The following is a 144,179-nucleotide window of genomic DNA, read 5'->3' on the forward strand; positions in this document are numbered from 1 at the left end:
TGTGGAGGGGGAAAAACTGTTTTTTACATATCATCAGAAATCTATTTTGGTCTTCTGTAATGGGACAATTAGAAACAGGTAGGCATTAAAAAGAGAGAAAAACATAGCCAGAAAAGATTTCTGTAAAGAAATGCAAAGGATGGGCCAAGTGCTTGAATAGTTGGGATTTAAGATGTGAACACACAGAGGCCAATGTCCTGTTGCTTAGTTACACTTGTGGAAAGCAAATGACATAATTCACAGTGGCTTCCTACTGCTAGATATTGCATCCCTGCTTGAATTTGCAGATGAATGCCAGTCCAGCAGGTTGCTGTAGACCCAGGAATCTAAGCAGGGACTTCTTAATTGCCACAAGTTACACTATTGCTTTCCACAGATGCAACAGAATTTTGGTCATTGGGGAAAATAGACACTGTTTTATAACCTCACAAAAATCTAGCCTCAAACATAGACTACAGTGGTGCCCCATAAGACGAATGTAATTCGTTCCATGAGAAGCACTGTCTTGCGAAAAAATCATCTTGCAAGGTTCCCATAGGGAACCTCGCAAGACGAATAAAATTTATTCAACTTGTGAGGCATCGGTCTTGGGGGGGGGACACCATTTTGCAAAGCATGGCCGTAGAAGAAACTGTCTTGTGAGGCACCATAGCGATCGCAAAAACCAATCGTCTTGCGGGTTTTTCGTCCCACAAGGCATTCGTCTTGCGAGGCACCACTGTACTGCAGTTGTCACTATTTTGGGCTCCTCTTGAAAAGAGTACAGAAACTTCAGCAGGTCCAAAATGTCGTGGCCAGATTGTTTTCTCGGATTAGTAAATTTGACTATGTATCCCCAGTTTTGGTGCACCTTCATAGGTTCCTTGTCAGTTTCTGTGCTCAATTCAAAAACCTGGCTATGACCTATAAAGCCCATAACAGTTTAGGACCTTGATACTTGTCGGAATGTCTCTCCCAAAAATCAAGCTACCTGTTTCACCTGGTGTTCCATGGTGCTAAAATGGCCACACTGAGGGAGGCCAGAATGGTGAAGACAAGAAATTGGGCTTTCTCAGTGCTGGCCTCGAATCTCTGGAAAAGGTTACCAGCAGAGATATGACAGGCCCTCCCCTCCATATGTTAAGGAAATTGTTGGAAACAGAACTATTCAAAGCAGTTTTCAAATATTGAGTCTCCCATAAGCAGTTAATCTTTATTTTTAAAGATTTTTATTTTTAAATAATCTTTTATTTTTATTTCATGTTCTCTTTTTTCTTTTTGTATGTTTTTTTTTAAATTTGTACATTTTTTAAAAAAAATTAAAATATTCTGGTATTATTGTCATGTGGGGTCTATGGGAGTTTTATTTTAACTTGTAGACCACCTAGAGTCATCCACTTATTAATGGGGCAGTATATAAATCAAATTAACTTATTAGATAAATAGACTGAGTTTGATGTGGTGATCACTTTCTTTTTAACTTGCTAAGGACCAGGATGAGAATTTTTTGTGCCTGAGACAGAACAAAAGAATCAAGATTTTCAAGCATGTAGACAAGTCAGTCTGTTGCCAAACCAAAAAGTATCCTGGGGCATCTTTAAGACTAACATGTTTGACATTTATTGGAAGTTTTCATGGACTGTTATCCACTTCTTTAGGTGCACAGTGTTTCTGCATAAGGCAGACAGTAAAGAAGAGGATTGTTGTTGTTTAGTCGTTTGGTCGTGTCCGACTCTTTGTGATCCCATGGACCAGAGCACACCAGGCCCTCCTGTCTTCCACTGCTTCCCGGAGTTGGGTCAAATTCATGTTGGTAGCTTCAATGCTTGGGCCCATATGCTTTTTTGTGCAGTTGTGTTTGAGCCAGCCCTGAGTGCTTTAGTTAAACAGTGTCTCAGGATTTCTAAGACCATGTTCCTAACAAAAATTTTCAATGGGGAAACAGCACAAGGTATGGGGCAACATCAGCTTTTGAATCTATCAATCAGAACTCAATTCAGATTTTTAACTCCATTTCAGCTAAACAGAGATTCATGCTGGCAAAGGAATTCCATGTTAAGTTGCCAAAAATATTTATATCTTATTTATAAGATATTAAAAATCGATAACAAATATTCAAAAATGCAGAGGTTCAAGCTGTGAAAATACCGTTGTTTTGGTTTGTGGTTGTGGGTTGTATTACATGATGTTAGTAGAGCTTTGGTGCTTATATCCTCTCATAGACTGAAAGATTCCACCGTTCTTGACATTATAAAATTGTTTGGCAATTTAAAACCATTTTTCCCTAAAGTTGTTATGTATGTTCTTTCAAGTCAGTTCTGATGTTTGGTGACTATATGAGTTAATAATCTCCAAAATGTCATATCATTAACAACCTGATGAGTGGGTAAGAAGTGATTAACTGAAGAAAAAAGCAGACAGCTTCTGGGATATCTCCTTGCTTGGTATCCCTTAATGAATGATAATGAGCATGAGAGGGCATCCTGTAGATCAATGGTGCCCAACCTTTTCTGAACCGCAGACCAGTTTAGTGTGTACGCAGGGGGGTGGTGTCCATGCAGGTGTGGGTGGGGCGTGTGTGCATCCATGTGTGGATGGGCAAGGCATCTGTGCATGCATGTAGGGGTGTACGTGCATGCATGCATCCGTGGGCGGGACGTGTGTGCATCTGTGCATGTATGTGGGGGATGTACATGTGTACATGCATGTGGGGGGCATGTGTGCAGGGAGTGGGAGATCTGTCTCCGTGGCCTGCTCCTGCCAAGGCCATGGCCCTGTACTGGGCTGCAGACCGGGAGTTGGGGTCCCCTGCTGTAGATCATCTTGAATCCTGGCATCGCCATTGTCAACATGTAGGCTGCCTTCTGCTATATAAAGGATGACATCATTTTCCCCACTGGAAATGGGGCCCCAATATTGTCCTAGGGATATGCAGGTAAATCTCCCATCAGATTCCTTCCTTCCTTCCTTCCTTCCTTCCTTCCTTCCTTCCTTCCTTCCTTCCTTCCTTCCTTCCTTCCTTCCTTCCTTCCTTCCTTCCTTCCTTCCTTCCTTCCTTCCTTCCTTCCTTCCTTCCTATCACCTCCCTCAGTCCAATGTATACAACATGGTTTAACTATGTCTCTTATGTTTTTCACTTTCAATATCACATTGATCATCCTTTGAATATTCACCGATAGTAGCCTTTCCCAGCAAATCCTTCCTGGCCTAAATTGATATATTTAACCATGATTTTATTCAAATTCAAAGCTATAATAGATAACCAAATTTTGAAATATTGATGCTAAGAAACAAGAGGAGTGTGCATTGTTTGTTTGGAAGTCAATTACATGGGATGGGCAATTGGAAATCTCAGTGAGTTGAGATATGTACCTTGAAACATAACACAAACTCTAACCTTCAACTCAATGGGGGTCAGAAAGAATTTGCTGGGATTCTCTGCAAATCAAAAACTGTTTGAAATTATTAAAAAAAATTGTTTTTCAAAAAATTACTACATGAGGGTTTAAATGTATTCCATTGTTTAAGCTTTTATGCATCTGCTGTTGTTGTTTGGTAAGCTGCTTTGAGTCTTGTATGTGGATAAAGGTGGAATATAAAATAAATAAATGGATAAATAAATAGCCAGTTTCACCAGTTTCAGTGCAGAGAGATGAGTTGAGAATACCAACATTCCACTAGACCTGCTGAAAAACTACTTTTTTGTTTCTCTTTCTTCCCCATTTCATTTGCCTTGCAGTCCAATTGAGATGCAGCTTGGTGGATCTCTCGAAAGTATTTGGAAGTTTCAATGGGACCATCACTGTGTCTCCAGTTGTCTGAGTGCTATGAGCAGAGGCAGTGCCCGGGTATCACGTTCTTAGGGGACTCAGCAGGCAAAAGTTCAAGAAGCCAGTCCAGTGTCAGAAGTCCAGGAGATACAAAACAGATGCCAAATTGTCAAAGCCAAAACACAAACCATAGTCAGAAGTCAGAGTCCAAAGGCCAAGGGTCAAGAGAGCAAGGTTCAAGATAAGCAGGAACATGGACACGAGCCAGAGAATTTACTTCCAAGCCTCTGGATGCAAATTATATAGCAGCAACAGTCATCTAATTCCTAGAAATATTCCATCCTGTTAAATCTCAGGGCTGGTTGACCTGATGTTCCTGTGGGAAGCGTTCATGCGAGCCTCAGACCTTCATGTTGTGAGTCCCTGCCGGAGCTTATCTGTTAATCTGGGTACTTGGGGAGGAGAATCTGGTGGTGATTCAGCTGTCTGTGATTCTAATTGACCAGCAATTTCTTCAACTGTAATTAACCCCTCTGGTTCCAGATCTTCTTTGGCTGAACTTATGACACTGAGCTCCTCTGAGCATACATCTGCCACCCAGCTGATCCAGGCAATCAACTGGGGGTCGGTAGCATGTTCGTGGTACCAGGGCTCCTTGCAGGGAAGCTAGTTGCTGGCTCTATGCATGAACCTGACTGCCAGCCTATCAGAGTGATCAGCTAGAGGTAGGACACACAGGCAGAAACAGTGGTCATCTTCCTGTTGCGGTGAGTCCAACTCCAAAGGCGGATGTGGCATTTGCCTCTCCAAAAGCATGGAGTCAGATTTGGATAATGATGCTTCCAAGAGCACTCTGTTAGGGAAAAACAAAACTTGGAGCCCAAGACAACAAGTTATACAGAATCTCTTATCTGGTGGCTTCAAATCCTCCCCTTTATAAGCAGAGCAAAGATGCGGATGTACAAGATCAGCTGTAAGATGGATGGATGCTCAGAGACGATGGCTGTTTTTCCTGCAAGGAGACTGGGTGCTGCCTTTGCACATGGCACCTGGGTACCTGGGGAAGTGAGAAGTGGGCAGAGGGATCATCCCATTTTGCTAAAGCAAAATGAAACACCAAGGAAAAAGAGGAAAAAAAGGTCTGTGTTTCATTTTGCTCTAACAAAACAAGCTTAGTGAATCAGGTCATTGGTTTTTCTGATTTGCAGTTTGGTTCATGTCCATCTTTAGCTGTAAATAATATTCACCATTTGCACCTGTTTGCCATGGACAATGTATTTAACTTTAATTAAAAAACACAGAGAGAAGATAGCAGGGATATAAAGTTCTTTCAAGGAATCTGTTACTGTACATGTAGTCCAGGGGTCTCAAACATGTGGCCCGAGGGCCATTTGTGGCATGCTGGATGATAGTTTGTGGCCCCCACCTTGCCTGTCCCCCGAAGCACCCACGCATCCTCTGCTGTCAAGAGTAAAAAAAAAGCCTCGCCTCGCTCACCGGCTGTCTCCCAAGACAGCGCCTCTTGCACCCTCCTTCCAGAACTGCAGCCTGCCAGCCAGCCCGCCTGTCTGCCGGCTGGCAGGCTGCAGTTACGGATGGAGGGTTCAAGAGGTGCTGTCTTGGGAGAAAGCCGGTGAGCAAAGTGCCCTGCTGGCCCTTTTCCCTGAGCGCCCGAGCTGCCACCGAGCGATGCCTGAGAGTGGAGCTCACTCCCAGCCTGTCCTCGAACAGCACCTCCAATCCACCAACAGCAGCTGCGGCCGTCACCACCTCTTCCGGGGAAGCGGCTCTCTTTCTCTCTCAGCACCCCCAGCACCAGCCCGGCCAGCGGCTGCCTCAGCGCCCAGTGGTGCTTCCTCCTCCCTCCTCCTCCTCTTCGTCCTGCTTCAGCGACCTCGACCCTGGAGGCTGCCTGGGCTCGCCTCGCAAAGTTTGCTCCTCTGTCGTGGTGGGGGTTGCTGCTGCTGCCGAGTGCGCCTTTTTTGACGGGGGCCCTCAGAGGAATGTTGCCGGACCTCTGTGCATGTGTGTGCGCGTGCGCATGCGCCTGTGGGAGACCCACCCCATTCTGTTTAATTTCACGGATACCAATGGGGGCTTTTCTCCTTTAGCAAGGCGATTCTGTGAGGTGTTTGTTTTTTTAAAATTATGTCGTGCCCTCCTCTCCCCCGGCTAGGTGGTTGCCGGTGCTCCCTCACTTCTCCACTTCTTCGTCCTGCTGCTGCTGGTGGTGGTAGTGAAGAAGGTACCGGAGGGGGTCATGGCTGGCAACGAGGGCTCGCATGACCCTCCTCCTCATCATCATCGGAGCCCCAGCCGGGCTAAGGAAACTCCTGGGTGGCTTCCTTGCACTGTTGCTCCGCTTGGCGGAAAATCTGATGTGGCCCAGCCTCACCCAGACTCTGTCTCCAGCGGCCCCCAGGTAAATTGAGTTTGAGACCCCTCATGTAGTCCTTTCATTCCCACCACCACTACTACATTCAATGCATTTCCATTAAAAATGTCCCTTGCTGTTTCTACATGCATTGTGGTGCTGAGAAACAGAAGAGACATAATCTGATTTATTGGGTGAGCCAACATAGTGGGCAACTTCAGTTCTCAGCTGGTTCAAGATCTACGTGTACTTTTGACCATAACTTGCAACCTAACCCTACATTAAAATCCTAACAGGATCAGAAAGTGTCACAAAATCCACTCAGAGGAAAGTGTGAACATTTATTTCATTTTCTTTAAGCTACTATGTGAGACTTGACCAGTTTTAAATTGTTTATGATTTTAAGCCTTTGGGAGGGGGAAGCCACCTTATGCTCCATATGTTGGGGAAAGAGGAGTATGAAATAAAGGAATAAAGAAATAAATGGTCCATGTCAATGGAACTAAGTTCAGGATGAGTAGAAAAGCATGGCTTTCCAATAGCCCTACTACTTGTTGTTTATCCTCTGTCTCCTCATCTGTTTTGTATGCCTTAGTGATTTGCCATCTGACAAAGAGAGACTATATTATTATTCTTAACTGTTAATTTTACATGATTTACTTATACAGTATTCAATTCCTGCTTTTCTGTTTTTATTTCTTATAAATATGTCAAATTACACTTGCCATTCATAGAGCTTTTTCTTAGAAACTAATCCTAGTTGGAGTGAGTAATATTTTACAGTTTTATTAACTCTCTAGATAGCTTAGTGAGCTGACCCATGGGAGTTCAATTCCCCAATATGCCTTCTTAGGAGAAGAGCCAGCCTTTGTGCTCTTGGGCAAGCTACACAGGCCCAGAGTTTCCACTGAAGAAGGGAATGGTAAGCCACTTCTGAATACTCTGTACCTAAAAAAATAAAATCCCCAAGAGCATGACCATAATTCACAATTGATTTGATAGGACCTCATCGTTAATGATGTAATCCACTGATCAATTGGTGGTGCAGGTTAGGAATCAGACCATGAAACAACAGGCTAACATTTCATTTAGTTTTTAGTTTTTAATAGTAATTTAAAATCTCCATATTCTGCCATTTTATTATAAATGTTGCATTCCCCATGGGCAGGGTAATTTCCATTTTAAAAAATTAAAAAATGAAGGACCAATACAATAGAACAATGTATTTACAGAATATTCAGAGTACCAATACAGTGGTGCCTTGCTAGACGATGATAATCCGTTCCACTGAAATCGCTGTCTAGCAAAATCATTGTCTAGCGAAAAGCAAATCGTTGTCTAGGGACCAAACATTGTCCAGTGAAATTCCCCCATAGGAATCATTGTTTTGCAATTCGCTATAGCGATCGCAAATGGCTCCTCGCCTCTGGAACAACTTACCTCCTGAGATTCGCGCGGCTCCCTCGCTGGGCATTTTTAAGAAACAATTAAAAACACTGATGTATAGGCAGGCCTTCCCAACAGATAACCCCTGACGAATTTTCCTTTTCATATTTTCTTTGATTTTAATTTTTGTCTAGCCATAATGTTTTTAAAATTTACTGTTGTCTTTGATTGTAAGCCGCCTAGAGTGGTCTAATATGACCAGATAGGCGGGATAGAAATAAAATAAATAAATAAATAAATAAATGTCTAGCAAAAAAACCCTGTCATGCGGGGTAACTGTCTAGCGAGGCACCACTAATAAAATTTGCCAGATGAACACTCAGTCTCTTGAGAGGAGAAGCCTCTAGTTTGAGGTTGAGACAGTTTTGATGTTTCCCAACTCTACTTTTATGAGGCCTCACAACTAGCCCCAATGGTTACAGAGAATGGGATAATAAATTTGACATAATAGATGGATGCCTTGGGCATGTGTCCCATCCCTCTTCTAATAGGTGGAGGTCTTTTTTATTTATGCCTCTAACTAAAAGGAGCAATCAGAATTCTGAAAGAAGCTTCCAATATACAAGATACATACTGTAGAACAATGTGTACTGTTCAAATATACTTCTGCTGCTCTTTTCCTGTACAACTTCCATATGAATGTAAGAATTGTCAGGAAGAATTTTTCCCCTTTCCTTTATTGATGGGAAAAATCATCTACAATATGTTACTTCCAGCTTCTAAGTTCTTTTCTCAGGTGTGTACAGTATTCGTAAGATAACCTCACCTGGAAAAGAAGAGTTTACCAAATGTTATCTTTCAGCAGAACTCCCATTAGGAGGGAAAAAAGGTCTAAATCTCTTCATAGAATTCTTAAGCACATGTGGGTTTTGTTACAATGGTAAAGTAGTGTGATCAAATTTTAAGCACGTAATGTCTCATGGACAGATATATCCATCTCACCTGTACCATTCACTTTGAAAATGAACTGTGATGATTTCCCTCATTATTTGAAATGATTTTTTTTGATCCTATAGATCTCCAGTGGGAAACTTTGTCATCCCCTCCTAGAATTACAGAAGTAAGACTAAATATAAAGTTGATATAATGGTGATTTTTTCCCCTTTCTCTCTCTCTCCTGAGATTAACACTGCAATCTGTAACCAATGGACATCACTCGTAAGTATGTGGATTCAGTAGTACTTACTTATGATACCAGGACAGTGTGGAAAGATGTGTCTTGAAAACATCTAAGAGCGGGAGAGAAGAACATATTTTTCAACTGAAATATTTTACAAACCTGATAAATCAGCAACCCATTTTAAGCTCAAACTTCATAGTTTCTCAAATATTGTTTATTCTGCTGATTGTGCTTTCCCCCTTCGAGGAAAAAATAAATATGATGTGGAAGATTCCTGGAAAGTTGTATAAACATCAGCATATACAGAACAGGGTGGGGGTGGAGTTAAATGCCTGGTATTGCGATTCCATTTAAAACTGGACTCACTGAGCCACTCATATCTGAGTATTGGTGCATATGTACACTGTAAAACTGCAGACATAAAAAACCTAGCAGGGAGAAAAAGCCCATAATACTCACAGAGGCTGAATTGTGAGTAGATTTCTACAGGCTTGATATATAAATATATATAACCATGATAAACTGGATGTATAATTGCCATGTTCCATTTTCTGGTTCAATGCAGGTATATATATACCTGCATTGAACCAGAAAATAGAACATGGCAATTATACATCCAGTTTATCATGGTTATAATCCTCATGCAGTTCTGAAGATTTTTTTTAACACATAAAAGAATGGCATGCAATTAATTTTCTTAACGATGACCTATACAGCAGTGATCCCCAACCTTTTTGGGACAATGGACTGGTTGAGCCTCTGAGGAAGGCGGAGCACCCCCCCCCCCCCCGTGCTTTCTTGGGTGTGTGCACTCTCTTGGGCGCATGTGCTCTCTCTCTCTCAGGTGCATGCATGAAGTGATGGGGGACCATGCATGCGTGCACTACCGACGGTGTGAGCTTTCCCCACCCCTTCGCACATGCACAGGAGCACCTGCACGGATGGACGTACACCCACCCCTTTGCATGAGTGTTCGGGCCCATGCGTGAAGGGGTGGGGGAGCACTCGCGCCGGTGCTGGCACACGTGTACATGCACAAAGCAGCTATGCAGAGGGGAGTGCGAGCGGGGTGGGTGGGAGGTCTGTCTCCGTGGCCCAGTCTGGCTCAGGCCATGGACAGGCACTGGGCCGCAGACCGGGGGTTGACGACCTCTGCTATACAGGATGGAGGTGAGAGAATGGGAAGCCTATTTAGCCTTAATTTCAGATAACATACAAACAAGGAACATGCACATGATCAAATTCATTGTCAGTGGTATAAAATGTAGTAAATACAAACTGCATGCCATTAGGGAAAGAAGATGTAAAAGAGAACTGTAGAACCATTGATGGATGCGGAAAATCGAATGGGTATAAAGCATAGTTTGCCATACAAACGTCACCTACTGAAATAACTTCTTTTACACATCTTTAAGCATAGAGGACTCCACTCACATTTTTCACCTGGTCATTCTGCCACAAAATTCTGTCTCATGTCCTGTGCTGTTGATATACAGATTTTTGTGATATACAGATTTTTTTTGATTTTTGTGAAATTAAAGTTTATCTTTACTTTTACTCTTTCCCCACGTATTTCCCAAGATTATAAATCATACCTTTCCTGTTACTATTGTCCTACGGATCTTTTTTTTTACTTTCTTTTTTCTCTATTTAAATTAAAGTATTACAAATAATCCCACACAGTTTACATCATTCTTCATATCTTTACAGAGATGAATCTATCCAGGCTTTTCCTGATAACTGACTTCATATCTTGATTCCTCAAGGTGTAGATCAAGGGATTCAAAACTGAAGTAACTGCACTGTGCATGAGGGTGGCTATCATGTCTCTCTTTGGTGAGCCTCCAGAAGATGAGGGAAGGTAGTTGAACAATGCTGGCACATACTTCAAACCCACAACTGTCAGATGGGAACTGCAGGTGGAGAAGGCCTTCCATCTTTTGTTGTTTGACTTGACCTTCAGTAGAAGAAAGGAGATAATGTAGAGGTACGAAAGGACTGTTAGCAAGAAAGGGATAATGACAATTAAGCCTGTAACAATGTTGAGGAGACTGATGTTGAGTCTTGTGCCAATGCATGCCAAATTCAGTACTGGCTTGATGTCACAGAAGAAGTGCTGAATGAAATTGGGGCCACAGAAATGAAGTTGGGAAGTCATAACTGCATGCATCAGAGCATGAAAGAAGCCTGTGGCCCAAGTAGTGGCTGCCAGTAGAATACACTTCTGTCTACGCATGATGACTGGATAGCGCAGAGGGTAGCATATGGCGATATAGCGATCATAAGCCATGACAGCTAAAAGAATAGCTTCACTGCTTCCTAGGAAATGGAAGAAATGCAGTTGGGTGATGCATCCAGCAAAGGAGATTCTTTGATGAGCTCTGAGAAAGCCAGACAACATTTTGGGAAGGATGACTGTAGAGTAGAAAATATTCAGGCAAGAGAGATTGCTAAGAAAGAAATACATAGGAGTGTGAAGGTGGGTCTCTGCCACCAGAACACCCACAATAGTTCCATTGCCCAACACAGTTGCTAAGTAGGTGATGAGGAAAAGGGAAAACATAATGTTCTGAAGCTCTTCTTCATCTGTTAGGCCCTTAAGTATGAAGTGAGTAATCTCTGTCTGATTCTTCATTGCTGCTGTAATATAATCACTTCTTTAAAAAAATGACAAATTTAGAATATATTTTTTAGAAGACAGTAAAAAATCCATAAGAGAATAAATGAAAGGAATATTTCATTTACAGAAATAATGAGGCACATGACCTTGAAGAGAAGGAAGTAATACTTACTTTTCTGTCAGAATTTATCTTTCCATATAATTTCTGCAGGAGAGAAAAAACCCTATACAAATCTGTTGGATAAAGTAAGATACTGGGATTTGTTCCACCATAGTTTTGGAATACTCAGCCCCATATGTAATGAATGGGAAATGTAGAAAAAAGGTCTTTTTCATTTCCCTGTGTCTTGCAGAGACGCACATCATGGTGGATCATCATCTTTCATCTTTGTGATCTGTCCAGCAAGGAGTCAATACTGCTAGATAGTATGTCTCCAATTATGTTCTTCTTTTTGTTACCAGATGCCTGCAGATCTATTCTTTTATTTTCTCCAGTGGTATGCCGTTGTACGTATAATATGTGAAGGTACCCAAAAGGTATAAAAGGAAATATCCATATGCCATGGTGGAACACCACAGTATGTCTGAACAACAAACAACCCCATTTAATCATCTTCGCTCTGTACACTTGAGGAAAGCACAATCTACATATTCTCTTTGAGAAGTCCATGAATCACTTGAGATTACTTGGGTGGAAGAATACCAAAACAAATAATCCCTAAAATAGAAAGCAGCATTCTGGGTAATTATGAAGACTGCTGAACACTGGAGACTCTTATAGAGAGTTGGTCATAGCCCAATTAGTTTAAGCTAGCAAAAGAGATGCTCTTTTCCAGTAGAGGAATCCCTGACGCCCCCTGGCACCCTTTTTCCCTCTCTTATCGTTCCTCCCACTTGTGTAATGTTTTACTATTTAATAATTGTTTTATATATCAATTTATTGTATTATTTATGTTGTTATCCACCTAGAGTGGTCCTGACCCGACCAGATAGGCGGGATATAAATAAAATAAATATTAGAAATATATATAATATTCCACTGCCTCCTGGAGTTGGGTCAAATTCATGTTGGTAATTGGTGACACTGTCCAACCATCTCGTCCTCTGTCATCCCCTTCTCCTCTTGCCTTCACACTTTCCCAACATCAGGGTCTACACTTGATACTTGGTTTTAATCTTCTGATTGGAGATTCTGCTTCTGTATCACCCATTTTACTGCCCCGCAAATGCCATCACTGAGGTAGTCTTGCGGTTGGGATCCTCCAGGCAGGTGTCTGAATAGATGGTGGTAGTCCAGTTCCAAAGATTCTTGGATGAAACTCATTATAGACCTTATTTTGACTTCAAGCATGGCTCATGTAATACTTAGCAGTTATCAATCAATATGGGAATGACAGCCAAGTAACCCTCTCCGTGGACCCTTGAGGCAGGCATTTGGAGTTATGGGCAGGATGAGAGCTACCAACAGGAAGCTCAGTCCAAATGGTACTGAGACATTGATGGTGGGTGGACTAGTTGACTTTGCAGTAGTTGCATACTTCCTGGACCATTGGTCCCACTGAAGTCAATAGGAAGTTAACTTTCTTCAGAGTTAGCCAGCTGATTGCATTGTGTGTGTGTGTGTGTGTGTGTGTGTGTGTGTGTGTAGATAGATAGACAGACAGACAGACAGACAGACAGACACACACACACACACACACACACACACACACATACCCATATGCCCTACCTCCATATGCCCGAGCACAACACCCCTGTGGAGGAGACCTTGCAGGCTTTCAATCAGCTACACAGAGAGGTGCGGAGGGGTTCAGGGGATGCACCGGAATGAGGATTTGTTTATTACAAAACAAAAAGAAAAGAAAAACTGTTAATTGTATATAAGCCAATTATGCTCTGGGAAACATTTTGTCTGTGGACAGGATGTAAGTGCTTTGAAGAAACTATGTGTTTCTGTATGTGTTGTAAATCCTCCTGGCAATCATGGGGTATGTAGAATGGATAATATCCAGAATGTATTTTTGGTTTTGGTTGTTGTGGGTTTTTCGGGCTTCTTGGCCGTGTTCTGAAAGATGCCAGCCACAGAGACGTTAGGAAGAACCACGTTCAGAACACGGCCAAGAAGCCCGAAAAACCCACAACAACCTTTAGATCCCGGCTGTGAAAGCCTTCACAAATATATATTTTTGGTTTTTCTTGAAAAAAATATCTTCTCACACACACACACACACAAATACATATATGTATTTATCTCTGAAGGCGACTCACTTCCTCAAGGGTCATTTGCCCTCACCATGTCCTCACTTGGTGGGTGTACCAGAGGGGTGCTGGGCATCAGGAGGACACACACAGAGAGAGTCCTCAAGTTGAAGAAAGGAGCTGAGGAAAGACCAGCCAGACCTGGGTAAGGAGGTGGGGGCTAGGCCCAGATGGTAAAAATTAGCTGTAAGGATGGAGGGGAGGCTTTGTCACCTTCTGCAAGTTGTGTGAGAAAGAAATGTGGAGAAGCTAGACCTGAGATGTTGTGTTTTGAAGTAGAAGAATATGGTGATAGTCTATAACTCCTATGCAAGCTACTGGTTCAAGTGCAAGTGGTGAAGGAACAATGATGCTGCAGAGTGTGTGCAATCACTAATCTGCAGTGAATTCTAGCTTCTTCCCCAACCTCATGGAGGCCTTTGCAACCAGCAGGCACCCACTCTCAACCCTGACCTGATGGACACACTGGAGACAGAAACACCAGAAGGAGTACCTATGGCAACAGGATTGATTGATTGATTGATTTGATTTGATTTGATTTGTCTTATTCTAAATGTCTAAAAAATGACCCAAGGTGATGGACATCATTTATGGCTGGACAGTGTCTGTGAAGCAACCAACATGAATGTGACCCAACTCCGGGAGGCAGTGGAAGACAGGACGGCCTGTCGTGCTCTGGTCCATGGGGTCACAAAGAGTCGGACACGACTAAACGACTAAACGAACGAACGAATAGTATTAGAACTAACATGACTGAATACGCTAAAAAGGGTCAAGCAAATAACATAAAAGAGACAGAAGCTACACCGAAACACATTCAAAGCAGTAAACTACAATCCATTAAAAAAGCCCTACTCAGGCAGACAGTCCCTCAGAAAAAGCTTGCCTGAAGAGAAAGATCTTTTCTAGCTTGCAGGTGCACAGCAAGAATGGGGCCAGCTTAGCCTCATATGGGAGGTGGTTCCATAGTCTGGGAGCAGTTCTGAGAGACTTGGATTTGAGGGAACTGGATACCTGTTAGCAGCTGTATGTACAAGCTGTCCCTAAAGTGAGTTGGGTGATTTCTTACTGAAAACACAGCACTATTTATGGACTGTGGACAGCTCAAACCCTATGATTAGAACTTGAGTTTGAGAAAGGCTGGAGTTTACAAGGGGGCCAGGTACTGAAGCTAACTCTCCAGAAAGCTGGCAGAACTAGGCAAACCGGTGCCCAATATTTCCTTGTACCTTGCTCCCTTATGTTAATAAAATCCAATTTATTATCATGCAGCATGCAAGAACTTTTCTTAATTTGCCTCTTATAAATCTGTCAATAATACTTGCCATTCATAGAGCATTTTCGTGGAACTATTCTTAGATAGATAGATAGATAGATAGATAGATAGATAGATAGATAGATAGATAGATAGATAGATAGATAGATAGATAGATAGATAGATAGATAGATAGATAGATAGATAGATAGATAGATAGATAGATAGATAGATAGATAGATAGATAGATAGATGGATGGATGGATGGATGGATGGATGGATGGATGGATGGATGGATGGATGGATGGATGGATGGATGGATGGATGGATGGATGGATGGATGGATGGATGGATGGATGGATGGATGGATGGATGAATGGATTACAATGTTATAGCTGGTTGGATAGCTTAGTGAGCTGAGTCAGTCTTTGTGGTCTTGGGCAAGTTGCATAGTCCAGGAGTATCCACTGAAGAATGGAATGGTAAACCACTTCTGAGCACTCTATACCTTTTTAAAAAAATCCCTCAAAGGACCACCATAACTCTGAATAGATCTGATAGCACTTAATTGTCAATTATGTAATCTACTGGTCAAAAGATGGTGCAGGTTATGAATTACACCATGAAACAGAAGGCTAACATTTTGTTTCATTTTTATTTAGCTGTTTAAACTCTCCATATGATATCATTCCATTAGAAATTTGGTATCCTTGATGGTCAGGAAAAGTTGTCTTTGGCAAACCTTATCTTTCAACAGAACTATAATTTGGACCAAAAAATAAAAACAAAAGATCGAAGACTAAATCTCTCCATAGAATTCTTGAGCATGTGAGGTTTTGTTACAAGGGTAAGGTAATGTGATCTTTGGGTTTTGAGCATGTCATGTCTCATGAACAAAAAGATTCACCTCCCCTGTACAAGTAGGTTTAAAGATGATCCGCTGTGAGTTACCCAATTATTTAAATGACTTTTCAATCTTTTAGAGATCCAATGGGAAACTTCACCATCCCTTCCTGGAAGTACTGAGGTAAGACTAAGCACGTTGTGTGTGTTCAGTGCTGCCCAGTCAGAACTGACTTATAGCGACCTTAATAGGGCTTTCAGAATAAGAGATATTCTAAGGAATGGGTTTACCAGTTCCCCCCAGTGAGTTTCCATGGCCAAGTGGGGATTCGAATCCTGTTCTGTCTCTCTCCTGAATTTAACACTGCAATGAGTAAATAGTACTGAATTCATGAGTAAATATTACTGGATTCAATGATACTCTATGGATTCAGTAGTACTTACGATATAAGGACTGTGTGGAAAGAAGTCTGACTTGAAAGCATCTAAGAGATGTCGTGATGTATGGAAGTGAGAGCTGGACCATAAAGAAAGCAGACCACCAAAGAATTGATGCCTTTGAATTGTGGTGCTGGAGGAGACTCTTGAGAGTCCCCTGGACTGCAAAGAGAACAAACCTATCCATTTTGAAGGAAATCAACCCTAAGCGCTCCCTGGAAGGATAGATCCTGAAGCTGAGGCTCCAATACTTTGGCCATCTCATGAGAAGAGAAGAATCCTTGGAAAAGACCCTGATGTTGGGAAAGTGTGACGGCAAGAGGAGAAGGGGACGACCGAGGATGAGATGGCTGGACAGTGTCTGCAAAGCAACCAAGATGAATTTGACACAACTCCGGGAGGCAGTGGAGAATAGGAGGACCTGGCGTGCTCTGTCCATGGGGTCACGAAGAGCCGGACACGACTAAACGACTAAACTACTACTACTAAGAGAAGGAGAGAGAAACAGTATTAGAATGAAATGTTTTATAGCAACCCATTAAACCTCAAACATCAATTTCTCCAATTTCTGAGTACTGGTGCATTTTACACTGTAAAATTGCTGACCTATAATAAAAAAAAATAAAGCCAGAAAGTAAACCCTGTAACACTCTGAAGGACTGAATTAGGAGTAGATTTCAATAGGCTAACAATAAATAGTTGAAAAGGAAAGGGATTCAGGTTTAATATCTTCATAGAATCAGAATATAGAATATGGCTATTATACATCCAGATTATCAGAATTATAAAACCCATGTGCTTTTGAAGACTTTTTATTTTATTAATAAAAGAATGGCATAGAACTGATTTTTTTAATTGATGGCCTGAACTAACTTAGTTTCAGATGACATATAAACAAGGAAGGCACACATGATCTGATTCAGTTTCAGTGGTATAAATATATAGTCAATACAAACTGCATGTCAGTAGGAATAAAAGAAGAAAAAGAGGACTGCTGAACCTTTAATGAATGTGAGAAATGGGAAGAGCATTAGGCAGAATATGCTATACATACTTCACCTGCTGAAAGACATTCTATACATCTATTAAGCATAGAGGACTCCACTCCTATTTTTTATCTGGCCACTCACCACAAAAGTCCTTCCACCTCCTGTGCTGCTGACACACAGAAAAGAGATGCTTTCATAGAATGAAAATAAACTTGTCAATTTATTTTCATATCTCTTCTTTCCCCACACATTTCCTAAGAGTAGACAACATACCATTCTCATTGTTCCTTTTCTCTGGATCTTTTTACTTGCTTCTTTTTCTCCATCATTAAAGAATTAGAATTCATGCCACACAGTTCGCACCATTGTTCATATCCTTGGATAGATGAGTCTATCCAGGCATTTCTGGATGGCTGATTTCATATCTTGATTCCTCAAGGTGTAGATCAATGGATTCAAAACTGAAGTAACTGCACTGTACATGAGGGTGGCTATCATGTCTCTCTTTGGTGAGCCTTCAGAAGATGAGGGAAGGTAATTGAACAATACTGGTACATACAGCAAACCTACAACTGTTAGATGAGAACTGCAGGTGGAGAAGGCTTTCCATCTTTTGCTGTTTGACTTGACCTTCAGTAGAAGGAAGGAAATAATGTAGAAGTAGGAAAGTAATGTTACCAGGAAAGGGATGATGACAATTGAGCCTGTGACAATGTTCAGGAGACTGAGGTTGAGTCTTGTGCTACTGCAGGCCAACTTCAGTACTGGCTTGATGTCACAGAAGAAGTGCTGAATGAAATTGGGGCCACAGAAATGAATTTGGGAAGTCATAACTGCATGCATCAGAGCATGAAAGAAGCCTAGGGCCCAAGTAGTGGCTGCCAGTAGAATACACTTCCATGTACACATGATGACTGGATAGCGTAGAGGGTAGCATATGGCGATGTAGCGATCATAAGCCATGACAGCTAAAAGAATAGCTTCACTGCTGCCTAGGAAATGGAAGAAATGCAGTTGGATGATGCATCCAGCAAAGGAGATTCTTTGATGAGCTCTGAGAAGGCCAGACAACATTTTGGGAAGGATGACTGTAGAGTAGCAAATGTCCAGGCAAGCGAGGTTGCTGAGAAAGAAATACATAGGGGTGTGAAGGTGGGTTTCTGCCACCACCACACTCACAATAGTCGCATTGCCCAACACAGTTACTAAATAAAGCACCAAGAAAAGAGAAAACAGAATGTTCCGAAGCTCTTGTTGATCTGTTAGGCCCTTAAGTATGAAATGACAAATCTCTGTCTGATTTTTCATTGCTGCTGCAATACCATCATTTTAAAAAATAGCAGCAACAATATACTCTAAATATCTCTTTAGAAAAGAATGAAAAATCCATATTAAGAAAAGAATAAATCCAAAAGGGATACTTCATTGACAGAGAAGTAGTGAAACACATCAGAAAGCAATATGTTTCTGGCACAATTTAATTCTGCACAAAGTCTCTGTAGGACAGAGAACACTATGAATCTCTGTTTGCCAAATTAAGAAACTGGGATGTGATCCTCTATAGGTTTTGTATCCTTAAGCCCAAATGCAATGAAAAGGCAATGTATACAAAGGTCCTTTTTTATTTTCTTGTGTTTTGAGGAGAGGGACATCATGGTGAATTGTTATCTTTCATCTTTGTGATGTGCCCAGCAGAAAGTCTATTATGCTAGATGGTATGTCTCCAAATAATCTTCTATTTTTGTCATCAAATGCCTGCAGTTCTATTCTCTCTTCTCTTCAAAGGTGTGCGACTGAACACATAAAATGGGAAGGTCTGTTTCACGACATTTCTGGGGTTCATTTAAGCATCCTGACTTGCTGTACACCTGAGGAAAGTACATGTCCTCCTCGATTTCTCTAATGAAGTTCATGAATCACTCGAGATTACTTAGGTAGAAGAACACCAAAACAATAATCTCTGGGATGGAAAACAGCAATGAATATAATTATGAAGACTGCTGAACACTGGAGATTCTTATAGTGATTTCACGACAGCCAGGTTAATGTTAGTTAGCTAAAGAGTTGTTCTATTTAGCAATAGAACCACAGAAATAGAGATGGGCATGAATTAAAGCACAAATCATCAAATGCGTTCAAAAATTGCTAATTTATCAATTTGCTTTGTATGAATCAATGCTCTCCAAGCAAATATGCATTGAAGAGTTTTTAGGAATTTTTGATGTGTCAATTTGTTGGGCTATATAATGCCCCCCAGCACCCCAGAGACACCAAAACTAACTAGTAGCTCCCCTCGACTCTCCTCTACAATATCTCACAGTTTGGTGAAGACTGGATTTCCCCAAACCCATTGATAAATGGCACTTTCCCAGGGTGAGCCACGTTGTGTGTGTGTATAACTAGGATGACTGAAACAAATCTTCCCCAAATTTGGAGGGATTATAGAGGAGGGTCAGGGGAAGTTTCACTGTGATTTTGGTGTCTCTAGGTGCCTGGAGAAAACTTAGCCGGGGTGGGCCCTCTTTTTGTGTATATAACTTGGATGTCTGAAACCCAAACTTCACCATCCTCACAGGTCTTCTGGAGGAGAGTCAGTGGAAGGTACTCTTCACTTTGAGTGTCTCTAGGTGCTTGGGGGCTATTTTATAGGGTTTTAAAGTAAAAAGAATGATGAATCAATTCATCAATTTGTCAGGAAAACAACCCATAAATTTGTAATTCATGATTCATCGACCTTGATGAATCATGAATCAAAACAAATTACCATTTTTCTGATTCATGCCCCTCTCTAAACAGAGCACATGAGGAAGCATGGAGGCACTGAATGTTTTACTCCAGATCAGCTATGAACCCGTATGGTGTCTTCCTACATTGACAAGCTGCTGCCATTTTCATTGATTTTCAGTCTTGCAATTTTTGCATTCCCAAAAGGTATCTCTACTCCTTTTTGACTTATATGTTTTTTTTCACAAACACACAATACAAATGCACACACACACACACACACATACACACACACCTGGACTTCCTGGAAAAGTATTATGAGGAAAAGCTTTGGTCTGGATGCCTCTGTATGTTCAGACAGATTGGGTAGCCAATATGATACACTTGAATTTGGGCTACCAGGCACCTAGTCAGCCATGAAAGGGTACACCCTAAGTCCAGTGAGGCTAGTGATTACAGATACAGAGGGACTCATTACTTGTACTCTTCTCATCTGAATGGGTCATATAAGAATGCATCAGAACACCTTCCTTGATGTTAAATATTTGTTTCCTCCTCCCCCCAAAAATCTCACAAGACTGCCTTTCTCATCAAGATTAGCTTTTTCTTCTTGTGATATTTTCCTATGTATGATCCAGAACTGAGTGGGTTTCAAACATGGCACACTTCATTTTGTCAAATAGGCCCAGCCTAGTGGGCATATTTTAGAAAGTGTGCTGATTGGGCATGTCATGACCAAATCTCCCTAAAGAGCATATGGTGTTCGAGTAGAGAGTTCCACAGGCTACAAATCTACCATTTTACACTGAGGCAAGTCCTCAACCATCAGCAGTGGGGGCATAAACCTGAGTTTTTCTTCCTCTGTCTCTTCTTCTCTTTTGTATGTCTTAGTGATCTGCAGTCTGACAAAGATGGACTTCATTTTTCTTACGAAGTATTGAGTTTACATGATTTTTAAATCATGCAGCATATAAACCCTGCTTTTCTTTTCCTGTCTCTTATAAATCTGTTAAATTACACATGCCACTCACATCACTTTTTCTTGATAACTATATCAAGATTTATTTATTGATTGATTACAATTTTATTAACTGGCTGAATAGCTTAGTGAACTGCATCCTGGGAATTTTATTCTCCAAGGTGGCTTTTAGAAGAAGAGCCAGACTTTGTGCTGTTAGAGAAACTACACAGTCCCAGAGTATTCACTGTAGAAGGGAATGATAAACCACTTCTGAGTACTCTATACCTTTTTAAAAAAATTCTTCAGAGCACCACCATGATTTAAATTGATTTAATAGTACTTAATTCTTACTGATGATCGTGCAGGTTTGGAATCAGACCATGAAACAGAAATCCAAAACCCAAGATTCCATTTTGTTTTTATTTACCGATTTAACACATCCATACCATAACGACGACTACGTTGGCTTGGGCACGTCGTGAGAATGGCTGATGGTCGGATTCCAAAGGATCTCCTGTATGGAGAACTAGTGCAGGGAAAGCGCCCCAGAGGGAGACCACAACTGCGTTACAAGGACATCTGCAAGCGAGATCTGAAGGCCTTAGAAATAGACCTCAACAGATGGGAAACCCTGACATCTGAGCGTTCAGCCTGGAGGCAGGCACTGCATCACAGCCTCTCCCAATTTGAAGAGACCCCTGCCCAGCAGGCTGAGGCAAAGAGGAAGTCACAAAAGCAGCAAAACCAGGGAGCTGGACAGGGGACAGATTGGATTTGTCCTCAGTGTGGAAGGGATTGTCACTCTTGAATTGGCCTTCTCAGCCACACTAGACGCTGCACCAAGTCCTCCATACAGAGCACGGTACCATAGTCTTTCTAGACTGAAGGATGCCTAACTAACTAACCATAACATTCCATCAGAAATTTTGTATTTTCAATAGGCAGGGCAACTTCCATTTAAAAAACCCTAAATAAATAATATAATAGAACAATGTGTATTTTATTTGGTCTCTGGCTGCAGAGCCAGAGGTTGTGAGTTTGATCCTCTCCTGTGAGTAGTCATCCTGAGTGGCTATTGGCAAGTTGCACAGCCCCAGGGCAGCCCCAGAAGAAGGAAATGATAAATCACTTCTGTGTATTCTCTACTTGGAAGACCCTGAAAAATGTCAGAGCTGATTTGATAACACATGATTAAGATAAGTCAGAACTGATTTGATAGCACATGATAACAGGGTACCAGTAATAAAATTTGCCAGATAAATGTATTGCCAGAAGGTGCCTCTAGTTTGGGGTGGGCCACCATGGACACTTTTCAGCTTTACTTCTGTGCAGTCTCACAATTGATCACAATGGCTATGGAGGATGGGAAAGGAAATTTGATCATATATGCTTCAGCCATGAGTCCCCATCTCTGTTCTAAGTGATGGAGGTCTAATCATCACTGTTTCTGTGATGGATATACTGTTTCTTTTTATTTACTCTATTCCTCTAACTACAAGAACCACAATGATGAAGGAAGCATTCAATTCACAAAGAGACATTGAACAATGTGTATTACTGGATATTCTGTTACTCTTTTTCCTGTGCAATTTCTATATGAACATAAGAATTCACAGGAAGGTTTTTGTTGTTGCTGTTGCTGTTGCTGTTGCTGTTGCTGTTGCTGTTGCTGTTGTTGTTGTTGTTGTTGTTGTTGTTGTTGTTGTTGTTTCTCTTTTTTAATTAATAAAATCAATCTGTGCTTATTAAACATCATGATATATGGTTCAACCTATATTCATTTGTTAATACAGATTAGGCCTAATATCTACACCACATTTCTAACTATTGATAGAACAGACTCCACATTTGAAAATATTCTGAATCTTCTTTCTCTTTGATTTCCTTTCCTTTCTTATTTATGGAAAGAAATAATCTACAATATGTTCTAAATTCTTTTCTCAAGTGTGTAAGATAACCTCACCTGGAAAAGATGAATTTGACAAACTTTTATATTTCAGTAAAACTTTCATTTCAAGACCAAATCTCTTCATAGAATTCTTGCACATGTGAGCTTCAGATTTAATCATGCCATAATAGATAGATTCACCTCATCTGTACAATTCTGTTAGAAGACGATCTGTGATGAGTTTCGTGATCTGTTAAAATGACTTTATAGACCTCCAATAGGAGATCTCATCTTCCTCTGAAATAAAACAAATCATTATGTTGAGATAATTATAAAAATATTTCTCTCTCTCCTGGCTTTAACACTGGAATCAGCATTTTGAATGAATTTAATGGAAGCCAGGTATGTGGATTCAGTAGCACTTACTTATGATACTAGGGCAGTGTGGAAATAAGGCATCTAAGAGTAGGAGACAGAGGCATATGCCTTGAGAACTGGAATATTTTACAGAACCGAAGACTCGGCAGTTCATTTAACCCCAAACACAACAATTTATCTGATGTTGCCTATCCAGCTGATTGTGCTCCCTCTCCTTTCTAGTGAAACATAAATATGATGTGGAAGATTCCTGAAAACAGCAGCATGTCCAGTACTTGGGAGAATTAAATATGCAATTATACAGTTCCATTTAAATTTAGACTCACGCAGGAACTCATTTCTAATTATTGGTGCATAAGAGTACACTTTAATACTGCAGACTAACACAAATCTACCAGGGAGTAAGCCCCATAACACTCACAGGGACTCTGGAAGTTAAGTCATGGCAACTGGACTTCTTTCTTGTTAGTCTGAAACATTTTTCTACTCATCCAAGTAGTTTCCTCAGTCTGAGGAGAGTTTGGTAGAAGATCCCTGATATATCCTCCACTTTGGTTTTACTTCCCCCAGGTATGACCAGGCTCGTTAGAAGGATTTTCACTCACACACACCCCCAGTCTTCTAGGGGAAGTGAAACCAACATGGAGGATATATCAGGGACCTCCTACCAAACTCTCCTCAGACTGAAGAAGCTACTTGGATGAGTAGCAAAATGTTTCAACCTAAGAAGAAAGAAGTCCATTTGCCATGACTCAACTTTCAGATAACCTCACCTGGATGACTGAGAAGCTTCACAGATATACTCAAAGGTATATCTGAATTGGGAGAAGATTTCTACAGGCTTGGCTTATATATTAAAACATCAAACAGCTGAAAAGGAAAAAAGATACAGGTGTAATATCTTCAAAATATAACATAGCTAATATCCAATCAGATTATCAGGATTATAATCCCCATGAGTTCTGGATAATTTTTTACTCATCAAAGTAGGGTGTACAATTGATTTTCTTAATGATGGCCTGAGGAGGTGGTGGGTGGGAGGCTTTTCCAGCTTAGTTTAAGATAACATACTAACAAGAAACACACATTTCACTATCATTGATATAAAATGTAGCAAGTACAAACCACAAACCATTGCAGAAGGTAGACGTAAAAGAAAAGAAGACTGCGGCACCATCAATGGATTTAAAAAATCGGGAACACATCAAACATAGTTTGTCATACAACTTTCACCTGAAAGTCTTTGTTCTACACATAGTGGGCTCCTCTACTACTTTTCACCTCGTCACTCTACCACAAAAGTCTTTTTTTTACCTCCTGAGTTGCTGATGCATAGAAAAGAGACTGTTTCACAGAATGAAAACAAACCTATGTATTTACGTTCCCTTCTCCTCTATTCTCATGTGTTTCCCAATATCAGAAAGCCTATCCTTCTTGTTATCATTTTCCCCTCAATCTTTGCTTTTCACTTGTCATTTTTCTCCATGAAATTAAGGCATTACAAACTATGTCACAGAGTCTGCACCATTGTTCATATCTCTGGAGAGATGAGTCTACCCAGGCATTTCCGGATGGCTGATTTCATATCTTGATTCCTCAAGGTGTAGATCAAAGGATTCAAAACAGAAGTGACTACACTGTACATGAGGGTGGCTATCATGTCTACTTGCGGTGACTCTCTTGATGAGGAGCGAATGTAGTTAAACAGTACTGGCACATACAGCAAACCTACAACTGTTAGATGGGAACTGCAGGTGGAGAAGGCCTTCCATCTTTTGCTGTTTGACTTGACCTTCAGTAGAAGGAAGGAGATAATGTAGAGGTAGGAAAAGAGTGTTAGGAAGAAAGTAGTCATGGCAATTAAGACGGTGACAATATTGAGGAGACTGAGGTTGAGTCTTGTGCTACTGCAGGCCAATCTCAGTACTGGCTTGATGTCACAGAAGAAGTGCTGAATGAAATTGGGGCCACAGAAATGAAGTTGGGAAGTCATGATTGCATGCATCAGAGCATGAAAGAAACCTGTCGTCCAAGTGGCAGCTGCCAGTAGAACACAGTTCCGTGTACACATGATGATTGAATAGCGTAGAGGGTTGCATATGGCGACGTAGCGATCATAAGCCATGACAGTTAAAAGTATAGCTTCACTGCTGCCTAGGAAATGGAAGAAATGCAGTTGGGTGATGCATCCAGCAAAGGAGATTATGTGATGGGCTCTGAGAAGGCCAGATAACATTTTGGGAAGGATGACTGTAGAGTAGCAAATGTCCAGGCAAGAGAGGTTACTGAGAAAGAAATACATAGGGGTGTGAAGGTGGGTCTCTGCCGCCACCACACTGACAATAGTCCCATTGCCCAACACAGTTACTAAGTAAAGCACTAAGAAAAGAGAAAACAGAATGTTCCGAAGCTCTTGTTGATCTGTTAGGCCCTTAAGTATGAAATGAGTAATCTCTGTCTCATTCTTCATTGCTACTGCAAAACCAACACTTTTTAAAGGGCTTCAATAATTTCAGCAGGGTGTGTGTGTATGTGTGTTTGTGTGTGTGTGTGTTTGTGTGTGTGTGTGTGTGTTAAAAGGTAGAATTTAAGATTCCTGTCAAGAAGATATCGAGATTTGTTGGCATTTTAGTGACAGACAACTAAAGAAATATCTTACTTTCAGCAAGGAGGCAATACATTTGTTTGCTCTTCATGAAAATCTGCAGGCCATATAGTAGTGTTACTGAGTACTGGCCAAAGTAAAATGTGTTGTCAAATCTATTGTGGAGTTTGCACACATACATACAAATACAATGATTGGAGGCAGCATTCAAATTTTCTAACCTTTCTACTGTGGCTTGTAGACAAGAACTTGATGGTGGCTTCTGATCTTGCAGTATGCTCTGAAGGAAGTCCTTTTTTCAGGAGATTATGCCAACATAGAATCTTTTCTTTCTTCCATCTGTGACATGTAAAACTGTTCAGTCTTCTCTCTAAAGGTGTGTTACTGGATGGGTAAAATGGGAAGGTGACTTGCTAGGCTTTCAAGTATAAAAGGAAGCATGCACATGCCAGGGTAGAGCAGTAAACGTTATATCTGAACAGCAAAAGCCCTCTTGACTCTCTATGTCACTGGGGAAGCACAATCTCCATCTCTTCTTTGGTTTGTCTTTAATGAAGTCAGTGTAACACTTGAGATTGCCTGTATGGAACAATAACAAAACCTATAATTCCCTAGAAGGGGGACCAACTTTCAGGATAATTTGAAGAACTCTGGAGACTCTTGAAGATGCTTTGCAATAACTTCTTAATTTCCAAATATACGGACAGAAAAAAGAGTAGAAACAAAGGACATGGGTATTCTACTCTAGAGAGCAGAACTCCCAAGATGCCTCTATCCTTCAACCAGCACTTGCTTTTCCATTCTTTTTCTATCTTATTTTCTGCACTGCCAAAATCTGCCTCTGTCCCTATTTGACCTAGATTTTCATTCAGATAGGCACACAGACACACATAAACACACTTTAACCTTTTTGTCTTTTCAGGAGACATGAAAGGGGCATCATTCTCTCCAGAAATTAATATAGGCATTCAGTGCTGAGACAGATTAGGTCCAAAATGAGGCCATCAAGATCTATTAACATAGGGGAAATCCCAATATTTGCTGGTTAATTTAAAAAAAAACTGTGGAGAAAAAAACATTCAGGGAGCGAGACAATCCAATGAGGAATGAAAATGGTTGGTTCCTATTCAGCATGATGACAGCTGGGCAGGAACTGAAAACTGGGGGAGAGGTGGAATGGAATATCAAGCATAGTGGATGGGATAGCTAGCTGAAACTTTGACCAAAAGTACAGTAGGATTCCCCCCCATCCATGGGACCACTGTCCACTGATTCATTTATCTTCTGCCTGACAATTTTGGGGTAAACTCTCCCCCAAAAAACCCCCAGAAATGTATATTTATACATATTTCCAGGATGTAGGTATCAGAACTGACTTTTAGAGGGAACCAGAGACCATGCAATGTACAGTGCTTGATATTTATTCTTCTTCAGCCTGTTGCTAAAGAGCACTTTCATGGAGGGACCTGCTTTGGAGGGGCGCTATAATTTGGATGCCTATATCCAATCTGTGACAAATCTGGAGGGGGTGGGGAGGAGAATTGTCTGAAAACTCACTGTGAGCTTGGCATCTCTAGCTCACTCAGAGGCCATTTTACCAACTCCCCAAAATCCAAAACTGCATGAACCACAAAACAGTTCATTTTGTCAGAAGATTCATAAAAGTTCATGGTTTGTGAATAATGACAAACCTTGGACCATCATGAACCACCATTTTCCCAGTCCATGCCCATCTCTAGTCAGTATTTTTTTGCATCTTGTAATTATTTAATTCTCAATCATTATCTAAGTTATTTGTTTCTGAGGATCAGCTGCTGTTCGTTTCAGTTTTATCTTTCTGTATTCTGTATAATATGGGCATGAAGAGGTCTCAGCATACTTGCTTAGGAAAAAAGTTAATGCCAATGAACATGTTTCATTCCTCATTGTCCTACCCTCTCAATAAGAGTTTATAAAAGAAAAAGAAGGGGGAAAACAATGTCCATTCATGCTTGTTGCTTTGGCATTGAACTTTGTCATAAGAAGTGAATGATCCTGTTTGGTATCGCCCTGGTCCTTCCATGCAATAGATGATCAGATGTTTGATGAAGAGGTAAAACTGGATAATTTCAATATGAAAATTAGGGTAGGTCTGGAGTACTATTAAGCAAGGGATCATTTCGTGTGAATCTGAACAATAGAGTATTCTACATTCATGCTGGGTGATGGTGGAATGAAGCTATGGTAATATCTTTCCCCTCTCAGATTGCATAGAAATGTCAGTGGTCTTTAGTTGTGTTAAGTACAATCTACCAACCAGATGCTCATGGATAAAATAATTGGTGATAGGTTAGAATGAACTGAAATAACTTGAGAAATTCATTTTAGAAATTTAGTATTGTTTGTCCCAAAAGGTCTTCAAAATATTGAGCAGAATCATGTAGGATGAAACACCAGGACTTACACACACACAAATAAGGGGTAATGGATACCTGCTTGTGATAATGGTATAGAAAGCCAGCTTTCAGCCATTGTGCATGTGAGTGGGTGGGAGACAGGCTTTTGGCTAATCAGAGCTAGATATGTGACAATTGGTGGGAATACTACTGCTTTTCCATCTAAGGTAGCTAACCTGGTGGTTACATCTCAAAAATCCAGAAGCAGGTTTATTTAATCCTAAGGCATCTCCAAAATGATAATAAGAGCTATAAACAAATTCAGGAACCCCACTGAGTATTTAGCCTAATTAACTGGGCTGGGTATATTTTAGAGTTCTTTCCCTAACTGGGCTCAGTAGTAATTCACTTTTAGCAGCGCCTGGTCATAGATATTTGTTGGACACTCCAGTAATGTATGTCAGATAAACTTCAGATAGAAGATATATATATTTTTCCCAGCAACAAATGGAGCAGTCCATCTGTTTTTCACTAGGGTTATGTCAAGTTTGCTTTATTTTGCAATGACTCCTATAATCAATAATTTCCAAAAAGGGTGTGCAGTTTGCCTGATGAAATGCTGTAACACAAAATAAGAATCTGTCAAACCATTTAGACTGGAAATAACGTTCTTGTAACTGTAATAACTGGATCAATACATTTGTTTCTTTGTAAGTGGAAGTGACAGACAATAGAGCTTAGCACTGGGTGCAGTACTAGTTTAAGTGAAGTATAGTTTCGGAGGATAAAAAATACAGCACTGTTAAAAAAAACTGGGGTTGAGGAGGAAGAGAAATAGAGCATTAAGACTGGGGAGGAACTAATGGGCTTCAATCCCAAATGAAGCTAGTTCTATAATACATATATTTTTTCATATATATTCAAAACACAATTTGCATATACTATTATTAGTATACATTATTTATTAAGGTTAGATAAATTTGCAGATCCTTATTGATCATATTTGGCCACACCTTTAACCAATCTGAACCTGCTCATCAGGCAAATTAGAAAACCAGATTTATTCTTTATGCAGAACCAATGGAGCAATATAGACACACAATACAGGGGGTTTGATCCAAATAAATTTATTTCAATAGGAGTTTTACAATCTGAACAACTAAAAAGGTTATTTTCTTTTTCAACAAGTCTATAAAGCAAATACAGTTTGAAACTCCAGTTACATCCACAACTCCTATCTCATTCTAGTCTAGAGTGCCTGCTAAAAATACTTCTTGGAAAACTAAAGAACTGAGATGTGTGTTTACTTAAAGCTTCCTTCACTTCTCTATTTCTTAGACAGTATACAATGGGATTGACAATGGGAGTTAAAACTGTATAAAAGACAGAGAATATTTTATTCAGATCTTTCAGAATGTTGGTTTTTGGAAGCATGTAGACAATGAGGAGGGTTCCGTAAAAAATGGTCACTATGGTGAGATGAGATGAGCAAGTAGAGAAGGCCTTTTGTCTCCCAATGTTGGATGGAATTCTCAGGATAGTAGAAATGATCAAACTATAAGACATCAAAGTCAAAAGAAATGGGACAAGAGCTATTAAGGGAGAGAGAATGAAAGCCATTAATTCCATCTTTTGAGTATCACCACAGGCAAGCTTAATCACTGGGGTGAAGTCACAAAAGAAATGGTCAAGAATGGGAGGGCCACAAAATGATAACTGGGACATGAGATAGGTTGTCACAGAGTTAAGGATAAAACAGAGCATACATGATCCCACTATAAACTGCATACAGACAATATTATTCATTAAGGTAGAGTAATGAAGAGGCTTACAAATGGCTAAATACCGGTCATAAGACATAGCAGCCAACAGGTAACATTCTGATCCTACCAGAGAGCCAAAGAAATAATATTGCAGAAAACAGCCCTGAAGAGAAATTGTCTTTTTTCCTGTCAGGAAACTGCACAGCATTCTGGGTAGAATAGTTGAGCTATAGACGATCTCCAAGCAAGAAAGGATCACCAGGAAGAAATACATGGGGGAATGAAGATTCTGATCACATGCAATAAGAACAATTATTAGAAGGTTTCCAGCTATGGTTGCAAAGTAGATAAGGAGAAACACCCAAAAGAGTAGGATCTGCAGTTCAGAAATATCAGTAAATCCGAAGAGAATGAATTCTGGGAAATCTGTTTGGTTCATCCATTCTTGGGTTCTTGTTGCATAAGTCATGTGAAAAGGAAAATGCAAGAAGAGCCATGTCATGGTGTTCGGTGAATTTATTCAACGATTTTTAGTATTTCATAATATATTGGATCTGCAAGAAACACAATACATTCGAAGATCAGATGAAAGAATTCCATTTAGGTGCTGAAATACTGGGTCAAACCAGACTAGATGGGTCTTCTCTCTAAATAGCTGTTTTCTACCCTCCAATGAGAGATATATGCCCAACCAGCCAACCTTACACATTAAGCATGTGGTTACTTTCTAATGACTAGTTGCAGTAGAAAAGATTCTAAATGCAAGATGCAGAATCAACAGATATTTTGCAGTAGAACAGACATTTTACCCCTTGAGGGAGCACTTCTCTATAAAACATACTATGAGTATAAATGACCCAAGCTTTATTTGCATGGACTATTTAGGACTACATGGGTTTTGGGAACTGTACCACCTCATCCAGATGTCACCAAAACCATTGTGTTTTCAACATGAAAATTCTCAAAGTAATATTTTGGGCATGTTCAAACTCTGCAGCCACTGAAGTGAGTCATCCAGAGACTATCCCCCCCCCCCCCCGTGAGATGATTCGTAATTCATTTTCTATTACAGTAAATATTTCTAATCTCACATCTGTACCTATATTTTAGCATACACAATTTTATACAAATAAGTGCACCCTCTTGCCCTCCTTTTTGATAATGTATAAGTGGTCCATTAAGAAACAATATCCTGTGAACTCCAATTGCAAGATAAATTGTTCACATTAATGACTCTCTGGAACTGAATTGCTCCGGGATTAATGTATTTCTGGACCTGCGTTGTCCATGTTCAAGGCACTAAAAAGAAAAAGGAAAAGAAAAAGAAAACAAATCATCAGTGGACAATGGCATTGTCATCAGCCCCTCATAAAACAGCTTCCAGCAGTCTTCTCAAACAAGGAAATGCAAGTTCTTTAGACTAACAGGTGAACTAGTTCTAAAATAACAACAATAATAATTTCAATTCCTTTATTACGATCAATAGATCAGACAAAACAATAATAATTGTGTGCTGTCAAATCAATTCTGACCTACAGCAAACCTTTTTAGGATTTTCTAGGTAGAATGTACTCAGAACTCGTTTATGTTCTTCTGGGGTCATTCCTGGGACAATGCAGCTTCTCCAAAGCCACACGGCCTGACTCTTTTCCTGGGAGAAACAGTGGGGGAAGTCCTAACCTCTGGCTCCTCAGCCAGATACCTAACTCACTGAGCTTTTTAACAGTTGTGGAAAACAAGCTCAGAGTGTGATATAAAATTCTCAGAATGCTGCTTCTAGAATAGCAGGCCTTTCTATTTTTAAAGTTGTGTTCCATGGTTGCTATGATGCTAAAGGGTAAACTGTGTGGATTGAGAAAAGATTTTCTTTTTTTTCCTTTCTTCCTTCTTTTTCTAAACAAGCAAACTTGAAAAGTCCCTTGTACACAAGCTCTCTGAACCTGACAGATTTACTGTTTTCCTGAGGATCTATCCTCTGATAGCTTTTACAGATCACTGTCCAGAGAAAGAAGCTACTGCCTCTTTGGTTTCCAATATAAACCAACTGAAGGCATACAAGTTGGCTCAAATCTGGAGTACAAACTGAATAGAACACAAATCACTCTATGCTGAATGACGTACATTCCAAAACCCCTGGACTGGCCTTGACATCAGATTGGACAAGCATGCTGCTAAAAACCTTCAACATTTCTTATTTCTTTGTTAACATACCTTGTTCGAAATAATGTCCTCAAGTATAATTCCTTTCTATTAATATTTTCTTAAGTGCTAGCCAGTCTTGATGCCAATTATTTTGAGTGTTGTACATTTAGAACTTACAGAATTAGAAGAAGCTGAAGGGAATGTAGTAGAAAATGTGGTCTCATCAATTTTCCAAACGCAGGTGTGCACACACACACAAACACAAGCACAGTGCTTAAATACATCCTGAACTGAATCAGTATCACTGGTGCAAAAAAGCTTAATTTGAGGTATCTAGGGAATTAATTACATGCTTCTGTAAATACTTTAACCTGCAACCATGACAAATGAACAATATTTCCCCCCATTGGGAGAACTGTGTTTCCAGTGATCCATGTTAGAGATGGGGACAAATATAAAAGATAGCTTTTTCCGACAAATATAGCCGATTCGTTAAATATTCATTGATCCATATTTGTGGGTTGTTACCTGTCTGTCATGGGTTTGGAGGGAAAGTTCCATCCTATGGGGAGTGGAAGGCGGGACATCAGGAGGAGGGGCTGTACTGTATATATATATGTGATGCGTGTGTGGAGAAGGGGAGACGCTGGGATGTGACGAAGCAGCAGCTGGGAAGAAGAAGCTGGTGTGGGAGTCTGTGTGTCAGACAGGGTACTACTGTGTGTCAGAGTACCAACCTGATAGGTTCAGGTGTCTGTTGGTTAGCCAGAACTGATAGGTTCAGGGTCTGTGCTTCAAGTTAAGGGTTCTGTGTGAACCAAACTTTGTGTATGTAAGAGTGAAACTAAGCCACGTTACTTTATCTTATTCACCTGATTATTTTATTTTCCCTGTGTGTTGTATTTAAATAAACCTTGTTCTTTTATTTGTTTAAAAATCCATCCCTGGTCTGTGTGACTTCTTACAGGGAATGGTTGGTGGCAGCTTAGTTAAAGTGTGGCAGATCCCAGTAGGTCTGGGTTTGTCACATTGATTGGTGGCAGCGGTGGGATACGACTGGTCCAGTTGTCCAGTGGTCCAGCAAAGCCTTGGCAAGTGTGCCCAGAGCAAGGGGGGTCTAGTCAGGGACAATCTGAGGCGCGTAGGTAATCTTCTAGGTGTACCTCACGGGGAGGTGCGCTAGTGGAAGAACGTGCCAACTGGGGAGACTAGATTAAGGTGCTCTGAGGCAGCCTGGTTTTGGCGGGAAAAAAGCTGAGGCAAAACTGCGTAGTAACAGTGATCTAGCCTGCCTGCTGAGAGGCCCAGCAGAGGGGGGTAGACTCCAACTTGCTACAGTTGCAAGTTAAGTGCTGAAGGACAGCAGCAATCTCTAGGGAAAGCTGGTTCTGAGGCAAAAGGAAAAAAAAAAAGTGGTCGTTTTATTTTGAGGCTTGACTTTTTAAAGCAGCCTGTTCTGAGGGGGGATTATGCCCTTGACTCGAAGCCAAATGGCAGAAATGGGTGAAGTGAAAGACCCCCAGGTTGACCAAGGTTCTGAGGATGAATTTGGCTCAGTGCAGGGTGACAGCACAGGAGAGCAGAACCCAGAACTCAGGAAAATGCTCATAGCCCAACAGCATGAAGTTCAAATGAGGCAGTTAGAAATAGAAATGGAGAACTCAAAGGGGGAAGACTCTATTGAGTTTAGCAAATGGGATCAACAACTAGATCCAACCTTGCAGCAGTGCTTTAAGATGGTTAGCAATTGTCCAGTAACCCCTGAGAACCGTGAGAGATATTATTGTGAAGAAGGCCTTTTATGTAGGGAGATCTTAATAAACTCCACGAAGGAAAAATTGCTTGTAGTTCCTTCTAAATATAGAAAGAAAGTAATGGAAAAATGTCACACAGACACCCTATCGGGACATTTAGGGATGGCAAAGACTAAGCAGAAAATATCCCAGAAGTACTACTGGCCAAAAATGGGAAAAGAAATAAAAGAATTTTGTCAAAGCTGCACCACTTGCCAAATGAAAATAAATAGTGAGGAAAAATCCAAGAGGGATGATGACTGGGATAGGTATATGGAAGAGATGAAAAATATTGACAATATATTTAAGCAAATGGAAAATAGACATATTGAACAACTGAAAGAGAAACAGAGGTCTGGGTTTACTCTATTAAGGCAAGTTTTTAAGGATGCATACGGCATAGATGAGTTTTCTGAGGGAAAAGATTTACAATCCAAAGTGGCAGTGGATATGGTTTATGAGTGTGAAAGAAAGATAAAGCCACAAACTATTCTGAAACCAAAAGAAGGCACACAGGTTAAGGCACAACAAAACCTGAATTATTCTGAAGGAAACATGAGGGAAACATGGGACCCTAAGTACTCTCAGGGACCAGGGAAAAGCCAGCAAGGGGGAGGGGCCCATGGTGAAGGGAAGCCCTCAGACATGAAACCAAGACCTCAGATTTTGGAGGGAAAACCAAAACAAGATGAGAAAGACTCAAAATACGCCAGAAAATGTTATTTCTGTCAGGGAAAGGGCCATCTAATCTCAGAGTGTGAGAAATTAAAGCAGCTAAAAGGAATTGTGCCTCAGGATTCTAGTGGAACCAAGCCAAAAGCTGTGTTCTGTGTCCAGAAAGAGCAAGGCTCATTGTCACTGAGGGAGCCTGTTGCCATGGCGACTCAATCTGGAACAGCTACATCTGCTGATCAGGCTGAGGAAAATGGTCCTCTTGTAGAAGTCAGGCGCTGCCTGTTGGTGAGGACAGATTCCCAGTTGTTTGAGACAGCAGGGGTGGACGTAGGAATACTTGACCGTCAGTATCGGGGGCTGCGGGACACTTGTTCTCAGGTGACCCTGTGCCATCCAGATATTATTCCTAGGGAATATGTAATCCCAAATGAGAGCATGAAGGTGGCAGGGATTGAGGGGCAGGTAATCTCACTGCCAATAGCAGAGGTACCTGTCAACTTTCAAGGCTGGAGGGGAGTTTGGCGGCTAGCGATTTCATCGACTCTGCCAGCAGCCGTGCTCGTGGGAAATGACCTGGCTGAACATGTGAAACGGGTGCTAGTGATTACACGCTCACAAGCCACCACGGGGACAGTTCAGGGGGGTAATGATGAGCCAGAGACGGAAGCAGGTGGGGGGAGTTCAGAAGCTGTGGTGGAAACCTTGACCACAGACAGCCGATTTGGACAAGAGCAAAAGGCAGACGCCACTCTCCAAAAGTGTTTTGAACAGGTGACTGACGCCCAGCTAACACCTGAAACCCCAGTGAGATTTCTGGAGAAAAAGGGGATTTTATATAGAGAGACCCTGAGGAATATCTCAAAAGGGGGAGATGGGATCAGAAGTCAGCTGGTGGTACCTGAAAAGTATCGCCCCATGATCTTACAAAGGGGGCACTCTGACATGTTTGCTGCACACTTAGGGGTGAACAAAACACAGCAGAGAATCACACAGAATTTCTACTGGCCTGACATAGGAAAACAGATCAGGGAGTTCTGTAAACAATGTGATGTGTGTCAAAGGCAGGGGAATAGCCGCGACAGGACCAAAGCAAAGTTGTGCCCTTTGCCTGTGATTGACACTCCGTTCAAATGCATAGGGGTGGATATTGTGGGACCTTTGCCCAAGGCCACAAAGAGGGGGAACAGGTTCATTCTCACAATTGTGGACCATGCCACAAGGTACCCTGAAGCCATACCCTTGACTAACATTGAAACTAACACAGTGGCAGATGCCTTGGTGGGGTATATGTCCAGGATGGGATTTGCCTCAGAAATAATCACAGATTTGGGCGCATCGTTCACATCAAAGCTCATGAAACGCTTATGGCAAATCTGTGGAATTAAGCACAAGGAAACCACTGCCTATCATCCTGAAAGTAATGGGTTAACTGAGAAGTTCAATGGGACTCTAATGCGCATGATTAGGGCTTACTTGGCAGAGAATCCAAACAATTGGGACCAGAAGCTGCAATCCCTTTTGTTTGCTTATCGATCAGTGCCACAAGCCAGTACCGGGTTCAGTCCATTTGAACTTTTATTTGGGAGAAGGGTGAAAGGGCCCCTTGATTTGATCAAACAAAATTGGGAGCAGATCACCCAGGATGACCCACAAGACGTTGTGACATACATAGACACCTTGATGAATGACCTAAAGAGAAATCTAGAGCTGGCAGCAGAAAACCTGCAAGCTCAGAAGGTCAGACAGAAAACATGGTATGACCACAAAGCTAGAGAGAGGCACTTTGACCCAGGGGAGGAAGTGCTTTGGCTTAGGCCCTGCAGAGAGAATAAACTGCAGCTCAAATGGGCAGGACCATATAGGGTCATTTCCAAGATGTCAGACCTGAACTACCTTATAGAGCAGGAGGAGAACCAAGCAAGGAGGGTGGTTCATGTGAATGCCCTAAAACCCTACTACAGAGGGGAACAGAGGGTTTTATTTGCGATAAAAGCAGCTGAGAGTGAGGAAGCTGAATTACCCTTCTGGGAGGGCAGAGGGGAAGTAAAATACAACCCAGAGGAAGTAAAGATCAGTCCTGCACTCACCCAAGACCAGCAGCAAGAACTAAAAATGCTGCTTAGTAAATATCAACAGGTGTTTTCCAACAAGCCGGGGATAGTGAAGGGAGTGATGCATCGGATCCACACAGGGGATGCACCCCCGCAAGCAGTATCCCCATACCAAGTAACGGGACCCTATAGGGACAAGGTGCGGAAGGAGCTGGACGAGATGCTTAGGGAGAACATAATCGTCCCCTCTTCTAGTCCTTGGTCCTCTCCGATAGTCCTTGTGGACAAGCCTGATGGGAGCATTAGGTTTTGTGTCGATTACAGGAAATTAAACCGTGTAACCACTCCTGATGCCTACCCAATGCCCAGGCTAGACAACCTGATTGAAACCATAGGGGGTTGTCGGTTCATCTCATCATTGGACCTGGTAAAGGGATATTGGCAATTAAGAATTGATCCCAGGGATCAAGAAAAGACTGCCTTTTGCAGCCCTTTTGGTCTCTATGAGTTTCGAGTCCTGAGCTTTGGTCTCAGAAATGCACCAGCCACATTCCAAAGGCTGATGGACCAGACCTTGGCAGGGCTCAGTGACTTTACAGTGGCCTACATTGACGACATAGGGATCTTCAGTAATACCTGGGAAGATCACCTGATACACCTGGAATTAGTGCTGCAGAGGTTAAGTGCAGCAGGGCTAACAGTAAAGGCCAGCAAGTGTCAGCTGGGTAGCCCAGAAATAAAATACTTGGGTCACATGGTAGGGGGAGGAGTGATAAAACCCCTAGAGGCCAAGATAGAAGCGGTTCGTGATTGGCCCAGACCCAACACCAAGAAAAAAGTCAAATCATTTCTTGGGTTGGTGGGCTACTACAGAAAGTTCATCCCGAGGTTTAGCGAGATTGCGGCTCCGCTGACCGATCTGACGAGGAAGAAGGCTGATGACCGCATCCCATGGACCAGCGACTGTGAGGCGGCGTTCCAGAGGTTGAAGGAGGCGCTCGTCAACTATCCAGTGCTGCGTGCTCCAGACTTCGACCGGGAGTTCATCATCTACACCGATGCGTCTAACAGCGGGGTAGGAGCAGTTCTTTGCCAGGAGGACGAGAATGGTGACCAGCATCCAGTGTCCTACCTGAGTAGGAAACTCCAAAAAGGTGAGAGACATTTGGCAACCGTGGAGAAGGAGTGTTTGGCCATAGTCTACGCGATCCAGAAGGCCAAGCCTTACATCTGGGGAAGACATTTTGTTCTGTGCACTGACCATTCACCACTGCAATGGTTAAAGACAATGAAAACCCACAATAGCAAACTTATGAGGTGGGCTTTAAACCTACAGGACTATGACTTTGAAGTGAAGGTGGTCAGAGGGTCAGTGAACTGTGTTGCTGACGCCTTGTCAAGAAGACCTGAAGAATGAAGACGGCGAAAGAAACATGGACTATGTATATATATTGATGACAAAAAGTTAAATGTACCTGTTTTTTGAACTTGGTTTGTATGAATAAAGGTAAATTGATGTAATGTATATGGTAAATGTTTAAATGCCTAATTGCTATGGTTAACTTAGAATGTAAGTATAAGTAAGTATGATATGGTATGTATAACTGTTGTTGTGTGTTTTATCCAGGTTGTTTTTTGGTGAAAAGCACGTTAGCTTTCCCCCTACAAAACAACTTATAAAGAGGGGAGGTGTTACATACAGCACTGATGTTACCTGTCTGTCATGGGTTTGGAGGGAAAGTTCCATCCTATGGGGAGTGGAAGGCGGGACATCAGGAGGAGGGGCTGTACTGTATATATATATGTGATGCGTGTGTGGAGAAGGGGAGACGCTGGGATGTGACGAAGCAGCAGCTGGGAAGAAGAAGCTGGTGTGGGAGTCTGTGTGTCAGACAGGGTACTACTGTGTGTCAGAGTACCAACCTGATAGGTTCAGGTGTCTGTTGGTTAGCCAGAACTGATAGGTTCAGGGTCTGTGCTTCAAGTTAAGGGTTCTGTGTGAACCAAACTTTGTGTATGTAAGAGTGAAACTAAGCCACGTTACTTTATCTTATTCACCTGATTATTTTATTTTCCCTGTGTGTTGTATTTAAATAAACCTTGTTCTTTTATTTGTTTAAAAATCCATCCCTGGTCTGTGTGACTTCTTACAGGGAATGGTTGGTGGCAGCTTAGTTAAAGTGTGGCAGATCCCAGTAGGTCTGGGTTTGTCACAATGGGGACAAATATAAAAGATAGCTTTTTCCGACAAATATAGCCGATTCGTTAAATATTCATTGATCCATATTTGTGGGTTCCAGAGAACCCCACGAATGTGAAGGGATGAATATTTAACCCTTTTTATTCGTCCTTTGTATTAAAAACAAAAACAAAAAAAATTCTGCCTACTGGCCGCCAATCAACTAATCAGCTGCAGAAAGGCAGCCACCCCCACATACAGCCACCCAATACCACAGCCTACCCCCACCCCTTTCCTTTCCCTACCTTAGGCCCCACACCACACCATGCCACCCCACCTCCACCGAAACCCTCTTACCTTAATCGCTGCTGTTGAGGTCTTCTGGCCTCGGAGCCACACATGTAAAAATTGAGACTAGCTGCCCTTGCAAAGATGGCAGCTGCGGCTTCATTTAGGGTAGAGAAGTTGCAACTGCTATTTTTGCAAAGGGCAGCCTGGATTCCCTTAGGCTGCCTTAAGGGAATCCAGGTTGCCCTTTGCAAAGATGGCAGCTGCAGCTTTCCTACCCTACATGAAGCCACAGCTGCCATCTTTGCAAGGGCAGCCAGTCTCTCTTTTTCAGTAAGTAAAGTAAGGGGGTGTTGGTGGGAATGGGGTGGGGGCTAAGGTAGGCAAAGGAAGGGGGTGTGGTATAGGCTGTTGGGGTGGCTGCCTATCAACTTCTGATCAGCTGATCGGTGGCCGGTAGGCAGAATGGGCTTCTGTGCCGTGGGGTAAACTCTCCTGGCGGGACCCAGTTTGTGGGTGAATAACTGATATGTCCGATATCCAATCTTCACCAGAGTTGGCAGGCGTGTTGGGGAAAGACATAGGAAGCTCCATTGTGAGTGTGGACTCTCTAAGTACCTGGGGAGAACTTTCCTGGGGGGTCCTCTTTGTTACTATATAACTGAGGCCTGTGATCACCAACCTTTCAGGAGTTGTAGAAAAGTGTCTGAAGAAGCTTTTCTGTAAATTTGGTGTCTCTTTATTATTGTTATAGCCATTTAAAGTGCAGATGAATCAAAAGATTGATCCATCATTCGCCGAAGAATATTCGTATATTCATTGATCTGTTAACCTTGAAGAATAACGGATCAAAATGAATCGCCATTTTTTAATTTGTCCCCATCTCTAACCCATATATATATTACAGACAAAGCTATACATAATTAAAATCAAGTAGCCTTGTGCTGCAGTGGTTAAACTGCTGTACTGTAGCCAAAACTGTGCTCATAACCCAGGGTTCAATCCCAGGTAGCCAGCTCAAGGTTGACTTTGCCTTCTATCCTTCCAAGGTCAGTAAAATGAGTGCCCAGATCTCAGAACAAAGCCAAATTAAGTTTGCACACGTTTTAGAAGGTGCACTAACGATCCCAAGCATTTAAAACCGTTTTTGAACCTTTTAAGACACACTTAAAATTGCAAAAACAGACATCCCAAAACCATTGGAATGCATTGAATAGGCTTCAATGCATTCCAATGGGGGATACATTGTTTCGCTTAGCAATGTTTCCTATGGCCATTTTCGCTTAAGGACGCTAATCCGTTCCCATTGGAATGGATTAACCGGTTTTCAATGCATCTCTATGGGAAAACGTGTTTCGATTAGCGATGTTTTCCCATAGCGATGTGGTTTTTTTGAACCAATTAACATCGTTAAGCGAGGCACCACTGTATTTATACATCATTATTAAAAGTGAAGGGAAAGAAAGAAGAATAAAGGAAGACTCTCAGGTGCATGCTCTTTACCTTGGGCCAGAAACAGATGTTACAGCTAGTCCATGACTGGAAGAGTTAAATTTTTGACTAATACAAGCATCTGAGTGTTGCAGCATGAGCTTCTCTATCAATATTGTCCAAGTTAGCTTACTTTGTTTGGTGATTGCTTTTCATGATTTACGCAAGGGAATCCTCTGAATTGATTTCAGTAACATAGAAAGATTGCCTCAAACACTTTTCTGCAATATTAATATGTTCTCAGATCTAAATGCAGGCTATTTCTAATGTTTGTTTCTTGCCTTAGAAATGAACCTTTGCTGCCTTTCCTGCTGCAAAGATATTGATGCCATTGCTCCAGATCTATACTGTCACTCAGTCACTACTTTTAGAAGCACAGGTAGAGAACAAGAAGCACAGGTGGAGACAGAAAAGATAGAAAGTGTACAGAAGGGAAGACTTCCTGTATTGCTTTAGAAGAAGGAATCTAGTTAATATTTGTTCCTCTTTTCTTTTTCCTTTCTAGTTATATTTTAATTTTTCCCCATCTTGAAGCTTTTACTATTTAATATAATTCTCCTCCTCCTCCTCCTCCTCCTCCTCCTCCTCCTTCTCCTTCTTCTTCTTCTTCTTCTTCTTCTTCTTCTTCTTCTTCTTATTATTATTATTATTATTATTATTATTATTATTATTATTATTATTATTATTATTATTATTATTATTATTATTATTATTCTTATTCTTATTCTTATTCTTATTCTTATTCCTATTATTATTCTTATTATTCTTATTATTCTTATTCTTATTCTTATTCTTATTCTTATTCTTATTCTTATTCTTATTATTCTTATTATTCTTATTATTCTTATTATTCTTATTATTCTTATTGTTGTTGTTGTTGTTGTTGTTGTTGTTGTTGTTGTTGTATTATGTTTTTGTAAGCTGCCTAGAGTGGTCATATCGACCAGATAGGCGGGATATAAATAAAATAAAATAAAATAAAATAAATCTAAGAAATCCTATCTTCTTAAAGTGTCTCATTCACTCCCCTTTGTGTTGCTGCATTATGAGTGGGGATTTCTCCTGGCACTGGAAAAAAGAAAAGAAAATTAAGAACAAAAATACTCAGCTCTGAAGACTAGTGCTAGTCAGAAGTCTTTCTATTTTGCTTTCACCACTAAATATATGATTTGACATGTCATTTGTAAATTCCATTCACAGGATCAAAATTCAAAGAGAACCAGAAATGTACAAGTACAATAGACCCAGAAAATGATCAGGTTTCAGTGTCTCCAGTTAGGCACCTATATGTTCTTATACAGACAAGGATTAAAGATGGATGCTGCACATCCTTAGTGATCTCAGTATTCATTTATTAGTGAGTGTTGCACACCCCCAGTGTACCCTGTATATTTTCCCACTCACACAAGTTCACTTTCGGACACGACTTGTTCTTTTCCCCTTTTTCGCTGCCACCAGAGGATATTATCCTCACTATGTCAATTATGAATCTCACACTCTTGCTGCCAAATATAGCAAGGTTTCTTTATGGAGTAGTAAGTAAATCACAGAAGGAAAATTATGGATGTTCTATTATTATTCATTCAATAAATGTGGAGTTAATTACATGTAAGCTTGCTTGTATTCATTTACTTTAATCAAGGTCTCAATATATTTTGACTGTCTATGTACTTCAAATTCCTTTTAACTCTTTAATATTCTCTAACACACCAACTGTCCAATATCTTGTCTAAACACTTCACAGTCTTGTCCCTAACTGACTCTCTGTCTCTCTCATTTCTGTTGACTCTGCCCCTCCTGTCCTGTCATAGGCTCCTGCACTAGAGCTCTACAATGACTGACAGGAGTGACATGTGGGCTGTCTGTCACAGTGAGGCTATGTGCAGACATTGTGGCTGATGATTCCAATATAACCTGAACACATGGTGAGATGGTTAAATGAGACTCTGTACTGCTGCTCTTGCTCATAATGGGTGGACAAACATATGTCAGAAGCTATCAAGGGGCTGCTTGGCTTATCCTTAAAACAAAATGACGGCATGAGACAGTGAAAGGGATACATCCTTCTTCTGAAGCACCTAAAGGAACCAACTGTACCCATACATATTACTACACAATTCTCACACAAATAATTGTTAAATGGATTATGTTGTTATTATGTGCCACCAAGTCACCTCTGACTTATAGTGATATGAATGAGTGCTCTCCAAAATGTCCTGTCCTCAGCTGCCTTGCCCAGCTCTTGCAAACACCTACTTTTATTTTCACATGCTGATCACTTGCAGATTTGTGCAAGGCAGTCCAAGGACAAAGCCATATAGAGAACATTGATGGGTGAACTCCATGCAAGAGTGAATGCTGAACAGACCCCTACAAAATGCACAGGGGAATGAAAGTCCAAGCAGAGGCATTTCATTGTTATCAACCTCTTAATATTTTCATTTCCATTTGCAATGGCAGAAATACAAGCTGTGAGGAGTGGAGAATAAAATCAGCTAGATGGCTGGATGTTGTCAGTCAACAGGAGAGTGTGGCTGAAGCAGTCAAGGATGCTTCAAAAGACCACAGATCAACGAGTAACTAAGAGCAGGCATTGAGTGCATCTGTAAAACCCATCACATTTCTTCAAACTTCTATGTTCATGCTGACAGAGATTGATGTCAAATTGCAATTGTTCCAGTTCTCATACAGATGTTTGTACATATTTGTATGCTCATTTTACAAAATAGATGGATTTTATGTACCTTTTACTTGCATATGTGTTCTCCCCTTGACTTAAGACTCGACAGTATCTATATAACTTTCTCTGCTGTACAGAATTCTCTGTGAGACTTTTTATAATGCCCGTGTTCTTCAAACTTATTTGGAATAAGGTGAGCTACAAAACTGCAATCAAATTAATTTCTGCACATCCCCTATCAGAAAGTAAAGGAAGGAATGGAAGAGACGGTGAGGAAAACAGTGGCATGAAGGGACCTCCATGTTTCTTATCCTGTGTTATGTATCTTCTACTATTTCCTAATTCAATAGAAGCAAGCAATAAAGGACAGAGGAGGAGAAAGTAGCTGTAAGAAAAATGGAAGACACCCCTTTCACCCTTCAGAAGTTCATTTACTGTTCCACAATGAGATCCAGTTTTCGAACCCCTCTCTCAATTCCCCATTTCCTTTCGTGACGTTAAATGTTTAAATCTCCTTCCTCTTTCCCTCTTCCCTTTTAAGGAAATGAAAGCTACACATTTCAAGCAAATAACACAGGAGTCCAACATAGGCATGATTTGAAACCAGTTTATAGACCTCAAGTCTAGCAACACCCATAATTTGCTACAGCAGATACTTAGGCAGCATATCTATATTGACAAAGGCCATCCATTAGTGGTAGAGCACATGCTTTGCATTCACAAGGTCCATATTCAGTCTCTAGCATCTTCAGAAAAGGAAATGAAAGAACTTTGCCTGAATCCTACCGTAGGCCTTGTCTAGAAATCAGAGAACAAAACAGTGCTTGAGGATTGTATTTGGCTAGAACATTCACATAACAACTGAAAATCTGAAAAAGCAAGACCATTTCTGTCTTCTATCCCATTTTAGCAACTGACCAACTCTTAAAGGATGAGTGTTATGGTGAATTCATACTATTTATCAGCCACTGCAAAGACGTTCAGAGTAAGAGACAGGGTTTTGCAGGAGGCAGGGTAACAACAAACCAACATTAAGTGAAACAAACTGGAATCTCTTTGCCCCTTTATGAGTTGTACCTTAGCTTGTACAATGAACCTTAGTTAAAACAAACTATGGTTTGATGTTATAGCCAAATGCAGGAAGAGAGCTCCATCTCATTTTTTCAGGAAAACAAGTGGATTTACTCAGAACTCTCTTCAGTGACTGCTTCACTTCTTTGTTTCTTAGACTGTATATGAATGGATTGACCAAGGGAGTCAAGACTGTATATGGAACAGAGAACACCTTTTTAAGATCTCTAAATGTACTAATGTTTGGTAAAAGGTAGACAATCATTAGAGTTCCATAGAAAATGGTGACAACGATGAGGTGAGAGGAACAAGTGGCAAAAGCTTTTTGTCTTCCAGTGGTGGATTGAATTCTTAAGACAGCAGCAATAATGCAAACATAGCATGAGACAGTTAATATGAAAGGAGGTAGGATATCAATCGATCCAAAGATGAGAGCTAGCAATCTGATGTGACTTGTATCACTGCAAGCAAGTTGGAGTAGCGGGCCAAAATCACAAAAGAAATTGTCAATTTCCTTGGGGCCACAAAAGGATAATTGTGACACTAGGGATATGATGATAACTAAAATAGATGCTGCACATAACCAAGATGCTACAATGCAGTATAGAATGACTCTAACATTCATAATGGTTGCATAATGAAGTGGATTACAGATTGCAACATACCTATCGTAAGACATCACTGACAAAATATAACATTCAACAATGGCTAGACAGCCAAAACAAAACAACTGTGTGAAGCAGCCCTCCAAAGAAATGGATTTGTCACCAGAGAGAAAATCTGTCAGCATCTTTGGCAGGATCGTTGAACTATAGCAAATTTCCAAGCAAGACAAATTTGCCAAGAAGTAATACATGGGAATGTGAAGATGCTGATCGACTGCAACCAAGGTAACAATGAGGATGTTTCCACCTACAGTCATAAAGTAGATCACACCAAACACCAGAAAAAGAGACATCTTGAATTGTTCAAGCTTTCCAAACCCCAACAAGATGAATTCTGTAACACTTGTTTGATTCTGCCATGTTTCATAAGCATTGACCTGCATCTGGAGAAACAAATCACATATTTCTGATTTTTGAATAAGAATAAATTATCACTTTGCAATGGTCTTATAAAGATGGGAAAGGACTGTTTCATTACCCTCTACTGGAAAAAAAAAGCATACCCTTCAGTAAATTGGACATTGGTTCATATTTTCTCTTCATTTTATTTTTTAGTAGAAGTTAAGTTATAATTTCACTTTTGTTCATTCAGATTTTTGTTACCCAAGCTGAATTTAATGGGCTAAATCCAATTCTTAGTGCTTAAATAGACTCATTAAATGAATTACACCTTACTTATATTTATGTGAATTCAACTACTTGAATGGGTCTTTGTAGCTGATCCCATCAACTGGGATTAACAATTGGATTTAGGCCAAAGCACATTAAAATTATTTTGTTTGATATTATTGTCTTCCTATTTTGTACAACTCTAAGCCTAGCTAATTGCTACGGCCACACTGTATTCACCATTAGAAGTGGTTCAAGCATGTGAGGGGACCAATGTGGATTTAATGCTGTTCCCACCTGAAATTCTCTTAGTGAAAAAAACCCATCCCTTATTTATTTTTTCTATTTATATCCCACCTATCTGGTCATTATGACCACTCTTATAGGCAATATTTGCACTTGGATGGGTCCTACTGCAATATCCCCTGTAACGCAAATAACATTGGGGAAGGAAAACATTTTAACTTCATCTTCTCATCCCCTATAATACTAAGCCTGACTAGACACCCCTCTTGCTATTTGCATTTCTAATAAAATGGTTGAAACAAATTTAATATCACCTGTAGTGTGACTTTCATTTTTTGTACACCACCTAACTGTTGTGGTGGGCATTGCGGTGGTTCTACACTTAAGTTTCCAGGTAGTTACACACCTATATAATCAATTAAAAATATTATTTGCAAAAGATTCTTATCAGCAACTCCTTCTTATTCAGCTGTACAATTTAATGTTTGACCTCTGCTCCCATGCTATTGGACACCTGATACAAACTTTGCAAAGGAAATGTGGGATATAATTCATATGAATACCTAAGAATCACACCATGCACTGAACATCCGAAATAATGAAACATATTTTAAGGAAAGTGTTTAGCATTAACTTTTGAGCACTATTACATGTGAGGAAAAGCAAAATAAGCTGTGATAAACTGAAAAGTTGATGTCTGGAAGGGGAGTGGTGTTTAGGGATAGACAATTCCCTGGTTCTAGTTGTAGAAAGGGGGTGAGCGTGTTAGTTCGTGCAAGCATTATAGGTAAAACAAAAATTTAAAAAAGTTTTTTTTAAAAAAAATGAAAAAATGTGGTGGCATTTTAAAGACTAACTGTAATATTTTTTAAATGTGAGCTTTGATGGACAATTCCCTGGGAGTATCCAGGCTAAACTGGGGAGTTGAGTTCTGATACTCAGTATATACAGATATTTAAAAGTTATTGAAGTTCTTTAGACCTCAGCTTTCACTCCATGTGCAAAACATTTTCCTTTCCTGGGACCACAACATTTCCATTTGGTTCCATGACTGTCAAATGACAGTTTAATGATCACCACAAGGTAATCTCCTAATTCTTCCAGTGGAGATGTATCTCAATTTGAGACAAATACAGAGCCAAGGAATGGTGAGGTGCCTTTGAGAGTGGAAAAGACCCTAAAATATATCGTGAATGAAGAACAAACTTCATTAAGATGTTCTACAATTTACTAAAAATAATTATACAAGGAAGGCAACTTGTGTTACTAGTTCAGCCTCCCTATATTGTTGCTTCCCTCCATGGAGGTTCATGATCTAATGACAAGAATCTCCTCCCTGTTTTGAGGAGACTCAGTAGATTCCAGAAACCCTTTCAGAGTTAAAATAGAGTTTAACTAGAGAGAGAAAAAACAGAAAAGGCTAACTATATTCACATTCTACTAAGCTGCTTAACTCTTATTTCCTGCCTCTCCTTCCAACTTCATAACTCTCAGTATTCTAAAACTTGCATTCTACCTGAGAAACAGCATGTATACATGGATAATTCAAGAACTGCACCATCTAGCTGCCTCAAAACTCTAATAACTGTCTGGAATGATGTATTCTATGTTATTAAGTGGTACTCTAGTAGGCAGAAAATGTAAGAATAGAAGGAGAATAATATTTACCTTAAGAGAGGAGTGAACAAGTTTCCAGTTCTCTTGAAGGTTCTTAAATCAAAGCATCTAGGATGAAGTGGTTTTTTTTATAGTTACCCTGCTTCTACTCCCAGAGATTGTCAAATACATTCCTATATATCCAACAGAAGTAACCCAGTGATCTCTAGGTTTTTCTGGCATGCTTTCTTGCAAACTGAAATAGCTACATCCTGCTATGAATATTTCAAATTAATGAAACCCATTTAGCTTCTGGTTTTCTATATGACTCTTCACCAACTTCATGCCATACTTTGGTTCCTTAAATGATTATAAACAGATCGTACCCTCATGGCATTTTAATGAACTCTGTGAAAATGATCCTTGCAGGATGGGGAAAAAGCACATGGGATTAATTAAAACTCTAAAAAAGAAAAGAGAAGTAGAACTAGATCAGACTTCCCTAAGTGATACTCTCCAATTGTACTGGACTCCGGTTATGGAGTAACAGTCCAGTAGCTGTTATTAGCCAATGACTGGAGTAGGCACCTGGTTGTAGAAAGATAAATTAAAGGAAATTACATTGTGACATGGCTTCATGCCTTGTGATATGACTTTTTTATATGCAACAATACTTTTATAATTAGAAGACTTTCATTTTTCATAATTTTTATTATGTTTCCATTTGTGTTGATTATGAATGAGAGCAAAACCTACAGGATTGGACCCAGATAGCAGAAGTGTGTGGGGCTGGATGCTCTCTTAAATGTGTTGATGAATATAAAGGCTGGTAAAGCCTGAAGAGGGCTATAATAGTTGTTGTGGGTTTTTCGGGCTCTGTCCGTGTTCTGAAGGTTGTTCTTCCTAACGTTTCGCCAGTCTCTGTGGCCGGCATCTTCAGAGGACAGCACTCTTAGTTCAGAAGCTGTCCTCTGAAGATGTCGGCCACAGAGACTGGTGAAACGTTAGGAAGAACAACCTTCAGAACACGGCCAAAGAGCCCGAAAAACCCACAACAACCATTAGATCCCGGCCGTGAAAGCCTTCGCGAATACAGGGCTATAATCCCTGGGTTTATCAACATGCTTAGAAATAAGATCCTGGACCTATCCACTTCGTTGTCATTTTTCTCACACAAGCAATAGTGAGTAGAAAGAAAAGAAGGGTCCAGCTAGCATACAGGCTGTGCAAAAGAGCAACACTCCGGATTTTTGGGAAGTCTCACATCTATGTACAACCTACAAAAAAGGAGCAAACCTTCATCTTCAGACACTTCCCTGTTTGTCTGAGCAAAGTAGTGGTGGAAGGGCCATGTCTAAATGTTCCTTCTCTAAGTCTGTTGGTGAATCCAGATGGTATAATGCCTAAACCGATCTTCCTAATGGAACTATTTGAATGAGTATGGCATAAAGTACTACATCTGAATCCCAAATTCCATAAAAGATCAGCCAGGTTTGAACCTGATTGTCCTCTTCTGAAGTAAATTTAGCTTTAATTTAAATATGGTTGCTATAGGTTTTTCAAGCTGTTTGGCTGTATTCTGGAGGTTTTTCTTCCTAACATTTTGCCAGTCTCTGTGGCTGGCATTTTCAGAGGACAGGAGCTAGAACTTTGTCTGTGTTCTAGTGTAGTGTATGGGATTGTTGAGTATTTGTAGCTGTGGGATCAGGCTTTGTTCTTTTCAGGAGATGGGTGATTATGATGATCGGGGTGTTTTTTGTTTTGTATGTATAGTTGTGATAAGGGGTGGAGATGATATGTCACTGTGATTGATGGGTGTCGTTAGCTAGTATTTTGTGTGCAGTAACCACCGGTCCTTGCGGTTGGGTAGAGTTCATTGACCTTTTTGCAGGCTGTATTTTTCAGTGCTGGGAGCCAGGCTTTGTTGAGTTTTATACTTTCTTCTTTTTTGTTGAAGCTGTGCTGGTGTTTGTGGATTTCAATGGCTTCCCTGTGTAGTCTAACATAAAGATTGCTGCTGTTGTCCAATAATTCTGTGTTTTGAAATAGGATTTCATGTCCAGCGTATTTCAGGGATTTTCAGCTGTCATGATCATACACAAACCTGACCTCTTATTGGGACACAAGGTCTAAAAAAAGCCCACCCACACAGACTGGTACCTACACAAAAACTCCAACCGCCACCCAAAACAAAAAAGAGGCATAATCAAAACACTGGTACACTGTGCATATCAGAATTGTGAAGCTCAATTTCTCAGCACCGAACTCAAATATCTGAATTGGGCCCTACAGGCAAAGGGCTATTCCAAGAATGAAATCACAGGAGCTAGAACTCTGTCTGTGTTCTGGTGTAGTGTGTGGGATTGTTGAATATTTGTTGCTGTGGGATCCAGTTTTCTTCAGTATGTATTGTAATTCTCTTTTAGATAGCCGTACTGAATATCTTTCATATGCTTTAACCCTCTTATCCCCTGCTCACTATGATTTCTTTCCTCCAGTGATTTTCCAATTGCAAATATTCCTACTATAATTGATTTCCCTTCTGATTGATGCTTTTTTCTAATTGTGAATTCTCAAGAGAATTAAAAGATCTGATTTAAGAGATCTGGATATTTCTAAAACCCCTTGATTGGTTTCATTGAACTAAGGAAGATGTCCATGCACATTTTAATTAAAGCTTCAGATTGTCTAGATAGATTTGTAATATGGGAGAAAACTTGTATCCTACAGAACATATATTGCAGAACGAATGAAGACTCAGAAGCAATAAGCCAATAATTTGAGTATTTGCACAGTCCGGAGAATTTCCAGAAGCTGTAATTATCTGACTTATAATCTGAAAGGTTATTCCCACCATCCTGAGTTTGATTTCAGCTGAATAAGGTATGAGTTTAATGTAATTTAACTATACCCGAGAATAGGGAAAGCTAACAACTCAAATCTATAACACAGAGCGTAACAGCCAATACTACAATGCCTAAGTACCAAATCTGGTTTGAAGCTGCAGAGAGGAATCAAAAATTTGCAATTGGAGTGATATTAAGGAGCTGGACCAGAAGAGAAGTTTGAGGCTCATTTTGTGCTTTATTTGTCCTGAAAAATTTAAGAGTACAAAGCATGCAAGGGGTTAATATTGCAGATACCTCATATTGTAAAACGTATAACAGAAGTAGATAACATTTCTTGGTCCACAAGCATGTACATTTTTGTTACTTTGATATAATTTATTATTGAATTCTTTGGAGTTATAGTGAATATAACTTTTGTTCACCATTCCTTTTATTGTTAGTGTCTGTGAAATATACATATTGCATATGTGTCCACTAATTAAAGTGGTTCTATTCATTAACCGAAATTTAAGTGTGAGGAAATGTCGGTGCCTGTATGAGTTTTACATGGATTCGATGACAGCATAAATTAAAGATGCAAGAAGATGTGCAAATTCTTCAAGGGAAAAAACTCACATAACAAGGAAAGACAACTAATATTTATCCATGCAATTACCTGAAAGGTTACTACAAGTTAAAACATGGAGGCAGCAGCATATATACCATTCCTAGAAGCTTTCTGAGGAAAAATGTGTGTGGGCTGCACTATTTGCATCAGTCTAGAGAAAACAAATGAGATATAAAGAATCAAGTTGTTTTATTGATTGCAGAACAATAAAAACATTGAACAACATCTTGAGCCCTGTCATCAGATCTGAATGTTAATTATTTGGATTACTGACTTTAATACTAGAGCTGATGTAGATTATATATTAACTGAATGAATAAAATGTTAACAGAAATGTAACTAGCAAGTGGAAGAAGGATTATATACTTTATTCCCCTGCTACTATGGCCCCATTTCCCTCAATTTTTGTTCTTGAAACTGGAAAGAAAGCTTCTATTAGATTATTTCTGCAGCTGACATGACTTCATACCTAGTTTGACCGTCCATTTTGCAGAACGTTAGCCGGAACTTTATTGGAATTTCCATGAATTTGGCATAACTTGACACAGATAATTTTGGCTAATTAGCGAGGTATGTCTCAGTTGCAGGTCTGGTCACATTTACAACTGAGTATCTGGGATGAACTCCCTGGCAATTAGGTGCACTTACTTGTGCTAAGCAAAGCTTAGGCAAGCAGCAATAAGACTTCAGCTAATATATCCATTTTATATTATATGAATGTAGATCATAAAGTCTTAAGCCTTGTATTGATCCACCTCTTTAACCTTCCACAAATCCTCAGACATTCTTGGGAGCATGCTGAATTGATGCAATGTTTTTCTCAATCATTTTATTAATACTGTTGTCTTTTCTTCAGATGGACCAGAAACAGAACCTTCAAGAAGGAAACAGAACATTTCCATTGTCATTTATTCTGCTGGACTTCAATACAGAGGGTGTACAGATTTTACTTTTCACATCTTTACTCACCATCTACCTAGCCACCATGGCTGGGAACCTCCTCATTGTCATCTTGGTGGTCTTTGATCAGCATCTTCACACACCCATGTATTTCTTCCTAGGAAATCTGTCTTGCTTGGAAACTTGCTACAGCTCGACCATCGTACCAAGGATGCTGGTCAGTTTTCTGAGTGGAGAAAGAACTATTTCTATCAGGGGGTGCTTTGCACAACTATATTTTTTCAGCTTCCTGGTAACAACAGAAAGCTATTTTCTAGCTGTGATGTCTTACGACCGCTATTTAGCCATATGCAAACCGCTGCATTATGCAATGCTCATGAATGGCAGAATTTGTATTGTGTTAATTGTTTGTTCCTGGATCAGTGGATCAGTGAGTATAAGTCTGATAATATCCTTTATGTCTCAGTTGAGCTTCTGTGGACCCAACAAAATTGATCACTTTTTCTGTGATTTAACCCCAGTCATACGACTGTCTTGCAGTGATACACGTTCCATTGAAATGACTGCCTTCATACTCGCCTACATGAACACTTCCCCGCCTCTTGTAACAACACTGGGATCTTATATCTATATCATCAGGAGCATTCTAAGAATCCCATCCACCACTGGAAAACAAAAAGCATTCTCTACTTGCTCCTCTCACCTCACCATGGTCTCTTGTTTCTATCTCTCTCTAACAATAGTCTATGTTTTACCAAATATAGATTCGTTGAGATACTTAAAGAAAGTGTTTTCTCTGTTCTACACTCTTCTCACACCACTGATTAATCCCTTTGTCTATAGTTTGAGGAACAAAGAGGTGAAGGAAGCAGCAAAGAATATGGCCAATTTACTCTGCAGGCGTCAGTGAAACCCAAAGAAAATGTGGATAAGAAAGCTGACATCCAAAAGCTAAAATTTGAAATGTCTTCTTATTATGAGTTCTTGAAGTTATGGTCCCGTTAGCCTGTGCAAGAATTTCAACAAGAAACACAAAACAAGAGAAAAGAAAAAAAAATGTATTCTGGCACTTTCAAGACTAATAGCTATATTTTATTGTAAGGTTTTGTGGAACATAGTCTTCTTCATACAGCCTTTGTATGTCTGAAGAAGTGGACAGTATTCCATGAAGGCTTATATTAAAATATAATCCCCACTGATTCAATGGATCTTCTCTTGTTGTCACTAAATGCTGGATTTCAGCCAGCGTTTCTTTCTTGCTATAGTTCAGTCATTTTGACTATTGATATTAGTCATGTTAGTCTGTGCAAGCATTTCAACAAGAAACACAATACAAAGCAAAAGATAAATGTGTAGTGGTGCTTTAAAGACTCACTACTATATTTAATATAAGGTTTTTAGAACATAGTCTACTTCTTCAGACATTCTTTGTATTTGTACAATATCTCACAAAAATACCTTAAAATATAGAAGTCTTTAACGTTTCACAAGAAAGTTTTTCCAAAATTTGTATTTTGTTTTGTATTGGTTTCCTTGTTGAAATTCTTATTCTGAATAACATATTTAATTTAATTAATTGTTGCATTGTTGGGAACCTCAAAAGTCTTCTGCTTTTCATAAATGTTGGCTGAAATCACATAGGAAATTGTAACTAAAGTAGGCCCATTGAATCATATAGAGGAGCTGATGCATCAAATTCAATGAGTTTTCTGTTGTAATTTAAGATTGGATTTTAGCTATTTCTTTCTGCTATCAATTTAGCCTCTTTAATTTAGACATTTTGAGTAATAATATTAGCAGGCAGTTTAAATGTGTCTCTTTTCTTATTTAAAACTGTGTATTCAGACAAAAGGAAAATTGATACTCTGAAGAAGAAAAGATAGTCATAGAAGAAGAGGGCTTCAAACATTCTCTATTGAAAGTAACTTTCATCTCTTCATTGAAATAAATATATCTATATGCGAGGAACTCAATTTTGATTCACAAAAGTTCATGCTGAAACAACAGTCAAGAATAACCTATTGTGCTCAACATCATTCACACCTCTTGTCAAATAGCCCTGACAATTGGGTGGGAAGTGGTTAACCGATGAAAAATGGAGTCAGGTTCGGAGACTTTTTCCTTGTTTGGTGTCCATTTCTGAATGGTAATGAACACAAGAGGGTATCCTGTAGATAGAACATCTTCACTGCTGCATTGGTGTTGTCGACCTTCGGGCTCCCCTGTGCTATGTAAAGCATGGCATCCTTTTTCCTATTGGCAATGTAGGCATGATATTGTGTAACAACATTGGGACATTGGTGTTTTGAATTGTGTGTACAAAATATCCCACATTCATAAACTGGATTTTTTTTTAAAGAATAGATTCTCCATAGAAGCATGCAAAATGTGTGAGAGGTTGTAAAGCAAAGGTCTGGCTTGAAATTATATTGAAATAATCCAAACTTATATCTGTGTCTTCTGATTGTTTACAATGTGCTTCCGGGGGTGTGTGTGATCACATTAGCCAAAAGGCCTTCAGAGAACTTAGAAAAGTTAAAAAGTTGCATTCAGAGATGATTGACTGATTGATTGATTTTTTTACCCCACTTTGTTCTGACTCAGTTACATTTATACTCAGACCATTTCTCCATTCACAGCTGGTCTAGTTAACAATCAAGCAATACATCGTCTTGCTTCACTTGTATGCTGTAAGTCATTACATTGGCTTTTCTCTCTATTTTCGTGCCTCTGCACTACATTTACAATATTAAAATTTAACTCCCTGTTCATGAATAGAAAAGTGTTAAATTATTTGTGGGTACAGTGGTTAAACAGTAGTACTGAAGTCAAGATCCTGCTCACAACCAAGGTTGATCTCAACAGGCTCAGATAGCTGGCTTGAGGTTGACTCAGCCTTCCATCCTTCCTAGGTTGGTAAACTGAGTACCCAACTCACTGGAGGGAGGGGAGCAATGTGTAGCCTTCCTAAATTGTAAACCACCCAGAGAGTGCTTTAAGTACTATGGGGCAGCATATAAGCAACACACTTTAAAACTAGGAGGAACATGGGCCCACTGCTAGTTATGTAGTAGTTTGGACTGAACTTTAGGACCTTTTTCCTGTCACTTCCTGAACAGAAATTTAGTTCTGTCCTAGAGGTATTGAGATTACCTGTAGTTTCCTTTCGTCCCCTAGCACTGATTCTAAATGCCCAGGTATTGGCACTGTAATTACTTAAAGCACTGTTATTTAAGCTGTTTTTATGTAGTGAAAAAAATCCTACTACTATATATAGATTAAAATGTTGACAATTATTTTTGGAACTTCGAGTGCTGAATGCAACACAACCCTCAGAGCTGGGGATGCAATTTGAAAGAGGGACAGGGCTAAACTGAAAGCCAAATTGATTGTAGATCTGTTTTAAGCATGCTCATGAATGTCGTTGTGCAGTTGTGACATGTGTAAGTGTGCATTAAAATGCAAGTGCTTGTTATTGTGGTTGTGGTTGCATCTACAACTTCCCACTCTTGTATGTGAAGAACTGAGTTGCAGTCTTTCCAGCAATATCCAAAATAATTTGTATAAATCTGGAGATGTGATTCTGGCTGGTGTTCTTTCTCTTAGACATCCTTTAATGCCTTTATTCAACTTTACATACATTCCAGATGGGGTCCATTATGCTGTCTTGTAAGTTACTTATTTGTTCTACTAGCAATTGATTTTCTTTTAGATGTACTTTTCTTTTAGATGTGCAGGTGCTGAGGGGGAGGAATTTCAGGGGATATAGCTTTCCATACTGGGAATCTAATGTTCAAGAGAAAGCTAAGTAATTTCCATGTCTGGACGTAAGAGAGGTGTATTGAAAAGGAGGAAATGAACAATTCTGCTAGAGATGCTGGTGACACTTTCTGGAATGTATCTAGGGAATGTGTATCTACTTGCTTCAGAAGATGCCAGCTATAATAATGCTATGAATAAATTAAAATAGAGAGCTCAAACAAGCTTGGAAATAATATTCTAGACTAGATGCAATTAACGGTATGATGCAGTAGCTTCGAAATAACTATCTTGGCAGAGAAACTATTTTAAAAATCACTCTTTGGTTACTCATAAAGTTACAAAAAATGTAAACTTGGAATACTTCCCAAATTAAAGCTGATTGGACTAAGTCTCAAACAGAAGTTATCTCTTTCATGTACTAATAAGAGGTGGTTAATTGGTTGCTAAAAATGATGTATTTTGCAGTTTAGGAGGAAATACAGAGACTACCTCTGAAAGAATGAAGTCATAAAGAAAAAGCCTTTTTTATATGGATAAATGAATTACTTCCTGAAAGCACAATAATTCCTTTGAAATTAAATGTAACATCCACTACAATATCATTTATTTTACTTCTTAATTTTAAATCTATATTTCTCCACTGCTCCTAGCTACAGACTTAATCAAAAGAGTAAATTACTTAATTTTGCAAAATCTTCATGCTATGGCATATTGTCTTCACTGACTTTTTATCACCTTTACCAAAAATATTATTTCCACCTGAAAATAACATGTTTCTCTGGTTCATATATCTTGGCTGGTAAACAACAGAAACTCAGCAACTCTTGCATTAACCTGTCATGATTAGTAAAGTAAAGGTTCCCCTTGACATTTAGACCACTCATGCCCAACTTTAGGGGGTAGTGCTTATCCCCGTTTCCAGGCCGTAGAGCCAGTGTATGTCCATAGTCAGTTTCTGGGTAAGGTTGTAGATCCAATAGGATCTGGGTGCCACTCTTTCTGCAATCCCATCTTCCTTTACTGACTCTTTTTCCTCTCCTTTATACAATATTATTTCCACCTGAAAACAACATACTTTTCTCTAGTTTGTATATCTTGCTGGTATGCAACAGAAATTCAGCAACTCTTTCTAGTACACACATCACCGGATGTGGTGCTAACAGTCTTTTCTATGTGTCCTTGTCAGCTTAATTACAGAACAAAGGTAAAACATTATCAGTGGTGCTACTCTTTCTGGAATACCACCAGAAATGCTGCCCTAGGCTTCTGAAAGGCAATCTTTCAATACATGGCACATAAGAGATTTAGTCAAAGCAGTAATTTATATGATTCTAAGGAATCTATGTGCAGTGAAATTTTCTCTGTTCCTTCCCCCCTTCTATATTGAACAAAACTACAGTGGTACTTCGCTAAACGACAAACCAGTTGAATGACAAATCTGCATTACGATGACTTTATTAGATCACAAAACAGTCATTCCAATGGGGGATTTTCGCTTGATGTCGATTAGGTCTGTGCTTTGTGAACCGTTTGTTCACAAGACAACGATTTTTCCGGCTCTGCAAAATGGCTGCCCTGTGTTTTCTGGACCCGTGCTTCACAGGGCAGCCATTTTTACAGCTGATCGGCGCTTGGAAAATGGCTTCCCTATGAGTGATCTTTACTGGATGATGTGGTAATTTCCCCATTGGAACGCATTAAATGGATTTCAATGCATTCCAATGGGGAAACTGTTTTCGCTAGATGATGTTTTCGCTTAACAGCAATTTCAGGGGAACGAATTATCATCGTGATGTGGGGCACCACTGTATTCTCATGTGAAAGAAACATACTTTTCTCTGGTTCATGTCTTTTGTAGTCTTAACTAGAGTTTTTTATGCTGGTATCCACCAGAGATTCAACAACTATTGTATACACTTATCATGCCCATACAAAGCTCATTCAGTGTAGTACTAACAGGTAACACTGTGTATCATTGTCTGTTACAGAGTAAAGCTTAAACATTATCAGCATGCCCTGTCTTTGGTTTTTGCCATTCATGAGATCAACAACAATCCAAGACTCTTGAACAATATAACTCTGGGGGTTCATGTCTATGATAACCTATTTGACACCAAAACAACTTATGAGTCCCTCCTGGATCTTCTGTCTGCACAGAAAAAGAATATCCCCAATTACAGATGTGATAAGAAAAATGTATGGTCTGTGATTGGGGGGCTCACTGTTGAAAATTCCATTCAGATAGCCAACATCTTAATTAACTACAAAATTCCACAGGTACATATGCTAGTATTTGTCTATGGGTGTTTTCCTCTTTCTGTTTAGCTGTATGCCATTAATTGCCCTTCCACTGATTATGAGAGAGGCTTCTTAGCTAAGATATGATTATTTCTCTTTGCGAAGCATATAGAGTATATTACAATATTATTATCTGTATGGTTTGTCTTATCCATATATATTTTGTTAAGCAAAATGATACAAATAAATAAGTGGTGTTAACATGGATGTGTTTTAAGTAGTTATGCTAATCTGTGCAACATGTATCACAAATGTTGTTTAGTCATTTAGTCATGTCCGAACCTTCGTGACCCCATGGACCAGAGCACGGCAGGCCCTCCTGTCTTCCACTGCCTCCCGGAGTTGGGTGAAATTCATGTTCGTAGCTTCGGTGACACTGTCCAACCATCTCATTCTCTGTTGTCCCCTTCTCCTCTCTCCTTCACACTTTCCTAACTTCAGATTCTTTTCCAGGGAGTCTTCTCTTCTCATGAGATGGCTAAAGTATTGAAGCCTCAGCTTCAGGGTCTGTCTTTCCAGTGAGCACTCACAAATCGAAAAACAAAAAGAACAGCAGATTTATTTCAAGGGGGCAGAACACAATTAGTTCACCAGCTCGTTTTTAAAATTTGATAACAGAATTTATACAGTTGCACTTACTGAACTGTGAGTTTTGTTCTGTGTTATTCCGTCACAGATCATATTCTTATTCTTACAAGATCTAATAATCTGTTTTTTCATCCACTTAGCACACCTATGGTTTCTTTGAATCTACAATAAGTGATAACCCAAATTTGCTTTTTTTGTGCTGGATGGGACCCAGGGAATCTGTTTATCATCTTGGATTAATTCAGCTACTCCTGCATTTCAAATGGACATGGATTGGCCTCTTGGTGCCTGATAATGAAAAGGGAGAAAACTTTGTACAGACATTAGTTCCTCTGCTTGCCCAGAACAGCATATGTCTTGCCTTCTTGCAAAGGAATCCAACAAGTTACTATTATTTTCAGAACCTATCTCCTGACAGTATCACAAAATTAGTATTCCTTCTTTTTTCAAGTGATGTCAATGTCATTATTTTGGGCATGAACTCAGATTTACTCACAACCGTAACATATTTGTTAGAAGAACTTCTACTGCACGCAAAGCCTCACTTTAGGAAAGTCTGGATCATGCCACCTCAGTGGTACCCTAGCACTTCACACAGTGGCAGTTTAATTGGAACCAACATTTTGCATGGTGCCTTGTCTTTCTCTGCCCACACATACGTTGTGCCAAAATTCCGGGAATATTTGCATCATTTAAAATCTGATAGTGCATTAATGCATTTTCTCTGTTTGTTCTGGCAAAGTGCCTTCAAACGATGCAAACACTGTAGAGAAGAAAATCTGGAAGATCTTCCTTCAAATGTGTTTGAGATTGATATGTCCAGTGAGAGCTACACTATCTACAATGCTGTCTATGCTGTGTCACATGCTTTACATGTCATGCACTTAAATAGACAGAGAACTATGCGGGACAAAGGCAATTTTGACCTTTCAAATATTCACCCATGGCAGGTAAAATTATTAATAAAGATCTTTGAATCTGGTATAAAATCACCTGGAAATTGTGCACAGAATTTTAATAATCAGTTATGTAGGTGACGCTGTGGGTTAAACCGCTGAAGCCTCTGTGCTGCAAGGTCAGAAGACCTGCAGTTGTCAGATCGAATCCATGTGACAGAGTGAGCCCCTGTCGCTTGTCCCAGCCCCCACCAACCTAGTGATTCAAAAGTATGCAAAATGCAAAATTGCGAGTAGATAAATAGGTACCACCTCAGCCGAAAGGTAAATGGCGTTCCATGTCTAGTCACGCTGGCCATGTGACTACGGAGACAAACACTAGCTCTATGGGTTGGGAACAGAGATGAGCACTGCCACCTAGAGTCGGACATGACTGGGCAAATTGTCAAGGGGAACCTTTACCTTTTATCTTTAAGTAGGTCAGGGGCGCATAGCATTTTTCCTCCTGGGGGGACACTCCTAGTATTGTACTGTGGTTTGGTTACTACATATCCATATACAGAAAAATGCATGCATGTGGACATAGAAAGCCAAGTGGGTGGTTTGGTAAGCTTTCACACAGAGGCACTAGCTTTACTAGTAAACTAAGAAGAACCCCAGCATTCCAGCATAGAAACACTGGAATGGAGTGAAGGCTGCTTTGAAGTATGAAGAGAAGGGATGCTAAATTGTCCTCTCTCTGCAAAACTCACATCACTGGCTGCTTTTGCAATAACCTTTTTTTCTACCAAAACTGCATGGTAGGTTCTGAAGCAAAAGCCCAACCCTTTAAGTTTAGCGATGGGCAGGGGTTTAGGAGGAAAAGTCCATCTTAAGAGGAAGAAATGGCTTTAGGTGAATGTCTGATCTTTCAATGACAGATTTCCCAACTAAGGATCTTGCAAATTTTAAGACATGGACTTTTGAGGTATTCCATCATCACCCTGCACCTCTTTGGCAGAAGCTGTTGACTGCTGCATGAAACAGAAGACAGGTCAATGACAGCAAGGGGGCTAGAAGCTGTATAAAGTTAGTTATCCATAAGTATTCAAATATTACAGATTCTTTTTATAACTTGTGTTTCTCCCAACCTAGCTCCACTCTTTCCTGAAATACATCCACTTTAACAATGGAGCTGGTCAAGAAATAGTGTTTGAGAATAAAGGATTTCCCATTGGTTATGATATCATCAACTGGGTCACTTTTCCCAACCAAACCTTCCTTAAAAACAAGGTTGGGGAAATTTCACCAAGCCAAACTTTCTCCATCAATGAGAAAGCCATTGTGTGGCACAGAACATTTCAACAGGTAAGAAATTATTAACGTATTTAAGAATCCCCACTGATGGGAATGGAACTGCTCTCTGACTCTTGTGCCATGAATATCAAGAAAATCTACTGCAAAACAATAGAAATGGATGAATGAATAAATGGCTAAATTAAGAGAGTTAAAATTCAAATATTAATAAATACTAACTGCGTGCCTTCAAGTTAATTCTAACATATGGTGACCCTTTTCAGGACTTTCCAGGTAGAGAATACTCAGAAGTGGTTTACCATTCCCTTCTTCTGGAGGCACCTGGGACTATGCAGCTTGCCCAAGGCTACATAGTCTGGCTCTTTTCCCTGGAGGCAGTGGGGAATTGAACTTGCAATATCTCACTCTACAGCCAGATATCTAAACCACAGTTATCCAGCCTGCTACAAAATATTAAAAACAATCTAAAAACATCTGGACTCCATAAGATGTCTGATACAAGCTGGGAAAGATCCTGTTTGATCTCTTCAGAGATGATACTCAGTTATCAGAGTGCCCAGCCTTAAAGCCCTTGTCTTGAACACAACATAGTTGGATTATATGGAAGGGCAGAGTGCAGGGATTCTGGGACTGTTGGCTAACCCCATCTCTAAGCGCAGGAATGGTTTTATGTAAATAAAATAGATCTAATGGATACTAAAAAAATAAATACGATTTTTCTTATCTACCATCCTTTTTTAATGATTAGGTGCCACCACATTCCAAATGTGTTGAACACTGTGGTCCTGGATATAGCAAGATAATGGAAGAAGGGAAATCAGTCTGTTGCTATGGCTGTACTCCATGCTCAGAATATGCAGTTTCTAACCAGACTGGTACGTGACCATACACAAATTGCATGGTAATATTTATGTTGGAAACATTAGTTTTGTGCTTTACAACTGTTACACACCTGGCTTCTAAAACTGTTCCCTCTGCTATCACTAAAAAAAAATTGTAAATAAATAATCCTAGGTCTGAAATTCCTTACAATGGACACTCGACTTACGGAATTAATCCGTACTGGAATGGTGGCCGCAGATCGAAAAGTCCGTAGGTCGAGGGTCCATTTCCCATAGGAATGCATTGAAAACCTATTAATCTGTAATTGGCTGAAGAAAAAAAATACCCCCACAACAAAAAAAGAAAAAATGCAAAAAGCAGCACCTTACCGGTCTGAAGGGGTCCCTCACCATGGCCATCGCCACTGTCGAAACCCTCTGAGGGCTTCCCTGCCACTGCCAGAGGCTTCACGGGGGTCCCTGACTGCTGCCGTCACTGCTGCCAAAGCCCTCCAAGGGCTTCTCCGCCACTATGGGAGCCGCGTCAGATGTCGTCTGCCGCCACAGCCAGTTTCTTTCCCTGGGCACACTGGGCCTACCAGAGGAGGGCTTCCCCAGGTAGGCCCAGTCTACTCCCCAGGAAAGCCTGGTAGACCGGGCCTACCTGAGGAAGCCCTCCCCCGGTAGGCCCAGTCTACCAGGCTTTCCCAGGAAGTAGGCTGAGCCTACCGGGGGAGCCCTCCCCTGGTAGGCCCGGTGTACCCTTGGAAAGCCACCGCCAGCGGTGGACAATCTCCGACAGGTCTCCCGTGGCGGTGGAGAAGTCCTGGAAAAGGCCTCCGGAGGTCCCCCTCACCACCGATCATGCCTCTGGAGAAGTTCCGCAGGCACGATCAACAATGAGTGGGACCTCTGGAAGCCTTCCAGGGCTTCTCCGCCACCATGAGAGGCCTCTCGGACGTCCTCGCCACCGCCAATCGTGACGTCGAAGCACGATCGGCGGTGGGGGGCACCTCTGAGAGGCCTCCCATGGTGGTGGAGAAGCCCTGGAAGGCATCTGGAGGCACGATCAGCAGCCTACAGACTGGAAGAGGGAGGCGGCCGCAAGTCAAAGTGAAATTTTGCAGCCGGAGAAGTCCGTAACTTGAAACGTTCACAAGTGGAGCAGCACGTAAGTTGAGGGTCCACTGTATCTGTATCACTCTACCCAGTCCAAAGGTTCGATAATGATTTTAGCAATTGTAAATGACTGTTTCTTAGCTAAACCACCAATGCCTTCAATTACAGTACAGTAGTAGGAGCATAATGTACAACAGGAACACACAAAAAAGTAAGATGAAAAGAACAAAAAATTATATAGTTATCACTGAAAAATATATTTTTATGTATTGGGAAAGTGGTGTGATCAAGGTTTTTCTAAGATGTTCACCTGCACACACATAACTCCACTCCCACTGTGCACAGCTCCTCCTGCTCTATGCACCCACAGCAATTATTTTCAGCCCTTTTGGTTACAGACATGACTGAATCCCAGGGGGGGCAGCATGTGAAGGGCAGAGACCAGCCTAGTGGGGCTGAAAACTAGACAGAATGTTGGGTGTGATGATAATTCTTTGTGAACACATTCCAAAGTTATGTGAACATCTGTAGGCAATATATATTGACTACCATCTCCTCCTATTTTTGAACAGAGAAATGTCTAGATAGAAATGTCTCCTGCTGCCGGATATCAAAATATTCTGGAACACAAGGAAATGTCTCCCCTCAATGAAATGTTTTACACTAATTTAGACTTTAATAACTATTTTATTTTAGAATAGTCTCAGCAGAGGTGAATGTGAGCTATTCCATCAGAACAGAATTTTGGGTCACTTGCAGGAGGTTTCAAGGAGGAAACCTTATATTCTTTGGAAATGAGGTGGTAGATTTCAGTAGATACTTCGACTAAAAGCTGTGGAATTTCATGACTGCAATAGGAAGAATTGATACATAATTTATACTGTATTTCTATGTCCTCAAAGCTGGTTTACAGGATATCATCATAACTGTCAATCTACAATCTATATATTTCAAGAAACTGATATCTTCACCTCCAGTCTTTTGCATGGAATTCACCATGAGAGTTATCTTAACATTCTTGATCTCCTATGCAGAATGGGAAAATACACTCCAGAAACTCATAACCGTCTTAAAAAGCACAGGGAATATAAATATAGAGAGATAAATGACAACCTGATGTTTATTTTTATCCCTTTCAGATGCACCTCTTTGTGTTAAGTGTCCAGAAGATCAATATCCAAATGAAAACAAAGACCAGTGTATCCTGAAAATTAAATCCTTCCTTAATTATCAAGAGCCTCTGGGGATTGTTTTGATTGTCTCCTCAATCTCTTTCTCTGTGATTACTTGTTTTGTAATGCAAACTTTTCATAAAAATTGGGATACTCCCATTGTCAAAGCAAACAACCAAAGCCTCACTTGCATCCTTCTCATCTCTATTCTTCTCTGCTACCTGGCCACTCTATTATTCCTTGGAAAACCTGAGAAGGTGACTTGCCTTCTTCAGCAACCCACATTTGCCATCCTTTTTTCTGTTGCCATTGCTTGTGTGTTGGCAAAAACCATCATTGTGATTTTGGCCTTCATGAGCACCAAGCCAGCCAGCCAAATGAGGAAAGGGCTAGGGAAAAAACTGGGAAACTCTGTTGTTGTTTCTTGTTCTCTTGTTCAGGTGTGCATTTGCATTGCATGGCTATCAACCTCTCCCCCATCCCCTGGTGCTGACATGCACTCTCAGACTGGGGAAATCTTACTGCAATGCAAGGAAGGGTCCCTCACCATGTTCTACTGTGCTCTCGGCTACCTTGGTTTTCTCTCCAGCATAAGCTTCACTGTGGCTTTTCTAGCTAGAAAACTGCCTGATGCTTTCAACGAAGGCAAGTTCATCACCTTCAGCATGCTGGTGTTTTGCAGTGTTTGGATCTCCTTTATTCCTGCTTACCTGAGCACCACAGGGAAGAACATAGTGGTTGTGGAGATTTTTGCCATTTTAGCCTCAAATACTGGTCTCCTAGCTTGCATCTTTCTTCCTAAATGTTACATCATTATTTTCAGAGCTGATCTCAACTCCAGGATGCAGCTAAAAAAGAAAAGAAAACATTCAACCTGATTTGAAGTACTCAATGCTTTAGATTTTTATGGGTTTTAGGGTTTGTATTCACTGAAGAAAATGCTAATCTAGGCTGATTGCTTTGTTTTTTTAATTTTGAAAGCTTGGAATACCATTTTCATTTAAATTATGTCATTCTTTTGTACCAATTAGGAAGAAAGAGACAAGACTTAAATGTTGAATAATTAGATATGCAACTTGTAAGTATTATGTCAATTTTTTAAAAAGTAATTTAAAAAAGTTCTAGATTAGTAAATGCCTTTACAAGATTATTAGACATTACAGATAACGCACATTTTCAAATTCTCTAATACACTTCATTTAACAAAAATGGCATAAAGCTCAAGCTTGGACCAACAAGTCAAGGAACTGGATCAGAGGTAGTTTCTATGAGCCATGCAGCCAGATGGGCAAAATGAAATTTAATTTTCTACATGACACAGAAGTCTGTTGAGCTCTGCTTTTTTTTTCTGAGTTAGAGATAATGAGATACAGTAGCTCTCCACTGGCAGCTTCGGATGGCTACTTTATATTTTCAGGCACCTATACTAGCTGTTCCTGTGTCTGAGACCCTGTTAACTTTTTGCCTCTAGACACTCAACTGATTTAGAAATATTTCTTCTGTAATCCTCAGTTATATTCATTCACTCCAGGTAGTTTTCTTGACCCTGGCTTCCACTTAAGTCCCTCAGTGCTCCCTTTCCTCAGAGCTTTGGGATCTAAAGCTAGCCTCTTGGTCCTTCCTTTCTAAGCCTGAAGTAAACTTTTAAACCCAGACTTCTCTTCAGAGTCTTTCCCCTGCCTTAGCCTTTCCTAAGGTCTGTGAACTAGAGTCCCTTTTCAAGCTGCTCACTAAGAGCTCTAGGGTTTCCTACTCCTTCTTCCACAGCCTTTAGCTATCAGGTTCTTCAGACTCAGAATACTTCTCTTTAATTAGGCTCACTGGAATTCATTCCTTTCGAATCCCTTACTGCTGCCGCCACTTTTGTCACATACCACCCCCCCAGTGATCCCTGTATGTTTTGCCTCTCACACAAGTTCACCTTTGGACACGACTTGTACTTTTCCACTTTTTCGCTGCCACCAGAGGATATACTCACTATATCAATTAAGAGTCTCACACACTTGCTGCCAAATAACACAAGATTTATTTAAGGATTAATAAGCGAATCACAGAATGAAAATCATGGATGTTCATTCATTAAATATGGATTTGATTACTTATAAGCTTGCTTGTACTCATTTACTTTAATCAAAATCTCAATATTTTCTGGCTGTCAATGTACTTCTAATTCCTTTTAACTCTTTAATATTCTCTAACCAACTCTCCAATATCTTGTCTACACACTTCCCAGTTTTCTCTCTAAGTGTCTAAAGGCTTCACCATCTTTTCCCTAACCAACTCTCTGGTTCTCTAACTGCCTCTCTGGCACTCCCAGTTCCCTTGACTCCGCCCCTCCTGTCCTGTCATAGGCTCCTGCACTAGAGCTCTAAAATGACTGACATGAGTGACATGTGGACTGTCCGCCACAGTCCCCAAATTGGCAAGGTGACTTTTGTTCAAGTAACAATGTTCAAAGAGTTATACAGTGGTGCCTTGCATAGTGATCGCTCCGTTTAGCGATGAAATCGCTTTGCGATGCATTTTTTGCGATCGCAAAAGCGATCGCTTTGCGATGTTTCCTATGGGGGAATTTCGCTTTGCGAAGATTGGTTCCCTGCTTCGGGAACCGAGCATCTCAAAGCAACGATTTATAACAACTGATGGGCGGTTTCAAAATGGCCACTGGGTAAACAAAATGGCTGCCCGCTGTTTTCTGGGACAGATTCCTCGCTCTACAGCCACCGAAAATGGACGCGCTATGGAGGATCTTCGCTGAATGGTGAGTTTTAAGCCCATAGGAATGCATTAGGTTTTAATGCATTTCTATGGGCTTTTTTATTTTGCATTGCAACATTTTCATTCTGCAGCGATTTTTGTGGAATGAATTAATGTCGCAATGCGAGGCACCACTGTATTCATATCCGAGAACAATTATAAGGTAGCAATTTTTCCGTATAAGGAGAATCAGTAATGTGATGAGTGTCTCACATTTGCAGCCATATAATGGATAGTGATATGATTATATAGGGTTGAATCATTGCTATTGATGGGCAGAACAGTGTTTGAAAATATATAAATTAAGCTGAAGTTGTCAATCTTTGAGATTACCTTTATCATCTTTCAGCATCCCACCTTGGCTGCAAAAGCTAACATGGCAAGTTTCTTGAATAAAAGGTATGGTGGCATGTGGATTAATTTACCATTTGCCTCAGTCTGAGCATTTCTGACTAGAAGCATGTACCACAGGAAGTTTCGAGAAACTCATGTGATACCTGTACATTTTCTTTCATTTCTCTACTTCCATGTGGCCTGTTAGATGGCAACTTTACTCTTCATTTTGATGCGGGGGATGATGCATTCTGAGACCACCACCTAACAAGCAGACTTAAATTATCCCACCAAAAACTGCAGCTCCTCCAGTGTAACTTTCTTGTGCTGTACTAAAGTAACTAATAAAGGTTCCAATGTCAACCCAATTTACTATTAGGCACCTGAACTTATAACAACAGTGACATCTGTTTAAAAAAAACCTAATAAACAATACCTGAGTTACTCAAAGTTCTGATGCTATCAGGAGAATGGGCTATCTTGCACCTCATGTCCTGACAAAAAATCATCCAGATAGTGTACTATCTACTACACACCAGAATTATTCATAATTGACCATAAACAAAGGTGTTAAAGCAGGAAGAGCATGGACTGAATGATAATTATATACTAGTTTTAATTGGACTGCACAACATTTTTCTGCTGCTTCATGCATACAGAATCAATGCCATCTGGGACGTGTTGAGACTGCCTGTAGTATCCTTGAGTCCACTAGCTCTGACTTGCACTGTCGAGGTATTAACAGAGTAATTATTGAAAGTACTATTATTTCATTTGTTTTTATGGAATGAACAAAATAACAAGTACTGCATAAAGGATAAAATGTTGCAGATTCAATTTGGAATTCCAGGTGCTGCTTGCAACGCAACCCTCAGAGCTGGGACTGTAACTTGTAAATGGGAAAAGGTTAAATTGAAGGATAAATTGATCATTGTCTGTTTCCATTTTAAGCATACTGAGGACTGTTATTGTGGAGTTGTGAGATGTGTAGGCATAGATTAAAATGTGAGTTCTTCTTATTGTGGTTGCACCTACAACTCCCCACTGTTGTAGGTGAAGAACTGGGGAGAAGTTGCAGTCTTTCCAGAAATATCCAAGACAACCTGTATAAACCTGGAGATGTGTTTCTGGGTGGCATTTTCCCTCTAACACATCATTTTATGCATCAGCTTAATTTTACACGTATTCCAGATGGGACTCATTCTGCTTCTCTGTAAGTTGCTTTTTAAAAAAATGTTAATTTATTCCATTCAGATATACTTATCAGCAGTTGAAAGTAGGTGATTTTTTTTCTTATGAGGCTGGTGGCCCTTAACAGTATGAAACAATAGCTTACACATAAAAAGCGTAGCGGAAAAATCTGTTAAATGCAAGATTCAGGATTTGCTTAAAATAATGTCTGTTACAGTTTAGGGGAATACACAGAGAATAGCTCTGAAGGAACCAAGTTGTAAATAAAAATGATTAAGCAGAAGCTTGGGGAGCAATTGTATTTCATTCATTAATGACTTCCAGTCAAAATCTGATAAGCTTAACCCTCAAATGAATGACAGTGGAAGACTTGACTTGAAACAAACAACTGATTGACATTGTTACTTTGCAGGTGCTAGTTTCTAGTTGTTGTTCAAACACTATTTCAACTGGCATATGGACTGTACAGAGAAGAATATGAATCACAGGAATGTATTGCTGTCCTTTGACAAATAGTATGAAAAAGTTCATGAATCTTATTGAATACAAATACAATGAAACAGCACAGTTTGATATAGATCTAAAATATTATAGCTGCATAGATGCCAGCAGAAGCTAATCTCAGATTACTTATATTTCCTGTTAGAAAAAATAGCCTATACAAAATAACAGAACCAGTTGAAGCAGAGGAGCACAGAAGCAGAAAGTGGATGGGCATTGATGTCTGAGAAATTTTATCTCAGACACCAGATGCATTTATCTGGCAAAAAGGCAGATAAATGTTATGAGAAAAAATCATTGTGTTTATTACAGGGCTGTAACAAAAGGACACTGTTTTTACAAATGTAACAGGGACCTCTACTTAGATATTACACACAAGCTGAGGATTTTCATGAACGCTTTTTAACTAAAGTAGCCTGCTTTTTGTTATTTATCTTTCACAAAAACAAATGTTGACTTGTATCATATCTTTGTATAGTACTCTTTTATTATTTCCATCAATTTACTGTATTTCTGAAGATACGTATTTTACATGTTTCTTTATATCTAAAAGCAGAGAAATTATTCTAGGAGGTTCAGATGACATTTCTTTTAAGGCACATTTAAAATTTTTGGGGTTTCGTGCAAGAAAAAATGAACTCTCTCTCCAGAAGGGAGATGTTGGTATGTGTGAAGCATTCCCCCCAAAAATATCCCTGGTTCACTTGGAGTCTTCTTCATCAGAAGTTAAAGAAGAGAATTTATTGTCAGTTACTTGGATTACAGCTAAATGGAAATGTTATTCAGAATGTTAGGTAAACATATAGTGCACAAATCCGGGTAAGGTTGTAGATCCTACAGGATCTAGGTGCCATTCTTTCTGGAATCCCATATTATCTTTACTTACTCTTTTTTCCCATCCTTTATCCAACAATATTATTTCCACCTGAAAACAACATACTTTTCTCTGGTTTGTATATCTTGGCTGCTATGCAATAGAAATTCAGCAACTCTTGCATTATCCTGTCATGTTACTACACAGAATATTGGATGTGGCGCTAACAATAGTTTCTGTGTCTCCTTGTCAAGTTAATTACAGAATAAAGATTAAACATTATCAGTGGCACCACTCTTTCTGGGACCACATCAGAAATGCTGGCATTTTTTTTCAGCCCTAGGCTTCTGAAAGGCAATATTTCAACATATGGCACATAAGATATTTAGAGACACCAAAGCAGTTGCTTATATGATTCTAAGGAATTTCTGTGCAATGAAATTTTCTCTATTCCCCTTTTCCCCCCTCTTCCTGCTATATTGAACAAAACTATTCTCATGTGAAAGCAGCATACTTTTTCTTTTGAAGTTATAACTTGGGTTTTTAATGCTTGTATCCATCAGAGATTCAGCAACTCGTATCATATCCATACAAAGCTCATTCAATGTAGTGTTAACAGGCATTTTTATGTATCATTGTCTTGTCTGCTACAGAATAAAGCTTAAACATTATCAGCATGCCCTGTCTTTGGTTTTTGCCATTCATGAGACCAACAACAATCCAAGACTCTTAAACAACATAACTCTGGGAATGTATGCATATGATAACCTATTTGATCCCAAAACAACTTATGAGACCATCCTGGATCTTCTATCTGCACAGGAAAAGAATATACCCAATTACAGATGTGATGCGAAAAATGTATGGTCTGTGATTGGAGGGCTCACAGTTGAGAACTCCCTCCAAATGGCTGACATCTTAAATAATTATAAAATACCACAGGTATGCAAATAACTACTTCTTTGGATGCTGTCCTCTTTATGTTCAATTGAATAGTTCAATTGAAGAGTTATTGGAGATGCTACATAGAAAAAAGTGACTGTTTCTACTATGACAGTAGAAATTACATTATATACAGTAATTATTGTTAGTATTGTTTATCTTATCCCTTTGTGTTTTCCTCTGCAAAAGGATAAAAATAAATAGTGTTAATATGAATGTTTTTCAATGCAATAGATATGCTCATCTCTATCCCTATTCATTTAGTGTTTTAAGAGTTATGGGGTGCTGTATAAGCAGCACACTTTGCTTTACTATAAAATGAAAAAAGAAAAGTGATTAGCAGATATAGTTCAGAGGGCCAAAACTCAATCAGGAATTTGCCACGGCATAAGTAAGATTACTTCAGTCATGATGGCTGTTGCATATTTTATTACATAAGCAAGCATGCAACCACCATCTTGTTAATTCTCTACAATTTGCTATCACAACCTACACAACATCATTTATCTAGCTGAGGGTTTTGTTCTTTGTTATCCTTTAATGGATGAGCACTGCTTTATTTGTTTTCTCTTCCGCTTTGGAAACTATTATTTCTTCAAAATCTTTTCATCCACTTAGTTCATCTATGGCTCCTTCGAAGATACGATACGTGATAAACCAAATTTGCCTTTTATGTACTGGATGGGACCCAGGGAATCTACTCACCAGATGGGGCTTGTACAGCTACTCTTGCACTTCAAATGGACATGGATTGGCCTCCTGGTGTCTGATGATGACAAGGGAGAAAACTTTGCACGGAAATTAATTCCTCTCTTTGCCCAGAACAGCATATGTCTTGCCTTCTGGCAAAGGAATTCAGCAAGTCACTACGATCTTAGTAATCCATCTGTTGAAAGAATCTTAAAGTTAATGGGAACTATTTTGTCAACTGATGTGACTGTCATTATTGTTAGTATGGACACAGATCTAATCTTTACTGTAATATTTCTCTTGGAGAAAAAGATAGAACTTTTAAAGTCCTATTTTGGAAAAGTCTGGATAATGCCCCCTCAGTGGTACCTTAGCATTTCACACAGGGGAGAATTAATTGGTACCAACATTTTTCATGGTGCCTTGTCTTTCTCTACGCACACATATTTTGTGCCAGAATTCCAGGAATTTTTGCATCATTTTAAGTATGATAGTGCATTAATGCATTTTTTCTGTTTGTTCTGGCAAGGAGCCTTCAAACATTGCAAGCACTGTAGAGAAGAAAAACTGGATGAGCTCCCTGAAATTATCTTTGAGATTGATATGTCTGGTGAAAGTTATAGTATCTACAATGCTGTTTATGCTGTGTCACATGCTTTACACGGCATGCACTTAACTAGACAGAGAGCAATGTGGGCCAAAGGGAATTTTGACCTTTTAAATATTCACCCATGGCAGGTAATATCATTTATTTAATAAAGCTTTTTCTTTCATATGTAAAATGATCTGGAGACTGTGCAGAGAATTCTCATGATCAATTAGTTAGATCAGGGATAAATTACATTTTTGTCCTGGGGGACACTCCTAGTATTGTTCTGTGGTGTGAGTGCTGCATATCCATATACAGTGGTGCCCCGCATAGCGACGATAATCCATTCTGGAAAAATCATCGCTATGTGGATTTGTCGCTATGCGAAATAAAAAAGCCCATAGGAATGCATTAAAACCCATTTAATGCATTCCTATGGGCAAAAAAACTCACCGTTATGCGAAAATCCTGCATACAGCCACCATTGTCACTGCCCGGTAAGCAAGGAATCAGCGTGAAAACACAGCAGGCAGCCATTTTGGAACCGCCGATCAGCTGTTAGAAAAACATCGCTATGCGAAAATCAGTAAGAGAAACAGCTTACCCATCATTGCTAAGTGATTTTTCCCTATCTAAATCATCGCAATGTAATCGCTTTTGCGATCGCAAAAACGTAATCGCTATGCGGATTCGTCGTTAAACAGGGCGCCCGTTAAGTGAGGCACCACTGTGCAGAAATGTGCATGCATGTGGACATGGTAAGCCAAGTGGGTGGTTTGGTAAGCTTTCACACAGAGGCTCTAGCTTTACTAGTAAAGTAATAAGAATCCCAGCATTCCAGCATAGAAACACTGGAGTGGGGTGAAGGCTGCTTTAAAGTATGAAGAGAAGGGATGCTAATTTGTCCTCTCTCTGCAATACTCACATAACTGGCTGCTTTGGCAACCCTCTTTTTTTTTTTTTACCAAAACTGCACGGCAGGCTCCAGAGCAAAAGCCCAACCCTTTAAGTGTAGCGGTGGGCAGGGTTTTAGGAGGAAAAGTCCATCTTAAGAGGAAGAAAAGGCTTTAGAATAACGTCAGAACTTTCAAGGACAGATTTCTCAGCTAAGGTTCTTGCAAATTTTAAGACATGGACTTTTAAGATGTTCCATCATCACCCTGCACTTCTTTGGCAGAAACATGAAGTAGGGGACAAGTCTGCATAAAATAGAAGACATATCTGTGACAACAAGGGGCTAGAATTTGTGTAAGCTCAGTTATCTATAAATATAACAGATTCCTTTTATAACCAGTGTTGGACTCTCTCACAACCTAGCTCCACCCTTTCCTGAAAAACATCCGCTTTAACAATGGAGCTGGTCAAGAAGTGGTGTTTGAGAATGGAGGATTTCCCACTGGTTATGATATCATCAACTGGGTCACTTTTCCCAATCACTCCTTCCTTAAAAATAAGGTTGGAGAAATTTCGCCAAGTCAAACCTTCTCCATCAATGAGGAAGCCATTGAGTGGCACAGAACATTAAAGCAGGTAGGAGTGATGCAGTTATTAATGCATCTAAGATTCTCCATTGATGGGAATGGGACTGCTCTCTGGGTTTTGTGCCGTTTCTGCTGTGTACCAATCAGTTAATGTGATGGATGTTTTATTGATTCTATTAAAAATAGCACAACTGCTAGAGATATTTTTGCATGAACCCAAGGAAGAAATTACAACATTTATCTTTAGAAAGTGAGAAAAAGGAAAGGGAAGAGAGGAGAAGAGAAGGAAACACAACAGCTTTTAATCTAGGGCCCAAGCTGCAATCTGTATTCTCTGAGACATTCTTCTGCCAGTTTTAAAAATTTTCTTCTATTTTGTTCCCTACACAAGCATCCACGTGTGATATTCAATTTGTGAATTCATAGTTTTACATTTAAAATTTAAAATGGTGGACTCTAAAATTTATGTTATTAACAGTGTGGCCATGGATAATTTTTAAGATGGAAAGCTGACAGGAATAATCATTTTAGGTTAAATATTTTTACTCCCCCTGCCGCTTTTTCAGAAGCTGGCTAAATGGATGGAGGAACAAGCAGGTTTTAGAAAGGGCCATAACACAGTACTGTAGATCAAATCTACGTGCTACATCATCTTGTACAGTGGTGCCTCACTTTACGATTGCCCTGTTTAACAATGAAACCGCGTTATGATGAACTTTTTGCAATCACTTTTGCAATCACAAAACAATGTTTCCTATGGGGGAATTTCGCTTTGCGATGATCAGTTCCCTGCTTCGGGAACCGATTCTTTGCAAAACGACGATTTTCTAACAGCTGATCGGCAGTTTCAAAATGACCACTGGGTAAACAAAATGCCCCCCCGCTGTTTTCTGGGATGGATTCCTTGCTGCACAGGCAGCGAAAATGGCCGCCCTATGGAGGATCTTTGCTGGACGGTGAGTTTACAGCCCTTTGGAACAAATTAAACGGGTTTTAATGTGTTTCAATGAGTTTTTCTTTTCGCATTACGACATTTTCGTTCTACAGTGATTTCGCTGGAATGAATTAACGTCGTAATGTGAGGCACCACTGTATGTAAATATACCACCAGGCCATTCAAATGGCTGTTCACAGCTTTTAATGACTTCTCCGCATTTGGAACAATCACCAAAAACCACCTGTGAGTTAAGCTCACAGAGACCAACATCGGTAAGAGACTCCTAACCCTAATACAAGAACTATACTCCAACACAAGGTTGAGGGTAAGGATTAGCACAGATGGAAGGCTGACAGAGGAAATTCATACTAACAAAGGGGAAAAACAAGGGTGCTTACACCCCTACTTTTTAACTTTTATATTAATAATATTGTAACAGCTTTAAACCATCCAGATCATTTTCCCTCCCTCAACTGGGAACTATAAGATTGCAAGCCTTATATATGCCGATGACATTGTATTATTATCTATGAACAAAAAGAGACTAAGAGAAGCGTAAATAAGCTCCAAGAGTTTAACCACCTAGAGCAACTAAAAATAAATAATACAAAATCTAAAGTGATGATTTTTGGAAAGCATCCCCCCAAATTTAGCTGGACTATAGGTGAAAATAAAATAGGACATGTCCAGACCTTCCAGTATCTAGGAGTACATTTTGATGAGGAAAAACTGCTGGAAATCCCAGATACAAAGCATGAAAATATCGGTTCAGAAATCTAGCCATGCTGTGGTCAAATTTTTTCATTCTAAAGGTGGCAAACTAGTAACCCCAGCTTTAAAAGTCTTCTCAGGAAGGGTCATCTCTCAAATCCTTTACGGAATTGAGATCTGGGGTATGAATCAGAACAACCTACACCATCTGGAAGTAGTACAGAATAAATTTCTGAGACACATCCTCGCGGCACCCCAGGGGACTCCAGAAGCTTTTCTTAGAACAGAGACAGGCATAGTGTCCATTAAAACCAGGGCAACTCTCACTATATTCTCTTACTATAAGAGGGTGATGGATATGCCTGACCACTGTCTACCTAAACGTTGTATGGTAGAGCAATGGAAGAGTGGTGGCTGGACAACTTCAGTTCAAACCCTACTAAAATCTAAATCCCTCTCCACAGATATTTTTTGTTTTTTTCTGGGTTTAAACGAATGTTGAGGGACTGGTTCTACAAATTGGATAACGACCAGGACTTAGCCTTCAAACTTCTGTCACTGGTACCATCTGCTGAAAATTAACTGCTCAATGGCATAATACTTATATACGCTTACTTTTGCCTCCTTGAGAACCGCATTCTCAGAACTCTGTTTCCAAACCATGCCTACTGCTGTCTTAGATGGCAGGTATATAAATGTCCCTAAACATCTAAGGCTACATATTTACGGAGCAGGTGAGAGAGGATGTTGTGCACTATTTACTGTCAGCTCTATCAAAACTCTAGAGAAAATCTCTTGGGTAACATTTTGGCTGCTCTACAGTAGGAAAGGTGGTCAGGTTACTTTTGGACTGTGACCCTTATGTTACATACAGAACAGCATTGTTTGCAAAAGCGGCCAGAAATATTCGAGCTAATTTCCTGAAAGCCATCGCAATCAATTGTGCGGGGGACTCCCAGATATGGTTTCTTATTATTTTATATGTCTCTGATTTTATCATGATTTTATTTGATCATATTTTTATTTTAAACAATCATAACGGCTTTTACCTAATACAATAAACTTGAACTTGTACTCCCCCTGCCCCAATATCTTAAATCTATATTAGAAATGAGGAATCCATGGGGAAGGAATTGATGCTTCAAGGATAAAAGTACAAACTACAGCATTTCCGAATGAATAAATGGATGGAGGGATGGAGGGATGGAGGGATGGATGGAGGGATGGATCAGAGCAGTAACAAAATGAACAATAAAACAGGACTCTGTCAATAAAGTAGCAGAGTTAAAGTTTATATAATAAAAACTATCTAGATACTTTTAAATTCTAAGTCTCAATTGAGCACATGATAGAAGGTTATCATCATCACAGAAGGTGAATTATCATTCTCCTTAGTACTGAAACCCCTGTCCTGAACTCCACATTGTTGGATTCTATGCTCTTGCACAGATGTAGAGGAATTCTAGGTATGTGAGTCAATCCCATGAGAAAAAAAAGGGGGGGTTATATGTAAAGAGATTCTTTAAAAAATAAATCTAATGTATTTCTAAGAAACCAAATGATATTTCTCCTGTCTCCCTTTTTAAATACTTAGATGCCACCACATTCCAAATGTGTTGAAAGCTGCCATCTTGGATACAGCAAGATAATACAAGAGGGGAAATCAATCTGCTGCTATAGTTGTAGTCCATGCTCAGAAAACATGGTTTCTTACCAGATCGGTATGTGACAACAGACAAGATTTTAATAAGAATATTTATGTTGGAAATGTTTGTTTTGCACCTTACAACTTCCATGATTGGCCTTCTTAAGCTGCTCCCTCTGATACCATGAAGTTGAAGATCTAAAATTATCCGCATCTCTCTACAAAGTACATTATTTCAGTAATTATTTTAAATTTCAGAGGAATTATTCCTATGTAAGTCACAAATGTCCTAAATTATGATTACATGAGTATAAAATGCAATAGGAAATATGTTAGATGAAAAAGACAAAAGACTGCCATATAGTTGAAGGCAATAACTATCACAGGAAAGAATATCCATCCATCCATCCATCCATCCATCCATCCATCCATCCATCCATCCATCCATCCATCCATCCATCCATCCATCCATCCATCCATCCATCCATCTATCCATCCATCCATCCATCCATCCATCTATCTATCTATCTATCTATCTATCTATCTATCTATCTATCTATCTATCTATCTATCTATCTATCTATCTATCTATCTATCTATCTATCTATCTATCTATCTATCTATCTATCTATCCGTCCGTCCGTCCGTCCGTCCGTCCGTCCGTCCGTCCGTCCGCCCGCCCGCCCGTCCGCCCGTCCGTCCGTCCGCCCGCCCGCCCGCCCGCCTATGTCTGTCTAGTATATATGCAAGTGCACACACACACACACACAGAGAGAGAGAGAGAGAGAGAGAGAGGAGGTAACCTAATGTCTGAATTTATTCCTTTCAGATGCTGCTGTTTGTGTCAAGTGTCCAGAAGATAAATATCCAAATGAAAACAAAGACCAATGCATCCCCAAAACCATATCTTTCCTTTCTTATCAAGAGCCTCTGGGGATTGTTTCAACTGTCTCTACAATCTCTTTTTCTCTCATCACTTGTTTTGTGATGCAAACTTTTCGTAAGAATTGGGATACTCCCATCGTCAAAGCAAACAACCAGAGCCTCACTTGCATCCTTCTCATCTCCATTCTTCTTTGCTACCTGGCCACTCTCTTATTCCTTGGAAAACCCGAGAAGGTGACCTGCCTTCTTCAGCAACCCATCTTTCTCATCTTCTTCTCTGTTGCCATTTCCTGTGTGTTGGCAAAAACCATCATTGTGATTTTGGCCTTCATGAGCACCAAGCCAGCCAGCCAAATGAGGAAAGGGCTAGGGAAAATACTGGGAAACACTGTTGTTGTTTCTTGTTCTCTTGTTCAGGTGTGCATTTGCGTTGCATGGCTATCAACCTCTCCTCCATTCCCAGGTGCTGACATGCACTCTCAGACTGGGGAAATCTTACTGCAGTGCAAGGAGGGGTCCCTCACCATGTTCTACTGTGCTCTCGGCTACCTTGGATTTCTCTCCAGCATAAGCTTCACTCTGGCTTTTCTAGCTAGAAAACTGCCTGATGCTTTCAACGAAGGCAAGTTCATCACCTTCAGCATGCTGGTGTTTTGCAGTGTTTGGATCTCCTTCATTCCTGCTTACCTGAGCACCACGGGGAAGAACGTAGTGGTTGTGGAAATTTTTGCCATCTTAGCCTCTAATACTGGTCTCTTAGCTTGCATCTTTCTTCCTAAATGTTATGTAATTATTTTCAGAGCTGATCTCAACTCCAGGATGTGTCTTAAAGAGAAAAAGAAGCATTCGACCTGAGTCTCGCCAGTTAAAGCATTTAATTTTTAGTTTGATTTCCCTGTATTCATCAAAGAATATTTTCAACTAGGCCAATGGTTCCCAAACATTTTGGACTCAAGTCTTCCTTCATTATCTGACCACTGGTTGTGGCTTCCCTTGCTCAGAGGGGCCATCTGGGTTCTCTCTCACACCAGGAGCAGGACTGTGACGTCATTACCAGCCATCCTACCTCCTCTCCTTCCCCCCATGCATATGGCTTCCATTTCCAGTTTCTTTATAGAGCTCTGCAAGTGAGAGAGGAGCTATTCATATGTCACAAAAGGGTGACTACTGGATCTTTTGTATCCCAAGAAAAACAATATTAAATAGCAAAGGACTTCACAAGACAGATCAATAAATGCAAAATTAATATACTTTATTACCTATTGATTGCAATTCTGTATAAAGGGGTTTCATGCATTCAGTACATTCACACCACATACATACTCACCAAGGACAGAAGAATTCTTTATTTGCATTGTCCAAGTTCCAAAGAAAGTAGTTAGTTCCAAAAGTCTTTTTGTCTCAGCAGACCAATTATGGTTGCCCAGACCCTCTTTTTATATTCTTTTTAGGCAGGTTGCTAGCTGGGCTTGCACATTGGATTTTTCTTTGTCTCAGGTTGCTATTTATTTATTTTTATTTGATTTATTTGATTTATATCCCAGCCATCTGGTCTGGTCGACCACTCTGGGCAGCTTCCAATAAGGTGTATACGAAAAAACATAAGAATTTTACAAACAGTCCATAACACATACAAAAATAAAACAAATAATAAATGAAAGAAAAAATAAAGAAAGAATTAAATATTGACAGGAGGGAAGGCCTGAACATACAACCATGTTTTTAGTTGACTCTTAAAAGTGCCCAGCATAGGGGCCCCACGAATAACCATAGGAAGTTTATTCTAGAGGCGAGGAGCCACCGCCGAAAAGGCCGGGTTTCGTTTCCTTTCCTTCTGGGCCTCCCTCGGCGTTAGGCTCCTCAGCCTTACCTCCGGGCTCGTGCGGGTGATCCGAGTAGATCTAGGTGGGAGCAGGCGTTCCGCCAAGTATTGGGGTCCTAAACCGTTTATCTGGGCATGCACATTAGATATTTCTTTGTCTCCCCCTAGATATATGTTCCTTATCACTCATTATGAAGTATGGAATGTTTAATGTGTCTTCCATCACTTAGTAGACAGGTGTGGAATCTGCTTTGCTCAGGAGGATCCTCGTACCAGGGTGTGACATGCAAGGTGAGAGGGTAGAAACTCTTGCCAGAGTGTTTTCCTCCCTCAAAAAGGAACAAGAGGCACAGAAAGACCCGTCTACACCACCGGTCGAGACTAACCATCGGGGAGTGGATACCCAGGAATTAGAGTGGGGACTGTCAAAGATGACAATGGCCACTCAGACTGGGAGTGAGTTGGTGGGAAGAGAAGAAAGAGGCAGGTCCATCGTAGAGGCAGGAATGGGAAATATAAAAGGGGAGTTGGACATAATACCGGGGGGTTGGGAAATAGTATGGATAGAGGACCCATGGACTGGGAAATGGGAGAAGGTGCAGGTCTCTAGGGAAGAAACTAATTATAGATGGAGAAGAGGGCTGCCCCAGCATCCTTCCTATTGGGGTGAGTCGGAAGCCAAAGAGTTGTGCAGGTGGCCCAGGGAGGAAAAGGAGGTGGTAGAAAGGGAGGAAAAAGAACATCGGTTATGGCATCTGGAGGAAGCCCAGAGGAGGGGATACCTGATGGACCGTGGGAAGACCCTTATGAGTCAGAGGGGCGGGATGAAGAGACCACCCCATTATTAAACCCTGAAACTGAGGCTGCTGAGATGGAAAGGGACCTTGGAACGACTCAAAGTGTAACCCCTTTAACAAAGACGATTGGATGCCCTCATTCGACTCGTTGGTAATGAGAGAAAATGCAGATGTTGAGTTTACGCATACTGACTTGCTGTTACATGTTCCAATAAAGCATAGTTATGATTTTCCAACACAAGTTTCCCCAGGGTCTCTTTTGAAACCAGAGGAGGTAAAATTTGAACCCTCACATGGGTCTTCTTAATCTCCTTTGCTCTACTCTCAGCAGCATAAAATGTGTTCTGTCAACTTAGTTCAAAACATTCACAGTTCAAAAGTTAAATATCTCACAATGAAGGCTTCTAGATAGAAATTTCTAGATAGAAATACAAAGTCCCATAGTTCCTCTGGTTCTGTTGGTCTCCATCTTGGTGTCCTATCTTTTGCTCTGGTTTTCGCGAAGGCTTTCACGGCCGGAATCTAATGATTGTTGTCCTCTGAAGATGCCGGCCACAGTGACTGGTGAAACGTTAGGAAGAACAACCTTCAGAACACGGCCAAAGAGCCCGAAAAACCCACAGCAACCATTTCTGTCTGGTTCTTCACCTGACCCAGGCCAAGCATGTACATGCTTTACACATAGAGCTCCCAAGGTGACCTGTCAAGCATTTCCACTAGGGACCATAGAGATGGGGAAAGCAGAGGTAGGCATATGGCTTCCACTTCTAGTTCCTTTAGACATAGAGCTCTGCAAGTAATAACTATTCATAGAGGTATGACCAACTTCTCTAGCACTTTCAGAGCCCTGTGTCTAAAAGAATAGGAAGTGGAGGCTCTGTGCCTTCAAAGCTCTATGTTCTATCCCTTTTCCCATGGCGCTTCCACCTGGGATTCATGGCTTCCCCTGGAGCCATGGCAGACAGTTTTTGAACCCCTGATCTAAGCTGATTGATTTGTTGTTAATTTTGAAGGGTGGGCATACTATTTCAATTTAAAATATGACCTACTATCATTTTCTTAGCATGCAGAAAAAAAGAGGCAAGACATAAATTGGAAATAGCTCAACCCACAATTTACTTTCAGTGTTGCAAAGAGGAGGCAGGAGATATGCAGGATTTCTATGGACTTCATGGAGGCCTTCCTTTTTTCACTTTTGACTCACTGACTGGCTTCAGCACAATCTGAAGAGATGAGAAATGCTGGAATTACAAAACAGTTGACACTGAACAGTTTTAATGAAAGTTTGCCATATGTGCCCAACAATGGCATCTTTTTGGATGGCTGTTTCAAACCACCAGCAAATGATGTGGTGAAACCATTCCTGAACTGTACCATTTCAGTTGCCTTTCTTTCCATAGAAAGTTGACCTCACTCTCTATTTCCCCTCAGTTAGCTACCTAATTATTGTGAAGAAGAGAAAAATGTTCCTTACAGTGCACACAATGGGGGTGACCAAAGCTTTTATCAACAGCTCAGCTTCAGAAACCTAAATCAGAATGAACATCTTGTTCCTACAAGCTTAAAGTCAATGAAGGTTGATTCATAAGTGAAGGTCAACACTTATATACTTTGTCCAGCCACTAAAAAGGACAATGGTCCAGCATAGGAAGAGCTAAGACTTAGAATCACACTCAGTAGTGTTCCTTCATTTGAACGACAAATGACCCTCATTTGATGACCAAGAGGTACTAATTTTGGACCAAGAAGAAAGATGGTTTGAGGAGGGGTCAGGGAGGCCATAGATTTGGATATAGAAAATCCCTTACTCAACAGGGGTGGAGGCCTCAGACACAATCTGTCCCCTATTTATCATCCTGCCCTTTCATCTGTCCCCAGAAAGATTAGAACAACACACACTGGAAAGACCATTGTTAACAGCTGCTAACAACCCATGACAATGGATGGAGAAGGACTGCAGAGGTGGGATTTTCACTCACTCACCCCCTCCATTGCCCATCTAAAGAGCCTATTCAGTCCAGAAGGAAGTGAAATCAATGTGGAGGAATTATCAGGAGTCTCCTACGAATCTCCTAAGACTGAAGAAGCTACTTGGATGAGTAACGAAATGCTTCAACCCAATAGGAAAGAAATCTAGTTGCCATGACTCGACTTCTAGAGTCCATATCAGAAAGGGAATCTGCAATGTGTCAAGAGTGTCACACATATGCAGCCATATAAAGACGTAAACGGCTTAGGACCTGGTTAGCTAAAGGACCGCCTTCTTCCATATGAGCCTGCCCGTCCTCTAAGATCAAGCCAGGAGGCCCTTCTGAAGGTGCCATCCCTGAAAGAGGTGAGGGGGATGGCATGTCGTAATAGGGCCTTCTCGGCTGTTGCCCCCCAACTTTGGAATGCCCTCCCTATAGAGATCCGACTGGCTCCAACACTCTTGGCTTTTCAGCGCCAGGCAAAGACCTTTCTCTTTAGCCAGCATTTTAATTAAACAGTATTTCCTAGCTGGCCACATGAGCAGCAGGACTTATTAATTTTAATGTTTTAAGAATTATTTTAATATATGACATTTTATATTGTCTTTAAAAATGTTTTTAATGTTTTTAAGTTTTAATGTTATACGCCACCCAAAAGCCACTGGTAGTGGTGCAGCTAAAAAATATTGTAAATAAATAAATAAATAAATAAATAAATAAATAAATAAATAAATAAATAAATAAATAAATAAATAGATAAATAGATATTATTGATAAAAAAGTAAAGATTCCCCTTGACATTTTGTCCAGTTGTGTCCGATTCTAGGTTGTGGTGCTCATCTCTGTTTCCAACTCATAGAGCTAGCATTTGTCTGAAGACAATCTTCTGTGGTCATGTGGCCAGCCCGACTAGACATGGAATGCCATTACCTTCCCATCATGCTTGTACCTATTTATCTGCCCCATTTTTGCATTTTGCATGCTTTTGAACCGCTGGGTTGGCAGGAGCTGGGACAAGCGACGGGAGCTCACTCCGCCGTGTGGATTCGATCTTATGTCTGCAGGTCTTCTGACCTTGCAGCACAGAGTCTTCTACGGTTTAACCCACAGCACCACCACATTCCTCATATGATTAATACTTCCAATGATTATATAGGGTTGAACCATGGATGCAAATGGAGATATTAGTGTCTGAAGATTAGTTAATTAAGCTGAAGATATCTTCTCATCTTTGAGATCACCTTGAGTATCATTCAATGCCCTATCTTTGGCTTCAAACGACAAGGCGGCATGTATAAAGAGAACATGGCATGATGGCATGTGAATTAATTTAACATTTTGTCTGAGCATCTCCGACCAGATAGGGATACCACAAGGATCGTGAAGAAACCCTTGCCATGCCTGAATGTTACTTTTCATTTCCCTATTTCCATGTAGCCTCTTAGATGGAAACTTTACCTGTCGGTGCTTTCCAGTGTTGTACTAAATGAACTAAATGAAGATGTGCCCTATATTTCCACATACCTAGATTCATTATGTTATTGTTCATGTGTCGATTCTCCATTGTTAGATTTTGTTTTACATATCTCATTTAAATGTATTGTTTAGTTGTGTGATTTACATTTTTGTTCTTACTTTACTAATTTTAAAAAATATATAAATAATAATAATTAATAAAGTAACTAATAAATATTCCATGGTCACATCTTTTCTCATAAGGAGCCAGCACAAATAAAATCATGGACCTCTATTTGAAAAAACAAACACAAATTAACAGCCTGATTCATTCTAAGTTCTGATGGTAGCAGAGAAAATAGTAACATAATGTTACAAGGCTAACTTTCACCTCATTTTCAGACAAACAAAAAGGGATCCAAAAATTCATTCAACACCAAAATTATGCACATGTGACCACTCCACAAACCTGTTAAGCTAGGAAAAACATGGCCTCAATAATAATTATGTCACAGTTCAAAATAGACTGCAAAACATTTTTTGTTGTTACATGCATAGAAAAGAAATGCCGTCAGGGAAATGTTGAGATTACCTGCAGTATCCTTCAGTCCCCTCGCTCTGGCTGCAAATGCCCAGGTATTGACACTGTAATTATGGAAAGTACAGTTGTTCCAATTGTTTTTATGGAGTGAAAAAATAATATCTACTGTACATAGATTAAAATGTTGAAGAATAAATTTGGAGTGTAGTTTGAAAGTGGGAGAAGGCAAAATTGAAGGCCAACTTGGTCATCGACTGTCCCTGCTTTAAGCATGCTCAGGAATGTTGTGGTATAGTTGTAACATGTGTAGGTGTACATTAAATTGTGAATGCTTGTTATTGTGGTTGTGGATGTATCTACAGCTCCCTGTTCTTGTATGCGAAGAACTGAGAGGAAAATGGACTTTTCCTAGAACAATTCAAGACAATTTTTATAGACCTGGAGAAGTAATTTTGGGTGGCAATCTTCCTCTAATAAAATCTTTTATGGATTTGTTCAATTTTACACGTATTCCAGATGCGACTCATTCTGGTTCTCTGTAAGTTATTCTTTTTTTTTCTTTTTACTGGCAGCAACAATAATAAAAAACTAAATGGGAAATCAAAATTTAGGAGAAAACTGGATAGTTTCCATGTCTGAATGTGAAAAATTTCTCACAGGCATAAGAGAGGAGACAGTTTCTAGTTATTGCTCAAATGCTTTTTCAACTGGCATATAGACTGTACAGAGAAGAATACGAATCGCAAGAATGTAGTGCTGTCCTTTGAGAAAAAATACTAAAACATTCATGAATCTTACTGAATATGAGTACAATAAATCTTCTCAGTTCACTTTGATATATATCCAAAATATTATCACTGCATAGCTGTCAGCAGAAGGTAATCTCAGATTACTTATATTTCCTCTTTAAAAAAAATAGCCTATACAAACTAACAGAAGCAGATGAAGCAGAGGAGCACAGAAGCAGGAGGAGGATGGGCATTGATGTCTGAGAAATTTTATGCTGGCAAAAAGGCAGATGAATGTTATGAGAAGAATTTTTGTTTAGTCCAGGGCTCTGACAAAATGAATCTTTTTACAAATGTATCAGAGACCTTCATTTAGATGCCTCAAGCAAAATGATGATTGTGATTGTTATGAATTCTTTTGAGTAAACTAACCTAGAATTTTCAAAATTTCTCTTTCACAAAGATAGATGCTTTTCGCATATGGGATATCTTTGTTTAACACTTCCACATTATTTTCATGCATATACTTCTACAGAAATTTTATATGAATGCTAAATAATATACTTTAAAAATTAGCAAACAGAAACGTTGTATAGTCTTTTTTTCTCTACCCTGAAAGGCAGAATAATTATGCTAGGGTTAGATGACTTATTTTTAATGCTACGAATGATTTTTGACTTTCATGAAAAATGAATAAATAAAACAAACAAAGAAACAAAGAAACAAATAAAAAAAATCTTCTCCCCAGGAGGGAAATGTTGATATGTATGAAACTTTCTCACAAAGTACCTCCTTTCTCCTTCGAGCCTATTCAATCAGAAGCCAAAGAACAGGGTTTAATGTGTGTTATGTGGTCTATAGGTGAATAGAAATGTTATTCAGAACTTGAGATAAATATACAATAAATGCATTTTGGGTGAGGACTCTGTGGGATCTGGGCCCTGTTCTTTCTGGAAACCCACCAGAAAGGCCGTAATTTTGTTTTTTGCCTCAGAATTCTGAAAGGCTATCCTTAAACAAGGAAGACTCTACCCCAACACTCCCTGCTATACAATGAACAAAACTATTCTCATGTGAAAGCAGCATACTTTTCTCTAATGTACTTGCCTTTCTCATGTTGGTATCTATCAGAGATTCGACAATTGTTGTATTCACCTGTCATGCTAGTTCAAGACTCGTTCAGTGGTGTGCTAACAGATATTTCTATGCATCATTGTTACAGAATAAAGCTCAAACATTATCAGCACTTCCTGTCTATAGATTTTGCCATTCATGAGATCAACAACAATCCAAGACTCTTGAACAATGTAACTCTAGGAATTCATGTCTATGATAACCTATTTGACACCAAAACAACTTATGAGACTCTCCTGGATCTTCTGTCTGCACAAAAAAAGAATATACCCAATTACAGATGTGATAATAAAAATGTATGGTCTGTGATCGGAGGACTCACAGTACAAAACTCCATCCAGATGGCTGATATCTTAAATAACTATAAGATGCCACAGGTATGCACGTTGTTGCTCATACAGATGTTGTCCTGTTTATGTTCAGCTATTAGCTGCCCCTAATTATAAATTAATGAGCGATTATTGTTAGTATAGTTTTTCTTATCCATTTGTGCTTTCTTCTGCAAAACGGTAGAAAAGTAAGGTAAATAAGGAGATTTTTCAAAGCAATATTGACTCTGATCTTTTTCTGCATGTATTACAAATTCAAAAAAAAAAAAAAGAGTGATTCACAGATTTCATACAGACACCAAAATTCAAGCAGGAATTTGCCACAGCATCAGTGAGATTGCCTCAGTCATGATGGCTGTTGTGTGTCTTCCTGTGCACCTGTTTACATGACTGGCACATGAACAAGCATGAAACAACCATCTTCTTAATTCTCTACAATCTCCTGCCACAACATGCACAACATCACTTACTGAACTGAGGGTTTTGTACTTTGTTATCCTTTAACGGCTGAGCATTACTTGCTTTCCCTTCTGCTTTGGAAACTATTATTTCTTCAAGATCTAAAAATGAATATTTTTCCCACAGCTCATCTATGGTTCCTTTGAAGCTACAATACATGATAACCCAAATTTGCCTTTTTCGTACTGGATGGGACCCAGGGAAACCGAATTTCATCAGTTGGGGCTTGTGCAGCTACTCTTGCACTTCCAATGGACATGGGTTGGCCTCCTGGTGTCTGAAGATGATAAGGGAGAAATGTTTGCAAAGAAATTAGTTCCTCTGTTTGCTCAGAACAACATATGTCTTGCCTTCTTGGAAAGGAATTCAGCAAGTTATTACGATCATAGTAATCTACCTTTTGAAAAAATCAAAAAAGTTATAACAACTGTTTCTTCATCTGATGTTAATGTTATTATTGTTAGTATGGACTCACATTTAATCATTACTTTAATGCTTTTCTTCAAAAATAATGTACCACAAGTAAATTCCTATCTTGGAAAAGTCTGGATAATGCCACCTCAGTGGTATCTTAGTTTTTCACCCACGGGAGATATACATGGTAACAAATTTTTACATGGTGCCTTGTCTTTCTCTGCTCAAGCACATATTGTGCCAAAGTTCCGGGATTTTTTGCATGATTCAAAATCTGATAGTGCATTAACGCATTTTCTCTGTTTGTTCTGGAAAGCTGCCCTCAAATTGTGCAAGCACTGTAGAGAAGAAAACCTGGAAGAGTTTTTCCAAAATGTATTTGACACTGATATGTCCGTTGAGAGCTACAGTGCCTACAATGCTGCCTATGCTGTATCATATGCTTTACATGCGACCCACTTATCTAGAGAAAGAATGTTGCAGGGCAAAAGCAAATTGGACCACTCAGATGTTCACCCATGGCAGGTAAACTCATCCGTCTAATAAAACTGTTTGTATCTGATATAAAATCCCATGGGGACTGTGAAAAGACTTTCCCTGATCAATTAGATAGGTCAGGGGTGCATGGCATGTTTCATCCTGCCGGGTCCCTCCTAGTACTTTTGCATGGTGTGACTGCTGCACCTCCATATACACAAAAATAAACGTATATGCACACAGGAAGCTCAATAGGTGACTTGATCAGTTTTCACACAGAGGCACTAGCGTTATTAGCAAACTAAGAAGAATCCCAGCATTCCTACCTAGAAACACTAGAGTGGATTAAAGTCTATTTTGAAGTATGAATAGAAATGATGGTAAATTACCTTCTCTCAGCAATAATCAAACCACTGGCTGCTTTGGCAAAGGCATTTTTCTACCAAAATTGCAATGGCAAGCTCTAAGGTAAAATACTGACCTTTTAGGTTTAGGGGAGAATAGGGTTTTGGAAGGAATAGTCCCTCGTAAGAAGAAAAAAAAGGCCTTAGTTGATCTTCAGACCTTGCAAGGACAGGTTTGTCTGCAAAGGTTCTTACAGATTTTAAAACACAGACTTTAAAGTACTTCCATCCTCACCCTGAAGTTTTTGGACAGAACCAATTAGCTACTGCAGGACATCGGGGGCAGTCCATGACAGCAAGGGGCTAGAAACTCTACAAGCAGCCCTGGGGTTCTGCATGTGTCCCACAGGCTGAGATAAAACAACTGGCTGAACTGAAGTCATATTGTATAATGGTAACCTCCCAAAATATTGAGGAAATTCTGAAATGATTTCTGTAAATACCACCTTTAATCTATTTTCAGATATCTTAATGGTGAGTAAACATGCTGGGAAATATTGATTATATAATGTATGTTACCATGTCTTCCAAGAGTGAACTTGATAACAAACAGGTTCTCACTAATGTTTGCTTCTTCCTTGGTTCTCATAAACTGATTCCTTATGCATCCTTATGCAAGTATTAAGACAGTTATTAGTAACCCTTCAAATAGTATGGATAATTTTTATCATCTGTGTTGTACTCTCTCCCAACCTAGCTCCACTCTTTATTGAAAAACATCCACTTTAACAATGGTGCTGGACACGAAATAGTGTTTGAGAATAGAGGATTTCCCCTTGGTTATGATATCATCAACTGGGTCACGTTTCCCAATCAAACCTTTGTTAAAAACAAGGTTGGAGTGATTTCACCAAGCCATACATTCTCCATCATGGAGGAAGCCATTGTGTGGCACAGAACATTAGAGCAGGTAAGACTGAATGAGTTATTAATGTATTTAGAATGGGAATAGATATGCTCTCTAGGTCTTGTGTCGTTACTTCTGTAGGTAAAGGTAAAGGTTCCCCTTGACATTCAGTCCCGTCATGTCCGACTCTAGGGTGCAGTGCTCATCCCTGTTTCGAAGCCACAGAGCCAGCGTTTGTCCATAGACATTTTCCATTGTCACGTGGCCAGCACGACTTAGACACGGAATGTGATTACCTTCCAACCGTGGTGGTACCCATTTATTTACTCGCATTTTTCCATGCTTTTGAACTGCTAGTTTGGCAGGAGCTGGGACAAGCAACTTTACTTTATTTTACTTCATTTAGATTTATACCCTGCCTGTCTAGACAAAGTCTACTCGGGGTGGCTTACAAAAAATGATAAAATACAATATAATAATATAGAATAGAATAATATAGTTATTAAAACTTAATAATACAAGCAACTAACTAGTGGATATATACATTGTCAAGATGGGAAATTAAAGAAACGAAACAGTTAATTGACTGGAGGGAAGGCCTGCCTAAAGAGCCAAGTTTTCAAATGGCTTTTTAAATGGCGACAGGAGCTCACTCCATCGCATGTATTCGACTTTACGACTGCTGGTCTTGTGAACCTGCACCACAGAGGCTTCTGCGGTTTAACCCACAGTGCCACCACATCCCTTCTGTAGACCATTCCATTAATAAGATTGATGTTTCAATAATTACAGCTGTTTTTACATTTATTATTAACTAATTAATTAATTAATTAATTAATGAAATAATGAAATAATGAATGAATGAATGAATTAATGAATGAATGAATTAATTAATGAATGAATGAATTAATTAATTAATTAATTAATTAAACTTATATGCCACCCACACTACCCGAAAGTCTCTGGGCGGCTTACAGCATTTAAAATACAATAAAAAGACAAAATAAAAGGGCAAAATAATTAAGATGCAATTAAAATATATATTCTAAAAATTGCCATCAGACCCACAGCTGATATTATTTCAGTTAAAAGCGTTCTGGCACAGGAAGATTTTGACCTGGCGCCGAACTGTCATCAGTGTCGGCGCCAGACAAATCTCAGTCGGGAGGGCATTCCATAGTCTGGGGGCAGCTGCTGAAAAGGCCCTTTCTCTACAAGCCCTCCTTCCTATCTCCTTAAGGGACGACTCTTTCAAAAGGGCCCCCTGGTTAGATTTTAACTGCTGGGTAGGTTCATATGGAAGGAGGCGGTCCTTCAGGTATCCAGGGCCCAAGCCGTTTAGGGCTTTATACGTCAAAACAAGCACTTTGAATTGGGCTCGGGCAGCAACTGGTAGCCAATGTAACAGAATCAGTTTGATATGTTCCCTAGCGGCCCCACCACTCACCAGCTGCGCAGCTCAATTCTGGACCAGCTGCAGTCGTCAGACCTTCTTCAAAGGCAGCTCCTTGTTGAACGCATTGCAGTAATCTATATGAGATGTTACCAGTGCATGTGTAACTGTCATGAGACTCTGTTCGTCCAGGTGGGGCAGTAGCTGGTATAATTTCCACAGCTGAAGGAAGGCGCCTCTAGCCACCGAGTCCATCTGGGCTTCCAGTGTTAGACTGGGGTCCAGGAGCACCTCCAAGCTGCGGACCCTGTCCCTTAGAGGGAGTGTAAACCCAATCAGGGCAGGGAAATGGCCCTCCAACCTGTCTGACGGAGCACCCACTAACAGCACTTCCATCTTGTCTGGATTAAGTTTCAATTTATTAACCCTCGTCCAGTCCATTATCAGGTCCAGACACAAGTTCAGCACAGAAACCGCCTCACCTGGATTGGTGGAAAACGAGAGGTAGAGCTGAGTATCGTCAACATATTGCTGACTTCTCAGCCCAAACCTCCCGATGACCTCTCCCAGCGGTTTCATGTAGATGTTAAACAGCATGGGGACAGTATTGAGCCCTGAGGAACCCCATGACATAAATGCCATGGGACAGAGCAACTGTCCCCCAGCACCACCCTCTGGACACGGTCAGCCAGGAAGGAGCGGAACCAGCATAAAGCAGTGCCCCCAACTCCCAACCCAGCCAGCCTATCCAGAAGAACACCATGGTCGATGGTGTCGAAAGCCGCTGAGAGGTCCAGGAGTATCAACAGGGTCACACTCCCCTTGTCTCTCTCCCGGCAAAGGTCATCATACAGGGTGACCAAGGCAGTCTCTGTACCAAAACCAGGCCTCAAACCCAATTGAAATGGATCCACAAAATCCGTTTCATCCAGCAGCGCCTGGAGTTGCCCAGCTACAACCTGCTCCAACACTTTGCCCAAATAAGGGAGGTTCGCTACTGGTTAGTAATTAACCACTAGCCTTGGGTCCAGGTTAGGCTTTTTAAGGAGTGGATGAATCACTGCCTCTTTCAAGGTGGTAGGGACCACTCCATCTCTCAAAGAGGCGTTCGCGGCCTCCTGGACCCTGGTGCGAGCCCCCCTGGCAGATCTTTTAATTAGCCAGGATGGGCAAGGGTCAAGCGGAGTGGTAGTAGAATGGACAGATCCAGGCACCCTGTCCACATCCTCAGATCTCAACAATTGAAACTCATCCATTAATACTTGACCTAAGCATGGTACACTGGACACATCTTATGATCCTTATGATACATGAAGTCAAAGAGGAGATTACACCATTTACCTTCAGGAGGGGAGAAAAAGACAAGGAAAGAGAAGTGAAAAGAAGACAACAACTTTAAAAACATTAATACAGGACCCAAACTGAAACTGTTGTTTGAGACATGTTATGCCATTTTTAAAAAAGATTTATTTATTCATTTATTTGTTCACTAACATATAGATAAAAGCAATCTACTGTAAAACCTTCTAAAGTCTGAAACCTTCATTTCATGATAGGAAATGAAAAAAATTCTGATTGATCTCTACAGAGGTCATATTAACTTATCATTCTATGAAGTACTGATAGCCCCTGTCTTGAACATCTCACTGTTGGATTCCAGGCACAGAAGTGGAGGGAGTCTAGGCCTGTGGGTCAACCCCATGGAAGAGCAGAGCTGTGTGTGTTTTTTTAATGTAAAGAACATTTTTAAAATAGATGTAATGCATTTTTTAAAAAATAAGATTTCTCCTATTAACCTTCCTTTTTAAAAACTTAGATACCTCCACATTCAAAATGTGTTGAAAGCTGCCATTTTGGATACAGCAAGATAATGCAAAAGGGGAACTCAATCTGCTGCTATAGTTGTACTCCATGCTCGGAAAACATGATTTCTTATCAAATTGGTATGTGACCATAGACAGGGTTTTCATAAGAATATTTGTGTTGGAAATGTTTGTTTTGCATATTACAACCATTCCACAGTTGGTCTTTTAAAGCTTCTGTTCCCTTTCTCGATATCATTAAGTCCAAGTTCAAAAATTGCTTATCTGCATTACTCTACCTTTGTCCAATACTTTAGCAATAATTTTAATAACTGCAGAGAAATGGTTCCTATATAAATCAAAATGTACTAAATTATGGTTTCATGAGTACGTTTTTTTTTTCATTTTTTTTCCTGGGGTTTCCTTTTGTCTCCTGACCACATGGCCTGGGGGTGGGGCCTAGGGGTGGGACTTCCTGCTGTAAAAGAGCATGTCCCAGGACCCTGGACTCTTTTCCCTAGGAAGCTGGGCTGAGGGCGAAGGCCAGGTCTGTTTGCATGGATGCCATGCTGAGTTTTTTTTTCCTGGGGTTTCCTTTTGTCTCCTGACCACATGGCCTGGGGGTGGGGCCTAGGGGTGGGACTTCTTGCTGTAAAAGAGCATGTCCCAGGACCGTGCGCCTAACGGCGCGCGTAATTCTCAAATTTTGTATCTGGCCTTAATATGGTAAATAGGAAAGCCAGTTAGATTTGCATAAGCCGGGGAGTTAGGAAAGTTTTAAGGATCAGATCATACTTTTGCACTATTAAAGAGCAGGCCGGGTAGGTGGGGCTCATCAGCCATGGAAGGCAGCCCATCTAGGAGAAGGAAAACTCAGATTTCAAACCTCCACTGCCTTGTGGCTATATCCACCAATGGAAAGGGCTTCAGGAGTTAACCTCGAGGTAAAATCCGGAGCTGGAGTCCCGAAGGCAGCTCGTGTCGTTCTGCCAACTCCTGCGACGTTGCTGGAACCAGTCGTATTGGCTCTTGCCTTTCCATTGGACCATTTCAGCAATGTGGAGAGGGGGGATCTGCTGCTTGGGTAACAGCCTATCCTCCATATTACCTTACCCGGGCTTCATGCTCTGGAGAGGACACTTCTCGATTCAGAGCATGTTACCATAGTCTCTCGAGACTGAAGGATGCCTATGATGGAGTATAAAATATAATCATATCGCAAATATGTTAGGTGAAAAGGACATGAAACCATTACATAGTTCAACACAATAATTATCACAAAAAAGTATTTTTATGCACTTTGGAAACTATATGTTCAATATGTTTACATGAATATCTGTTGGCAAAATACTTTGATCATACCACTTCTTATTTTTTATCCCCCACAAAAAACATACAACTTTTTGCCCGCCCAATTGGGTGACATGCATGCAGGCAAAAGTCACAAAATTTGTATGTTTATATGTTAGAAGTAGTGACATAATGGATAAGATTATTTAAACATGAGCACAGTTCAAAGTGGTGTTAGTAGGTAATACGTGTTGGGCAAGGTGCATGCAGGATGGCACACAAAGTGAGGTGATGGGGCGAGGGTTAAGGAGGGTTAAGGCGAGCCCTTAAAGGCTGCTTCCCTATGCCATCATACCTTTTCACTGGATCATTGGCCCCCTCACCTACCCTTTGTAAGGAGTGAGCTTCGCTTGTCATTTTGGGTCCAGATGGGACTTTGGGGGCTGCCCTTGATTGACAGGAGCAGGTATGTTTTCACCCATCCCATTTTCAACCTTTTGTTATTTGATAGGGTGAGGTGTAAATTATATTATGGTCACACTGGTGGATAGTGGCGGATGACATGAGTTTGAAGGTGAGTTCAAGTGGGCACCCAACAGGGGTGTGAGTCATCCCACCTTGAGTGTCAAATGCCTGCTGCTTTTGGTACTGGGATGGGGAGGAGGCGGGGGTCTCCTGGGGCATGAATCGAATTGAGTCCTGAGTCTCATTTGGGCTGCACCCTTGGGGGCTTCCAAATTTTACCAGATCACAGCCAGTTAAGGCTTGTGTCTGGGAAAGGCCAGTTCCAGGCACACAGCTGACTCCACCCTACTTTAGGCTCATTTTGAAGCAGATGTTGTATTATTGTGTTCACATTCAATAAAGTGTGGCCCATGTTTAACTCATCTCCTGTGTCATGCCTCATCACTCTGGGCTGGGTGGGCAATATCTGACTTCCCAAAAAGCTACCGTATTTTTCGCTCCATAAGACTCACCTCTCCATAAGACACACCAAATTTTTAGGAGAAGAAAACAGGAAAAAATAATCTGGGAATTTCAGTCCCAGAACCTGGTGATTTCACCCCCGCTGGCCCCATGGCAGGTGGGGGGAGCCTCTCAAGGGTCCTCAAAGGCAGACTCAGACCCTTGGGAGGCTCCCTCCACCCCACCATGGGGCCAGTGGAGGCAAGATCACCAGCTTCCAGGACCCTTTTGAGGTTTTCCAAACCTCAAATGAGTCCTGGAAGCTGGTGATTTCGCCCCCGCTGGCCCCGTGGGGGTGGGCGGAGCCTTGCAAGGTTTCTAGAAGGCCAAATCAGACACTTGGGAGGCTCCCCCCACCCCCACGGGGTGAAATCGCCAGCTTCGCTCCATAAGATGCACAGACTCCCCCCGCCACACTTTTTGGGGGGTGAAAGTGCATCTTATAGAGCGAAAAATACAGTATTTCTCAGCATTTGGTTGCAGTAACTACAAATGTCTCATCAGATATGGATGTGAGCTTTTCCACCAGCAACCTGCACTTTACAGCACTTCAAGGTGGAAGAGATCTCATATTGCTTAGAAAAAGAGTGATATATTTCAGTAGATTTTGTGAAGAATGCTTGTAGAATCATGACTGATATATCAGAGTGAAAGGTAATTTCTATCTGTCCTCACAACTGATCCACAGTACATTTCTATCCATCTGCAATATGTACCTCTCAAGAAACTGATCCTGTTACCTTCCTTTTTTGAAAAAGGATAAAATATACATAAGGAGAAATAATTGGGAATGCCATCTAACATCTCAGCTTATCCCTTTCAGATGCTGCTCTCTGTGTCAAGTGTCCAGAAGATCAATATCCAAATGAAAACAAAGACCAATGCATCCCCAAAACCATATCCTTCCTTTCTTATCAAGAGCCTCTGGGGATCGTTTCAACTGTCTCTACAATCTCTTTATCTCTCATCACTTGTTTTGTGATGCAAACTTTTCTTAAGAATTGGGATACTCCCATTGTCAAAGCAAACAACCAGAGCCTCACTTGCATTCTTCTCATCTCTATTCTTATTTGCTACCTGGCCACTCTATTATTCCTTGGAAAACCCGAGAAGGTGATCTGCCTTCTTCAGCAACCCATCTTTCTCATCTTCTTCTCTGTTGCTGTTTCTTGTGTGTTGGCAAAAACCATCATTGTGGTTTTGGCCTTCATGAGCACCAAGCCAGCCAGCCAAATGAAGAAAGGGCTAGGGAAAAAACTGGGAAGCTCTGTTGTTGTTTCTTGTTCTCTTGTTCAGGTGTGCATTTGTATTGCATGGCTATCAACCTCTCCTCCATTCCCAGGTGCTGACATGCACTCTCAGACTGGGGAAATCTTACTGCAATGCAAGCAGGGGTCCCTCACCATGTTCAACTGTGCTCTCGGCTACCTTGGATTTCTCTCCAGCTTAAGCTTCACTGTGGCTTTTCTAGCTAGAAAACTGCCTGATGCTTTCAACGAGGGCAAGTTCATCACCTTCAGCATGCTGGTGTTTTGCAGTGTTTGGATCTCCTTCATTCCTGCTTACCTGAGCACCACGGGGAAGAACGTAGTGGTTGTGGAGATTTTTGCCATCTTAGCCTCTAATACTGGTCTCTTAGCTTGTATCTTTCTTCCTAAATGTTATGTAATTATTTTCAGAGCTGATCTCAACTCCAGGATGTGTCTTAAAGAGAAACGGAAGCATTCGACCTGAATCTCGTCAGTTAATGCATTTTATTTTTAGGTTGATTTCACTGTATTCATCAAAGAATATATTCATCTAGGCCAATGGTTCCCTAACATTTTGGACTCATGTCTTCCTTCATTGTCTGTGTCAAGAATAAATTATAGGCCTGACCAGAATCTAATGCTGTAATGAGCAACCATGTCTGTCAGGTGTGCTGGGAATGAGTCAGGGTGACTCAGCAGGGATGATGTAACCCAGGCTGATGCAACCTAGAGCTGATGTAATGCTATGAGGTAATCTGTATTGTGATTGGTTGTGGAAATGTATATATGTAGACTTGTACAGTCAGTATTATCTTCACTTGGTTGGAGATCACATATGCCTGCCATGCTGCTGTTGTAAATACACTTATGCTGCACGAAATGCTGCCGGACTGCGTGTGTTTATTGCTGGACTGCCTAGACCGCCATATACTCTGCTGAAACTGCTGAAAAACGTGTTTGCACGAGGAAAACTCCAACAAGAAGGTTATGGGCCCAGCGCTACGCCCTGCGCAGACTGCGTGACGAAAAGAAAGGCGGTGAGTACCAGTGGGTACTGAAAGGAAAGGCTAGAGTCCAGGGAAGGAAAAGTTCTGCCGTTTAGAGCCCAGGAGGGGAGGAAAAACGGAGGACAAGGAAACAAGCAGCAAAATGCAGCCGGTTGGGAATCTGGGGTTTTTTCCAGTGACCAGACTAAACGAAAACAATTACCAGACGTGGTCAGTCAAGGCCGAAATGTTTTTGAGGCGTGAGGAACTGTGGGAGATAGTGGAGGATCCCCCAAATGAGCTAGACAAGGAGGAAGTGAGGAAAAATGAAAAAGCTCTTTCTACGATTATTTTGTGTTTGGAAGATAGCCAGTTGACGCACGTGAGGGGACTAACTTCAGCTAAGGAATGCTGGGACACTTTGAAAAATATATATGTGAGAGACACTGCAGGAACAGTGGTTTCCCTAACCAGAAAGCTGTATAGAGCAAGGTTAGAACCTGGAGAAACAATGTCCCATCACTTACAGAAAATGAAGAATCTGTTTCATGAGTTGCAGCAAAGACATATGGAATTTGAAGAACTTCATAAAGTTTATATGTTGTTGAGTAGTCTGCCAGAATCTTACGAAAATCTTGTGATCAGTCTAGAGACTATGTCAAAGCAAGATTTGAGTCTGCAATATATTACTTCAAGGCTATTAGAGGAAGCAAGAAAAAGACAGGAAAGAAAAGACAGCCCCCAGCGGAGGAGAAACGACAGTCCTGAGAGAAGGAGGCACAGCCCACAGCGGAGAAAAGCTGACTTTAGAAGAGAAGAGCAAGCAAGCAAAGTTTTTGCAGTGAAAAGGTGTTTTTTCTGTAACTCAGAGAAGCATTTGAAACGGGACTGTGAAAAGGCAAACAGCTGGAGAAGCAAAGGGAGGACTTATCTCGTGCAGGCAGAAAGAGGACACTACAAGCTGGATCTTGGACAGCGGAGCTATTAATAATCTATCTAACAATAAGGGTGTGTTTTCTTTTCTAGGTGCTTCAGAACAGAGCTTCGTGAAAATGGCAAATGGACAGACTTCTCCTGTAGCTGGAAAGGGGAAGGTTTATGTGTCAGGTTTGAAAAGGGAATTTAATAATGTGTTATATGCACCCAGACTGGAATGCAACATCCTAAGCATTTCAAGATTAACAAAAGAAGGATATACAGTAATGTTTGAGAATAACATGTGTATTATAAAGAGAGAAAATGATGTTTGTGCCAAAGTGAGAAAAGAAAATGATTTGTATATACTGAATGATAACGAAGTAGCTAATGTGGTAAGGAATGTGCCAGATCATGATAAGTGTGTGCACCTATTACATAGGAGGCTTGGGCATGCAAGTTTTAAAGTAATACAGAAAATGGAAAGCTTTGCCAAGGGGGCAGAAGTGAAAACATGTAAGAATTATCTAGACTGTCATGTTTGTAAATTAGCGAAGTCTAAGGTTTGTAAAATTCCAAAAGAAAGGACAACAAAAACAAAGAGAGCATTTGAGCTTGTCCACGCAGATGTTATAGGTCCTCTGCTGCCATCTATGGGTGGATCACGATATGTTTTGACAATCATAGACGTTTTTTTCCTGGTACGGTTATTGCTTTGTAATGAAAAGTAAGTCAGAGGTGTATAAACATTTCCAAAATTGGGTGGCTTATGTGGAGAAACGCTTTGATAAGCGGGTGGCACAAATACAGATGGACAGAGGAACAGAGTTCATGTCTGAAAGGTTCCAAAGTTGGTTAAGAGATGCTGGTATATTACACAGGAAGACAAGCCCATATTCACCCTTTCAGAATGGGGTAGCTGAACGTAGGAATGGGATCCTACAAACGATGAAGGATGCTTTGCTAGAGGATGCTGGAATGAACCATGTTTATTGGGCTGAAGCAATTCTTACTTTGTGTTACATAATTAACAGAATTTATTCTTCTGTTGTAGATCAGACACCATACTTCATGCTGTATGGAAGGGAGCCTTCCATAAAACACATGAGAGTGTTTGGTTGCAGTGCGTGGGTTCATGTGCCAAAGGAAACAAGACGGAAAGGAAAACCAAAGGCAAAGAAAATGAAATTTTTGGGTTACGAAAGAGGTTCAAAGGCGTATAGGTTTCTTGGTGGTAATAAAAATGTTGTGATTTCTAGGTCAGCAAGCTTCTGTGAGCATGAAAACTGGCACAGAATACATGCAAACTCACAAGTGCACATTCCATATATAGAAAGACAAAGAGGACACAAAAGACAGATAGAGCCTAATGAAGAGGCAGGAGAAAGTTCCAATAGCAGAGAAACACAAGTGTACATTCCATGTTTACAGGGAAAAAGGGAACACAGAAGTCAGGTAGAGCCTAAGCAAGCAGCTGAAGAAACTTCCAGTGATGAATCAGAAGAAGAAGAAGAAGAAGATGGGACTTGTAGTGAGTCAGAAAATGAACACATAGTTAAAGAAGAAAGGCACACACCTAGGAGGTCACAAAGGTCGTTGCAGCTGGTCTGTCACTGGGGTTCGGGAGCTGGAAGCCCTGTTGCTGCTTTGGGGAGGCCGGCACTGGGGTGAGCTCGGCCAGAGACAAACAGAGCCAGAGCGGAGCCGGTGCTCGGGACGCAGGGGCCGCCTGCAAACAGTGGAGTTTGGAGCTCGGAGGCGCGGAGGGCAGCGTAGCCGGAGCCGGAGCTCACAAGCCAGGGCCAGAGTGGGAGCAGGAGATCGAGAGGGTGCTCCTCCGGCTTCTGGCTGGGCTCGGAGGCCCGGCAGCTCTTTCTGACCACCAGAGGAGGCTGGATTCAGAGCTCAGGATGCGTGGGTCGCTGGAACATCACTCAGCGGACCCCTGCCTGCGCCCTGCCTGATCCTGGGAGGCATCCCAGCGGAGGCTCTGGTGGTGTGGCCCGGCGATGGAGAGTTTCGACTGGCGGGCACCCGGACAGTGATTAGATCCCGGCGGAGGGGTGATCTGAGTTGGAGCGCCGAGTCCAGAGGCAGCCACAAGGTACAGGGTTGTCGTCGGACCCGGAGGGAGCCTGTGGGGTTACTGGAGCGACGGAGTGTTTGAACGCCGGTCACCATGTTGGAAGATCTTCCCCCAGGCCCCCCTCTCCCCGCTCACTTCTTTCCATCTGCGAAGGATGTCTCCCTAATCCAAGGGAGGGAAATGGCTGGGTTTGAGCCCCCCTTAGCTCGGTTCCTGGTGCTTTGGATCCTGTTGACTTACAACATCGTGGACCCGGGGCCCTTTGCTAAAAACTGTAAAAACTGTGACTACTGGCTCCTTAAAGAACACTGCACACCAGCGCCGCCATTAACATCCAGGCCAGCTATACTAGAAAGAACAAGGCCACGTGGGGGGGAAGGACTGCTCTGGGCGCCGGGTGGGGGGTAATTAGTCTGGTTTTCTTATTTTACTTATTTATTTATTTTTTCTTTTTACTTCGATATTCTGATCAATTGTATTTAATTTACGCTTGTTTACTCTATGTTTATTATTTATATGCACTAGCTTATTGCATATGGTTAATTTTTATGTGTTTTATTATTATTATTTTTTCCTTTTTTGTTTATCTGATTCACTTGTATTAAGTTAATTTTGCTTATTATCTTCTCCTGTCTCTTTCTATTTCCTGCCCTTTTTCCCTCCCCTTTTTCCTCCTTCCCTCCCCCCTCCCTTCGATGGAATGGAAGGCCTGCCCTCCCAGCGAGGGGCCCCAAAATATTTCTGTGATCACGGGTAGAGGTAGATACGGCTTTGGCCCAGTCCCTACTCGTGTAAGAAGAATGATGGACAGATGTCTGAAGGCTGTCCATTGTTCTGAGACTGGGACCAACCCTCAGTATCGAAGCAGCCAGTTCAGTCATCCTTCTACTCTACGTCTGGTGTTGTTGAATGCCAGGTCTGTATCCAATAAGGCCCAGGTGATCCACGATCTTATCCTGGAGGAGGATGCAGACCTGGCATGCATAACCGAAACATGGATTGGCAGAGAGGGGGGTCCCCCCCCAGCACTCATCTGTCTGCCCGGTTATGCTGTCCAACACCAGGGTAGACTGGAAGGATGGGGGGGAGTTGCCATTGTTCACAAATCCATCTTGGAGGTTACTAGGCGCTCCTCGGTGGTAAAACCAGGTCTGGAGGCCCTCCATGTGTCGATTGGGGCTAGGGACGGTATTGGGATCTTGCTGGGCTACCGTGCTCCCCGCGACCCAGCCATTTCCCTACCGGAGCTGGTGGACTTTGTCTCTGCGGCACTATTGGTCTCCCCAAAGCTGTTGGTTTTGGGGGACTTCAATGTGCATGCGGAGGCAGAGACTTCTGGACCAGCTCTTGAGTTCTTGGAGACCATGGCCTTCTTGAACATGTCCCAACATGTCATCGGCCCCACCCACGTGGGCAGCCATACACTCGACCTGGTTTTTTCCTCCAGTTGGAGCGAGAGTGGTCCGATGGTGACTGACCTTGAGTCGGTCCCTCTGCCATGGTTGGATCATCACCTAATAAAATGTAACCTCAACATGGCCCTCCCCCCTCACAGGGAGCAGGGACCTATTGTTATGGTCCACCCTCGAAGGCTACTGGATCCGATTGGATTCCAGGATGCCATGAGAGGTGCCATGGCAGACCTAGCTGGCGCTCCTGTCGAGGCTCTGACCGACAGCTGGTTTGCCGCTGCGGTCAGGGCTGTAGACATGATCGCACCTAAACGCCCTCTCCAATGCAGAGCTCGCCCAGTGCCGTGGTTTAACCAGGACCTCCAGGCGTTGAAGCGGATTAGGAGATGGCTAGAGCGCAAATGGAGAAAGGACCCGACGGATTACAATTGGATAGCTGTTAAGGTCGCCACTAACCTTTACCTGTCTAAGGTGGCTGCCAGTCGAGCATACTTCGCTAACCGGATAAGCGAAGCGTCCAACCAGCAGGCGTGACCTATCCTGAATTGGCTCGGGTGATGGGCCTCCCCCTAGTCTTACACCGGACCAATTTGCAGCATTTTAAAAATCTAAAGTGGAGGCCACCCGCTGGGACCTGACTCCTTTTTTGAATACAGTGAGTCGAGCTGAGATGTCCAGCACTCCGTCTTGCCCGGCAATTTTTGACTCCTTTCGGCCTGTCACGCCTGATACTGTCGCCAGGGTGCTTGATTGCTGTCGTGCCACCACCTCCTCCCTTGACCCCTGTCCAGCCTGGCTAATCAAAGCAGCCAGGCCTACAACAACAGAATGGGCCACTGCAATAATTAATGGGTCTTTCCTTGAGGGCAAATTTCCATCTGCTCTCAAGGAGACACTCATTAGGCCCATCAGGAAGAAACCAAGTTTGGCGGTGGACGAAATTGGCAATTATAGGCCCGTCGCCAATGTTTCTTTCCTAAGTAAGGTGGTGGAGAGGGTGGTGGCCAACCAGCTTCAGGTGCACCTGGACGAAACAGATGCTCTGGATCCGTTTCAGTCAGGCTTCAGGCCACGCCACGGCACAGAGACGGCATTGGTCGCCCTGTATGATGACCTGCTGAGGGAGGCCGACAGGGGCAAAACGTCTCTGTTGGTCCTCCTCGATATTTCGGCGGCCTTTGATACCATTGACCACGGTATCCTCCTGGGGAGGCTCTCCGAGCTGGGAATCGGTGGCCTAGCGTTAGCCTGGCTCCCGCTCCTTCTTGGAGGACCGTCCCCAGAGAGTGCAGCTTGGGGAGAGCGTCTCGGCCCCGTGGAATCTCAATTGCGGGGTTCCACAGGGGTCGATCATCTCCCCAATGCTGTTTAACATCTATATGAGGCCGCTGGGTGGGGTCATCAGGGGGTGTGGAGCTCGGTGTCATCAGTATGCTGATGATACTCAGCTTTACATCTCACTTCCACCTTCCGCAGGAGATGCCGTTCTGTCCCTTCAGTGCTGCCTGGGGACCGTACTGCAGTAGATGCAGGAGAATGGGCTGAGGCTGAACCCGGACAAGACGGAGGTACTAAGGGTGGGTGCCCCCACAGTCGGGAGCTTGGGAAACTCCCTCTCTTTTTTGGGGGGTGACCCTTCATGCTAAGGATGGGGTCCGCAGCTTGACCCGGCGCTCACTATGGAATCCCAGGTGGCGTCGGTGGTCCGAACCGCCTTCTACCATCTTAGGCGGGTAGCCCAGCTGCGGCCCTATCTCGATGTTGGGGCACTCACCACTTTGGTGCATGCGCTCGTAATTTCAAGATTAGACTACTGTAATGCGCTCTACGTGGGGCTGCCTTTGAGGCTGCTGCGGAAACTTCAGGTGGTGCAGAATGCGGCGGCCAGACTCCTTAGTGGGGTGAAAAAATTCCAACACATTTCACCCACTCTGGCCGCATTGCATTGGCTGCCCATCCGATTCCGCATCGACTTCAAAGTGTTGATGCTTACGTACAAAGCCCTAAACGGTTTAGGGCCTCGATACTTGGCGGAATGCCTTCTACCACCAAGATCTACCCGTGTCACTCGCGCGAGCCAGGAGGTGAGGCTGAGGAGCCTAATGCTGAGGGAGGCCCGGAAGGAAAAGACAAGAAATCGGGCCTTCTCGGCAGTGGCTCCTCGCCTCTGAAACAACCTTCCCCCTGATATTCGCGCGGCCCCCTCACTGGGTATTTTCAAAAAGCAATTAAAAACATTGATGTTTCGGCAAGCCTTCCCTCCTAGTTAATTCCTGATCCCCTCCTCTTTTCTTTCCTAATGTTTAACCCAACTGTCGAAAGTTTTCTTTTATGTAATTTTGTTGTTTTTATTGTTGCATCCCTTCCTGTAAGCCGCCTAGAGTGGTCTATTGACTAGATAGGCGGGATATTAAATAAATAAATAAATAAATAAATAAATAAATAAATAAATAAATAAATAAATAAATAAATAAATAAATAAATAAGGGAATCCCACCAAAGAGGTTTGGTGTAGGTATGACATAAGTGTTGGTGAATAAAATACAAAAGGTACATGGGTAACTCAGGGTACACACACATGAAATACATGGCAAAAAAGTGATGACATGGAAAGTCATAGAGGAACATAGCACATAAAATCCCTGAGTATACAGAAACTTGTGGAATTAACAGAGAAACTGGGAGTGTGTTCTGATCAGCCCTAAAATTTGGAGGGGTGTCAAGAATAAATTATAGGCCTGACCAGAATCTAATGCTGTAATGAGCAACCATGTCTGTCAGGTGTGCTGGGAATGAGTCAGGGTGACTCAGCAAGGATGATGTAACCCAGGCTGATGCAACCTAGAGCTGATGTAATGCTATGAGGTAATCTGTATTATGATTGGTTGTGGAAATGTATATATGTAGACTTGTACAGTCAGTATTATCTTCACTTGGTTGGAGATCACATATGCCTGCCATGCTGCTGCTGTAAATACACTTTTGCTGCACGAAATGCTGCCGGACTGCGTGTGTTTATTGCTGGACTGCCTACACCGCCATATACTCTGCTGAAACTGCTGAAAAACGTGATTCCGCGAGGAAAACCCCAACAGTCTGGCCACTGGTTGTGGCTTCCCTTGCTCAGAGGGGCCATCAGGGTTGTCTCTTATACCAGGAGCAGGATCGTGACCTCATTACCAGCCATCCCATCTCCTCTCCTTCCCCGCAATATTCCTGAGGGCCCACGTCCTTCTAGGTACTGACATAGGAAGTACCCAAGGCTACCTGTCAAGCATTTCCACTAGGGAACATAGAGATGGGAAAAGCAGAGGCAGGCATATGGCTTCCACTTCCTTTACACATAGAACTCTGAAAGTGATAGAGGTTCTATTCATAGAGGTATGACCAACTTCTCTATTCATATGTCACAAAAGGGTGACTACTGGATCTGCTACTGTATTCCAAGAAGAACAATATTGAACAGCAAAGGATCCTACATGTCACATTAATAATGCAGAATGAATATACTTTATTACCTATTGATTACAATTCTAAATAAAGGGGTTTAATGCATTCAGCACATTCACACCATATACATACTCAACAAAGAGAGAATAATTCTTTATTGCCTTCCCAGGACCCGAAATGAAGATGCGAGACAGTGATATGGATTAAATATGGGCCACACTTTATTAAATGAATTCCGATTATAGATATCATTGTCCTCATCAAATGAGGGGGCCTACAGTAGTGCGGAGAAAGAACTGTGGGGCATCCACGATACCCATATCAGTCAATGGGCAAGTCCCAGGCCCCAGGTTCCAGTGGTCTTGACGACAGCAGGAACCCCGGCCGGCCTCTAATAAACACCCCAGACCTCAAGCCATCTTTATTTGATGACTGTTGGTCCAAAAGTGGCCCAGCGCATCTTCCTGCCGCTGTCCCTGTAATTGCACGATCCGCAGAGCCGGGAGGTCAGATACGCTGTTGGGTTACCATAATTATTAAAGAGACACACTGAGACAACCAGTTTTTTCCTGCACTACCTGCATGGGACTTGACTAAGTCCCATGCCCGCCATCGAGCACTCGAAGTTCAGAGAGCAGCCCCCCTTTAATATCTTCAAGAAAAATGTCCAAGCCTGCATCAGACAGGTAAATGCCATCGCTGCGAAAAAGTTTTGTGTTGGAAGTTTGGATCCTGCGGTGATTAACCACAGATCCGAGGCTACCACTGCAGACCCCTCTACACACTTCCCTATTGACCCATCAGCGGGCCCTATTAACATTGGCAATGCTCTGGGCTACTCGCCAGGCTAAACACGGGATGATCGTGGACCACACGATCCACATGGCAGGATATGTCTCCTTCAGCTTCTTTTTTTTATAAACATTTTATTAGTTTTTCAATCTATCTACATTAGTTTGTGCTTGTCAAACATCGTGTTACATATTTTGCTTACAATTATTTGTTTTTTACATCCCAGTGTCTTCCCAGTTATCCCCCAAATTCCACACATCTTTCAGACATTCAAACCATTCATATACATATTTTGATATATAATATGGCTATTATCATAACACTACTTTCATAACATACAATATTCTCAAGTCTTCTAATAGCATTCTTATTAAAGGTAGTTCCAGGTCCATACTCCAGCTTTATATCTAGTTTAGTTTACCTAAAATGAAAGACCACTGTATTACATCTTTATCCTGATTAGGGCTCCCTTATTTCAATTTAATTCTACTTTTTAATACAAAGAATACAGTATACCCTTTTACAATTCTCGATGTTAAATATATACATGTTTTCCAACATTAAGGGGCCCCTTCTTGTTTTTCCCTTTTTCATCTTAAGTAATTCCCTCTCTCATTTCCCTATTTTCACTTTGTGTTTTTGTGTCTCTAAGCATTATGCCATCTTTCATGCCCTCTGAAACTATTTTGTGCATCTGGTTTATGTCCACTAGCTCTTTAAACACTTGGTCAATCTTCGATGGATTTTCCAGGCTTTTTTGGTTAATTTTACTATTTTTGTCCCCTTGTCTTCCCTTAGTACTCTCCTCTGGTCCAAAATTTAGGTTTCTTTTAGGTTGGTTTCCTCCAGCTCCTCTTTTGATTGGCATACATCATCTGGTACATTTCCTTCTTCGTTGTTCCCAATTGCTTGTTGACTATAATTTTTCCGATGTTGATTGGATATTTTTGCCTCTTGGTAGTGAGATCTCACTATTTCTAGTATTGTTTGAAGAGTAGATTTTGTTTCCTCCCAAAACTGTCCTTGTGGCATTCGGTTCCAGATGCCCACAAGCTTAAGCCAAAGTTCAAGGCCCCCAAGTCTCACAGTCCAGTTCGATGTATAATGCAGTAGCTGTATCCGCGGCCTGATGGCCTAATTTCCATGGGTTTATGCCAGCTAGTCAGTTTGGCTAAATAGGCCTGGACCAAAATTCAGAAGCACCAAGTCTTACAGTTCAATTCTGTGTTTGTAGCCATGTCCTGGTAGCCTAATTCCCACATTTCTGGATAGGCAAAAACTGAGATTCCAAGTCTCTGGAGATAGTTCCAAAAGGTTCACTTTGAGCCAAGGTACCGTTTAAAGAAAAATCCACTTTAGGGTTAATTTTATCCAGCCGGGCATTAAAAAAATCAAAGAGAAATGAACAGCAATGTTCAAGGTCAGTGTTTCTAGGCGTTATGCCAAAAGTGTTCAGGTAGACAAAACATGAGTTGAAACTTGTCTAGTAATAACTTATGAGAAAATTCCCAAATTATAATGTTCTTAAAGTATTTTTAAATGTATTTGAATGAGTACAGTAGTTAATTCCAATTAATCTTCATAATATTTTTTCATATCAACTATCCTCTCTCCAGATTATCTGCCGCTAAAAATTTCATGAAAGTGATAGAAAGTTCTTTTTCCTATATATAGGAATTGTATTGTCCAGGAGTAATCACAAGCAATTAGTTATCTCACCCATAGTAACATTGATGTTGTATCACTTGATTGTTGTTCTCATTAGTCGGCTGCCGATGACTTGCAAGCAAAGATTTGCTTGTTTCTGCCCGTTGGCTGATTAGGGGGTTTCCTGGATCGAACAGAAGTGACCGCCATCTCCCCCGTGATCAACAGGCTTCCCCCCCCAGTTCACCACCTCTCCGGGGTGGTTCCGACACCGTATGGTGTCCCAAACAGGTCAGAATTTCAGCCCAGGGGACAGAGCTCTGTCCTCCTGCTGCTGTCTCGTTGCGGCGTCAAGTCAGAAGTCCTTTCCTCTTCCTCCTTCAGCTTCTTAAGGTCTCTTAGAATATCAAGTATCATTGACTTACCAGACGATCTGGGCAGATTGTTGCCTCCTAAATGAACTACTTAAATATCTGGTGGCATATTGTCAAAAGAGGTCATCCTGCCAAACTGGATCCAATGCATGCCACACATGCCTTTCCAAGTAATAAACGCATGGGCGCCTAGCCCCAAATCATTCCCCCACAGGGAAGATTCGGCATAAGATGCCGCCCAGTAAACATAGCTGTGGCCGATGATCATGACGTGCCTTTGGCCTTCATGTGTCTTGACACCTGAAACGATATAAACAGCCCCTGCCTATAAGTTAGGTAGAGGTCTGATGTACTTATGGTAACAATCTGACGACCAACGACCAAACTGTTTAATTTGTTCTGTATTATAGCCCATAGCTGCCACTGTTGAGGCTGCTCCTATTCTGAAGGAATGTGTCCCGAATCTCATATTCTTTATTCCTATCCTCTCCAGCGCCATGTCAGTAAGTTTCCAAAATTGATATTTTGTGAGTGGCGACTCGTCTGCATGTTGGAAGAAGTACCTAGGTTTTGGACCCCTAATTTCACTGAATTCCTGGACCGCCTTTATGGGACAGATGCTTTTTATGCTGCATTGCCCTAAGACTAATTGCCTGCCTTTTTCATGCTGGTCCGCTTTGGACCGTCTTAACATAATTTTTAACTGCCCCCCTGAACTATAACGTCCCCCAGTTGTAAAGCCTTCTGTGAAGTATCTGCTTTACCTATTGCCACTAGTTCGCTAATACGCAGGGCCCCAAAGAAGGACACCAATGCTGATGCCTGAAATAATGCTGCTTCGTAATGGTCCCTACATAGTGTTCTCCATTGTTCACATAGACGTCTGAGGAGAGCCAGGGATATAGGTGTCCTATCATCCTGTACTCTCCCCCTTTCCCTGGGCCATCCCTCCAACACCTTCTTAATTCGAAAGTCACTGGAAAAATCCCTGTGTCCATGTGCTTTTGAATAGAAGGCCAGGGCCACCAGTTTACCCTGAATAGTGCCTATCGCTAATCTCTTTCTGTGTAAAGATATTAAAAATTGTTGGAGGTGTTCCACTGGAGCCGGCCATGTTTGCTTTAACCTCATTGACTTCCTGAATTCATAAAACTCGGTACCTGAGGCTAAATAACCCTTTCTCGTCCTTGGGGCCAATGCAAGACCTATTGCTCTCGATGCCTCTTCACGCCAATCTGCCAGACCTCCGCTGGAAGAACTTCTGGCAGTTTCCTGGCCTCCGGTGCCAGCTCCCTGAAACGCTCGATCTGTTGGCGTGAGAGAGCATCAGCTATCCTGTTGTCTATACCCAGGACATGACGGGCGTGCACCATTACGTTAAATCGCAGTGCCCGTAGGGTAAAAGCCCTAACCAAATCCGAATGCCTTTCCAAGTGTAATGTCTGGTTGTTAATGATGTGCACCACTGCCTGGTTATCACACCAAAAACTGTGTTTGCCCATTCTTCTGCCCAGAGCCAAAGGGCTCCTACAATTGAGAAGAATTCTAAAAATGTCATGTCTCTCGTTATGCCCTTCGGGTGCCACTCCTTAGGCCACCAGTTCTTGCAGCTCCTCCGGTGCTTTCCAGTGTTGTACTAAATGAACTAATGAGATGTGCCTTATATTTCCACATAACTAGATTCATTATGTTATTCTTCATGTGTCGATTGTCCATTGTTAGATTTCATTTTACATATCTCAATAAATTGTATTGTTTAGTTGTGTGATTTACATTCTTTCTTACTTCACTTATTTAAAAATAAATAAATAATAATTAATAATGTAACTAATAAATATTCCATGGTCACATCTTTTCTCATGAGGAGCCTGCACGAATAAAAAAAAGACCTCTATTTGAAAAGACAAACACAAATGAACAGCCTGATTCATTCTAAGTTCTGATGGTAGCAGAGAAAATAGTAACATAATGTTACAAGGCTATCTTTTACCTCCTTTTCAGACAAACAAAAATTCATCCAAAAAATCATTCCACACCAAAATTATGCATATGTGACCATTCCACAAACCTGTTAAACTAGGAGAAACATGGCCTCAATAATAATTATGTCACAGTTCAAATTGTACTGTAAAACATTTTTTTGTTGTGACATGGATAGAAAAGCAATGCCGTCAGGGAGATGTTGAGATTACCTGCAGCGTCCTTCAGTCCCCTAGCTCTGGCTGCAAATGCCAAGGTATTGACACTGTAATTATTGAAAGTACTGTTGTTCCATTCGTTTTTACGGAGTGAAAAAATAATATCTACTGTATGTAGATTAAAATGCTGAAGAATAAATTTGGAACTCAAGGTATTGGTTGCAATGTGATGCTCAGAACTCGGAGTGTAGTTTGAAAGTGGGAGAAGGCAAAGTTGAAGGCCAACTTGGTCATCAATGGTGCCTGCTTTAAGCATGCTCAGGAATGTTGTGGTGCAGTTGTGACATGTGTAGGTGTACATTAAAATGTGAATGCTTGTTATTGTGGGTGTGGTTGCATCTACAGCTCCCTGTTCTTGTATGCGAAGAACTGAGAGGAAACTGCAGTCTTTCTCGAACAATTCAAGACAATTTTTATAGACCTGGAGATGTAATTTTGGGTGGCAATCTTCCTCTGATAAAACCTTTTACGTATTTGTTTAATTTTACTCATATTCCAAATGCGACTCATCATGGTTCTCTGTAAGTTCCTTTTTTTTCATTTTACTGGCAACAACAATAATAATAGAAAACTAAATGGGAAATGAAAATTTAGGGGAAGGCTGGATAGTTTCCATTTCTGAATGTGAAAAATTACTCAAAGGCATAAAACAGAAGGAATGAGCAATTCTATTGGAGCTGCTGGTTGCATTTTTCAAGCTTAAAAACAGAAACTTGTTTTGGAAATATGTATCCACTTGCTTCAGAAAATGCCAACTCCTGTTCTTTTAAATATATAGAAACAGATATCTGGAACCAGGTGATAAGTTGTCTGCCAAGCTAGCTGTCATTAACAGTATGAAGCACTAGATACCACATAAATGTCATGGCACAAAAATAGTTAAAAGAAAAAATAATGCTTAAATATATAATTAAAGAATTAGAAACTTGGAATTTTCCCAAGTTAAACTTGATTCAACTTAATATACAACAGAAGTTATCTCTTTCATGCACTAACTAGAAATTATTAATCATTTGCTTCGAATGCCATCTTTTACAGTTGAGGAAGAAACACAGAGAATAGCTCTGAAAGAACCAAGTAATAAATAAAAATAATTAAGTAGACGCTTAGGGAGAAAGTTTATTTCATTCATTAATGACTTTCAGCCAATACTTGCTAAGCTTAACCTTCAAATGAACCAAAGTGCAAGACTTCCCTTGAAACAAGCAAATATTTAGTATTGTCAAAAAACTTTGCAAGTGCCAGCTTTTAGTTATTGCTCAAATGCTTTTTCAGCTGACATATAGACTGTACAGAGAAAAATATAGAATGTAGTGCTGTCCTTTGACAAAAAGTACTAGAAAGTTCCTGAATCTTACTGAATATGAGTACAATGAATCTTCTCAGTTCACTTTGATATAGATCCAAAATGCCATCACTGCATAGCTGCCAGCAGAATGTAATCTCAGATTACTTATATTTTCTATTAGAAAAAAAATAGCCTATACAAACTAACAGAACCAGATGAAGCAGAGGAGCACAGAAGCAGAAGGAGGGTGGACATTGATATCTGAGAAATTTGTGCTTAGTACAGGGTTCTGACAAAATGAAACTTTTTATAAATGTATCAGAGACTTTCATTTAGGTGCCTCAAGCGAAATGATGATTTTGATTTTTATGAATTCTTTTGAGTAAAGTAACCTAGAATTTTCAAAAATTGTCTTTCACAAAGATAGATGATTTTCGCATATGGGATATCTTTGTTTAAAACTTCCATATTATTTTCGTGCAGGTATTTCTATAGAAAGTTTATATGCTTGCTAAATAATAGACTTAAAAATATTAGCCAACTGGAAAGTTGTATAGTCTTTTTTTCTCTACCCTGAAAGGCAGAATAATTATGCTAGGATATTCAGATGGCATGTCTTTTTAAATGCTACGAATGATTTTTCACTTTCATGAAAAATTAATAAACAAAACAAACAAATAAATAAACAAATAAAAAAATCTTCTCCCCAGCAGGGAAATGTTGATATGTATGAAACTTTCTCACAAACTATCTCCTTTGTCCTTGGCCTATTTCATCAGAAGCCAAAGAAGAGGTTTTAATGTGTGTTATGTGGTCTATACGTGAATAAAAATGTTATTCAGAATTTTAGGTAAATATACAGTAAATGTATTTTCGGTGAGACTCTGTGGGATCTGGGCCCTGTTCTTTCTGGGAACCCACCAGAAAGGCTGGAATTTTGTGTTTTTTTGCCACAGACTTCTGAAAGTCTATCCTTAAACAAAGAAGTCTCTCCCCCAACACTTCCTGCTATATAATGAACAAAACTATTCTCATGTGAGAGAAGCATAATTTTCTCTAATGTACATGGCTTTCTCATGTTGGTATCTATCAGAGATTTGACAATTGTTGTATTCACCTGTCATGCTAGTCCAAGACTCATTCAATTGTGCACTAACAGATATTTCTATGTATCACTGTTTGTTACAGATTAAAGCTCAAACATTATCAGCACTTCCTGTCTATGGTTTTTGCCATTCATGAGATCAACAACAATCCAAGATTCTTGAACAATGTAACTCTAGGAATTCATGTCTATGATAACCTATTTGACACCAAAACAACTTATGAGACTCTCCTGGATCTTCTGTCTGCACAAAAAAAGAATATACCCAACTACAGATGTGTTAATAAAAATGTATGGTCTGTGATTGGAGGACTAACAGTACAAAACTCCATCCAGATGGCAGATATCTTAAATAGCTATAAGATGCCACAGGTATGTACGTTGTTGCTCATACAGATGTTGTTTGGTTTACGTTCAGCTATTAGTTGCCACTAATTATAAATTAATGGACAATGATTAGTGTTTGTATGGTTTTTCTTATCCATTTGTGCTTTCTTCTGCAAAATGGTAGAAAAATAAGCTAAATAAGGAGATTTTTCAAAGCAGTAATGACGCTGATCTTTTTCTGCATTTATTACAAATTCAAAAACCAAAAAGAAGAATGATTCAGAGATTTCATTCAGAGGCCAGAACTCAAGCAGGAATTTGCCACAGGATCAGTGAGATTGCCTCAGTCAGGATGGCAGTTGCGTGTCTTGCTGTGCATATGTTTACATGACTGGCACATGAGCAAACATAAAACTATGAGCAAACATAAAACTACCATCTTCTTAGTTCTCTACAATCTCCTGCAACAACTTGCCCAACATCACTTACTGAACTGAGGGTTTTGTACTTTGCTATCATTTAATGGCTGAGCAATGCTTTAGTTGCTTTCCCTTTTGCTTTGGCAATTTCTTCAAGATCTAAAAGTGAATATTTTTTTTCCCACAGTTCATCTATGGTTCCTTTGAAGCTACAATACATGATAACCCAAATTTCCCTTTTTCGTACTGGATGGGACCCAGGGAAACCGCATTTCATCAGACAGGGCTTGTACAGCTACTCTTGCACTTCCAATGGACATGGGTTGGCCTCCTGGTGTCTGAAGATGATAAGGGAGAAAACTTTGCACAGAAATTAGTTCCTCTCTTTGCTAAGAACAACATATGTCTTGCCTTCTTGGAAAGGAATTCAGCACCTTATTGTAATTATAGTGATCTACCTTTTGAAAAAATCAAAAAGTCATTGAAAACTGTTTTTTCATCTGATGCTAATGTTATTATTGTTAGTATGGACTCACATCTAATCAATATTTTAATGCTTTCCTTGGAAGAAAATGTAACACAAGTAAATTCCTATTTTGGAAAAGTCTGGATAATGCCACCTCAGTGGTACCTTACTGTTTCAATCACGGGAAATATATTTGGTAACAAATTTTTGCATGGTTCCTTGTCTTTCTCTGCTCAAGCACATATTGTGCCAAAGTTCCAAGATTTTTTGTATGATTCAAAATCTGATAGTGAATTAACGCATTTTCTCTGTTTGTTCTGGCAAGCTGCCTTCAAATTGTGCAAGCACTGTAGAGAAGAAAACCTGGAAGAGCTTTTTCGAAATGTATTTGACACTGATATGTCCGTTGAGAGCTATAGTGCCTACAATGCTGCCTATGCTGTATCGTATGCTTTACATGCGACCCCCTTATCTAGAAAAAGAATGTTGCAGGGCAAAAGCAAATTCGACCATTCAGATGTTCACCCATGGCAGGTAAACTGATCCATATAATAAAACTGTTTGTATCTGATATAAAATCACTTGGGGACTGTGCAAAGACTTTCCATAGATAGTTCAGGGGTTCATGGCATGTTTCATCCTGCTGGGTCACTCCCAGTACGTTTGTGTGGTGTGACTGCTGCACCTCCATATACAGAAAAATAAAAGTATATGTACACGGACAGCCCAATGGGTGACTTGATCAGTTTTCACACAGAGGCACCAGCGTTATTAGTAAACTAAGAAGAATCCCAGCATTCCTACATAGAAACAATAGAGTGGAATAAAGTATGTTTTGAAGTATGAATAGAAAGGATGCTAAATTACTGAGATAAAACAACTAGCTGATCTGAAGTCATATTTTATAATGCAGTGGTCTCCAACCTTGGGCCTCCAGATGTTCTTGGACTACAGCTCCCAGAAGCCTTCACCTGCTGACCAGGATTTCTGGGAGCTGAAGCCCAAGAACACCTGGAAGCCCAAGGTTGGGGACCACTGGTGTAATGGTAAGCTCCCAAAACATTGAGGAAATTCTGAAATACTTGATTTCACTAAATACCACCTTTACCCTAATGTATTTTAAGAAATCTTAATGATGAGTGAAAGATGCTGGGAAATGTCTTTGATTATATAATGTTTTCTACCATGTCTTCCAAGTGTGAACTTGATAACAAACAGGTTCTCACCAATCTTAGCTTCTTCCTTTGTTCTCACAAACTGATTTCTTATGCATCCTTATTCAAGTATTAAGACAATTTATTTATTTATTTATTTATTTATTTATTTATTTATTTATTTATTTATTTATTTATTTATTTATTGAACTTATCTGCCACCCACTCTACCCAAAGGTCTCTGGGTGGCTTGCAACAATTAAAATTCAATTAAAATACAATTAAAGATAAATTGATTAAAATAAAATTAAAATTGCCTTCAGGACCCACAGTTGATGTTATTTCTATTAAAAGCCTTCTGGAACAGGAAGGTTTTGACCTGGCGCCGAAATGTCATCAACGTCGGCACCAGACAAATTACAGTTGGGAGGACATTCCATAGTCTGGAATAATAACTAATAACTTAGTTATTAGTAAGCATTAAAATAGTATGGATTATTGTTCCCATCTGTGTTGTCCCTCTCTCCCAACCTAGCTCCACTCTTTCCTGAAAAACATCCACTTTAACAATGGGGCTGGAGAAGAAATAGTGTTTGAGAATAGAGGATTTCCCGTTGGTTATGATATCATCAACTGGGTCACGTTTCCCAATCAAACCTTCATTAAAAACAAGGTTGGAGAGATTTCACCAAGCCATATAGTCTCCATCATGGAGGAAGCCATTGTGTGGCACAGAACATTAGAGCAGGTAGGATTGAATGAGTTATTAATGTATTTTAAAATCCTCATTGATGGGAATGAAGCTGCTCTCTAGGTCTTGTGTCATTACTGCCGTAGACCATTCCATTAATACAATTGATGTTTCAATAATTACAGCTGTTTTTACATGAAGTCAAAGAGGAGAATACATTTACCATCAAGAGAGGAGAAAAAGAGAAGTAAGGGAAAGAGAAGTGAAAAGAAAAGAACAACCTTTAAAACATTAATACAGGACCCAAGCTGAAACTGTTGTTTGAGATATGTTATGCCATTTTTAAAAAAGATTTTTTTAGAATTTTTTCACTAACAGATGATTTTTGAATAATTTTTAAAATGAAAAAAATGAAAGGAATAATTATATCAGGTTAAATATTTTTATTTTCCCCTCGAATATCATAAATTAGCACCTAGAACTGGGTATAACATGGGAAGGAATCCATGCTGCAAAAGTGGCTTATTTTTGGGAATGAATTCCTGTCTTCATAGCAGTATTCTTCAGCTACTCAGTAATCCTTACATTGTCCTTCATATGATCAGAATTACAAGAGAGAAATCCACCGGCATCTTCTGGTATTGAGCCCCACCATCTTTTCTGATAATACCAGACAAGAACAGGGTGTGATCCGGCATGAAAAGAGAAGGCTATATTTTTGACAAGAATACTTATAAAGTTGACAAGGAGGTAGTATCAATAGGTCTTATGATTCTTATGATTGGTTCAAATATATGGAAACCAATTCACACACCCTATAAAAACACAGGGAAGTTATCAAGCATTGTCCTGTAACAAGGTTTCATTTTATGATGAGGAAGAAATTCACAACTTTAGCAGCAAAATAAGGAATCTGGTCTGACAGATAATACATAACCAATGACTTACCAGGATAGAAAATTAAATCATTCTTTATTTGTTCATAAAACTGACAATGTGAAAGGGCATGAGACAATTTAGAAGCCCTATTTCTGATCCTTTTATCTATAACCCATTGGATATGTAATTAGTTTCTCTGTTACAAAGGGAGTAAAAGGAGGACTAGATGCCCTGGCCCTATCCATGACACTGAAAGCAAGGCCTGAAGAGATGAAGACAGACATGTTACAAAGTACAACGGTAACTTGAGAATAAACAGCCAAAAAACCAAAGAAATAAAATGATCACAACAATAACATGTGTAATAAAAAAGCAGAATGTAAATAAAATTTCAGAGTTCATATAGATAAAAGGAAACTAAAACCTTCTAAAGTCTAACTACAACTCAGTTCATGATAGAAAGTGAAAAAATTTCTGGTCAATCTCTTCAGAGCTCATATTAACATATCATTCTATCAGGTACTGACAGCCCCTGTCTTGAACATCTCAATGTTGGATTCCATGTCCTTGCAGAGAAGTGGAGGGATTCTAGGCGTGTGGGTCAACCCCATGAGAGAGCAGAGCTGTGTGTGTGTGTTTTTAATGTAAAGAACATATTAGAAAAAGATGTAATGCATTTTTTTAAAAAATGAGATTTCTCCTATTCACCTTCCTTTTTTAAAACCTAGATTCCACCACATTCAAAATGTGTTGAAAGCTGCCATTTTGGATACAGCAAGATAATGCAAGAGGGGAAATCAATCTGCTGCTATAGTTGTACTCCATGCTCAGAAAACATGATTTCTTATCGAATTGGTATGTGACCGTAGACAGCGGTTTCATAAGAATATTTGTGTTGGAAATGTTTGTTTTGCACTTTACATCCATTCCACAGTTGGTCTTTTAAGCCTTCTCTTCTCCTTCTCAATATCTGTTGGCAAAATTTATTTCCCCCCAAAAAAATATACATAATTCAAGGCAGGAGTCACCATAATTGTGTTTTTATATATGAGAAGAGGTGGTGTAATGGATAAGATTATTTGAACATGAGCATAGTCCACACTGGTGTTCGTAGGTGATACATGTTGACTTTGCCCTCTTCCCGTTACTGACTCTGTGAAACAGCATTAAGCAGAAATGTATGCAGCTGCCAGGTATCAAAATATTCTGGAATGTAAGAAAACATCTGACTTCAAAGAAAGGCTCCTTTTGCAGCCGCTTTTGCAGCTGAGGGGGCTTTTTGGCTGCCCACTTGGACGAGGTGCAAGCAGGATGGCACACAAAGTGGTGTGAAGGGGCAAGGGTTAGGGCGAAACCCTTAAAAGGCTGCCTGCCCATGCTATTATGCCTTTTTGATGGAGCATTGGCCCACTCAACCGCCCTTTGTTAGGAGTGCACTTTGCTTGTCATTTTGGGGCCAGATGGGAATTTTGGGCCTGCCCTTGATTGACATTTAGGAGCAGGCATGTTTTCACCCATCCCATTCTTAACCTTTTGTTATTTGATAGGTGAGGTGTAGATTATATTATGGTCACACTGGTGGATAGTGGCAGAAGTCATGAGGTTGAAGTTGAGCTGAAGTGGGCTCCCAATAGGGGTGTGAGTTGTCCCTCCTTTAATGTCAAATGCCTGCTGGTTTTGGCACTGGGATGGGGAGGAGACGTGGGTCCCCTGGGGCATGAATTGACTTGGGCCCTCATTTGGGCTGCACCCTTGGGCGGCTTCCAGATTTTACCAGATCTCAACCAGTTAAGGCCTGTGGGGCAAGGCCAGCCCCAAGCACACACTGACTCTGCCCTACTTTATGTTCTTTTTGAAGTGGATGTTGTCTTATTGTGTTAACATTCAATAAAGTGTGGCCCATGGTTAACCCATCTCATCACTCTGGGCTGGGTGGACAATGTCTGACTTCCCAAAAAGATATTTCTCAACGTTTGGATACAATAACTACAATTATCTCAGCAGATGTGGATGTGAGCTTTTCCACCAGCTACCTGCACTTTGCAGCACTTCAAGGTGGAAGAGATCTCATATTACTTGGAAAAAATGTGATATATTTCAGTAGATTTTGTGAAGAATGCTTGCAGACTCATGACTGGTATACCAGAGTGAAAGGTCATTCCTATGTGTCCTCACAACTGATCCACAGTACATTTCTATCCATTTGCACTATATGAATGTCTCATAAAACTGATCCTGTTACCTTCCTTTTTTGAAAAAGGATAAAATATACATAGAGAGAAAAAATTGGCAATGCCATCTAACATCTCGGTTTATCCCTTTCAGATGCTGCTCTTTGTGTCAAGTGTCCAGAAGATCAATATCCAAATGAAAACAAAGACCAATGCGTTCCCAAAACCATATCCTTCCTTTCTTATCAAGAGCCTCTGGGGATTGTTTCAACTGTCTCTACAATCTCTTTTTCTCTCATCACTTGTTTTGTGATGCAAACTTTTCATAAGAATTGGGATACTCCCATCGTCAAAGCAAACAACCAGAGCCTCACTTGCATTCTTCTCATCTCTATTCTTATTTGCTACCTGGCCACTCTATTATTCCTTGGAAAACCCGAGAAGGTGACTTGCCTTTTTCAGCAACCCCTCTTTCTCATTTTCTTCTCTGTTGCTGTTTCTTGTGTGTTGGCAAAAACCATCATTGTGATTTTGGCTTTCATGAGCACCAAGCCAGCCAGCCAAATGAGGAAAGGGCTAGGGAAAAAACTGGGAAACTCTGTTGTTGTTTCTTGTTCTCTTGTTCAGGTGTGCATTTGCATTGCATGGCTATCAACCTCTCCTCCATTCCCTGGTGCTGACATGCACTCTCAGACTGGGGAAATCTTACTGCAGTGCAAGGAGGGGTCGCTCACCATGTTCCACTGTGCTCTCGGCTACCTTGGATTTCTCTCCAGCTTAAGCTTCACGGTGGCTTTTCTAGCTAGAAAACTGCCTGATGCTTTCAACGAAGGCAAGTTCATCACCTTCAGCATGCTGGTGTTTTGCAGTGTTTGGATCTCCTTCATTCCTGCTTACCTGAGCACCACGGGGAAGAACATAGAAGCTGTGGAGATTTTTGCCATCTTAGCCTCTAATACTGGTCTCTTAGCGTGCATCTTTCTTCCTAAATGTTATATAATTATTTTCAGAGCTGATCTCAATTCCAGGATGTGTCTTAAAGAGAAAAAACATTCAAACTGAGTCTCACCAGTTCATGCATTTAATTTTTAGGTTGATTTCCCTGTATTCATCAAAGAATATCTTCAACTAGGTCAATGGTTCCCAAACATTTTGTACTCACATCTTCCTTCATTGTCTGACCACTGGTTGAGGCTTCCCTTTCTCAGAGGGGCCATTTGGGTTCTTTCTCACACCAGGAGCAAGATTGTGACCTCATTACCAGCCATCCCATCTCTTCTCCTTCCCCCCAATATTTCTGAGGGCCCACTTCCTTCCAGGTACAGACATAGGAAGCTCCCAAAGGGACATGTCAAGAATTTCCACTAGGGACCATAGAGATGGGGAGGGCAGAGGCAGGCATATGGCTTCGACTTCCAGATCCTTTAGACATCAAGCTATGCAAGTGAGAGAGGAGCTATTCTTAGAGGTATGACCAACTTCTCTAGCACTTTCAGAGCCCTGTGTCTAAAGGAATAGGAAGTGGAGCCTCTGTGCCTCTCATTGGCTCCTGCACATGAGGTTCTGCTGTGATTGACAGAAGTGACTTGGGCATCCAGCACATACCTCCCCCTTGGAAAGTTTGTTTCATGTGGGAAATCTTATTGTTTACCCTCATGAACAACACAATAGCAACTTTGATTAACATATTTTCACTCTTTCATGTTCAATTTTACATATATATGTTCAATTTTACATATATATTTCTTTTAAATAGTATATATTCATATATTCTGTTATCAATTTGTCTTTTGATCAAATTAAACTTATTACTTTACACATTTAAAACATTTATTTTACTTATAACCCTTTTAATCGATTACCTCAATACAAATTACATTACTTTTTCATTTATTTACTACTTGCCATTAATTTTAGCACGACATTACCTTATATTTCGTCATATGAACATAACCAGAACATTTAATACAGTATTACTTTTAATATTAGTCATTACATGTTTTTCTCCTTTACTCTTCAGTCTTCTGCTCTTTGAGATAACGCGTCCCATTACTTTCTGTTATCCATTGGGTGTTCGAGACCAGGCATCTGCAACCTTATTCTGAGTCTTTCAGTTTGTTGTTTCAGTTTGTTGTTTTTGGATTTTACAGTTCGTAACCTCACATAGAGTTTCAGTCTTTGCAATGTCCAATCGATAATCTCGCCTTCAAGTTGTCAAATAAATGTCTCTCACCTATTCGGTCTTTGTTGATTAGAGTCCCTTGGTGAAGGTTCCCTCTGTCCTCCGCTTGGCACTGCATGGCTCTCGACTCCCCGCGTGACATCTCGATGTTTGGGATGAACCCTCGGATGTATTCCGACATCACAAGGACAGATCCTGACGTCTGCACTCTCCTCCAAGGCTCATCACTCACTGGGCACTTTGATGTCCATCCGACCTCTACTAGTCTCTGTTTCCTAATAAAGCCTTTTTTCTTTATAACTTGTGGAAAGTTTATTAATTGAGGAAAGAACAGGTAGTTTCTTCCCCTTCTCTAGACCATATATGGCTGTGGCTGTATTTTTCTTTGTATTCCTATAGCTTAAGCTTTTCTCCTCATCTATCACTTCACTTATAAGTATTTTTGTTAAGATGGTCTCCTTATGAGTGTAACTACTATCACAGGTTATGTCTCTATTTACTGACAAGTTTCTTTGGAGTGTCTTCTTAATCACTAGGTCTATTTTGGATGCACTAATGTTCTCATCCTGTTCTATCTTTTTATTATTTGTTTTCTTAGTTAGGGGTGTTCCTTGCAGGGTTTTATGAGCTTGTGCAGCTATAGAATGATTAGACTTCTCAGCTTTTCGGTTCTGCCGCAACAAATACATAGATTCTGACTCTGCTAACAACAATTTACACCCCTCTAAAGATCTCAGTTTTACTACTTTATTCTCAGGACAGTATGGTCTTTCCTGGGTCTCATATAAGTTTTTTTTTTCTTTTTCAGGAGCACTTCTTAAGCTAGGCTCTGACACTGTGAAGGACTTTTCCTTAGGTAAAAGGTTTTTGTCTAAGCAGAGTCCCTCAGAGCATTCAGGAGACAATAAAATGGGGTTCTTGACCACTTCCAAACAACCCACCAGGCTAGTGTCCTCCTTCCACTCCTAAAACTATCTTTATTTAGGGTTTTCATAAGCCTATAATCCGCTTCTGAACAGCTATTAATCTGACTTTTCAGGAATCTTTCTCCTGTTCAGCTTCCTCTCCTGCCATGCACAAAGGGTCCAAGACTCGTTGCAGTACAGGACTTTGCTCAGGACACAGGCTCTATAGACCTGGATCTTGGTATATGCCGTCAGCTTCTTATTAAGCCATACTCTCTTTGTGAGTCTAGAGAACATGATAGCTGCTTTGTCAACGCGTTTATCCAGCTCGACATCTAGAGAAAGAGTGTCAGAGATCATTGAGCCAAGGTACACAAAGTCATGAACAACCTCCAATTTTTGAGTGGAGATAGCAATAGAGGGAGGTGAGACCACCTGGCCCATGACTTGTGTTTTCTTCAGGCTGATTGTTAGTCCAAAGTCTTGGCAGGCCTTGCTAAAATGATTCATGAGTTGTTGGAGGTCTTCAGCAGAGTGGGCAACAACAGCTGCATCATCAGCGAAGAGGAAGTCCTGCATGCATTTCAATTAGAATTTGGTCTTCGCTTTCTATCTAGAGAGATTAAAGAGCTTTCCATCTGATCTAGTCTGGAGATAGGCACCTTCTGTTGCAGTTCCAAAGGCCTGTTTCAGCATGACAGCAAAAAAGATTCCAAACAGGGTTGGTGTGAGGAACAGCCTTGTTTTATTCTGCTTTGAATGTCAAAGGGATCTGATGTTGAGCCATCAAAAACTACGGGGCCCTTCATTTCCTCATGAAAGGACCTGATGGTGTTAAGGAGTCGAGGTGGACACCCAATCTTCGGAAGTATTTTAAAAAGGCCATCCCTGCTAACCAAATCAAAGGCCTTTGTGAGATATATGAAAGCCACAAAGAGTGGTCGTTGTTGTTCCCTACATTTCACCTGCAACTGTCTGAGGGAAAAGCCTCCCTGAGTAGACGCTGTCTAGAGGGGTGTGGTAAAAATCAAATAAATAAATAAATCAAATAAATAAATAAATAAAATACCGTGTTGATGGTGGATCTATTAGCTTGAAATCTGCACTGTGATTCTGGATAGATTCTGTCTGCAAGCACCTGGATTCTCTTCAGCACAACATGGGCAAACAGCTTCCCTAAAATGCTGAGAAGAGAGATACCATGGTAGTCATTGCAGTCGCCCCTGTCTCCTTTGTTCTTTATGCAATGTGATGATGTTTGCATCCTTCATGTCCTGTGGTACTCCACCTTCCCTCCAGCAAAGACAAAATACTTCATACAGCTCGGTAGTGATGATCTCTTTACAGCACTTCAGCACTTCAGCAGGGATGTTATCCTTCCCGGGTGCCTTGCCGGAGGTGAAAGAATCCAAGGCCACTTTTATTTCTGCTAAAGTTGGTTCGCTGTCCAACTCTTCCAGGACAGGCAGGCACTCAATGCTATTTAATGCCTCTTCAGTTACTACATTCTCTCTGGAATATACGTAGCTCAGAGTAGTGCTGCACCCAGCGTTCCATCTGCTGTGCTTGGTCCTGGATGATCACGCCTGTAGCAGACTTCAAGGGAGCAGATTTCTTCTGTATTGGACCTAAAGCCTGCTTGATACTGTCATACATTCTCTTGATGTTACCTGTGTCCGCTGCTATCTGTATCTGAGAGTAGAGCTGAAGCCAATAAGCGTTGGAACATCTCCTGGCAGCCTGTTGGACTTGGCTATGAGCAGCTGAAAGAGCCTGCAAGTTGTACTCACTAGGACAGGCTTTGTATGATGCTAGATCTCTTCTCTTATCCTCGATGGCTGGCATCAAGTCCTCCAAATGGGCTTCGACCCAGTCTGTCGTCTTTTTTTGTCTTCTTGGCAAATGTAGACAAGGCAGTGTTATAAATAGCATTCTTGAAATGTTCCCATCATTCAGGTGCATTTGCATCACCCAGGCCTGGAAGGGTTTCCTCAAGCGCTTAGGCAAATTCCTCCACTTTTCTTTGATTGTGAGTCTAGCTGCTGTCAATATGTGGGCTTCCTTCCTTTTTCGTGTGATACAATCTCTTTGTTCACAGTTTTACTCTACTACACACCAGGGAGTGATCAGTATTGCAATCAGAACTCTGGTAACTGCATGTAATAATAATACTAGGAAGGCTAGAACATCTAGTGAAGATCAAATCAAGCTGATGTCAATGCTTTGATCTTGGATGTCTCCAGGAAACTCTGTGTTGAGGCTTTGTGTTCAAGAACATGTTGCTGACACAAAGACCATAATGAAAGCAAAACTCCAGCAAGCGTTGGCCGTTTTCATTCATCTTCCCAATGCCAAAACGTCCTAGACAGATGAGCCAAGAGTTGTGATCAGCACCAACTATAGCATTAAAGTCTCAGAGAATGAACAGCGGCTCTCTCTCAGGGACTTTTTTTTTACAGTAGCTGCCAGATCGTCATAGAATTTGTCTAGCTGCCTAGAGTGGTCTTAACTGACCAGCTAGGCGGGATAAATAAATAAATAGATAGATAGATAGATAGATAGATAGATAGATAGATAGATAGATAGATAGATAGATAGATAGATAGATAGATAGATAGATAGATAGATAAATAAATAAATAAATAAATAAATAAATAAATAAATAAATAAATAAATAAATAAATAAATAAATAAATAAATAAATAAATGCTGTGGATGACAGGGTTGGTGCACATGCACTAATGAGGGTGAGTGGTCCCGCTGATGAGTGGAATTGCAGAGACAGGATTCTTTCACTCCCCACAGTAGGTGGAACAATGGATCTCAGCAGAGTATTTCTGACCGCAAATCCAACACCATATTCCCTGGTCTCATTCAATGATTTTCCCTGCCAGAAGAATGAGAAGTTTTTTTTTCTTTGACAAATCCCATGTCTGGCAATCTCATCTCTTGCAGGGCAACAATGTCCATATGCAGTCTACTCAGTTCCATGTCGATGACAGCTGTCTTGTTCATATAGTCTATTTCCTGCAGGTTGTCAGAAAAGCTAGGGGTCATTGTCTGAACATTCCAGGTGCCCAACTTTAGGGCAGAAGTTTTCTTATGATTGTTGCATGGTGCGGGGTTATCGATCTGCTTGTCGGGTCTCACCCTACCTAGTGAGGTGCAGTGACCTCTCCCACCATCAGAAGTAGCCCCTGGCGTCATGCTCTACACCAATCAAGCAAAGACTTATAACCAGTAACTGCTACTTCACGTGTTATTTCAAAACTGTACGCAAAGCTGGAGTGTCCTCTCCAGAGCAAAGCCTGGGCAAAATAATATGGAGGATAGGCTGTTACCCAAGCAGCAAATCCACCCTCTCCATGTCACTGAAATAGTCCAATGGAAAGGCAAGAGCCAATGCAACTGGTTCCAGCAACGTCGCAGGAGTTGCCAGAACAACACAAACTGCCTCCGGGACTCCAGCTCTGGATTTTGCTTTAAGGGTATTGCCTGAAGCTTTTTCCATCAGTGGATGTAGCCACAATATATAATCTCAAAAATATATAATCTTATAAATGGAAGATATTGTGGAACACTGCTACATTTATCAAAAACAGTTTCATTCAGCCACTAACAATGGCCCAGCATAGGAAGAGCTAAGATTCAGAACCACAATCAGCAGTGTTCCTTCATTTGAAGGATAAATGACACTCATTTGATGACCAAGAGGTACTCATTTTGGACCCAGAAGAAAGATGGTTTGAGAGGGAGGTCAGGGAGGCCATAGATGTGGATATAGAAAATCCCTCACTAACCAGGGGTGGAGACCTCAGAGACAATCTGTCTCCTTGTTATCATCCTGCCCTTTCACCTGTCCCCAGAAAGATTAGGACCAAACACACTAGAAAGACCACTGTTTACAGCTGTTAACGACCCATGGCAATGGGTGGAGAAGGACTGCAGAGGTGGGACTTTCACTCACTCACCCCCTCCATTGCACATCTAATGAGCCTATTCAGATCAGAGGGAAGTGAAACCAATGTGGAGGAATTATCAGGAGTCTCCTACCAATCTCCTAAGACTGAAGAAGCTACTTGGATGAGTAATGAAATGCTTCAATCCAATAGGAAAGAAGTCCAGTTGCCATGACTCGACTTCTAGAGTCCATATCAGAAAGGGAATCTGTAATGTGTCAAAAGTGTCACACATATGGAGCCATATGATTGATACTGGCAAAGATTGTATAGGGTTGAACAACTGGTGCAAATGGAGATATCAGTGTCTGAATATATGTTAATTAAGCTGAGGTTATCTTCTCATCTTTGAGATCACCTTGAGTATCATTCAGTGTCCTAACTTTGGCTTCAAATGACAATGTGGCAGGTATAACGAGAATATGGCATGATGGCATGTGAATTAATCTAACATTTTGTTTGAGCATCTCCTACCCGATAGGGATACCACAGGGAACCTGGAGAAACCCTTGACATGCCTGAATGTTACTTTTCATTTCCCTATTTCGATGTAGCCTGTTAGATGGAAACTTTACCCTTCCTTTTAATATACAAATGGCACAAATATTTCCATCCCAAGGCCACCACCTAAGACATATATGTGACCACTCCACAAACCTGTTAAATTAGGAGAAACATGGCCTCAATAATATTTATATCACAGTTCCAATTAGACTGCAAAACACTTTTGGTTGTTACATGCATAGAAAAGCAATGCCGTCAGGGAGATGTTGAGATTACCTGCAGCATCCTTCAGTCCCCTAGCTCTGGCTGCAAATGCCAAGGTATTGACACTGTAATTATGGAAAGTACTGTTGTTGCATTCATTTTTATGGAGTGAAAAAATAATATCTACTGTACGTAGACTAAAATGTTGAAAAATAAATTTGGAACTCAAGGTGTTGGTTGCAATGTGATGCTCAGAACTCGGAGTCATCGCTTGTCCCTGCTTTAAGCATGCTCAGGAATGTTGTGGTGCAGTTGTGAGATGTTTAGGTGTACATTAAAATGTGAATGCTTGTTATTATGGATGTGTTTGCATCTACAGCTCCCTGTTCTTGTATGCGAAGAACTGAGAGGAAACTGCAGTCTTTCTAGAACAATTCAAGATAATTTTTATACACCTGGAGATATAATTTTGGGTGGCAATCTTCCTCTAATACAATCTTTTATGTATTTGTCCAATTTTACGCGTATTCCAGAAGTGACTCATTCTGGTTCTCTGTAAGTTACTTATTTTTCTTTTTACTGCCAAAAACAATAATGATAAAAATTAAACGGGAAATCAGAATTTAGGGGAAAATTGGATAGTTTCCATGTCTGTATGTGAAAAAGGCATAAGACAGAAGGAATGAGCAATTCTATTGGAGCTGCTGGTTGCATTTTTTGAGCTTAGACCCAGGAAATTATTTTGGAAATATGTATCCCCTTGCTTCAGAAAATGCTAACTCTTGTTCTTTTAAACACATAGAAATAGATATCTGGAACCATGTGATAAAATAAGCTCTGAAAGAACCAAGTAATAAATAAAAATAATTAAGCAGAAGCTTAGGGTGAAAGTCTATACCGTTCATTAATAACTTTCAGTCAAAATCTGAGAAGCTTAACCTTCAAATGAGCCAAAGTGGAAGACTTGGCTTGGAAAAAAGCAAATATTTAGTGTTGTCAAAAAACTTTACAAGTGTCAGGTTCTAGTTATTGCTCAAATGCTTTTTCAACTGGCATATAGACCGTACAGAGAAAAATACGAATCACAAGAATATTGTCCTGTCCTTTGACAAAAAGTACTAAAAAGTTCCTGAATCCTACTGAATATGAGTACAATAAATCTTCACAGTTCACTTTGATATAGATCCAAAATATCATCACTGCATAGCTGCCAATCTGAGAAATATTATGCTGGCAAAAAGGTACATGAATGCTATGAGAAGAATTTGTGTTTAGTACAGGGATCTTTTTACAAACGTACCAGAGACCTTCATTTAGATGCCTCAAACGAAATGATGGTTTTGATTTTTATGAATTCTTTTGAGTAAAGTAACCTAGAATTTTCAAAATTTGTCTTTCACAAAGATAGATGCTTTTCGCATATGGGATATCTTTGTTTAACACTTCTACATTATTTTCATGCAGGTATTTCTATAGAAAGTTTATATGCTTGCTAAAGACTATAAAAATTAGCAACTGGAATGTTGTATAGTCTTTTTTTTCTCTACCCTGAGAGGCAGAATAATTATGCTAGGATATTCAGATGGCATTTCTTTTTAAATGCTACGAATGATTTTTGATCTTCATGAAAAATTAATAAACAAAACAAATAAATAAAATAACAAATAAATAAATCTTCTCCCAGGAGGGAAATGTTGATATGTAAGAAACTTTCTCACAAATTACCTCCTTTGTCCTTGGAGCCTATTTCATCAAAAGCCAAAGAAGAGGGTTTAATGTGTGTCATGTGGTCTATAGGTGAGTAGAAATGTTATTCAGGACTTAATATAAATTTACAATAAATGTATTTTGGGTGAGGACTCTGTGGGATCTGGACCCTGTTCTTTCTGGAAACCCAGTAAAAAGTCTGGAATTCTGTTTTTTTTGCCACAGACTTCTGAGAGTCTATCCTTAAAGAAGTCTCTCTCTCCCAACACTTCCTGCTATATACTGAACAAAACTATTTTCATGTGAAAGCAGCATACTTTTCTCTAATGTACTTGGCTATCTCATGTTGGTATCTATCAGAGATTCGACAATTGTTGTACTCACCTGTCATGCTAGTTCAAGACTCATTCAATGGTGTGCTAACAGATATTTCTATGTATCACTGTATATTACAGAATAAAGATCAAACATTATCAGCACTTCCTGTCTATGGTTTTTGCCACTCATGAGATCAACAACAATCCAAGACTCTTGAACAATGTAACTCTAGGAATTCATGTCTATGATAACCTATTTGACACCAAAACAACTTATGAGACTCTCCTGGATCTTCTGTCTGCACAAAAAAAGAATATACCCAATTACAGATGTGATAATAAAAATGTATGGTCTGTGATTGGAGGACTCACAGTACAAAACTCCATCCAGATGTCTGATATCTTAAATAACTATAAGATGCCACAGGTATGCATGTTGTTGCTCATACAAATGTCCTGTTTATTTTCAGCTATTAGTTGCCCGTAATTATAAATTAATGGATAGCGATTTATGTTAGTATGGTTTTTCTTTTCTGCATGTATTAGAAATTCAAAAACCAAAAAGAAGAGTGATTCACAGATTTCATTCAGAGGCCAAAAATTCCAGCAAGAATTAGCCACAGCATCAGTGAGATTGCCTCAGTCATGATGGCTGTTGCATGTCTTGCTGTGCACCTGTTTACATGACTGGCACATTAGCAAGCATGTAACTAACATCTTGTTAATTCTCTACTATCTCCTGCCACAAATAGCACAACATTATCTACCAAAGTGAGAGTTTTGTTCTTTGTTATCCTTTAATGACTGAGCACTGCTTTAGTTGCTTTTCATTTCGCTTCGGAAATTTCTTCAAGATCTAAAAGTGAATATTTTTTTTTCCCACAGCTCATCTATGGTTCCTTTGAAGCTACAATACATGATAACCCAAATTTGCCTTTTTCGTACTGGATGGGACCCAGGGAAACCGCATTTCATCAGACAGGGCTTGTACAGCTACTCTTGCACTTCCAATGGACATGGGTTGGCCTCCTGGTGTCTGAAGATGATAAGGGAGAAAACTTTGCACAGAAATTAGTTCCTCTCTTTGCTAAGAACAACATATGTCTTGCCTTCTTGCAAAGGAATTCAGCAAGTTATTATGATCGCAGTAATCTACCATTTGAAAAAATCAAAAAGTCATTGAAAACTGTTTTTTCTTCTGATGTTAATGTTATTATTGTTAGTATGGACTCACATTTAATCATTATTTTAATGCTTTTCTTGGAAGAAAATGTACCACAAGTAAATTCCTATTTTGGAAAAGTCTGGATAATGCCACCTCAGTGGTATCTTAGTGTTTCACCCACGGGAGATTTATTTGGTAACAAATTTTTACATGGTGCCTTGTCTTTCTCTGCTCAAGCACATATTGTGCCAAAGTTCTGGGATTTTTTGTATGATTCAAAATCTGATAGTACATTAACGCATTTTCTCTGTTTGTTCTGGCAAGCTGCCTTGAAAATGTGCAAGCACTGTAGAGAAGAAAACCTGGAAGAGATTTTTCAAAATGTATTTGACACTGATATGTCCGTTGAGAGCTACAGTGCCTACAATGCTGCCTATGCTGTATCATATGCTTTACATGCAACCCATTTATCTAGAGAAAGAATGTTGCAGGGCAAAAGCATATTGGACCACTCAGGTGCTCACCCATGGCAGGTAAACTCATCCGTCTAATAAAACTGCTTATATCTGATATAAAATCCCACGGGGACTGTGCAAAGACTTTCCATGATCACTTAGATAGGTCAGGGGTGCATGGTATGTTTCATTCTACCGGGTCCCTCCTAGTACTTTTGTGTGGTGTGACTGATGCACTTTCATATACAGAAAAATAAACATACTGTATATGCACACAGAAAGCCCAATGGGTGACTTGATTAGTTTTCACACAGAGGCACTAGCATTATTAGCAAACTAAGAAGAATCCCAGCATTCCTACCTAGAAACACTAGAGTGGAATAAAGTCTGTTTTGAAGTATAAATAGAAAGAATGGTATTTTACCTTCTCTCAGCAATACTCACACAACTGGCTGTTTGGCAAAGGCATTTTTCTACCAAAATTGCAATGGCAAGCTCTAAAGTAAAATAATGACCATTTTGGTTTAAGAGTGAATAGGGTTTTAAAACACAGACTTTTAAGCACTTCCATCCTCACCCTGAACTTTTTGGACAGAACCAACTGGCTACTTTAGGACATAGGGGGCAGTCCATGACAGCAAGGGGCTAGAATCTCTACAAACAGCCTTGGGGTGCTGCATGTGTCCCACAGGCTGAGATAAAACAACAGGCAGAACTGAAGTCATATTGTATAATGGTAACCTCCCAAAATATTGAGGAAATTCTGAAATGATTTCTGTAAATTCCACCTTTACTCTAAACTATTTTCAGAAATCTTAATGGTGAGTAAACATGCTGGGAAATATTGATTATATAATGTATGTTACCATGTCTTCCAAGAGTGAACTTGATAACAAACAGGTTCTCACTAATGTTAGCTTCTTCCTTGGTTCTCATAAACTGATTCCTTATGCATCCTTATGCAAGTATTAAGACAGTTATTAGTAACCCTTCAAATAGTATGGATAATTTTTATCATTTGTGTTGTCCTCTCTCCCAACCTAGCTCCACTCTTTCCTGAAAAACATCCACTTTAACAATGGTGCTGGACAAGAAATAGTGTTTGAGAATAGAGGATTTCCCGTTGGTTATGATATCATCAACTGGGTCACGTTTCCCAATCAAACCTTCATTAAAAACAAGGTTGGAGAGATTTCACTAAGCCATACGTTCTCCATCATGAAGGAAGCCATTGTGTGGCACAGAACATTAGAGCAAGTAAGATTGAATGAGTTATTAATGTATTTAGAATGGGAATAGATATGCTCTCTAGGTCTTGTGTCATTACTTCTGTAGGTAAAGGTTCCCTTGACATTCAGTCCAGTCATGTCTGACTCTAGGGTGCTCATCCCCGTTTCCAAGCTATAGAGCCAGCATTTGTCCGTAGACCGTTTCTGTGGTCACATGGCCAGTGTGACTTAGACACGGAATGTGATTACCTTCCCACCGTGGTGGTACCCATTTATCTACTCACATTTTTCCATGCTTTTTAACTGCTAGGTTGGCAGGAGCTGGGACAAGCGACGGGAGTGAGCTCCCATAGATTTGATCTGAAGACTGCTGGTCTTCTGATTCTGCAGCACAGAGGCTTCTGCAGTTTAACCCACAGTGCCACCACATCCCTTCTATAGACCATTCCATTAATAAGACTTATGTTTCAATAACTACAGATGTTTTTACATGAAGTCAAAGAGGAGGTTACAACATTTACCTTTAGGAGGAGAGAAAAAGACAATGAAAGAGAAGTGAAAAGAAGAGAACAACCTTTAAAATATTAATACAGGAATAAAATGGGAAGGAATCCATGGTTCGAAAGTGGCTTATTTTTTTGGAATGAATTCTTGTCTTCACAGCAGTATTCTTCAGCTACTCAGTAATCCTTACAGTGTCCTTCATATGATCAGAATTGTAAGAGAGGATTCCACCGGCATCTTCTGGTGTTGAGTCCCACCATCTTTTCTGATAATACCAGACAAGAACAGGGTGTGATCCTTTATGAAAAGAGAAGGCTATGTTTTTGACAAGAATACTTATAAAGTTGACAAAGAGGTAGTATCAACCAATATATTTTATGGTTCTTATGATTGATTCAGATATATTCCAACCAATTTACACACCATATAAAAGCACGGGAAAGTTATCTTCCACTAACAAGGTTTCATTTTATAATAAGGAAGAAGTTAGCAAATTTAGCAGCAAATAAGGAATCTGGTCTGACAAATATACATAATCAATGACTAAACAGGATAGCCCTGTAATGTTTTAAGAGGGGATAAATTAAATCATTCCTTATTTGTTCATAAAACTTACAATGTGAAAGCGCATGAGACAAACATTTAGGAGCCCTATTTCTGATTCCTTTATCTATAACCCATTGGATATATACTTAATTTCTCTATTACAAAGGAAGTAAAGGGAGGACTAGATGCCCTATCCATGACACTGAAAGCAAGTCCTGAAGAGATGAAAACAGACATGTTACAAAGTACAATGGGAACTTGAGAATAAACAGCCAAAGAAACAAACAAATAAAATAATCTATGGGACATTGGGCATTACAAATAAAATTGCAGAGTTAACGTTCATATAGATAAAAGCAATCTAAAACCATCTAAAGTCTGACTACATCTCAATTCATTCTGGTCGATCTCTTCAGGGGTCATATTATCATTCTATCAAGTACTGATAGCTCCTGTCTTGAACATCTCACTGTTGGATTCCATCCACAGAAGTGGAGGGATTCTAGGCCTGTGGGTCAACCCCATGGAAGAGCAGAGCTGTGTGTGTTTTTTTAATGTAAAAAACATTTTTAAAATAGATGTAATGCATTTTTTAAAAAGTAAGATTTCTCCTATTCACCTTCCTTTTTAAAAAACCTAGATTCCACCACATTCAAAATGTGTTGAAAGCTGCCATTTTGGATACAGCAAGATAATGCAAGAGGGGAAATCAATCTGCTGCTATAGTTGTACTCCATGCTCAGAAAACATGATTTCTTATCGAATTGGTATGTGACCATAGACAGCGGTTTCATAAGAATATTTGTGTTGGAAATGTTTGTTTTGCACTTTACAAGCATTCCACAGTTGGTCTTTTAAAGCTTCTGTTCCCTTTCTCGATATCTTTAAGTCCAAGGTCAAAAACTGCTTATCTGCATTACTCTACCTTTGTCCAATACTTTAGCGATAAATTTAATAACTGCAGAGGAATCGTTCCTATATAAATCAAAATGGACTAAATTTATTTATTTATTTATTTATTTATTTATTTATTTATTTATTTATTTATTTATTTATTTTAATTTAAATCCCGCCTATCTAGTCGGGTCAGGACCACTCTAGACAGCTAATTATGGTTTCCTTCATATAAAATACAATCAAATCGCAAATATGTTAGGTGAAAAGGACATGAAATCATTAAATAGTTCAAGGCAATAATTATCACAATAAGAGTTTTTTATGCACTTGGGAAACTATATGTTCAATATGATTAGATGAATATCTGTTGGCAAAATATTTTGATCATACCTCTTCTTATTTTTGATTTCCCCAAAAAAATATACATAATTCAAGGCAACAGTCACCAAAATGTGTTTTTATATCTTAGAAGACGTGACGTAATGGATAAGAGTATTTGAACATGAGCACAGTCCAAAGTGGTGTTCGTAGGTAATACATGTTGACTACTGCCTCTTCCTGTTACTGACTCTGTGAAAGAGCATTAGGCAAAAATGTGTGCAGCTGCCAGGTATCAAAATATTCTGGAATGCAAGAAAACATCTGACTTCAAAGAAGGGCTCCTTTTACAGTTGCTTTTGCAGCTGAGGGAGCTTATTGCCCGCCCACTTGGGTGAGGTGCATGCAGGACAGCACACAAAGTGGGGTGATGGAGCGAGGGTTAAGGTGAGCCCTTAAAAGGCTGCCTGCCCATACCACCATACATTTTCACTGCAGCATTGGCCTCCTCACCTACCCTTTGTTAGGAGTGAGCTTCGCTGGTCATTTTGGGCTTGCCCTTGATTGACACTTAGGAGCAGGCATGTTTTCACCCATAGTATTCCCAACCTTTTGTTATTTGATAGTGTGAGTTGTAGATGATATTTTGGTCACACTGGTGGATAGTGGCAGAAGTCATGAGTTTGAAGGTGATTTCAAGTGGGCACCCAATAGGGGTGTGAGTTGTCCCACCTTGAGTGTCAAATGCCTGCTGCTGTTGGTATTGGGATGGGGAGGAGGCGGGGGTCCCCTGGGGCATGAATTGACTTGAGTCCCGAGTCTCATTTGGGCTGCACCCTTGGGCGGCTTCCAGATTTTACCAGATCTCAGACAGTTAAGGCTTGTGTCTGGGAAAGGCCAGTTCCAGGCACACAGCTGACTCAGTCCTACTTTAGGCTCACTTTGAAGCAGATCTTGTGTAATTGTGTTAACATTCAATGAAGTGTGGCCCATGTTTAACCCATCTCCATCACTCTGGGCTGGGTGGGCAATGTCTGACTGCCCAAAAAGGTATTTCTAAACATTTGGATGCAATAACTACAAATATCTCAGCAGATGTGGATGTGAGCTTTTCCACCAGCTACCTGCACTTCGCAGCACTTCAAGGTGGAAGAGATCTCATATTGCTTGGAAAAAGTGTGATATATTTCAGTAGATTTTGTGAAGAATGCTTGCAGACTCATGACTGGTATACCAGAGTGAAAGGTCATTCCTATGTGTCCTCACAACTGATCCACAGTACATTTCGGCCCATCTGCAATATATGTACCTCTCGTAAAACTGATCCTGTTACCTTCCTTTAAAAAAAAAATGAAAAATATACATAGGGAGAAAAAATTGGCAATGTAATCTAACATCTCCGTTTATCCCTTTCAGATGCTGCTCTTTGTGTCAAATGTCCAGAAGATCAATATCCAAATGAAAACAAAGACCAATGCATCCCCAAAACCATATCCTTCCTTTCTTATCAAGAGCCTCTGGGGATCGTTTCAACTGTCTCTACAATCTCTTTTTCTCTGATTACTTGTTTTGTGATGCAAACTTTTCTTAAGAATTGGGATACTCCCATCGTCAAAGCAAACAACCAGAGCCTCACTTGTATTCTTCTCATCTCCATTCTTCTTTGCTACCTGGCCACTCTGTTATTCCTTGGAAAACCCGAGAAGGTGACCTGCCTTCTCCAGCAACCCATCTTTCTCATCTTCTTCTCTGTTGCTGTTTCTTGTGTGTTGGCAAAAACCCTCATTGTGATTTTGGCCTTCATGAGCACCAAGCCAGCCAGCCAAATGAGGAAAGGGCTAGGGAAAAAACTGGGAAACTCTGTTGTTGTTTCTTGTTCTCTTGTTCAGGTGTGCATTTGTATTGCATGGCTATCAACCTCTCCTCCATTCCCTGGTACTGACATGCACTCTCAGACTGGGGAAATCTTACTGCAGTGCAAGGAGGGGTCCCTCACCATGTTCTACTGTGCTCTCGGCTACCTTGGATTTCTCTCCAGCATAAGCTTCACTGTGGCTTTTCTAGCTAGAAAACTGCCTGATGCTTTCAACGAAGGCAAGTTCATCACCTTCAGCATGCTGGTGTTTTGCAGTGTTTGGATCTCCTTCATTCCTGCTTACCTGAGCACCACGGGGAAGAACATAGAAGCTGTGGAGATTTTTGCCATCTTAGCCTCTAATACTGGTCTCTTAGCTTGCATCTTTCTTCCTAAATGTTATATAATTATTTTCAGAGCTGATCTCAACTCCAGGATGTCTCTTAAAGAGAAAAGGAAGCCTTCAACCTGAATCTTGCCAGTTAATGTATTTAATTGTTAGGTTGATTTCCCTGTATTCATTGAAGAATATCTTCATCTAGGCCAGGGGTCTCAAACTCAATTTACCTGGGGGCCACTGGAGGCAGAGTCTGAATGAGGCTGGGCCGCATCAGATTTTCTGCCAAGCAGAGCAAGAGCCCGAGGAAGCCGCTCAGGAGTTTCCTCAGCCCGGCTGGGGCTCTGAGGAGGAGCACGACCCCCTCCGGCTCCTCCTACCACCACCACCAGCAGTAGCAGCAGGACAAAGTAGCGGAGAAGAGAGGGAGCGCCACTGACCGCCTAGCCGGGGGGAGGAGGAGGACACAATATAAAATTTTAAAAAACCCCTCACAGAATCGCCTTCCCAAAGGAGAAAAGCCCCCATTGGTACCCACAAAATTAAACAGAATGTGGTGGGGGGGCCCCAGAGGTGCTTGCGGGCGCACGTGCAGCCACAAGCACACACACATACACAGACACGGAGGTCCGGAAACCTTCCTCTGAAGGCCCCCCTCAGCAAAGGGGCACTCAGCAGCAGCAGCTGCCCCCACCACAACAGAGGAACAAACTTTGTGAGGCGAGCCCAGGCAGCCTCCAGAGCCGAGGTGACTGAAGCAGGATGAAGAGGAGGAGGAGGAGGAGGAGGAAGCACCACCAGGTGCTGAGGTGGCCACTGGCCGGGCTGGTGCTGGGGATGCCAAGAGAGAAAGAGAGCCAAAGAGCCGCTTCCCTGGAAGAGGTGGTGGTGGCAGCTGCTATTGGCTGTGTTGTTGGAGGCGCTCTTCGAGGACAGGCTGGGAGCGAGCTCCACTCTCAAGCATCACTTGGTGGCAGCTCAGGAGGTCGGGGAAAAGGGCTAGCAGTGCGCCTCGATCGCTGGCTCTCTCTCAAGACAGTGCCTCTTGCACGATCCATCCGGAACTGCAGCCTGCCAGCTGGCAGACAGGCAGGCTGGCTGGCAGGCTGCAGTTCTGGATGTCTTCCTTCATTATCTGACCATTGGTTGTGGCTTCCCTTGCTCAGAAGGGCGATCAGGGTTCTCTCTCACACCAGGAGCAGGATCGTGACCTCATTACCAGCCATCCCATCTCCTCTCCTTCCCCCCAATATTCCTGAGGGCCCATCTCCTTCCAGGTACTGACATAGGAAGCTCCCAAGGCTACCTGTCAAGCATTTCCACTAGGGACCATAGAGATGGGGGAAGCAGAGGCAGGAATATGGCTTCCACTTCCAGTTCCTTTGGACATAGAGCTCTGCAAGTGACAGAGGAGCTATTCATAGAGGAACGGCCAACTTCTCTAGCACTTTCAGAGACCTGTGTCTAAAGGAATAGGAAGTGGAGCCTCCGTGCCTTCAAAGCTCTATGTTCTATCCCTTTTCCCATGGTGCTTCTACCTGGGATTCATGGCTTCCCCTGGAGCCATAACAGACAGTTTTGGAACCCCTGATCTAAGCTGATTGATTTGTTGTTAATTTTGAAGGGTGGGCATACTATTTCAATTTAAAATATGCCCTACTATCATTTTCCTAGCATGCAGGAAGAAAGAAGCAAGACATAAACTGGAAATAGCTCACGCCACAATTTATTTTCATTGTTGTGAAGAGGAGGAAGGTGAAATGGAGGATTTCTATGGACTTAGTGGAGGCCTTCCTTTTTTCACTTTTGACTCATTGATTGGCTTCAGCACAATCTGAAGAGATGAGAAATGGTGGAATTACAAAACAGTTGACACTGAACAGTTTTAATGAAAGTTTACCATATATGCCCAACAATGGCATGTTTTTGGATTGCTGTTTCAAACCACCAGCAAATGATGTGGTGAAACTATTCCAGAACTGTACTATTTCAGTTGCCTTTCTTTCCATAGAAAGCTGACATCACTCTCTATTTCCTCTCCATTCACTACCTAATTATTGTGAAGAGGAGAAAAATGTTCCTTACAGGGCACACAATGGGGGTGAACAAAGCTTTTATCAACAGCTCAGCTTCAGAAACCTAAATCAGAATGAACAACTTGTTCCTACAAGCTTAAAGTCAATGAAGGTTGCTTCATAAGTGAAGGTCAACACTTACATACAAAAATGGTGCCATATGATTTCATGGAAAAGGCCTGAAGCCTGCAGACTTAATTTAACAGAGATTGTTTCTACCAAATATGTTACAGTCTTAGTTGTAGATCATCATAATGCACCAGCATTCTGACCTGATATTGTTCTCTGTATATATTATTGTGCTATTCGATATATAATCTCATAAATAGAACATATTGGGGAACACTACTACATTTATTTAAAAAAATAGTGTCATTCAGCAACTAAAAAGGACAATGGCCCAGCATAGAAAGAGCTAAGATTCAGAACCACAATCAGCAGTGTTCCTTCATTTGAAGGATACAGGACACCCATTTGATGACCAAGAGATACTAATTTTGGACCCAGAAGAAAGATGGTTTGAGAGGGAGGTCAGGGAGGCCATAGATGTGGATATAGAAAATCCCTCACTAACCAGGGGTGGAGGCCTCAGAGACAATCTGTCTCCTATTTATCATCCTGCCCTTTCATTTGTCCCTAGAAAGATTAGGAACACACACACTAGAAAGACCACTGTTTACAGCTGTTAACGACCCATGACAATGGGTGGAGAAGGACTGCAGAGATGGGACTTTCACTCACTCACCCCCTCCATTGGCCATCTAAAGAGCCTATTCAGACCAGGGGGAAGTGAAACCAATGTGGAGGAATTATCAGGAGTCTCCTACCAAATCTCCTCAGACTGAAGAAGCTACTTGGATGAGTAATGAAACATTCCAACCTAACAGGAAAGAAGTTAAGTTGCCATGACTTCTGGTCTAGATTCCATATCAAAAAGGGAATATGTAATGTGTCAAGAGTGTCACACATTTGCAGCCATATGATTCATACTGGCAATGATTATATAGGGTTGGACCATTGGTGCAAATTGAGATATCAGTGTCTTAATATATGTTAATTAAGCTGAGGTTATCTTTTCGTCTTTGAGATCACCTTGAGTATCATTCAGTGTCCAAAGTTTGGCTTCGAATGACAATGTGGCAGGTATAAAGAGAACATGGCATGATGCCATGTGTATTAATTTAACATTTTGTCTGAGCATCTCCAACCACAGGGATCGTGGAGAAAGCCTTCCCATGCCTGAATGTTACTTTTCATTTCCCTATTTCCATGTACAGTGGGGTCTTGACTTAAGAATGGCTCTCATAGGAAAATATTGACTTGACTTAAGTACTTAGATTTGAGTTAAGAACTGAAAAAAACCCGCGTGGGAGGCAGGGAAAGTGCAAAAAGTGAACTTTCAGTTAACTGTTGGCCAGTGAAAAGGGTGCCTGTCTGCTTCCTCACTCCTCCCAGTGTTTAGAGAGTGGATTGGGAGACAGTCTTCAGACTGCCTGGTACTGTACTGCCTGGACTGTATTTTCCCTGGCTTCCCTGAACCTTTCTTGACCTAAGAAAAAAAGAAACAAAATATCCCCCTCTAGTGGTCGAAGGCGGAATAGCAGCTTCCCATTAGTTTCTATGGACGGAAAAGAGCAGATACGGATCAAATGGTTTTCAATGCATTCCTATGGGAAATGCAGATTTGACTTGAGAACTTTTTGACTTGAGAACCGCCTTCCAATACGGATTAAGTTCTCCAGTCAAGACCCCACTGTAGCCTGTTAGATGGAAACTTTACCCTTCCTTTTAATATAGAATTGGCATATATATTTCCATCCCAAGGCCACCACCTAAGACACAAACAGAAATTGGCCCATCAGTTCTTGCGGCTCCTCCAGTGCTTTCCAGTGTTGTACTAAATGAACTACTGAAGATGTGCCCTATATTCCCACATAACTAGATTCATTATGTTATTGATCATGTGTCGATTGTCCATTGTTAGATTTCATTTTACATATCTCATTTAAATGTATTGTTTAGTTATGTGATTTATATTTTTGTTCTTACTTATTTATTTAAATAAATAAATAAATAAATAAATAAATAAATAAATAAATAAATAAATAAATAAATAAATAAATAAATAAATAAATAAATAAATAAATAAATAAATAAATAAATTTTCCATGGTCACATCTTTTCTCATAAGAAGCCTGCACAAATAAAAACAGGGACCTTTTTTGAGAAAAAGAAACGAATGAACAGCCCGAGTCATTCTAAGTTCTGATGGTAGCAGTGAAAATACCAATAAAATGTTACAAGGCTATCTTTTACCTCATTATTAGACAAACAAGAATTCATCCAAAAATTCATTCCACACCAAAATTATGCATATGTGACCATTCCACAAACCTGTTAAACTAGGAGAAACATGGCCTCAATAATAATTATACCACAGTTCAAAATAGACTGCAAAACATTTTTTGTTGTTACATGCATAGAAAAGCAATGCCGCCAGGGAGATGTTGAGATTACCTGCAGCGTCCTTCAGTCCCCTAGCTCTGGCTGCAAATGCCAAGGTATTGACACTGTAATTATTGAAAGTACTGTTGTTCCATTCGTTTTTACGGAGTGAAAAAATAATATCTACTGTATGTAGATTAAAATGCTGAAGAATAAATTTGGAACTCAGTGAATTGATTGCAATGTGACCTTCAGAACTGGGAGTGTAGTTTGAAAGTGGGAGAAGGCAAAATTGAAGGCCAACTTGGCCATCTACTGTGCCTGTTTTAAGCATGCTCAGGAATGTTGTGGTGCAGTTGTGACATGTGTAGGTGTACATTAAAATGTGAATGCTTGTTATTATGGTTGTGGATGTATCTACAGCTCCCTGTTCTTGTATGCGAAGACCTGAGAAGAAACTGCAGTCTTTCTAGAACAATTAAAGACAATTTTTATAGACCTGGAGATGTAATTTTGGGTGGCAATCTTCCTCTAATAAAACCTTTTACGTATTTGTTCAATTTTACCCATATTCCAGATGTGGCTCATCATGGTTCTCTGTAAGTTACTTACTTTTCTTTTTACTGGCAACAACATTTATAATAAATACTAAATGGGAAATGAAAATTTAGGGGAAGACTGGATAGTTTCCATTTCTGAATGTGAAAAATTTCTCAAAGGCATAAGACAGAAGGAACGAGCAATTCTATTGGAGCTGCTGTTTGCATTTTTTAAGCTTAGACCCAGGAAATTATTTTGGAAATTTATATCCACTTGCTTCAGAAAATGCTAACTCTTATTCTTTTAAACATATAGAAATAGATATCTGGAACCATGTGATAAGCTCTGAAAGAAACAAATAATAAATAAAAATAATTAGGCAGAAGCTTAGGGTGAAAGTCTATTTCGTTCATTAATAACTTTCAGTCAACATCTGAGAAGCTTAACCTTCAAATTAAGCACAATGGAAGACTTCCCTTGAAATGAGCAAATATTTAGTATTGTCAAAAACTTTGCAAATGCCAGGTTCTAGTGATTGCTCAAATGCTTTTTCAACTGGCATATAGACCGTGCAGAGAAAAATATGAATCACAAGAATGTAGTGCTGTCCTTTGACTAAAAATACTAAAAAGTTCATGAATCTTCTCAGTTCACTTTGATATAGATTCAAAATACCATCACTGCATAGCTGCCAGCAAAATGTAATCTCAGTTTACTTATATTTTCTATTAGAAAAAAATAGCCTATACAAACTAACAGAACCAGATGAAGCAGAAGAGCACAGAAGCAGAAGGAGGGTGGGCATTGATATCTGAGAAATTTATGTTTAGTACAGGGCTCTGACAAAATGAAACTTTTTATAAGTGTATCAGAGACTTTCATTTAGATGCCTCAAGCGAAATGATGATTTTTATTTTTATGAATTCTTTTGAGTAAAGTAACCTAGAATTTTCAAAATTTGTCTTTCACAAAGATAGATGATTTTCGAATATGGGATATCTTTGTTTAAAACTTCCATATTATTTAAATGCAGGTATTTCTATAGAAAGTATATATGCTTGCTAAATAATAGACTTAAAAAATTAGCAACTAGAATGGTGTATAGTCTTTTTTTTTCTCTACCCCGAAAGGCAGAATAATTATGCTAGGATATTCAGATGACATTTCTTTTTAAATGGTATGAATGATTTTTGACTTTCATGAAAAGTAAATAAATAAATAAATAAATAAATAAATAAATAAATAAATAAATAAATAAATAAATAAATAAATAAAAAATTTCCCCAGGAGGAAAATGTTGATATGTATGAAAATTTCTCACAAATTCTCTCCTTTGTCCTTGGAGCCTATTTCATCAGAAGCCAAAGAAAGTTTAATGTGTGTTATGTGGTCTAAATTCTGTTATTCAGAATTTTAAGTAAATATACAGTAAATGTATTTTTGGTGAGATTCTGTGGGATCTGGGCCCTGTTCTTTCTGGGAACCCACCAGAAAGGCTGGAATTCTGTTTTTTTGCCACAGACTTCTGAGAGTTTATCCTTAAACAAAGAAGTCTCTCCCACAACACTTCCTGCTGTATACTGAACAAAACTATTCTCATGTGAAAGTAGCATACTTTTTTCTAATGTACTTGGCTTTCTCATGTTGGTATCTATCAGAGATTCGACAGTTGTTGTATTCACCTGTTATGCTAATTCAAGACTCATTCAATAGTGTGCTAACAGATATTTTTATGTATCACTGTTTGTTACAGAATAAAGGTCAAACATTATCAGCACTTCCTGTCTATGGTTTTTGCCATTCATGAGATCAACAACAATCCAAGAATCTTGAACAATGTAACTCTAGGAATTCATGTCTATGATAACCTATTTGACACCAAAACAACTTATGAGACTCTCCTGGATCTTCTGTCTGCACAAAAAAAGAATATACCCAACTACAGATGTGATAATAAAAATGCATGGTCTGTGATCGGAGGACTCACAGTACAAAACTCCATCCAGATGGCTGATATCTTAAATAACTATAAGATACCACAGGTATGCACGTTGTTGCTAGTACAGATATTGTTTATGTTTATGTTTAGCTATTAGTTGCCCCTAATTATAGATTAATGGACAATGATTATTGTTAGTATGGTTTTTCTTATCCATTTGTGCTTTCTTCTGCAAAATGGTAGAAAAATAAGGTAAATAAGGAGATTTTTCAAAGCAGTAATGACTATGATCTTTTTCTGCATTTATTACAAATTCGAAACCAAAAAGAAGAGTGATTCACAGATTTCATTCAGAGGCCAAACCTCAAGCAGGAATTTGACACGGGATCAGTGAGATTGCCTCAGTCATGATGGCTGTTGTGTGTCTTCCTGTGCAGATGTTTACATGACTGACACATGAGCAAGCATGTAACTACGATCTTCTTAATTCTTTACAATCTCATGCCACAACTTGCCCAACATCACTTACTGAACTGAGGGTTTTGTACTTCGTTATCCTTTAATGGCTGAGCACTGCTTTAGTTCCTTTCCCTTTTGCTTTAGAAACTATTATTTCTTCAAGATTTAAAAATGAATATTTTCCTCCACAGCTCATCTATGGTTCCTTTGAAGCTACAATACATGATAACCCAAATTTGTCTTTTTCGTACTGGATGGGACCCAGGGAAACCGCATTTCATCAGTCGGGGCTTGTACAGCTACTCTTGCACTTCCAATGGACATGGGTTGGCCTCCTGGTGTCTGAAGATGATAAGGGAGAAAACTTTGCACAGAAAGTAGTTCCTCTGTTTGCTCAGAACAACATATGTCTTGCCTTCTTGGAAAGGAATTCAGCACCTTATTGTGATTATAGTAATCTACCTTTTGAAAAAATCAAAAAGTCATTGAAAACTCTTTTTTCATCTGATGCTAATGTTGTTATTGTTAGTATGGACTCACATCTAATCAATATTTTAATGCTTTTCTTGGAAGAAAATGAACCACAAGTAAATTCCTATTTTGGAAAAGTCTGGATAATGCCACCTCAGTGGTACCTTACTGTTTCAATCACGGGAAATGTATTTGGTAAAAAATTTTTACATGGTGCCTTGTCTTTCTCTGCTCAAGCACATATTGTGCCAAAGTTCTGGGATTTTTTGTATGATTCAAAATTTGATAGTGCATTAACACATTTTCTCTGTTTGTTCTGGCAAGCTATCTTGAAAATGTGCAAGTACTGTAGAAAAGAAAACCTGGAAGAGCTTTCTCCAAATGTATTTCGCACTGCTATGTCCGTTGAGAGCTACAGTGCCTACAATGCTGTCTATGCTTTTTCGTATGCTTTACATGCAACCCACTTATCTAGAGAAAGAATGTTGCAGGGCAAAAGCAAATTTGACCATTCAAATGTTCCCCCCTGGCAGGTAATCTCATCTGTCTAATAAAACTGTTTGTATCTGATATAAAATCCTATGGGGACTGTGCAAAGATTTTCCCTGATCAATTAGATAGGTCGGGGTGCACAGCATGTTTCATCCTGCCAGGTCACTCCTAGTACTTTTGCGTGGTGTGACAGCTGCACCTCCATATGCAGAAAAATAAAAGTATATGCACATGGAAAGCCCAGTGGGTGACTTGATCAGTTTTTAACATAGAGGCACCTTAAAGAATTCAAGCATTCCTACATAGAAACACTAGAGTGTAATAAAGTCTTATTTGAAGTATGAATAGAACGGATGATAAATTACTTTCTCTCAGCAATAATCAAACCACTGACTGCTTTGACAAAGGCATTTTTCTACCAAAATAGCAATGGCAAGCTCTAAGGCATCATACTGACCCTTTAGGTTTAAGAGTGAATAGGGCTGTAGCAGGAATAATCCCTTTTAAGAAGGAAAAAAAGGCCTTAATTGAAATTCAGACCTTGGAAGGACAGGTTTGTCTGAAAAGGGTAATACAAATTTTAAAACACAGACTTTTAAGCACTTCCATCCTCACCCTGAACTTTTGGACAGAACCAATTGCCTACTGCAGGACATCGGGGGCAGTCCATGACAGCAAGGGGCTAGAATCTCTACAAACAGCCTTGGGGTGCTGCATGTGTCCCATGGGCTGAGATAAAACAACTGGCCGAACTGAAGTCATATTGTATAATGGTAAGCTCCCAAAACATTGAGGAAATTCTGAAATACTTGATTTCTGTAAATACTACCTTTACTCTAATGTATTTTCAGAAATCTTAATGGTGAGTGAACATGCTGGGAAATGTCTTTGATTATGTAATGTCTGTTACCATGTCTTCCAAGTGCGAACTTGATAACAAACAGGTTCTCACTAATGTTAGCTTCTTCCTTTGTTCTCATAAACTGATTCCTTATATATCCTTAGGCAAGTATTAAGTCACTTAGTTATTAGTAAGCATTCAAATAGTATAGATTATATTTATCATCTGTGTTGTACTCTCTCCCAACCTAGCTCCACTCTTTCCTGAAAAACATCCACTTTAACAATGGTGCTGGAGAAGAAATAGTGTTTGAGAATAGAGGATTTCCCATTGGCTAT

General features: G+C 40.4%; 8 protein-coding genes across 8 annotated transcripts; 3 read left to right on the plus strand and 5 right to left on the minus strand.

Annotated features, from left to right (window-relative positions):
• Positions 1-9,835: 9,835 nt before the first annotated feature.
• On the minus strand, positions 9,836-12,984 carry LOC110091051 (olfactory receptor 12D1-like). The gene has a single exon (XM_020815026.3). The coding sequence runs from the start codon at positions 11,322-11,324 to the stop codon at positions 10,386-10,388; it is 939 nt and encodes a 312-aa protein (XP_020670685.3). The 5' UTR covers positions 11,325-12,984; the 3' UTR covers positions 9,836-10,385.
• A 3,859-nt stretch (positions 12,985-16,843) lies between these two features.
• On the minus strand, positions 16,844-26,834 carry LOC110091054 (olfactory receptor 12D1-like). The gene has a single exon (XM_078378058.1). The coding sequence runs from the start codon at positions 18,399-18,401 to the stop codon at positions 17,463-17,465; it is 939 nt and encodes a 312-aa protein (XP_078234184.1). The 5' UTR covers positions 18,402-26,834; the 3' UTR covers positions 16,844-17,462.
• On the minus strand, positions 24,576-27,881 carry LOC110091053 (olfactory receptor 12D1-like). Its single transcript, XM_020815028.3, has one exon. The coding sequence runs from the start codon at positions 25,512-25,514 to the stop codon at positions 24,576-24,578; it is 939 nt and encodes a 312-aa protein (XP_020670687.3). The 5' UTR covers positions 25,515-27,881.
• Positions 27,395-31,231, minus strand: LOC144583687 (olfactory receptor 6B1-like). Its single transcript, XM_078378057.1, has one exon. It carries the CDS (start codon positions 30,287-30,289, stop codon positions 29,264-29,266), a length of 1,026 nt encoding a protein of 341 aa, XP_078234183.1. The 5' UTR covers positions 30,290-31,231; the 3' UTR covers positions 27,395-29,263.
• Positions 31,232-44,197: 12,966 nt separating this feature from the next.
• LOC144583845 (olfactory receptor 10A7-like) lies at positions 44,198-46,387 on the minus strand. Its single transcript, XM_078378746.1, has one exon. The coding sequence runs from the start codon at positions 45,203-45,205 to the stop codon at positions 44,198-44,200; it is 1,008 nt and encodes a 335-aa protein (XP_078234872.1). The 5' UTR covers positions 45,206-46,387.
• A 5,153-nt stretch (positions 46,388-51,540) lies between these two features.
• On the plus strand, positions 51,541-57,986 carry LOC140708009 (olfactory receptor 2AP1-like). Its single transcript, XM_078378059.1, has one exon. The coding sequence runs from the start codon at positions 51,541-51,543 to the stop codon at positions 52,537-52,539; it is 999 nt and encodes a 332-aa protein (XP_078234185.1). The 3' UTR covers positions 52,540-57,986.
• LOC140708010 (vomeronasal type-2 receptor 26-like) lies at positions 54,819-64,459 on the plus strand. The gene is made up of 6 exons (XM_078378747.1): positions 54,819-54,826; positions 57,380-57,592; positions 59,020-59,227; positions 60,308-60,520; positions 61,218-61,344; positions 63,549-64,459. The coding sequence occupies exons 1-6, from the start codon at positions 54,819-54,821 to the stop codon at positions 64,457-64,459; spliced, it is 1,680 nt and encodes a 559-aa protein (XP_078234873.1).
• A 2,255-nt stretch (positions 64,460-66,714) lies between these two features.
• Positions 66,715-98,208, plus strand: LOC144583846 (vomeronasal type-2 receptor 26-like). The gene is made up of 8 exons (XM_078378748.1): positions 66,715-66,737; positions 69,831-70,119; positions 70,738-71,547; positions 72,716-72,928; positions 77,475-77,679; positions 94,709-96,172; positions 97,148-97,228; positions 98,091-98,208. Exons 1-6 carry the CDS (start codon positions 66,715-66,717, stop codon positions 95,617-95,619), a joined length of 2,451 nt encoding a protein of 816 aa, XP_078234874.1. The 3' UTR covers positions 95,620-96,172; positions 97,148-97,228; positions 98,091-98,208.
• Positions 98,209-144,179: the final 45,971 nt, after the last annotated feature.

This window comes from Pogona vitticeps, chromosome 6, assembly GCF_051106095.1.
Source record: "Pogona vitticeps strain Pit_001003342236 chromosome 6, PviZW2.1, whole genome shotgun sequence".
NCBI lineage: Eukaryota > Metazoa > Chordata > Lepidosauria > Squamata > Agamidae > Pogona > Pogona vitticeps.

Coding starts and splice junctions, on each gene's coding strand:
- LOC110091054 (XM_078378058.1), bottom strand. CDS start 18,401: ATGAAAAATCAGACAGAGATTTGTCATTTCATACTTAAGGGCCTAACA.
- LOC144583687 (XM_078378057.1), bottom strand. CDS start 30,289: ATGACATGGCTCTTCTTGCATTTTCCTTTTCACATGACTTATGCAACA.
- LOC144583846 (XM_078378748.1), top strand. CDS start 66,715: ATGGCAAGTTTCTTGAATAAAAG. Junction 72,929..77,474: donor GGCACAGAACATTAAAGCAG/GTAGGAGTGATG, acceptor TCTCTTGTTCAG/GTGTGCATTTGCGTTGCATG. Junction 77,680..94,708: donor GCCTGATGCTTTCAACGAAG/GCAAGTTCATCA, acceptor TATCCCTTTCAG/ATGCTGCTCTCTGTGTCAAG.
- LOC110091053 (XM_020815028.3), bottom strand. CDS start 25,514: ATGAAGAATGAGACAGAGATTACTCATTTCATACTTAAGGGCCTAACA.
- LOC140708010 (XM_078378747.1), top strand. Junction 60,521..61,217: donor GGCACAGAACATTTCAACAG/GTAAGAAATTAT, acceptor TTTAATGATTAG/GTGCCACCACATTCCAAATG. Junction 61,345..63,548: donor TGCAGTTTCTAACCAGACTG/GTACGTGACCAT, acceptor TATCCCTTTCAG/ATGCACCTCTTTGTGTTAAG.
- LOC110091051 (XM_020815026.3), bottom strand. CDS start 11,324: ATGAAGAATCAGACAGAGATTACTCACTTCATACTTAAGGGCCTAACA.
- LOC144583845 (XM_078378746.1), bottom strand. CDS start 45,205: ATGCAGGTCAATGCTTATGAAACATGGCAGAATCAAACAAGTGTTACA.
- LOC140708009 (XM_078378059.1), top strand. CDS start 51,541: ATGTTTTTCTCAATCATTTTATTAATACTGTTGTCTTTTCTTCAGATG.